The following is a 129,411-nucleotide window of genomic DNA, read 5'->3' as shown; positions in this document are numbered from 1 at the left end:
CCTCCCCCATACAGTCTAGGCAGCAGAAATAGATAAAATCTGTTTTACACCTGTTGAGAGCAAACCCCAGGAGTTACATTTTTTAACCCAGAGACCACATGTAGGCATTCCACTCAACAGTCTTAGCTAAGGTCTCAGCTCACAGCTGGAATCAACGAAGACACACAGGTGCATGAAAATTTAGAGGATTCTAGCCCTCAGACTTTGAGTCTTCCAGCTGAGGCACCCAATGTCACAGAGAAGAGACAAGCCATTGCTGCTGTACTGTGTCCAAATTCTGGATCCTCATAATCCCTAAGCCTAATAAATAATGGTTTCAGGCCAATAAGTTCTGGGGCAACTTGTTACATAGCCATAGTCACCAGAACACTAACGTTAATTGAGTATTTAAGAAGTGCCACACACTGTGTAGGATGCCTTGTATTTTATATCACTTAGCTATTTCTGTGTAGCAAGCCATTGGAAACCTCAGGGGCTTAACACAATAGTTCTTGATTTTTATAGCTCAGAGATGTGTGGTCTATTGAGGATTGGCTGACCAAGGCTAGGCTCACTTATGTGTTTTAAGTGTTACCTGGGAGCTCTGCCCAGCCTGGGCTTGGCTGGGGCATCTTAGCAAGGACAGATCCACTGTAGGTATCTCTTACCTTCCTCTTGGAATTTACAGGCTTGACTGGGTATGTCAATTCTAATATAACCAATCACTGTGAAGTATAAATAATCACTTCCTTTCCATGGAGAGGAAGGAGCACAAAAACGCATAGGCTTCTTAGGGCCTAAGGTCAGAAATGGCACACCAACACTTCTACCAAATTCTATTGGCCAAATGGACTCACATGATCAGGCCCAGATTAAAGGGGTGAGAAAACAGACTCCATCTACTTAGTATACTGCAAAGTCACAGGCACGGGTGTGCACAGAGGGAGGGGTGAAGAATTGGAGCCATTCAATCTGCTGCATATTTAATCTCCATAATTATCAAGTAAGTACTATTGTCATCCCCATCCCACTCATTTCATAAACTGAAGCACAGAGACTTTAAATAATGTGAGTTAACAGAATTCCTGGAGCTTCCAGTGAGACTACTGCTCCTGTGGCTGTCTCATCACTGCAAAATGTCCATGAGACCAAACTCTCAGAAGATGTCTTTGCCTTTGGGTGCTAGACCACAACTGGCTGCGCTGGGTCACCCATGCTTCCTGTCATAAACCAATTCTTGACCTTCCTCTAATTGGAACTGAGGATCACTATGCCAATATGTGTTTCCGTGAGATTCAGGAACCACTAGAAGTCCAAATCCTTTTCAGTCTATCACCCCAATTCATCCATAAATATGACTCCTTCTCACACTCCTCCCTAACTCCCTGGACACTTTCTGTGCCTCTAAGACTCAAGACCTGTCATCAATACTCTTGATCTGTGATATCCTCTCTGGACAAGCCTTCACTCACATCTCCCTTCATTCCATCCTGTTATCCCCTAAGAGCACACTGCTCCCACTGCTGTGCATGTGGGACATGCTTTTTTCTCAAAAGGACATGCTTTTTTCTCTTATACCATGTACCTCTGGGCTTGAAGATGAGAAAGCAGTATCCTACTTGCCTCCTATTGTAGTTTCATCAATCATTCTCCTTCCTCTTCAAAACTTAGATCCTATGAAATTCATGCTATCAGACACTATAACCCCAAATACTGCCATCTCATTGACCTTCAAGTCATACAAACAAAGCTTAATTTAGCTTATTTTGCAACACTAACTTGACCTGGGTTATTTCTTAATTATGCATCTGGAAATCATAAGCAAAACTTGAACTGGTTCCCAAGGTTAATATGAAGCCACTACTGACCAATTCCCTATCATTTAAGAAAATTCTAATATAACCAATCACTGTGAAGTACAAATAATCACTTCCTTTCCACTCTATAAGCTACCCCTTACAGGAGGGGCATTGTCATCCAACAATAGCTTCATTCCATGCTTTGGTTTGCATGCTCCCAGTTTGCAAACTGTATTTTGGTGTGTGCTCAATAAACCTTTGCAAATTACTACTTTGCTGATTTATTGGTTTTCTGTTATTTATGAACTATTTATGAACTATTTGTCAATAGTCGCTCACTGAGGTCCAAGGCACCTTTAGGAAGATGTTCCAGAAGTTGCCCACATCACATCTTATATCCATTGGATCAAATGTAAGCACAGGGTGACAGCCGCAAAGGAAGCTCAAAAATGTAATCTCTTGCTGAATAAGACCAGCTAAAACTCAGGGAATTCTATTTCTAAAGGAAAGAGGAAAATGGTATTTGGGGATAGTGATCTTTGTCACATTAGTTGAGCCTATTATGATAGGGAAAGATAGGATTCAGTAGGCAGAAAGGGAGAGGCTAAGTCTTGAAGGTCCCTGGGTGGGGAAAAACACAAATTTTAAAACATTTCTTCTGGGAACATCTGACCTCAAGCAAACTCCCTCAGGCATAAAGTTCCTCTTGAGAATGTGACAGACCCCACCTACTCCTCCTCAGGTTTCCCTCAGGAATTTGACAAGACTTGGCTAAAAATAACAGACCCACAAAGCACCTATGGCCATAGACCACCCCTCATACAATGGAAACAAGCCAATCAAAAAGGAATGACTAGGCATTTAGAGTTATCAAGCCAATAATGGTAGAACCTGAGAAGGAGCAAGGGGGAAGGGAAGGGAGGGCTGACCAAAACCCTACAAAGCAAAGTTCCTTGCCTATAGTCATGGGCATTCACTTTGGAACGCCCCCCTCTGCAATGAGAGTTTTCATACTGTTCTTACTTTCTTAATCTTATACTCTTATGAACTTTTGCCTACTGCTCATTTTATTTTGTGTCCACCTCTTTATTTTTCCAAGTGACAAGAGAACAAATTCTGGGTATCGAGGTAAAAAAACAAAACAAAAAAAAAAAAAAAAAACAAACAAAAAAAAACCTGCAACACCATTATTTACCTATTCTATGTCTTCCACAAGTAGCTGACTGAGACCAGAGAAAAGCACCATAGCCATAATGATTCTTATCCTAAATCTCAAAAAAGCAATTGCTTTTCCATAACAATCTTATACACTTTTTAAATACATCTGATGTTCTACCTGCAACAAAATGACAATTTCATATGTTCTCCTCTCTTCTCAAACCTTCAACAATTCCTTCCCAATTTTACAACTGCACTCTCAGCTGATAACCGTTGTATTTTATTGAAAAATTTTAAACCATCATGGGAAGTTCTTTTCTTTCTGACCACCAAATCTATCAACCCACCTACACATTTCCACCATCAATTCTAACTTTCTTTGTTCTCATCCTGTTTGTTGCACAGTTTGTAGAAGCTCTCTGTTCCCAGCAGAGATGAACAGCTCCCTTTTTGCTCTGAAGCCTATCCTCACTGGCATTTCTCAAAAAGTGATGACTGCAATCATATGCAATTTCTCTTGTGTCATTATGTTTTTTTTTTCTGTTGACTATTCCCAGCAGCTTGGAAATAGTTTCTAATAAATCCCACCTTCAAAAAATGATTTGGAGAAAGGACTCTGGTAAGTTGGTGGAGTTGAAGCACCAGGAATCTGTCTCCCCACCTAGACATCAATTGCATTGGCAGAATCTGTGGGATATGACCATGTTGGAACTCTGGAGTCTATTGAAGGCTTGCAACTTCCAGGCAAAGACTTGGACGGTAAATTACAGCTAGATTCAATCAATGTCAGCTCTTCCCACAATAGCAGCTCCCCATTTCCCGCCTCCCAGCCCTGTGGCAGGCAGCCCTGTACATCCTCCAGAAGCTGCTTGCATGCACTTGCAGGAGCCAGAGTAGACACAAAGGCCCTGTTCCCCAAACATGGGCAATCTGTGCTCTGACTGCTGATTGCTATTTCTGACCATAGAGATACAAAGAAGATATATTTGTTCTCACCATTTTCTCACTTCTTTTCTTCTCAGTTGCCTTCAATTTATCTTCCATTTCCATTACGACATGATAATGACTTTTGTCAATGTCCTGCAACTTGACAAATCTAAGATCTTTTCTATCTTATATGCTTCTCGTCAGCATTTGACAGTTTTAACTATTCTCTTCTTGCAGCAATCTCTTCCCTTGGTGTCCACCCCCACCCCCACCCTCACTAATGTTCTCCTGGTTTATATGCTACATCATTGCCAACTCCTTTCCAGTCTTGTTTTTTGGCTTTTGGTTTTTTTCTCCTTGGTCCATTCTCTAAACATCAGAATACCTCTATTCTCTTCCCTGATACTCCTCACAGGATCTCATACATTACCATGGCTGTAAGTACCTATATATGTTAGATGATTCCCAAACATTTATTTCTAGGTCAAATTGCTGGGCTCTAAGCTTGTATTCACCAGTTTATTTGACTCTCCACTTGACTGCTCAACAGACATCTAAACCTAACCATAACAGAACTTTTCTCATCTAAACGTGTCTTTCCCTCAATTTCCCCCAACCTACGTAAAGGGCACCAACATCTTCCCAGTTACCTAACAGAAACCTGTGAAAATCTTTGCTCATTTTTCTAAGACCCCATGTTCTATCCAAAGCAAGCCTTACAGAATCCCTTTTCAAAACATATGATGGGAGCTCCTGGGCAGCTCAATAGGTTAAAGATCTAACTCTTGATTTTGGCTCAGCTAAGGATGTCACAATTCATGAGTTCAAGCCCTGCAGCAAGCCCCACATCAGGCACAGCACAGAGCCTGCCTGGGATTCTGTCTTCCTCTCTCTGTGCCCCTCCCCCACTCTCATGCATCTGCTCTCTCACTCTCTCTCAAAAATAAACATTAATAAAGATCACTTGAAAAAAACTAGTTTAAAAATATGATGAATCTTTCTTTTTTTTTTTTTTAAACTTTATTATTTTGAGAGAGAGAGACAGAGCACCCAAGTGGGGGAGGGGCAGAGAGAGAGAATCCCAAACAGGCTCCACTCTGTCAGCACAGAGCCCAATGCAGGGCTCGATCTCAGGAACCCTGAAAATATGACCTGACATGAAGTCAAGAGTTGGAGGCTTAACCAATTGAGCCACCCAGGTGCCCCTATGATGAACCTTTCTTACCTCCACTCTACTCACCTGGATTTCTACAAATGCCTAATGTATAAAATTTTACTTATTTATCTTGTCTATTGTCTGTTTCATCAGTCTCATGAGCTTCATAATGGAAGGGGATTTGGTTTGTTTTCTCTTACACTAGTGCCCTCATAGCCTAGAATAGGGCCTGATTCTCAGTGAATATTTTTGAGTGATTGGAAGAAAAGTCTAGTGATTGGAAGAAAAGTCAGACATGCAAAACTGAATCATAATACATTCTTTTAAATGGGAGTGTGTACAAAATTTAGAAAGGGGAATATTTGGAGATCTTGGGAATTAGACACAACTTTAGTCTTTCTTTTTGGATGAAAGAAAAATAAGCCAAGAACAAAGAACATTGTGAAAACATTTGTCTTACTTTTCCTTTTAGAATGTATGTTGAAGCAAGAAATTGTATCAAATATGATCACTTCCCAAATAATTTACAAAAATAAATATAGAGAAACAATGATGGGGGAAATAATGGAAGGAATTAAAGCTTCCAGGAGCTGGATTTTTCCAGAAAGGAAAAAAGGTAAGTGGAGAAAGACATTGTAAGTGTGCAATGTGAAGAAAGATACAGAAACAAATTTTTAAAAATTCCTTTTCCTGGAGGAATGAGAAAGGAGTTGGTCTCAAGTTTACAGGACAGCTATGTGGGACCTTTATAGAGTCAGAGAGCTAGTGAGGACAACCCGTCCATGGATGGCTTGTGACTATCGACTAGTATTTAACTTGTAGAAATCCTAAGATCAGTCAACTTCATTTCTAAGACTCTATCCTACAAAGATAATAGCAAAAGTATATAAAGGTACCTTCACAAGGACATTGTTGCAGCAAAATTTAAAATAGCACAAAAGGAAATAGTCTAACTATTCCTTTATGCACCTACAGAGGTGACTTAAAGTCACCTGAGACAGCATAACATTTACTGGTCTAGAAAGAGGTCTGTGATATACTGGGTATATGAAAAAGCAAATCGTATATAAAATTAAAGGCATGATTTCTTTTTTGTAAAAAACAAAGTGTAGTCATATTTATCTACATATATATATCCAGAGATGCTTTGTGGAAATAGGAAAAACATGTGATTGAGAGATATGATTGGAAAGACAGAAATACATGGATTTCATCTTTTATATTTTTATTTGATGGATTTGGGTAATCTAATTTTTCTTGTTTTGTTGTGTTTTTTTCCTTCCAAATATTTTTTTAATGTCATGATTGCTCAAGGATAAAATTAAGAGGGCTAAATATGGAGACTAAGAACATACTGAGATTTTGAAAATGGTCTGTATTTGATAATCATTATCCATTTTTAAAAAGTCAGACAGATTCTGATTTGATTTTTTAAGCCAATAATGGAAGGATGAAAATACATGAAGGGCATTAAAAAAAGGCTATGTTTGGTATTCTGTAACTACTGTATTAAAGAAGAAGAAAAGGGGAGCCTTGGTGGCTCAGTTGGTTAGGCATCTGATTCTTGATTTTGGCTCGGGTCATCATTTCATGATTGTGAGATCAAGCCCCACATTGGGCTCATGTTGGACGTGGGGCCTGCTTAGGATTCTCTCTCTCTCTTTCTCTCTCTCTCTCTGCACCTCCCCTGCTCATGCATGCACATGTGTGCTCACTCTCTCAATAATAATAATGATAATAATAAGTAAAAAGGAAAGCAAAGGGACAAATGGAGACAATGAGGAGGCAAGAGGGAGGGAGGGAGGAAAGTAAACGAAGGGAAAGGGGGAGACAGAAAGAAGGGATTTGAAATTGATTGTGTTGTTCACCAAAATCAGAGAAAAATTAAGAAGCAATTATATAATGAGTTCTATCGTTTGAAAATAAGACCATGGGGTACTTGGGTGGCTCTGTCAGTTAAGCGTCCAACTTCAGCTCAGGTCAAGATCTTGTGGTTCATGAGTTTGAGCTGTGCATCGGTCTCTGTCCTGACAGCTCAGAGCCTGGAACCTGTCTTCAGATTCTGTGTCTCCCTCGCTCTCTGCCCCTCCCCCACTTATGCTCTGTCTCTCTCTCTCTCAAAAACAAATAAACATTTTAAAAAATAATAAAGAAAAGAAGACCATAGTTATTTATTACTAAGGAGGCTACAAAATCTATGAAGAAGAAATGAAACACCACTCTAAGGGACTGTGGTTTCCTGGTTCTACGTTCTATCTGGGCTCAGGTGTATTTTGTCATCCTGTGTCCAAATAGCAGTATTGATTGTCTTTTATCACACACTACAGTATATCTGAGGGCGGAAAAATCTATCATTTCAATTTAACATTTATTGAGGAATGGTAATGCATTCTACACTTGACAAATGAGCAACTGTATCTCTTGGCTAGAGATTTATATAAGGCTTCTAGTTTTAAACAGTCTGAGTCATTTCAGGAAGTAGATGATTTTCAACTGATGTAGAAACAGAAATCAGTTATTCAAATGATTTAACCTCAATGAAACCGGTGAAAAATTTACTACTTTAGAGTGTGGTATGTGTTTCATCTCAAACTTGGAATTGCTTCCTTCTTTGATTCTAATTTTATAGACGGGGGGAGAAAAAACCTTACATGTGCAGAAGATATATACAGCTTTGCTTTATTGGTGAACTCAGTTCAGAAATATGTTCTAATTTCTATTTGTTCCGCTCCACTGTTCAACATGATCTAGACAAAGACAAAATGGAACCTATTTAATTTTCTGTACCATCAATATTATTATCGTTGCTACGGTCTTCAATATTTACTAAGGACCTACTTTATGCCAGTTATTGTGCTAAGGGGCTGCACGTGGATCATTTCTTAATCCTCACATAATTATCTAAAGTAGGTAATATTACTAACCTGCCACTCTACAGATGAGGTCACTTGCCCATGGTCAGAGCAAGAACAAGCATGTTGGTCTACCTGACACCCGAGGTCACATGCTTGGATACTTGCTAGACCAGTATAGCTGTCGATATATACTAGATATATACTACCTCTTCTAATTTATTGTGCCATGACATTAGCACATGCCTAATTTACTTTTTTTATCTACTTATTTAGAGTTATGCCACTGGTTTATTAGATAAAATAGAAAGAATTCCCCTTCCTAATGTTCTACCTCTAAAAATGGTCATCCTTTATTTTGTCTTATGAAAGCATTTAAAATGTAAGGATAAAGCTAGACATAAATGTTTTGATTATAGACAATCTTGCTAGAAAATGGCTGTTCTTGACAAATTCAAGAATTGAATTGAGTCATTCAACTGAAGTGAGTAACTGAGTAGGTGCTATTTAAAATGGAAAATGGATGATTTTCAAGTGATGTAAAAACAGAGGAATTGGTTATTTACATTATTTAATAAATGCTTCTTGATGATACTTTTATGAAGGCAATTATATTTAATCAGGGCAAAGTCTTGGTTTCAGGGCTCAATGTTGCATAGAGTTTCTTGTCTCCCAAATGAAGTTTAACACATTATATAATTAACATATACTTGACAAACTTAAGGAGCGACATGATTCGATTCAAAACCGTTGCATTCTCCTGGATTGACAGCTTCTTATTTCTAAGACAGGTGGAAAGAGCCCTGAACTTGTACCTCTAAAATTTCACAAGTAAACAGCAATATGACCTTGGGCAAGTCACTGTTGAAGGTAAGTCTCAGTTTCCTAATCATAATAAAGGCATAATATTACTTATCTCATTGGACTGTTACAAGCTTTAAATGAGGTACTGTGTGATTAAAACTTTTACAATAAATCCATTGTTGTTGTTGTTGTTGTTGTTGTTTCTTAGCTTGGCAGGAACACAAAGTGGCAAATTCCTCATCTTTTTTTTTTTTTTTTATCTCCATTTTTCCTGCTTAAGCATCTATTATTTTTTGCCCACTGGCTATCTCATTACTTTGAAGAAACAACCAATAACATTAACCCAGAGCCTTGTTTTCAACAAGTTATTTGAACTACACCCCTTGATTTTTCTCACAGAAACCCATTAAAAGGAAGACCGGCCCTCAGTAGTTAAGCCAATTCCTTACTTCCACTCTGGTCTGGAATCTATGATAATCTTTCTGCCACCTCCCCTTTTACAATCTCTACCACCTCTGCTACCAGAGGAAGGTAGATTCTGGAGAAGAACTGAAATGGGTCCATCTAGTTCCAGTTACAGTAATAATTCTCTAAGATATAGCTTACAGATAAACTGCAGATTTATCTGCTACAATGTATTATTTTAAGCTTATTTATTTATTTATTTTGAGAAAGAGAGAGAGAGAGAGAAAGTAAGACAGAGAGAGAGAGTGTACATACAGGTGGGGTAGGGACAGAAAGAGCAGGAGAAAGAATCCCAAGCAGGGTCCATGTTGTCAGCAGAGAGCCAGAGCCCAACTGGAAGCTCGAACTCACAAGACTGAGCCCTGTGATGTATTTTATTATAAAGTTATCTATGTAGGGGTACCTGGCTGGCTCAGTCGATAGAGCATCTGACTCTTGATCTCAGGGTCATGAGTTCAAGCCCCACGCTGGGCATGGAGCCTACTTAAAAAAAAATAACAACAACAACAACAACAATAATAATAATAATAAAGAGGGGCGCCTGGGTGGCTCAGTTGTTTAAGTGTTCAACTCTTGATTTTGGCTCAGGTCATGATTTCACAGTAATGGGATCAAGCCCCCTGTTGGCTCCTGGTGTGGAGTCTGCTCAAGATTCTCTCTTGCCCTCTGTCCCTCCCCTGCTAGTATGTGTGCATGCTCTCTCCCTCTGTCTCTCAGAAAGAAAGAAAGAAAGAAAGGGAAAAAAGGAAAGAAGCTTATTTATGTAGAATTACCTGTCATATCAGGAGGCTCTATCTGGATGAAGGTATATGAAGAAGATAAAGTTGGCATGTAAATCAAAGATAATTTCTCCACTAGAAGAATACTTACACAAAAACATCAGAGCACATTTTCAACATTTTTAATTGTCCTAAGGCACAGCTGTTCAACTTGTGAATCAAGATAAGGCATATGTAGGGCACCTGGTTGGCTCAGTTGTTAAGCATCTGACTTTGGCTCAGGTCATGATCTCATGGTTCATGAGTTCGAGTCCCACATCAAGTTGGGCATGAGCCCCACATCAGGCGAGCCTCACTTTCTCTCTCTTTCTCTCTACTTCTCTCTCTCTCTCTCTCCCTCTGCCCCTTCTGGGATTCTCTTTGCACCTCGCTCACTTGTTCCCCCCCCTCAAAAAAAAAAAAAAAAAAAAGGCATATGTGGCTGAGGTCCAAAAAACAGAGAAAGAGAAAAACCTATGTAATTAAAGTGTTTAATATTAATTACATTTGTAACAATACCAGGCCTTCTTGGGAATATCAACTGTCTTTTGACAGAAAGACAAGTTGTCTGGATAAAGAATCATCACTGATTGTAAAATAAAGCTTCATTGGCTTATTTTTAATATTTTACATGAACAGTTTCATTTAATTCAGTAACTCTTTAATTTCATCAAATATCCAGTAAGTGTTCAAATTTCCAATTGTGTCATAATTGTCATTTCTTTTACAGTTTATTTGCATTGGGATCCAAATAAGTTCCATACATTGTGATTAATTGATATGTCTCTTAAGTGCCTTCTAAAAAATTTATTTATTTATTTATTTATTCATTCATTCATTCATTCATTCATTTAGAGAGAGACACAGAGAGAGCACAAGCAGGGTAGGGGCAGAGAGAGAGGGGGACAGAGGATCCAAAGCAGGCTCTGTGCAGACAGCAGAAAGCCTGATGAGGGGCTCAACCTCACAAACCGTGAGATCAAGACCTGAGGTGAAGTCAGACACTTAACTGACTGAGCTACCCAGGCGTCCCTCGTAAGTGTCTTTTAATCTGTAGGTTCCTCTCTCCCTGAATTTATTTATTGAAGAAATTGGACCATTTGTACTATAGCTTCCCAGGGCCTGGCTTTTGCTGATTGCATTCCTGATATATAGTTTGATATGTCCTTGAACCCTCTGTATTTTTTGTGAATTGCTAGTTGGGTCTACAAACTTAGATTCTGGGTTTATATTTTTGGGTGGTGGTCATGAAGGTGAGACTACCTTATAGGTGGTGGCATGTTTTTTTTTTTATCAGGAAGGCATATACCTCTGGTTGTTTCCCTTTTTGTAATGTTGGCAGATGTCAGTGCTTAACGCCTCCATCTCTCAATTCATTAGAGGTTGCCCAATGGTAATATTTTATCATTCTTTATTCGGTTTTTGGCTGGAACACTTCTCTTTTTTTATGTTTATTTATTTTGAGAGAGAGAGAGAGAACAAGCCAGGGAGGGGCAAAAGGGAGAGGAGAGAGAGAATTCCAAGCAGGCTCCCCATTGACGCTGACCCAGTGGAGTTCAAAGGGGGGGCTCGATCTCACAAACCATGAGATCATGACCTGAGATGAAATCAAGAGTCGTATGCTTAACTGACTGAGCCACCCAGGTGCCCCTAGCTGGAATACTTCTTTAATGAGAAACTTCTTTTCATCTACTGTATTAGTTTCCTAAGGCTGTTGTAAGAAATAAGCTTGAACTTGGTGGCTCAACACCAACAGAAATTTATTCTCTTGCAGTTGTGGAGGCCAGAAGTCTAAAATAAATGTATTTCCAGGGCCACATTCCCCCAAGAGGCTCTAGAGGAGAATCTGTTCTTTGCTTCTTCCAACTTCTGGGGGCTACACATTACCTGTGGGTGCATTGTTACAATTTCTACCACTGTGGTTACATTTCCCTTTCCTCTTCTTTTTACTCACTTCTATGTATCTCTCTTTTAAAAAAATTTTTAAACATTTATTTATTTTTGAGAGAGGGAGAGAGAGAGGCAGAGCATGAGTAGGGGAGGGGCAGAGAAAGAGGGAGACACAGAATCTGGAGCAGGCTCCAGGCCAGAAGTGGGACTGGAACTCACAAACTATGAGATCATGACTTGAGCCGAAGTCGGATGCTCAACTGACTAATCCACCCAGGCACCCCTATGTATCTCCCATAAGAACACTCACCATGGGATTTAGGGCCTATCAGGGTAATCCAGGATAATCTCATCACAAAATCCTTGACATAATTACACCTGTAGAGACCCCTTTTCAAGTAAGATAACATTCATAGGTTTTGAGGATTAGGACATGGTCATTTTCTTTTGGGGGCCATCATTCAACCCACTGCATCTACTATTTGGTACTTGGTGGTACAGTTCATGTAGGGAAGGTTAGATAAATGCTTTTTTTTCTCCATTTATCAATCTTCAAAATAATGAATGAATCCCTAGCATCCTCCAATAGTGACCAATTAGAATTTTCATATTTTGTTTTGTAGCGATATTATAAATTAATGGAAAGTGTCTCATCTTTGTCCAGTGGGAGCCTCTTCATGTTGGCTCTAAATTCTTTTGACATGACACTAGGAGTCTTTGATATCTTCTCTCATGGGCTGAATTGTGTCCTCCAAAAAAGAGATGTTGAAATCCTAACCCCAGTACTTCAGAGAGTGGCCTTATTTGGAAACAGGGTCTTTACAGAGGGCGTCAAGTTAGAATGTGGTCATTAGAATAAGCCCTAATCCAATATGACTGACATCTTTACAAAAAGGGGGACTTTGGACACAGAGACAGACAGGCGCAAAGGGAAAACAATGTGAAGACACAGGGAAAATGCCATGTACAGATGGAGGCAGAGATTGGAGTGATGTGACCTTAAGCCAAAGACAGGAAGGACTGCTGGCCACCACCAGCAACTGAGAAGAGGCAAGGAAGGAGTCTACTCAGAGTGTCAGGGAGAGCATGGTCCTGCTGACACCTTGATTTCAGACTTCTAGCTCCCAGGACTGTAAGAGCATGAATTTCCGTTATGTTAAGCCACCCAGTTTGTGGCACTTTGTCACTGCTGCCCCGGCACACTAATACACCTTCCTTGCTATCTGTATGAAAAGATATTCTAGATTCAGTTTGTATTAGGTCAGGCAATAATTGGCAATTTCATTTGGTTCAAACTGATATTTTTCTTGCTCTAGTTCTGGAGTCAGCAATATCTGCAAGGAGCCTTGATTCCTTTCAGTGGAAAATGGTATTTCAAGATCATAATCTGGGAGCTAGAGATGCTCACAGTTACTAGATTGGTCGCTGTGTTTAGGCTCTTTCAGAGCTATGTGTCTTTCATAGGCTAAAATATATTGGGTCTGGGTTTTTATTATTTAAAAAAAAAAAAGAGACATTTCTTGCTCCTGATGTGGATCAGAATAAGACATTTATCCAAGGAGTGCTGGCCTTGAAAGGCCATAATCTATGTACTAGGTATACTCATTGCCACTGGGTTAGTTATTTCTAGGCTTCTTCAGAGGCAGGGGAAAAAATAAGACAAAATGCATCATGATACTTAAAAAATCTTTTTTTCAATGTTTGTTTATTCTTGAGAGAGAGAGAGAGAGACAGAGCACAAGCGGGGAAGGGGCAGAGAGAGAGAGAGAGGGAGACACAGAATCTGAAGCAGGCTCCAGGCTCCGAGCTGTCAGCACAGAGCCTGATGCAGGGCTCAAATCCACGAACCATGAGATCATGACCTGAGCTGAAGTCGGAGGCTTAACCTAATGAGCCACCCAGGTGCCCCTGCACCATGATACTTCTAACTCAGATTCAGGACTACAGAATTTTTACTCTTCCTGCTTCTATCTTATATCTGTATTTCTTTTACCCCATGTTGGAAATCTCAGTTTTTAAGAATAATTGAGATAATGTAATTAGAACATCACATAATTACTCATTTTATTTATCCCACATGCCATTAAAAAAACAGGATATACAAACATTATCATCAACAATACAGAGAAGAGCAAATATTTTTTTTCACATTTGTTTTTAGAAAATATCTCACTAAAGATGCAGACTCAAATTACTGTGTTTTAAAGTCACTTGAAAAGGTTCCTTCCTCTCTGTGTGCTATGAAATACTGTTAGCTTTATTTGCTTTATTGTCTTTCAGTTTTGAGACTAATTAAAATTAATTTTATTTTATAAATAATTTTGTTTTATAATTAAGTGAATGTTTCCAGAGTAAAATATAAAAATATATTTTCTAGTTTCTATTCCTGTCATCATATTATTTTCTGCTTGTCTTCATAGGTAACCTTCCTTAAAAAAAATTATGGCTTATCTTTCCTTTTTTTTTTTTTTTTAACATAAGTATGTATGTATGTACACATGTTTTTATAGTTCCTCTTTTCTTAAATGGTAACATACAAAGAACACTTATCTCTACTTGTTTTTTTCACATAACACACTATACTGAAAATTAGTCTAGGGTGCCTGGGTGGCTCAGTCAGTTGAGCGTCCGACTTCAGCTCAGGTCAGGATCTCACAGTTTGTGAGTTCGAGCCCCATGTCGGGCTCTGTGCTGACAGCTCAGAGCCTGGAGCCTGTTTCAGATTCTGTGTCTCCCTCTCTCTGCCCCTTCCCTACTCATGCTCTGTCTCTCTCTGTCTCTCAAAAATGAATAAATGTTAAAAAAATTTAAAAAAAAAGAAAATTAGTCTATAGTGGTAAATAGAGATATTTCTCATTCCTTGTTATAGCTGCATAGTATTTCACTGTGTGCAAATACCATGGTTTATTCAACCTTATAAAGACATATAAGGGTGTTTCCTTTCTTTGGATGTTATAAGCAGTCCCATAATGAATAGTCTTGGGCGTACACTTTTCATATTTTTGCTACTATATCTGTGAGATAGAGTCCTAGAATTGGCGTTGCTGGGTCAATGGGTAAATTCATCTGTAATTTGCTAGATATAACTGTACATGTGTGTAACCAAGCAACCTGATTAATTCCAATGATAAATCAACATTTTGCTTAAGGAATCTTATCTCATGACAGCATATATTATATTTATATACAAAAGTTACGCTATATACTAGCCACTTAAGGTATCAAAATTTAGCCAAAGGTAAATTAAGTAACAAAATTAAAGTAACAAAAAAAATTAAGGTAACAAATTTATTTTGTGAATAAATTCATCATCAACCACTGGCATAATTATTAAAATCTCATACTAGTGTTCTACAAAGTGAGTTAAAAAGACCTTCCCCCTACTTTGATGTAGCTGTTAATACACTTACCATTAATAATAAATACATCCACCCAATACTTATCAAAACACTTTCTAGTACCCTTGATCTTCCTAACAATCATAGGTGGTGGTTACTATTTCATCTTATCAGCACAGAGAGGTTTAGTTACTGCAGAAGGTCTCACAGTAAAGTAATCGCATTGTCAAACTTGATTGCACAGACTCTGCACTAAGTTATTTTTGCTAAGCCACCACTAACTAACTTATATTTCCATATACAAAAAACAATTGCAAGTTAGTTGCTGTTTTAAGATATGGAGTAGCAATTTTAAACTATAAGTTACAAGGGAGGGAGAGAACATTAAAAAAAAAGATTTAAAAAATCTCCACCTCATGTGTATAAAAGTAACTTGTGTGAACAGTTATTTCTTTTTATATACTACATCAAACATCACTGCATATGGAAACCAACAGGTTTTTTGCTGTTGTTGTTGTCTTGCAAAAGCCTAAAAAATAGGTGAACTCTGAATATTATTTTTTTGGTAGGACTGAAATACATCAGTGCTTCTAAGATCTTGAATAAATGCTGTAACTATGCACTAACTTTATAATAGGGGCTTTCATTAGGATTGGTAAGCTTGAGCAACAAGATCTTTCCTCTTCACTTCTATATTCTCCACAAGTGCCCAAAATTATTGAGCATATAAGGGCTGTGTGATGCCTAAATATGCCAGAATTAGCTTTACTGATCTATTATTTTAAGAACATGGAGACTGCAGGTAAGTTATATAATGAGATTTTAATGCAATCTAATTTCCAGGCGCAATCTTTTTAGATTTTTTTCTTTCTTGGCATTGTTGTTAAAATAGTCATGTGGACAGTAAAACATTTTAATGTTTGGGCATACAAGGTTTGGTGTCATTTTGTTTAATATTAAAATTCATGCACTACATTTTTCCTTTGCTTTTGTTGTTTGGCAGTTATCCAGTGGTTTAGGCAGAATATTAACATTAAAAAGAAGTAACTTTTTCTCATCCAGTAAATTTTGAAAAAAAAAAAAAAAAAGATTCATCACAAAGAAAGAGAGGACTATTATGTATCTGTTTAAGTATATAGTTGTTACAAAGTATGAGTTTGCAAACTGATAATGCAGTATAAGTACTTCATATATGGTACAAGAAGTACTAAAATTAGAAAAGATATTTAAGCTCTGCTCCTCCCCAAAAAGTTCATATAAAAACAATTTAAAAATAATGCTAAATCTAGTCTTACGTGAGAAGAGATTTCTGTTCACAGATTTCCAGTTTTGTGAATTAAATGGCTGTGGCCTTCAAATTATTCACACCGACTATTTTGGTGCAAGATCAGGTAATATCTCTTCCTGAAATTAAGCTGGCTGGCACACATATATAGTGATTGGAGGCATATTACAACTAAATGAGCATTTGGAAAACAGTAAACTGGAACGGAATATATGGTGGTTACTTAGGTGCCATGCACACTGGAGGGAGAGGGAAGAGTTCTAGGTAAAAATTAGCCAAGTGCTTTTAAAATGTGTGAAAGAGGCCATCTCAGAGCCTCTAGGAAGTATGAAGGTCTTAAGGAGTGCAAGGCTGGGTTTTCTGCCTTTTTAATCCAAAGACTATATTTTGTTACTTCAGAGATGAGACTCAATCAGAATATAACTGTCACTAATACCCCTGGGAATAAGTCCATGGAGAGTAAATCTAGATTCTAACCCACGTTCTGTATACAGTGGTCTTAATCTTAACTGATGACAAAACATCTTATCATTTAGTTAATACCAAATGGTTAGGGAAGAAAATGAGGTGGAAGGAGAGGGATTCCATGTGCAAATTATTCGGTAGTATGTACACATAATGAGGTAAAAAGGAGTCCTCTTAAAATAATAAGCGGTGAAATTTACCAGGGTCTGTACTGTTTAGAATAACTTGTCGGGCTAATGGTCACCTGAATATTAAATGAATTACAAATATTGATGGAACCCCATTTTTATGTATCAAGAGCACTGTTTTCCTATGACTTTTTTCTTTAAGTTTCCTCAACAAACAGGCAGCTGTGCAGGGAAGTGAAATGCACCTGAGTGTTAAGGCAAGAATTTAGGGTCAGGAGGTTTTAAAAGAAATCTCAAAATTATTTGATATTCTCTCTGCCCATCTCAAACATACCGACAACTTCCCATTTTCTGAGTATTAATGGCTCTGCTTTCTCTAAGTTCTTCCTTCAGGTCCTGGCAGGTCGCATATTTTCCTCTCTGGTAAGCTGCCTTTGATATTCTCCAAATCTGCATTCAGAGGCATATAACTGTGACATTTCGTTTTGCTTTATGAGGATAAACTCCTTCACTTGTCCAGACTACATTCCGCGTGTCTCTCAAAATTCCTACGGACAAGAGAATTAGGTACTGTGAGTTCTGCCTTCCAAACAGAGCATTCTCTGTTCTGCGTGAAATGTTGCCATAAAGGCGTGATTTGCCTGAGCAGAGCAGGGCAAACGCCTATTTAATTACACTCCCAAGACATGGACTTTTTCTGCCGGCTCTCTCACAGCGAGAGGCCACGAGAATTGGTGGGTCAAGGGCAAGTATTTTAGGTGTTAGTCACTGCACGCAGTCCACGTGGAATCACAGAATTTGGGCAGTATTAAAAAAACAAAACAGAACAACGGAGGGGGGAACGTTATGGTGCTGTCACAATCCGATGGCTCATGTTTCATTGTTGTGTGTTTCTGGCATTTCCACTACCGCAACAAATCACTTAAAGTACACGGTCTACTAGGTGGACGAACCTTGAGGGAAATGAAACCCAGAGACTTTTAGCTGTACTGGGGGAGACAACTCAGCCGGTTTCAGAGGTTACTAATTCTGAAATGTGTTAACAGTGGGCCCAAGCCAGCTTTCCTCCCCTTTAGGAACAGGCACACAATTTCGCAGGCCAAAGGCCCACCCTCCGCAAGTGGACCGAAAGCCTCGGAGTTCTAAGTACAAGACTAGCTCACTCCCTTGAGATGACTCCGCATTTAAAACTCTGCCCGGAGTCCGAGCGCCTCCGGGACCGGAAGCGGGGTCACGTGACTAGTCCTCCGCCGCAGCCATTGCTAGCGAGGCAGCTTGCCAGTGCCCCTTCCATATTTCTTAGCTCCTCCAGCTCAGGGAGATGCAGAAACACCTGACAGGAGGGGTCCCAGGTAGCTTTGAACTCGAGTGTCACCAGAACGCACGTCGCTTCCAGCAATACTTTAAAAGCCCCTTATCCCAAAAGAGCTGTCGGACACTTCCGCCTGTGGGGGCCACCACGTGATCACGCGAGACTTGGGAAACCTGCGGGGCGACTTCACTACTCCAGGCCACAAGGCTCCGCCCGCCCAGCGCTCTCCACGGCGCGTGACGACGCGGCCCAAGGTGGCCTCCGCCCCGGCGCGCCTGCGCACGCGGCTCTCGCGGTGTCTCGCGCTCAGCCCCGCCCACCTCTGCCCCCGCCCTTTCCGCCCCTCCCTCCCCCTCCGCCCTGTCTCTCGGCGGCAGCGGCGGCGGCGGCGGCTCGCGCAGCTCGTTGGCTCACTATATAAAGGGGAGAAGCGGGCGGACCGGACGGCTGGAGCTGCAGCCGGTGGCGGCAGCGGCGGCGCGGGGAGCGGCGACCGGTGGTGGTTTCCCTCCTTGGCGCGGGGTGGGGAGCGGGCAACGCCCCCCGGACCCCACGAGGGTCGTGGCTTTTTTCTTAAGGGCGATTCTCGAGGTTTTTTAGCTCCGGGAGGACTGCCCCCCTCCTCCTCCTCCTCCTCCTCCTCTCACCGCTCCCCTCTACTCTTTCAGGATCCGATTTTGTTTGAAATTTTTACCCCCAGTCTTGCGGTGGCTTGGGCCACCCTCCGGGTGTTTTGGTTTTCTTTTTTTCTTTTTTGGTTTTGTTTTTATCTTGTTTTCTCGGGCTTGCCCCCCTCTTGTTTGTGTTGTGTGTGGAAATGGCGAACTCGGCAAATACAAACACCGTGGTAAGGACGTGGTTTGGTGGCCGGCGGGGGCTTCGTTCAGGCGGCAGCAACGGCCGGACCGGGCGGGGGCGGGGACGGCGGCGACTCCCGGCCTCTACTCTCCTCAGCCGCCCGCGCGGCCGCCGCCGCCACTTCCCGCCTCGGGCGGAGCGGGCCGGGGCGGCGGGCGCGGGGGGGCGCCTCGGGCTCGCGGCGGCGGCGGCGGCGGCAGCGGCGGGGAGGGCGGGGGCGCCGGCGGGGCCTGGGGCCGCCGCGGGGCGGTCCGGGCCTCGAAGGCCGTTGGGCCGGGGCGAGCGCGCGGCCCTGGCCCCAGACCCCGGCCGCCGGGAGGGAGGGCGGGTGGGAAACCGCCGCTTCCCCCCGAGACGGGTCCGGCCACACTGGCTCGAGAAGGGCTCCCGGAGCAGCCTCAGAACAAAAACCGCGTCTGGGGAATTGGGCGAGTCCCCAGTACCCACCGTGGTCCACTTCAATGCGGTGGAAGGTGAACGGCTACTTTGGGGGTTACTTGGGGTGTTTCTGGCGGTTGTGCTTAGGGAGCCTTCACTGGGGCCATTTTATATTTCTTTAAAAAAAAAAAAAAAGGACGAAGGTTGAAAAGCACTTATCTCGGTTCCTTCCGAATCGGTAAAATGGCGAAGGGGAAGCAAAACCCCCATCGTATCTTCCACTAGCAAAAGCACCAAAGCAAACAAGAACCTACAGTGGTCAAAGTGCCCCCGCTTTCGCCTTGAAATTTGCCTACTTCTCCCATTGACCCTTTTTGGTTACTTGCGATCACGTAGGTTTGCAAAAAGCAGTCACATAAATAACCTTTTCAGTCACGAACGCAATATGATCACTAGTCCACCCCACTCTTATTTTTATTCTGACAATAAAACACGTTTTTGCCCGGTCCCAAATGCCGCAGACAAGCCCGCGGCCGCCCGACTCCGTACCGTTGGCGACTCGGGTCGATCCATCATGGCTGCGGCCGCTTACCCTGCTTTTCAGTCCCTGAGCCTTGTGGTCCTCCTCCCTTTGGCTGCCCTGTTTATATAGAGCCATTGCCGCTCTCTAATATAGACTCTGCCAGGATGGGAAGGTGCTTTTCAGGCCTACGTCACCGCCTCTCCATTTAAACACTAGATCCGGCTTTAAATAGTGAGAGCTGCTGAGAGCGGGGCTGGGAGGTGCGTGCTCCCGAGGCGAGAGGCAGGAACGTGCAGAGCTCAGTTTATTTCTAGGTCCTTTCCTTACCCTGTTATTTCGCACCCAACAGGGCCGCTCTCAGAGCCCCAAGTTTTTTATTGTTTTGATGCAGTAGCTAGGATTTCCTGTCTTTGTTAGGGGAAAATAGAATTGGTGTCCATTCTTTTCATTTTATTTTTATTTTTGCTTTTAAAGAGAATTGTAGCTCAGATGTCAAATCGTTTTTGTATTGGAAAATAAGTGCGTTATTGACGGGGATTAAAAAAATGCTTCCTACATTAACTGTTGGCTTCAGGGGACTTTGGTAGTGTTTTGATCATTAAGTATTCAGAAAATATGTTAGAAACAAAGCTTCTGATGTGTCATGTTTTCCTATTAAGTGTTGGAGACAAAAAGCTTTTCGAAGAAATAGTTAAGTGCCTAAAAGCTTCAACATAGGACCTTATGCCCACGGTACATTTACCTATAAGGGAATTGTAAGTAGTAAGAGTGAAGAAGTTTAGTGCAAACCGGATTGAAAAAAATTAAAATTCTAAGTAGATAGTGTTTTCTGTTTCATTGCATATCGATATCCCATACAGAAGTTAATCCAATTTATTTCCCAGTATTACCCCAGGAGACTAACACTTTGAAAGGAACCTTCTAATTAATCATTGGGTACTGCCACTGTCTTGGCTCTTTCATTTACCAGTTTTTAAGTTTGGAATATCTGTGTTAAGAAAACCAGGACAAACCTAAATTACTTGGTAATTTGTAGAAGGCAAAAATTTTGGCTCAAGTAAGGTTTAGCATTTTAAATAATAACTTGGAAATTGCTTGTTTCAAATTGTGTGTTTGTACCTCCATGCTTTTAAAAACATCGGTATTTTGAGGGCTTATCAACTTATGAACAATAATGCTAAATTATTCTCTGTGTGTTTATACTTCATGAAGAATACACATTTCCTTTCAGCTACAGTGCTTTTAAGAATCCTTTAAATGGTCAGGTTGTGGGTGATTTTGCACATAAGCAAAATCCTAAAACAGAATGGTTTCATTAAATGGGGAGTACCTGAAGAAAACAAATTTTGTACTTGTAAATGCCTGGATCTCCAAGCTGGAGGTTTTTAGGAGTGATTGACTTCAGAAAACACCAAAGTATCCAATTGGCTGAAAAAATAATTTTCATCATCAATTTAAGATTCTGAGTACCGATTTAAAGTTTCACCACCTCTTTATAATGCTTTAAGGATCATTGCTGGCTTAAAATAAAACGACTTTTTAAATGTTATTTTTGTAATTCAGTGGTTAAGTCACCATGGATAAGGTGATACCCATAGTCAGTTACACTTTCCTTATATATAGAATCAATGTTAAACATAAGGAGGCCATGTAGAGTTTTACATTTTGCATGTGAAAATTTAAAGTTCACAGAGGCAGATTTGGCAAAATAAAAGGTTAGTGAGTGGAATAGCAAAAGTGAGAACCCAGATATGTGAATTGTTTTTCTGATTGTAATGAAGAGGAACGAATAATTTTTAATACTTGAGGTAAATTGTACAGAGGAACTCATTATTTATATTTTGGGCATTGCAAGGACACATTTTCTTAGAGGGTTCTCCTGTGATAACCATGTTGTTGATAGAGATGCTAATGAAACATTTAAATTTGTTTGAGCTTTGGTTATGAAAGCAAACCCTTGGTTTTATTGGGTAACCAGTAATTTTTACTATAAGCAGGATATAAAACACAAATGACAAACATTAAAAGAAAAAGTCTGATAATCTTAACTGTGTGTGATAATGGGTAGGATTTATAATGAGGCACCACTAGTTTTGTCCCACTGACATGCAAACTTTTTGCCTAACATGTTAAAAATAGGATGTGGGTTGGGCAAATTACTGTCTATCACCTTTTTTGATTTTTAAAAAATACTTTATGCTTTTGAAAGTGCTTTCACATCTGTATCATTTTATTCTTCTGGCAACTTTCTAGAAGTCATCTTTCCCTCCAACCCCTCCCAAGAAATAGCAACAATAATAGTAATAATAATTTAAAAAACAAACATTGAGGCTGTCCATGATTCTATTTCATAATATCATTTGGGCAGTGGTTGAAGGAAAGAAATCTTGGGAAAGAGATCAGTGTGCCTTGTTTCTCTGGGACTTCTGAGACCTGTTAGTGTGGGTATATGAACAGTATAATGGTGTAGCTTAAAGGCACAGACTGGTTAATAACAACAACAACAACAACAAAAAATTAGGTGATACTTAAATTTGAATGTTTTTTAGGTTGCAGATGTCACAAATAACTGTAGGATGAAGGTTCTCTAGTTTAAAGCTTAATGAGGAGGTTCTGAGATAGAAGAGGAGTCAAACAAAGGAAAGAATAATGGGAACCAGACATAGCAACCCATAAAGCTGTTATTGGATCACATTAGGTGCTTTGAGTATAACAACATAGGAAATTATAACTGGAAATTGTGTGGACCTTGTATGTGTAAGGATCTTCCCATACAAATTACATTAAGTAGTCTACGCCTTTTAAAAAAATATGCAGTCATAAAATAATTCATTTTAACTGAAGCAAATGAGGTTTGTTAAGATGGTGATATCTTTAAAGTTGTATCTTCTAAAATAAGTTTTAGATATTTGGAGAAACGATTATATTTAATTTGTTTTGAATTTGTGAAAACGTGTCATACATTTAATATGTAAAAAATGATCTTTTTCAAGTCTTTTATTTTTCCTTTAAAGCCTAAATTGTACAGATCTGTGATTGAAGATGTTATTAATGATGTGAGAGACATCTTTTTGGATGATGGAGTTGATGAGCAAGTTCTGATGGAACTGAAAACTGTGAGTTTGCCTCCCTCTTTTTGTTGTTGTTTTTAGTAGTCATACTTTTTCCTTCCTCCCTTAAAATACTCTCTTCAATCCGCGACTGATCCCTAATTTTTCCATGGGATGAACGTTCAACTTTGCTGCAGGAGGCAGTATAAAGTTAGGTGAAGGGTGCTAGTTTTAAATCCCAGCTCTACAGTCCATCCTCCCTCTGACTTTAGGCACATTGCTTATATTTCAGTTTCTTTGTATGTGATGTGGAAATTAGTAGGACTTACCTTTTTTTTTTTTTAAGTTTATTTATTTTGAGTGAGAGAGGGAGAGAATCCCAAGCAGGTTCTGTGCTTTCAGTGCAGAGCCCAGCGTGGAGCTCGATCTCACAACTGTGAGATATAACCTGAGCCAAAATTGAGAGTCCGAGGCTTAAGCAACTGAGCTACCCAAGCTCCCCCTTATAGGTTTGTTTTAGTCCATTAATGGATGGTTATGGTCTAATTATTTGACAGTTTTTTTTTCTTCCTTATTTCTATGGTTTTAATGTACATATATTCTAAAATGTATTTATGTTGTAGAAATTAAGTGCTGGGTGAACGAATTTCACGTTCTTAAGTTGTGTGTTTTTTGTTTTTTGTTTTTTTTTACATGGGCCAAATATTGGGTTTATAATCTATTTTACTTTGGAACTGGTTTTCTGTCTCTTGGATTTTTTTGGATTTAAGCGGAAGCAGTTCGATATTCTTATTTAGCATTTATGTTTTCTTGGTATTGTAATGACTCATGAAATAAATCATGCAATCTTTTTGCCATATTGCTCAGAACAGTGGTTCTCAAAATAAGGTCTGTGGAGTCCTGAGGTTTCCTCACAGATTGTTTCAGGGGGTCCATGAGGTTGGCCAAATGCCCAAGTCTGGAAATCATAGTTTGTCATATTTCCAGTAAAAGTTGTGTTCTGACAAGTGGCCAGTTAAAGTAGCTACTCAAATGCACAAGTGCTTTTCCTTGAGGTAACTGTTCCATATGCACAGTGCTTTATGTATGCATCCCATTTTGATGCAGTGAATATTAAAAAGATGTTTACTTAAGGGTCCAGAGGAGATCACTGTTACTATTAAGAAGTGCCATTATTTGATACTCTTTAATGAAATGTATTAACATTTGGAATATCTGCATAATTCAGTGAATTTGTATTTTCCAAATGACCAATGCATGATGTTGCAAAATCCTTTCAAAGTGAAAGATAAATTAATGGATTTTGTGTATGGTTTCAGATTCCACATTATAGCTAACTTTTAAGAAACCATAGTTTAAAATACTTTTTCTTTTCCCAACTGCCTAGCTGTGGGAAGACAGATTTTCTTCTACTTCAACCAAAACAACAAAGTAGATGTAGAAGCAGATAGGAGAATCCAGCTATTTTTTCTTTAAGCTACTTGTCAACTAAATTTGATCTGGAAAATATGGTTATTTTTTTAAAAGATATGTTATTTATGTTAACATATAATGGATACATTGCTGTTTTTAAATGCATTCGTAAACATAAAAAAAAAACAACTTAGTTATAATTTCATAAAAGCTTTTTGAGGTCCTCAGTAATTTTTGAAAGGAATAAAAGATCCTGAGTCCAAAAAGGTTTAGAACTGCTGGCTTAGAAATTGGATATTGAGTTCCTTGAGGACAGTAATCACAATGCTAAGAACATTTGTTTTGGCATTATTTATCCATTCAGTGGAAGTGTGGAGGCTGCAGCTTAGCAACTTATTTTATTATTTTTTAATTTTTGTTAATGTTTATTTTTGAGAGAAAGAGAGAGCACAAGTTAGGGAGGGGCAGGGAGAGGGGGAGACCCAGAATCCAAAGCAGGCTTCAGGCTCCGGGCTGCCAGCACAGAGCCTGACGGGGCTCGGACCAGAAACTGTGAGATCATGACATGAGCCAAAGTCGGTTGCTTAACAGACTGAGCCACCCAGGTGCCCCTAGCAACTTATTTTAAATAAAGCAAACCTCATATTTATTATGGTGATAAAATGTATCTTAGGGTGTTTAGGCATCTGTGGGCAACTTCTGTAGAGTTTTTAACAAGAATCTGCCTGTGGGAGGAAGGAAAAATATATAGATTTAAGTGAAATGAGGAAATTTTTATTTACCTTGAGAGAAATGTAATGGTTACTAAAAGTAAAGAGTAGGTATCCAGAATCGCTAGTGAAAGGACACCAACTCTTGAGGCATGAGTTGGAAGAATAGCAATATAAACTACTGAAACAGCATAAAGTATCTCAGGGTATGAATAAGAGAAGAGTAAGATTAGTTTGATTCCTTTGTGTTCTGTGGAGCAAATACTTTGCTGTTTACATTACACTGGTACAATGGTTGACCTTAAAGTACTTTGAACTTATGTAGAAGATGCAACATTTTTAAATGTAGGAAATCAGCCCCAAAGACTTACCTTAAGTCATACTGGCAGTTAATCCAGGTTGTTGGTTATCTACTCTTGCTTTTCACAAAGTGTGGGGAATTGGTTTTTCTGAATGGTTCCAATAGAATCAAGGCATTCTCTCAAAGAGAATGAGTTGTCTTTGAGATTAAATAGCTCTACCTGTATTTTTATTATATTTGGCTGTTTAAATATATATTAGTGTAATCTATACAATGGAGTATGTAATATATTGAATGATATATATATTATGCACCTTTTGTTTGTTTAGTGGCTAGTTTTTAATAACAAAAATTGTGAATTACTCATCTTTGAATCCCTAGCCTCTAACACAGTGCCTTCCATATGTGGTTGGTATTCAGTAAATATTTAATTAAATTGGTTAATAACAAACATGACTCCATAATCTAACTGAACAAAGTACTGTAATATTTTTACTGTTTTTCCAAATGGGGCATACTCTTCTTTTCTAGATTGTCACTGGATTTAAAAATAAACTGTTAGGCTAAACTGAGTTTATGTTATTTTAATTCTCTGTACTAAATTTCTTCAGAATCTCATTAGAATTTCCAGAATGTGCCCTGTCTGTGGTGATGAAAACATTCCATATCTGTGTTCTCCGGTATAGTAGCCACTAGCAGCATATGGCTGTTAAGCACTGGAAATGTAGTTAGTGGAACTGAAGAACTGAGTTTTTAATTATAATTCCAATTTAAATCACCATGTGTATGTGGCTAGGGGATATTGTATTAGATTCTACAGGTTTAGACATTCTTGCTAATAAAGACTAACAATTGATTTTGTGTTTTGTGTTTTACAAAGAACTTTGTCATTAGTTCTAGCCCCTCCTCTCCTCTTTTGGGCTATTTCACAAACTTTTATCAAAAATTTCCCTACTGCTGTGAAGGATACATGGTGAATTAGATTATGAATTAAGATGAGTAGTGACTGTGCATGTAATTTAAAGTTTAACTAGATAATGCTGGAAGGGAAGTGATGGGGAAAAAAAATCAACCCGGGCACCAGGGTGGCTCAGTTGGTTGAGTATCCGACTCTTGGTTTCAGCTCAGGTCATGATCTCATAGTTCATGACTTTAAGCCCTGCATTGGGCTCCACACTGACAGAGCAGAGCCAGCTTGGGATTCTCTCTCTTCCTCTCTCTGTCTCTGCCCCTCCCCTGCTTGTGCATGCTCTCTCTCTCTCTCTCTCTCTCTGTCTCTCAAAATAAACTTAAAAAAAAATTCAACCCAATTTTCTAGGTTATCTCTTGAAACACTATAGGCCTACTTTAATGTATAAACTATGGGAAATAAAAAAAAAAATCACAGTCTTGATTTTTGATCTATCTATACATACATATTTTAAATATATGTATTTAAAAAATGTTTTTAATGTTTGTTTATATGAGAGAGAGAGAGAGAGAGAGACTTGAGCGTAAGCCGTGGAGGGGTAGAGAGAGAGGGAGACAGAATCTGAAGCAGGCTCCAGGCTTTAAGCTGTCAGCACAGAGACTAGTGCTGGGCTCAAACTCAGGAGCCATGAGATTATGACCTGAACTGAAGTTGGATGTTTAACCAACTGAGCCACCCAGGCACCCCTTAAATATATTTTTTTACTGTTTATTTTTGAGAACTAGAGACACAGACAGAGCACGAGTGGGGTTGGGGCAGAGGGAGAGGGAGAGGGAGACACAGAATCTGAAGCAGGTTCCAGGCTCTGAGCTATCAGCACAGAGCCCGACGCGAAACTCAAACCCATGAACTGCGAGACTGAGCCAAACTTGGACCCTTAAACAACTTAGCCACCCAGGCGCCCCATTTTTTAATCTCTATTTGAATGTAAGTTGTGATTTGGATTGGTGAGTGATTATGGATGGGAATGACAGTCTAGAAATCCTCTTTAAAGTGAATGATAAAATCATCTTTCTTTCTACACTGTCAGAGCTCCCCATATCTCAATAGCAAATACTATGGGAGATATAAAACATGGCCTCTCCTAAAGTTAACAACTCAGGAAACAACAGATGTTGGCAAGGATGTGGAGAAAGAGGAACACTTTTGTGCTGCTGGTGGGAATGCAACCTGACACAGTCTCTCTGGAAAACAGTACAGAGGTTACTCAAAAAATTAAAAATAGAACTACCCTACAACTCAGCAATACACTACTAGGTATTTATCCAAAGGTTACAAAAATGCTGATTTGAAGGGACACATGCACCCCAGTGTTTATAGCAGCACTCAACAGTAGCCAAATTATGGAAGGAGTCCAAACGTCCCTTGACTGACGAATGGAAAAAGCACGTGTGTGTGTATGTATTTATATGCACACACACACACACACACACACACACACACACACACACATATAATATTCCACACACAATGGAATATTACTCAGCAATCAAAAAGAATGAGATCTTGCTGTTTCAACAACGTGGATGGAACTAGAGTGTATTATGCTAATAAGCGAAGTAAGTCAGGGAAAGGTAGATATCATATGATTTCACTTATGTGGAATTTAAGAAAACAGATGAACATAATTGGATAAAAAGAGAGGGAGGCAGACCATAAGAGATTCTTAAATATAGTGAAGAAAGGAAGGGTTGCTGGAGGGGTGTTGGGTGGGGGATGGGCTAACTGCATAATGAGCATTAAGGAGGGAACTTGCTGGGATGAGCACTGGGTGTTACATGTAAGTGATGTATCACTAAATTCTACTCTTGAAACCATCATTACGCTATATGTTAACTAACTTGGATTTAAATAAAAAAACAAAAACAAAAACCATGACCTCTTTTCTCAATAAAACCGTGAGAAAAAATTTTCTCAATTGGAGACAAATCTGAAACTCACTTTGTCTCTAGATCAGGTTTCTCAACCTTGACATTTGTTAATTCTTTGTTGTAGAGGGCTGTCCTGTTCATTGTAGAATGTTAGCAGCATACCTGGCCTCTACCTACTAGATGCCAGTAGCACCCTTCATTTCTGACAACCAAAAATGTGTCCATGCATTGCCAAATGTCCCTGGGGGCAAAACCACCCCTGATGGAGAACGATTATTTTAAATATATTCTAGTTATATATAAATACTTGGGTCATAACTTGAACAATAATCCATTATTCCACTTCATTTGTCCTTGTGGAAAACTCTGTTCCCCAACCCCAGTTCAAGAGAGCCCATACGTAAATGAATTTGTCTTATGTTTTATTCAGGAGCTAGATATTTTGTGAAAGTAGAATTCTTCAGAATTTCTAGCCTAGCAGACTGCCAGGAAGCGGTAGATTAATAAAAATTTATAGATAAAAAAATAGACTTGGAGAGAATATGCTTTGATGGGGTCATTTATCATGGGCTAGAGACTTGAACCTAGGCCTTTGTCTCCAGATGACATTCAATACTTACCAGTAAAAAGAAGGTACCAGAGTTGTGACTAGGCCTGCTCTGATAACAGGAATATAGTGTAGAGTTTAGAAACTTGGACCAGAGCTGGGATTAGGGTGAGGCAAGCAGGTTGCCTAGTGTGCCTGCTCACTCTCAGAATCCAGCCCTGACTGGAAACAGTGGAGTCAGACTGCCTGGATTGTTCTTCATTTTTGCCTGCTTTTAGTTGGTGGTCTTGGATAAATTATATAACTTCTTGTTCCTTGGGTTCTTTTGCTGTAAAAAGGAGCTAGTAACAATGTCAGTGTTCTAGGATTTTGTAAAAATGAGTCTGTACCTATAAAGTACTCACAAAGTGCACAGTTAGAATACAGTATTAGTCTAGTTAACATGATACACAGGTGTATATCTGAGTCATTTGGGGAACAGAAAAAGAATTTTCTCCATGTCTAATTTCAGAGACCTGGCAAAGATGGCTGAAGTAGGATTGCCAGAAATAATAGCTACTGTGTTGGAGGGAAAATAGTATTATGAAAAGGAAGAAAAATAGTTCTTCCTATTTCCTTAGCAAAATAAATAAATAAATAAATATGTAACAGTTCAGTATTCTTGGTTGTTGTTAGTATTAATGTTATCTCTGTTGATGAAAGTGGGTATTGTTTAGTTTAAATAGCTGATAATTTAAAAAAATAGAATATTTTGATAAATACAATTAAAATCGTATAAAAAATGAAATTGGAGAGAAAACATTCAGCCAATTTGAACTTTATATTATGTGATGTTAAATTTTAATGTTAAGTATTTAGGGTACTGTATTTGTATTTTTTACATTACTTAGTATTTGGTGCTTAGTAAATGGGGATTCTTTGTGGACTACTCCCATCACCCCTTTCTTCTGTCTTCCCACAACCCCCAGCAGTTGGAAATGTATGGGGCCATGTTTGCTTGTCTTAGTGACTAGTGGACACCCTTGGCATTTAGTAGGCTACAGCCAGGAATGCTGTATTTTCTGTACACTTCCTGTGGCACTACCCTGTATGATAAAGCATTGTCCTGGCCAGAATGTCAGTAGTATCCTTACAGAGAAATATTATGCTGGAAAACAAGTTTGTTTTCCCTTCTCTTTGAAATTAATACTAAATGTCTGATAAGCTCTTAGTCATTTTGTTAGCTTCTGAATAAGACACATAGTCTTTGCCTTGAAAGAATTCATACTTTAGTAGAGATGATAAACAGTGTGAAAAGTACAGAAGAAATATTTCTAGGGTATGGAGGCAGTCAGTGATTTCATTGAGGCTGTGTGACTTTGACATTTGCATTGTTTGGGGAATTGTGAGGAGACTGTCAGAGGGAGTAGTTTACTAAGATTTAGACATGAGATACGTATGCTGTATTCTGGGAACTGCAAGTAGTTGGACACTGTTAGGAAAATAGAATACAAGTTATAGTAGCAGCTAGGAGAGGTGACATATTCTGTACTAAGGAGCTTGATTTTTTCTTAAAGTGAGAAAGATTCTCTGGGATGCTAGTTAAAATGCAGATTTTTGGACTTCTCCAGCGAGTGACTTGATAGGTAGTCTGACATTTGCTTTTTAATTCAGTTATATTTACAAAAAAAAAAAAAATTAAATTTTAACAACCCACTAAAGGGCTACAGTATGCAGTTTGAAATGCATTAGTTTAGACTTTAATAGCATGCATTAAAATGACCTGGACAGACTATTAAAACAGATTTTTGGCTCTATCCCAAGAGTTGCTGATTCAGTAGGTCTGGGGTGGGGCCTGAGAATTGGTATGTCTAACAGTTTCTCAGGTGATGCTGATGCTGTTTGTCCTGGGACCACATTTTGAGGACCACTGATTATTGTAGTAGAGGATAGATTGGAAGAACAAGTTTTCACTAGAATGTAGTCTCTGTGAGGAGAAGGATATTTATCAGGTTTGTTCACTGTCTGTTCTCAATGCCTCTACTAGTGTCTAGTAGATAGGAGATCTCAGTAATTATTTGCAGAATTTATGACTTGATGTGGAGAGCTCAGAGGACTTAGTCATTACAGTTTACAGTAGTGCTGGTGGGAGGAGAGGACTTGAAGCAGGCCCGTAACAGTAAACAATCCTCTGGAAAGGGTAGTGACGGTAGTGATGAGGTGTTGGGTGGATTCTGACCCATAAGCCGTTGACTTCAGAGGCTAGGTGAGTAGTACCCAGCACTTAGCACATGATACATAATTACTAATATTTGCCATTACCATGGAAGTTTCATTGAAGTAATGTGATGGATCAGATTGCAGTTGGTAGATCAATTGGAGGTGATAAAACTGAAGCTTTCAATTTAATAAAAACATGGATTAAACACAACTGTTTCTTAAAGCATTAATTAATAGTACTTTTTTTACCGTGATTTTTGGCTCACCAGAGACCAGGTTTTGTTTTGTTTTAGACTCTTTTTTTTTTTTTCTTTTTTTTTTAATGTTTATATTTGAGAGAGAGGGGAGGGGCAGAGAAAAAGGGAGACACAGAATCTGAAGCAGGCTCCAGGCTCTGAGCTGTCAGCACAGAACCTGACATGGGGCTCGAACTTACGGACTGTGAGATCATGACCTATACTGAAGTCGAATGCTTAACGAACTGAGCCACCCAGGTGCTGTAGAAGGTTTGGGTGAGTGCAGACTGTTTAGAAGCCTTACTATATGTTAGTTGGAATGTGTTTTATTCAATGTGTAGGTGTCCATTTTGCTCTGCGTGCTATGCTAGATGCCCACTTCGTGGAGATGAACCAGATGCAACTTGGGCTCCCAGAAAGTCATTCTTTGTTACCCTAGAAAGAGCTGTTTTCAATCTGAGATTTTTCAGAGACTTAGATTTCTTAGCTGAAAGTGAGTTTAGAAGTAATTGAACTTGTTCTCTTTTTAGATGAGGAAAATGCCCAAGAAAGATATGTAATTTGTCCACAAAGCTAAATAGTGGCCAGACTAGGACTAACTGGGTTTCTGACTTCTGGTGTCATGTTCTGTTACACAATTAATAACCACCACCACCATAATAATGAAAATAACATTTATTAGTGCTGACTTTATGCTAGACTCTGATAACTACATGAATATGTTATTTAGTCCTCACAGCAAACCAGGAGATAGATATTGTTACTATCTCTGTAAGAATAGTCTTCAGGCAAGTCTAAATACTAAACCTGTTAGGGGAATGGTTGCTTTGGGAAATTGACCGTTAATTTACTTTTTCAGCAAGCCATTAGAGCTATGCTGGAATTGTAATTAGCATGTAGCTACAAATATAGAATTTCTAGAAGTTGGAAGTGTCAGGAGATTATAAAAATCTTTGAGTATTGGTAAAGGGAGCTTCTTGAAGGATCTGATAGAAGCCTCAGGTGAGTTAGGCAATATTCCAAGAGCATATCTTAGGGGAGAAAACAAAGTATGTGTAGGTGCTTGTGTACAAAATGACTGAATTAAATTTCATTTGTATATTTAAAGAACCGTTCCTTTCTTGGGCAGTTTCTTATAAGGGTTGAGGCTCTCTAGGTTGAACAGTCTGGTAGAGAGGAAATGTGTTAGGAAGAAGGATGAAATAGTCATAAATACTTTATTTTCTGTGTTCCTTTTGCCCATGTCTTGATCTCCCCCCCCCCCCATCATAAAAGCTGTCCTATGGTGTGATGAGAAAAGAGAAGGGGAAAAGCAGAAAAGGGTTGTCATTTCTTGTCATGATGGAAGACAGAGGGGAATTTCAAAAAGTGTAGAGGGTTGAGAGTGCCTCTAAAAACCTTAGGCATTGCTGCTGCTTTATCCTTGTGTAGGATTGGACAGATGGAAAGTTACCCTTTTCTAACTTGAGGATTGCCTGTATAATGTTTCTCGTTGTTCAAATCAAGAGAAGATGAATTTATGTTTTGCATATATAATTTAAAAGATATTTCATTAAAGAAAGATTTCCATAAAAGTAGTAATTGATTTGGTGTTACAAAAGGATAATCTTTGATTATTAAAAACTTGCTTCTGTGAAACTGAGTGGAATTACTAAGGAATTACTGTAGAAAGTTTGAAGATATAAAAAGAAAATTCTCCAGTACTCTAAGATAGCAAAAAATGAAATTTGATACTTTAATGTTTTTTTGTTTACTTTGAGAGAGCATATGGGCATGGGAGGGACAGGGAGAGAGAGCGAGCAAATCCTAAGCAGGCTCTGTTCTGAGAGCGTAGACCAATCCGTGAGATCATGTCTTGAGCCAAGAGTCGGATGCTCAACTGACTGAGCCACCCAGACCCCCCTGAAATTTGATACTTTAAAAATTAGTTTTGGGGTCGCCTGGGTGGCTCAGTCAGTTGAGCGGCCGACTTCAGCTCAGGTCATGATCTCGTGGCCCGTGAGTTTGAGCCCCGCGTTGGGCTCTGTGCTGACAGCTCAGAGCCTGGAGCCTGTTTCAGATTCTGTGTCTCCCTCTCTCTGACCCTCCCCCGTACATGCTCTGTCTCTCTCTGTCTCAAAAATAAATAAACGTTAAAAAAAAAAATTAGTTTTGGTTATTGCATACACTTGGATAAGAATTAGGGGTTGGTTTATTTTGTGGTTGTATCAGTTTTGAAAATGGAAGAATTTTATGAACAGACTAATATGTTTTGTCCATGTCTGGATTTATCTTCCTTGATGTTCACTTAGAATGTTCTTTTCTTTACCTTAGTTGTGGGAGAATAAACTAATGCAGTCTAGGGCAGTCGATGGATTTCATTCAGAAGAGCAACAGCTTTTACTGCAAGTTCAACAACAACACCAACCTCAGCAACAGCAGCATCACCACCACCACCACCATCAGCAAACTCAACCACAGCAGACGGTACCTCAGCAAGCGCAGACCCAGCAGGTCCTTATTCCTGCCTCACAGCAAGGTGAGGCTGGGTATATTTTTCTACTTACAACTTGGAATTGAAATTTGTCATTTTCAAAGAAGAGAAATACTCTAGGTTTTTCCTTTCTATTGGCCGAGGGATTGGTATATATATATTTGCCGACAGATTTTATATAAAAAGTGGATTTTATTTTTGTAGTAATGATAAACAACTGGTTAACTAATTGAGAGCCTAAGATGATACTCAGGTAAGTATTAATACTTTTGAGAAGTCTACATAATGCCGGATTTCCTATAATAAGTCAAATCTATAAAGGTTTATTTAAGGGTTTCATTATTTTATATGGGAAAATCATCTACTTTTGTAATGAAATGGATTTATTCCTCCAAAGACCTATTTAAGTTTAGTGTTTATAAATATATCTGAAACGTTGGAGAATTTTTGTAATGATGGCAATCGGAAATTTCAATTTCCTAGTAATTTAGTAAGTGTAAATTGAATTAGATTTCTTTTAAGCGAAGAGTGTATATATAACATATCTTAATTTATATTACTTGGTTTCAAGGTAAGAAAAACCAAGTATTTATAGATTGTGTCCATAGTGCTTTGTACTGTGCAAGTAATTTCGTAGATTTTGTGTCACTGAAGCTTTACAAAAGCTTTGGGAAGTAGCTCTTCGAACATTTCAATGCTCAGGAAAATTTGGGCCCTGAAAAGGCTAAGAAGCTTGGCCTGTTGCATATAACAAGTATTTTCTGTCATGACAAATGTGTTCAGTTATGAAACTTCGGAGCATTTGAGTTTTGTAAATCTTGTTATTGGAAAGGAGAATGAAGGTATATGAAAAATTTTATTTCAAAGTAACAGTTTAGTTACTCATATGCCTCATTTGAGAGTATCTGAGAATATACTTAAGACTTAAAATTGATAGTGATATATGGTAAATGATGTACAGTAGAAATGTCTATTTGGGTTATTTTACTGTTATGCCAAATATGACTTTTAATATTTGATTTTATTCTGTATCTGCATCAAATAATTTTATCCTTTTAATCTTTTTTTGTTTTTTGTTTGTTTTTATTCCTTTTAATCTGTTTTGATGACTGTTCCTCCTATTGCCTTCAGGTCTGGCACTAGGATTTTAGGTCATCATAAATTAAAATTTGATTTTCTTCACTCAGAGAATATTAGGATAATGGGATTATCATTTATTCTCTGAAATTTGCGGAATCAAACACTTAATTCCTTTTATACTTCTGTAATATTGCCATTATTTCTGATTTATATTTTTAAAAACATTGTTGGAAGTAACTTAAGATTCTGGCAACTGTCAAATGGGACAAAAGGGCTCTGTAGGTTTAAAAAAAAACTAGAGTTTTTTTTTTTTTTTTTTAGCTCATTCTTAAGGGGTTAATAATTCATTCCAACAGTAGCATCATTATATCGATAAAATAGTTCATGCTGAGTTACCAAGACAGGATTAAATTGTGTTTGATGATTTCCAGTTTAAGAATGCACAGAGCTGTATACATATAAATATTAGGTGTCTCACTACTTCATGTTCCCAAATTCTTTTGTGTCCTTATGTATTGTTACTTAATTCTTTTTTTTCATTGATGTTTTCTAGTATAAGATGGGTATGTCACAGCTGTTATTTATAGATATTTATAACATTCTGAGATATCAAATGGGTGAATGCATTTGAATGCAGAAAATGTGAAAAAATTTTCAGCATTGTATAGCATTCTTAGGATTATGAAACAACCTCATGGTTCCTTGTTTGCATGTGTCTTTTTTTTTTCTTTTTACTAGCTGCTGCACCACAAGTTATAGTTCCTGATTCTAAGCTGATACAACATATGAATGCATCAAACATGGTGAGACTCAAAATGTAGCACTTTGCTTGGCTCTACTTTAACTCAAAATTGTGATTATGCCTGGGTATGTTGTGTATTAACAGTCTGAAGTTTATTCAAAACTTGAGCAAAATGGCTGTTTTATTTAGTTTCCTAAATATTGGATTTAGCAGCAAATCTAAAGTTTAGCTTGATACTTACACATTGAGGTTCATAAAATTATACAGTTTTCTGTTGAAAATACCAAAAGAATGGTGCTTTGTGAGAGCTGTTTTATTCCATGCTATTTTTGAAAATAGGTTTTGAGACCTACCAGACATACTGTGCCAATTATAGTTCTGTTTCAGAAGATCCATTAATTGCAAGAGGTCAGGAATGCTGAGAATTATAAGCTCTAAAAATGAAAATGAACTATTTGCATAGTTCAAGATAACTGTTTTTAAGATCAAACTTTTAAAAAGTTTTGCTCTGATTTAACCATAGCATAGCCTTTTAAGATTTATTACAACGTGTATGTTACTACTTTAAAGTGCATTATAACCAGTTGAGTTATGTATTAGTCTTTTGATATTTCTAAGGGATATTCACTGAACATAAGTCCTTAAATTTTCACATTTCGTTTAGGGCATACAGTATTTCCCATCAAATATTCAAAAAACCTTTTCAGGTCCTTAGAGAATCCTTACCTATGAACTTAAAGCTTTTTTTTAGTAAAACATTAAAATGAAGTCTTTTTTTTTAAAATTTTTTTAACGTTTTATTTATTTTTGAGACAGAGAGAGACAGAGCATGAACGGGGGAGGGGCAGAGAGAGAGGGAGACACAGAATCGGAAGCAGGCTCCAGGCTCTGAGCCATCAGCCCAGAGCCCAACGCGGGGCTCGAACTCACGGACCGCGAGATCGTGACCTGAGCTGAAGTCGGCCGCCCAACCGACTGAGCCACCCAGGCGCCCCTTTTTTTTTTTTTTTTTAATTTTTTTAACGTTTTATTTATTTTTGAGACAGAGAGAGACAGAGCATGAACGGGGGAGGGGCAGAGAGAGAGGGAGACACAGAATCGGAAGCAGGAAAAATGAAGTCTTATTAGAGTAGTTACTCCAGCACTTTCTTATAAATGACTTTTCTTCTGTTTACAATATATAGACTGTTAGTGGTGTCTCAGTTCTAACATTTCATTCTTAAATTCAGCCAGATCTTATATTTAATGATTAAAGAATCATTAAATGATTATCATTTAATAATAAGAGTCATTTAAATGATTAAAGAACCATTTAAAAAAAAAATCTTAGCCTAACGCCAGCAATGAGATTTTTTTTCAGATAGTTTTTTTTAAATGAAAAAGTATTTTAATTTTTTTTTTTTAATGTTTATTTTTGAGACAGAGAGAGACAGTGCATGAGCATGGGAGGGGCAGAGAGAGAGGGAGACACAGAATCTGAAGCAGGCTCCAGACTCTGAGCTGTTAGCACAGAGCCCGAGGCGGGGCTTGAACTCACGAACTGTGAGATCATGACCTGAGCTGAAGTCAGACGCTTAACCGACTGAGCCACCCAGGTGCCCCTGAAAAAGGAGTATTTAAAAAAAAATCACTTCTGTTTGTTGAGTGATGAGTAGTGAACCTCAAACTCATTTGTGATTGATAAGCCAGATAGGAAACAGGGCTCACCTACTAGACAAATGATTCCTTTTAAAATATGCCAGCCTTATAAATTTATAACTTGACAGAATTGCAAATTTCTGCACTATAGTGGAAATTACAGTTTTTAAATTCACAAAAAAAATCAAGCATATCTATTTGTACTTCCAGTTAAAGTTGCTGGAATTAATTTTTTCTGCATGAAAATCACAAAATTCCAGTCTATTATGGAATCACAAGAATTTTTATCATTCAAAAATTCCATTTCAGGTCTAATACCCCCAATTATTTTTTTTTAACCTCCACCCTTAAAAATAAAAGTCTAACTGTACGATATATATTGCAGTTGGTACTATTGAGACTGTTTCCTAGGGAATAACTTGTGTCATTTTAAAACCAAGTTTTGTAGAATCACTTGGAGTAGGCCCATCTTACTTAGATTTTCTAAGAATTTTAAGTGTTTGCGAGAGAATTTTGAATTAAAATTGTGTTTAAAGAGACTGGGGCAAAATCAGTAGCCCATCTCTTACCTGTTTTTTTTTCATCTCCTTGATTCCAAAAAGCATGTATTTAAACAGATCATGGGTCAGAAACGTCAATCAATAAAATGCATTAGCATCTATGTGTATTTTAGTATTTTACTTGATGTTGTCAGTGTTTGCCTCATACATTTTATATGTTCTGAAACATAATCACTGTGGGCTCCTTACCAATAAAAGGTTTTTGGGTTTTGTTTGTTTGCATTATTATTCCTGATTAGAAGATAGCCATTAAAAATAGTTTTGGGGTACCTGTGTGGCTCAGTTGGTTACGCATCTGACTCTTCGTTTGGCTCAGGTCCTGATCTCACTGTTTTGTGAGTTTGAGCTCCATGTCAGGCTCCATGATGACAGTGCAGAGTCTGCTTGGGATTCTCTGTCTCCCTCTCTCTCTGCTCCTTGCCCACTTATGCTGTCTCTGTCTCTCCCAGAATAAATAAACTTAAAAAAAAATTTTTTCTAAAAGTTCTAATTTTTTTTTTTAAAAAGGATTTTATTTTTAAGCAATCTCCACACCCAGCATGAGGCTTGAACTCTTGGGTCACATGCTGTACTGACTGAGCCAGCTAGGCACCCCAGTTTTGATTTTTTTTAATAGTTATGCATGCTTTGGAAATGAACACATTGAAAAGTTAAGTAATTCAGTAAGAATGGAGGATAGTGGTAATATATTAGGTAGAAAGGTATTTGAAAGAAATTACAAAACAAGACCAGGGTACCAGGGTGGCTCAGTTGGGTATGTGTTCGACTCTTGGTTTTGGCTCAGGTCATGATCTCCTAGTTAGTCAGCTCAAGCCTCCATCTGTCAGCTCTGTGCTGACAGTGTGGAGCTTTCTTCATATCTTCCCTCTCTCTGCCCTCCCTGCTTGTAGTTTCTCTCTCTCTCTCTCTCTCTCTCTCTCTTACTCTCACTCTCACTCTCAAAATAAATAAACTTCAAAAATACTGAAAACAAAACAGGATCTTCTATCAAACCAGTGTTGCAGGTTCTCTTTATGGAATAATTGCTCTAATGCATTATTCTAATGCTATTTCATATAATACGAGAATAAATTTTCAGTAGATATCAATAAAGGATGGTTTGTGTATGGTATGTCACTCCAGAAATATTTATTGGTAGCAACTTGAACGTGTAGAGGTGTGTAGGTGGTCATTGTGTCATGTATGATGTGTAGAAACTAGAGTTGTCACTTTGCCAGTATAGGGAGATCTATTAATCTTATAAAATATGAATTATAAGCCCTTAATATGTTTTTTTAATGTTTAGTTTGAGAGAGAGAAACCGAGTGGGGGAAGGACAGAGAGAGAGGGAGACAGAGAATGCGAAGCAGGCTCCATGCTGTCAGCACAGAGCCTGACATGGGGCCTTAACCCACAAACTGTGAGATCGTGACCAGGACCAAAGTCGGGTGCCTAAGCGACTGGCCACCCAGGTGCCTCTAGGCCCTTCGTATTTCTAAATAATATTTCTCAGTAGTAAATGGCTGTTAACTTACTCCTCAGACTTAGATTACCTTTCATTTGCCTATACAGACAAGATTTATTAAAATAAATGAAATGCAGAACCTGCATTTCATGAAGAGAACCTGGTGGGGCTATAGCTGTATTCTGGGGACATAGTGGGAATTTGAGGCTTTAGGTGTAGAAATGACAAGAAGAAACACATTTTCTTTTTCTTTCTTTTCTTTTTTAATGTTTATTTTTGAGAGAGAGAGAGAGAGAGAGCGCGCTGTGTGAGCAGGGGAGGGGCAGAGAGTGGGAGACAGAGGATCCAAAGTGAGCTCTGTGCTGGCAGTGAAGAGGGGCTTGAACCCACAAACCATGAGATCATGACCTGAGCCAAAGTCAGACACTTAACTGACTGGGCCACCCAGGCGCTTCATATTACTCTACTTAGTTGAAGTACTTAAGCAAAGCATTTAGGCTAGGTAGTCTTATCATTTTATAAAATGGGATTTAGTCTCATTAGAACTTTTAGTATTAGTATACACTAAACAATAAACTTCCAAATACTGTTAAAATGTGCCAGAGTTAAACTGAGGTACTCTTGTGCCCATATGCGGTTTTGATTTTTTTCCTTTGCTTTTTTTTTTTCCCCCCTCCAGAGCGCTGCTGCTACAGCTGCTACCTTGGCACTCCCTGCAGGCGTGACTCCTGTTCAACAGATATTAACAAATTCAGGTAATTAGGAATAACAGCACCATTATGTATATGTATAACTCAGAAAATTGTACCATCTAGTCTTTGTTTTGGCCTCATTGAAAAAAATCAGTGTTTGTTTTGTGATTTAGCTTATTAGGTTATTAAAATAAGATCAAGTACTACTGCACATTAAATGATAATTATTGCTGAGGATGCAGTAGGGAAGATAAAAATTGCACTTGAGCTTTTGATCTGTGAATAAGAATCCTATTTATTGAATGAAGTATAATCATATAGAAATACATAGGTTTTTACACCTTTCCATAGATTAATACGTACATAGATTTAATACTTACATAGATTAAACACCTTTAACTTGCCAAGTAAAACTTGACTCCTTTGAACAAATTTGTGATATCAAACTAAGTACTCTGTTTTATATAGCATGTCTGCATAAACTAACAAAATTTACTTGGGATTTTTGGCATATTAACGTTGGAAGAATTTATGTGGCTTTTAAGTATTCTTTCTGTAATCGTAATTATATAATTTCTTATTATTTTGCCAATAAAATTCTAAATTTGTAAAGAACTTTCTACATATTTTTAACGTGTAATTGTTGCTTTTTAATTATTTGAAGATTCTGCATCATCTAAAACAACAAAGAGAGGGATTCACTTCTATGTGTATAAGCCATGCATACAGTTAGGATTATGTGGCAATGATAATTGGTTCAGCAAGCGTTGATTGTTTTTAAGCATTTTGAAACTAAGTACCCTGGTGCTTTGGCTCAAGATACTAACAAACTGTTACACTTTCATGTCTTTAAGCTTTAAAAACAAAGAGCCCCTGAAAACATCTGATCTTGCTTACTGCTCTTTCATGACTCCTAACATGTTAGTAAAGATAATTTAAACTTCTAATCAATTCTCATAATCTGTTGTTAAAACTTTATTGGAAAAGAGTTTTATGAGGATAAGTAAGGAAAAGAAAACATTTTAAAACATTTATAAAACATGGAGAAAAGTGAGGAAGTTAAGTTTGCTGTGTATGGGTGACAACGCTTAATAAAATCGTTAGACTTCTTATTTGAGAATTAATAGGGCATTTTGGTGGTTTGACATTTACCATGAATTCATTTATTTGGAGATGGTTACTGCTAAAATGGTAACTTGTAATATATATGTTTTGCTTTAGGCCAGCTTCTTCAAGTAGTCAGAGCAGCCAATGGTGCCCAGTATATCTTCCAGCCTCAGCAGTCAGTGGTTCTCCAACAACAAGTTATACCACAAATGCAGCCTGGTGGAGTACAAGCCCCTGTTATACAACAGGTAATAGAGTCATAAGTTATGATCACCATGGGGTTCTTTTTTCTTCTTCTGTTTGAATTCTCTGGGTGGTTCCCTTTCTCTTTCTCATGGCTTTGTCTATACAAATGCTTAGACTATTCTCTAGTACTATACATCCTGTCATTCTAAATTACTCCTGTACACGTCACAGCTTAACTTACATTCAATATGTTTAAGACTAAGTTGTCATTATCCTTGCTTATCTTTCATCATCCCTCCGAACATGTTTTTCAGTCAGTGGCACCACTCTCCAGCTTCTAAGCCTCCCAAGTTATCTGGTATTCATTCAACAAATATTTACTGTGTGGCTGTGTATCAGGGTCTTTGCAAGGGACTAGAGATTTAAGAGTGAACAGGGCAGGCATGAATCTAGTTTCATGAAGCTTATACATTTTCTGGAAGTGGGTGTGGGGTGTGGGATCCTCCCCCTCCTTTACCTTTAATATGCAACGCATCACAAATTCCTACCAATTCTTAATAGCTCCTTTTTTTCAGACTGCAGTTTTAACATGTTTGCAGTTCCTTAATATGTTTGAAACTAGTTTTCTTTTCTCAGACTCTTATCATTTCCTTAGTTCATGCTTTCTTAATTTCTCACTTAAAATACAATTATCCTCTCAGTACTATATATATATACACACACGCTATATACTATGTGTAAAATGTGAGCGGGGCACCTCGGTGGCTCAGTTGGTTAAGCGGCCGCCTTCGGCTCAGGTCATGATCTCGTGGTCTGTGAGTTTGAGCCCTGCATCAGGCTGTGTGCTAGCAGCTCAGAGCCTGGAGCCTGGTTTGGATTCTGTGTCCCGCCCCTCCCCCCAGTAGTGCTCTGTCTCTCTGTCTCTCAAAAATAAATAAATGTTAAAAAATTTTTTAAAAATGTGAAGGTGTTGTATATACATATGTATATATATATATATATAATTACACACACTATATACATATATATACACACTTTAATACTATAGTTATCCTCCTAATTGATTTCCCTGACTCTAGTCTTGTGCCCTCCTAACCTGTTACTCTGTATTTGTAGTTATTTTTCTAAAATCCTTAAAATAATGATTTCCCCTTGCCTATTGGAAAAAGTCTAAACTCCTCAGCATGGTTCACAGGATCTTTGGTTTTTTTTGGATCTTGTTTTTTTGTTCTCTTCAGGTTTATTTCTTGCCATGCTTCTAGTTATCTGCTTCAGCTGCTGTTTAGATCAAAGTTAAATATTTGTATCTACTTGTGTGCCAGGTGTTAAACTCTTATACTATGAAGACAAAGAGGAAAGAGAAATGGTTATTTTCTTGAGGAACTTAGGTACTTTAAAAAAGAGACACATAAATACATAATGTTTGTATAATAGTATGAAGATAGAGGTAAGATCAGAGAAGCATTAATCCATCTGATTTACAGCTTTCCAGATTTTCTCCTGCTATTACTTTTGGGTTTCACTTGATATTACTCTTCTACTTAGAATGTCCTTTGGCCTTCGTTCCAGCAACTCCCTCCACTCCCGCTGCCCCCCAGGCAAACCAACCAACTGACCAAATGGAAAAACCTGGCTAATCTTCCAAGCACAAATGAACTCAAGTATTAACCTATTAGGAAGGCTTCTCTGACCATACCTTGTCCCTCAAGCTGAATTTAATACTCTGTCCTGTGTTTTCATAACATCATATCATACTTCTGTTACACCTTCTGTCTTTTTTTTTTCTTTAAAGTTTGTTTATTAGAGCGTGCAAGCAGGGGAGGGGCAGAGAGAGAGGGAGAGAGAATCCCAAGCAGGCTGTGCACTGTCAGCATGAAGCCCAGAGCTTGAACTCCGAAACCAAGAGTTGGACGCTCACCCAACTTGAGCCACCCAGATGTCCTTAAGCCTTCTATCTTCTTGAGTTGTTTTATTGCTTTGCCTATGCACCATTAATCTGTAAACTTCTTAAGAGAAATATTGTTTTATTTTGCATTCCTTGAAACTAAAGGCAAGTAATTGCCATTCATTGTTTTTATTTATCACTAGGAAGTCTCTGCTTTTTATTTATTAAGTATAATTATAAATATGTTTATTATAAAAGATATAATTAATATTTGTTGATATGTTCTTTTTGAGTTGTGGTTTACCTTAGAATTCCAGATGCTGAAAGGAACTTGAGAAATTGTCTGATCTGGTGTGGTTGCATGGTTAGAATCAGCTGGGGAGCTTTAAATGATTACATTTCTGCTCACACCAGTTAAATCAGAATAATAGGACTGGGGCCCAAATACCAGTATTTTTTAAGTTACCAGGTGGTTGTAATTTGCAGCCAGGGTTGAGAACCATTGATCCTAGTATAACAGTGAAGTGACAAAAGCCAAGGGAGGTTAAGTGACATGCCTCTGCTACATCTCTACCTGGGATCTTAAACAAAACTAGGACCTAAGACTTCACATTTCCAGTGCGGTGTTCTCCACAGGGAGGCAGTGTAACATAATAATTAGAGCAAAGTCAGAAAGTCTAGCTTAAGATTTTGCCTTTTAGTGACTGGCAGGTTGGTGAGTTACTATACCTATCCATACATCAAATAAATAAACTTATATGTAACTCTTAGTCCAGAATCTGCCATGTACATATACAGAGCAAGTGCTCAGTAAATGAAACAGTTATTTTCAGAAAATCTTTTTTCCTTCAGAAATTTGAATGGTAAAATGGAAGTGGATCAGTATACTAGTTAAACATTCCTTTTATGCCTTGGTAGTTTTAACGGTGTGAGATACGGTCATTTTTGGTGACTCTTCAGCTTTTAGGTCTGTCTGTGTACCACATGAAACTGAGCTGCTTGGTCCTCTGACTAGTTTTTAATATGGGTTTCTTTTGCCTTAGGTACTGGCCCCTCTTCCTGGAGGGATTTCACCACAGACGGGTGTCATCATTCAGCCACAGCAAATCTTATTTACAGGAAATAAGACTCAAGTTATACCTACAACAGTGGCTGCACCAACACCGGCACAGGCACAGATAACTGCAGCTGGCCAACAGCAACCACAGGCCCAGCCTGCTCAGCCACAAGCTCCATTGGTGTTACAGGTTGATGGAACTGGGGATACGTCATCTGAAGAAGATGAAGATGAAGAAGAAGACTATGATGATGATGAGGAGGAAGACAAAGAGAAAGATGGAGCTGAGGATGGGCAGGTAGAAGAAGTAAGTTTGTAGTAAAAGACTTGAAACGAGAAACTATTAGTTTCTTTTATCCAGTGCCAAACTGATGAATTATATTCTATTTTTTCAGAGGCTGTTAGGGTATTATACAATATACAGATTTTAATATAAAGTTAGATTTTTAACCTAATAAGGGTTTTAGATTTTTCTGGTTGTATTTATCTTCATGAAGTATTGTTTCATATAGCTGACAATAAAAAATGTGTATCAAATTGAGTTGTATTTATAAAGGGGGTGGAGACAGTGTACGTAATGCTAGTTTTCTGGCTTATGCATTCACGATATGGTTTAAACATACGACATTGGTAGAACAGATAAATATGGTTAATCTTTTGCTTCAGTAATTAGAAAGGTATGGCAACATTTGGGAAGAGAGGAAACTTGAGAAAAAAGCTGAACGTGACTTCCTTTTGGTCTGTATTCCATATCAGTTCCTTACATCACTTTATCTACTCTTAGTGTCCATCATGAGTTAAGCAAAGTATTCTTTCTTAGTCTTTCTTAGTTATGTATTTCTAGAAGCGTATATCTTTGTTTATATATCTTTGTTTTCCTTAGTGTTCTTGCTTAGTTACTTGTGTTCAAGGTGACATTTGTCTTAACAGTTTTCATTGTTACTGCTTTCTGCAACCTAAGATGTAAATTTGTTTATCCTAGTACAAATTTCTTTAAATTATCTAATGTTTTTTTAAAAAATATTTAAGATAAAAACATCCTTACATCCACCTCTAGTTAAAAATAATCCCATACTTTGTTCAAGTCCCCTGAGTGCCTCGCCCCAATCCCCATTCTCTTCCCTCTTCCTTCTGTCATCAGAGTAACCATGCTCATGAATTTTGTGTTTACCATCTGTACTTATATTCCTGAAGAGCATATTGTTTAATTGTGAATGCCTATTTATAACATAAATGGAGTAATTTCTGTATTCTTCTGCAGGTTGACTTTTTTTTCCCCTCAAGGTGGTATTTCTGAGGTTCATCTAAGTTACTGCATATACCTAGAATTATTTTCACTGTTGAATATACCATAGCTTATTTATCCATATCTGATGTGATGGGTTGTGTCTACTTGTTTACTGTTATAAAATATTTTGGAGTGTGTCTTCTGAGGACACACGCATGACTTTCTTTTAAGTGTTATACCTAACCATTGAATTACTAGATTCTAAGGCATGCACATCTTCAACTTTACAATAAAATGCCAGATTGTACTAATGTCTTCACTGATACTTGATATTGTTAGGCTCCTTAATTTTTGGCAGTCTGATAGGTAGAAAGTGGTGTTTCTTTTTGGTTTTAATTTGCATTTCCTTGATTAATCATGATATTTATCATCTTTGATTCTTTCATGTTTTCTCAATTGACAATTAAATATTAAAAAGGGCAGCTTTTCTTACCTCATTGGCTAAACCTTCCAGAACAATATTGATTAAAAATAGCAGGCACCCTTACCTTGTTTTTTTTTTTTTTTTTTTTAAAGTTTGTTTATTTATTTTGAGAGAGTACGTGCGTGCAAACAGGGGAGGAGAAGAGAAAGACGGGGAGAGAGAATGCCGAGCTCCACTGAGTGTGGAGCCACGTAGGGTTCAGTCTCAGGACCCTGGGATCATGACCTGAGCTGAAATAAAGAGCCACATCAAGAGACGCTCAACCACTGAGCCACCCAGATGCCCCTTTCTTATCTTATTCTTAATCTTAAAGGGAACCCTTTCTATGATTCACTATTTAATATAATGTTTACTATAGATTTTTTATGGATATCTTTTCTCTGGTTAAGGAAGTTCTCTTTTATTCAAATTAAGAGCTTTGCTTTATTTTTTATATCATAAATAAATATTGAATTTTATTAAACACTTTTTCTGCAACTATTAGATCATCATACAATTTCTTATCCTTAATCTGTTATTTATAACTACTTGCACTAATTGGTTTTCTACATGTAAACCAATTTTGTATTCCTGGGATAGCATGACTTGAGTATTGCCCTTTTTATGAATTGCTGAATTACTTACACTTAGTTCAGGATTTTTGCATGTATATTCATGAACAATACTGTCTGATTTTCTGTTCTCATACTCTTTACTAGGTTTTCAGGTTTATGATAGTCTTATAAAATGAATTCTGGCAAATATTCCATCTTCCTTGGACTTTTTTTTTCTAAGATTATACTTAATTGTTCTGTGAATATTTGTTAAAGTATGCTGTTAAAAATATCTGATGCTAGTAATGTCTTTACTCTGTTCAAGTATCTTTCTTTTTGAGACTGAATAAGTTATATTTTCTAGTATTACATATTTAAATGTTTAATTAGCATAAAGTTAATGATAATCTTTTTGGTGTCAGAATCATATGTAGTCATTTCCTTTTTTTTAATATTCTCATTTCTGATATTTGTGTCTTCTTGCCCTTCTTTTCTTGTTCAGTTTTGCCAGAGGCATATTGATTTCATTGATGTTTTTTAAGAATCAACTTTTAGCTTTATTCTCCTTAGTGTATTTTTTTCTATTTCATTAATTCTTGTTGTGACTAAACTGTTTTATTTGTAGAGAATATGATCTGTGTGACGGGACTTGCTTTATGTGGTCACTATTTGCATATGCTTCTGTATATTTGAAAAGACTGTTTTCTGCAGTTGTTTTGTTGTCTTCTGTATGTACCATTAGAATTAGATGTTAATCGTTTTCTTTGGATAGTCTACTTACATATCTAAGGTAAGATATGTCTACCTTACTAAAATTTTTGTGTGCTGACACCATCATTGATTACTGAGTGAGATATGTTCAGATCTCCTACTATGATAGTGGATTTGTTTTGTTTTCATTATGCTTTTTATAATTTGAACCTAAAAATGGATGTACATAAGCTTAAATATGTGTTTTCCAGTGAATTGAACCATTTATGATTATATAGTTTCCTGTTTTATCTACAGTTTTTTTCCCCATACAGTCTGTTTTGTGTGACATTAATAGAGCCATGTCAACTTTGTTCAGTTAGAATTTGCCTGCCTGGTATGGCTCTATTCATTCTTTTACTTCAACATTTTTTTGGATCCCTAAGTTTTAAGCGTGTCTTTTTTATGTGAAATACTGCTATGTATGCTGTCATGTTACAAAATTTTTATATGGGCCAAGACTATTCAGTAGGAAAGAATGGTCTTATTCAACAAATGTAGCAACCAAATATCCATCCGCATGCAAAACAGTGAAGTTGGACCCCTACCTCACACCATATACAAAATTAGCTCTTAATGGGTCAAAGACCTAAATGTAAGAGCTAAAACTATAAAACTCTTAGAGGAAAACAGGACAGAAGCCTCACAACACTGGTTTTGTTAATAGTTTCTTAGATGGGACACCAAAAGCACAGGGAATAAAAATAATAATAATAATAACATGGACTTAATAGATTAAAAACTTATGTGTGTCTAAGGACTATGTCCAAAAAGTGAAAAGTCCATCTACAAAATAGGGGAAAATATTTGCAAATCACATACCTGATTAGAGCTTAATATCCAGAATAGAGAACTTTTAAAATTCTACAACAAACAACTCTATTCCAAAGTGAGCAAAGGACTTAAATAGACATTTCTCCAAGGAGGATATACAGATAGCCAACAAGCCTGTGAAAAAATGTTCAATATTACTGTTTATTACAGAAATGCAAATCTCAAAACCACAAAGAGATACCACTTGATGTTTATTTACCGGGATGGCTGTAATCACAAAAGAAAAAAGGGAGACAGATGTGGGGCATGCCTGGGTGGCTCAGTTGGTTAAGTGTCCGACTCTTGATTTTGGCTGAGGTCATGATCTGACAGTTGTGAGATCGAGCCCCGTCTCAGGCTCCACACTGAGCCTGTTTGGGATTCTCTGCCCCCCTCTCTCTCTTTCTCCCCCCCCCCCCCCCCCCCCGCTCCCATCCACTCTCTCAAAAAAAAAAAAAAAAAAAAAAATGCTAATAAGAGAGAGACCAGATACTGTTGGGGATGTGGAGAAATTGGAATTCTTGTGCATCGCTGATGGAGATGCAAAATGGTATAGCTGCTGTGGAATATGGTTTGGGGGTTCCTCAAAATGTTAAGCGTAAAAATATCATATGACCCAGCAATTCTTCTAAGTATATATATAGGAAAATTGAAAATAGGTATTCAAACAGAAGCTTGTGTGTGAATGTTCAAAACTGTTTACAAAATCCAAAAAAATGTAAATAACCCAAATGTCTATCAGTTGGTGGAGGGACAAATTAAAATGTGGTTTATCCATACAACGAAGTATTATTTAGCCAGGAAAAGGAACAAAGTACTGGCTTATGCTACAGCATGGATGAACCTCACACATTATAAGTTAAAGAAACCACACCACAGGTTATATGTGTATATTGTATGTTTCCATTTATATGAAATATCTAGAGGTAAATATATAGTGACAGAAAGCAGTAAGTCGGGGGCTGGGAAGAGGTGGGAATGGGGAGTGACCGCTTAATGGTAAAGGTGATGAAATTATTCTGGAATTAAATAGTGGTGATAATTGCACACATTGTGAATGTACTAAGTATGATTGGTTGTACACTTTAAAATGGTTAAAGTGGTGAATTTTATGTGAATTTTACCTCAATAAATTGCTTTTACCTTTACATTGGTGATAATCTATTTTAAATGAAAGAATACATATACATACACATATATGTGAGATACAGGCCTAGTTATAGACATAGACTTAATATCACCTTATTTTCCTTTCCACTTTTATTTTGTCCTGTCTTCTTTTTCTCTGTTAATTAAAAATTTGGGTTATATCTTTTATCCTCTCAAATAACTGAGGTCAAATTTAATATCTTTGGTCATTTTATACACTAGTTAGATCTTGGTCTTTAATTCTTTTGGGGACTGAGATCCTTTCCCACCCTTCCACAGGTCCCCTTTTCATTTGAATGCCTTAGGTAATTATACTGCAAGCCTCCACCATTACCATCAGAATGGTAGACCTGCTAATATTATAAACAGTCTTAGTCCTCAGTGTTGTATACACAAGCCAGACTCCTAGCCTGTTTTAGAGCCCCTTTTTCCTCCAACTTCACCATTTTTTCCCCTTTTACTCTGCTACTTCTGGTGGTACATAATGCCATTATCTCATTAAACCTTTGTATTTTCTTAGGTCCCCTTCTAGGCATTTAAACAGTTATTGAAGAGAATAATCGTGTGCTATTCTGAAAGAATGAAGGAAATAAAATCTCTTTTCAGACTTTAAAGTTATGTAGCTTAACTACTTTAATTTTTGGTTTCTTGCTGGCATTTCAGTACCCTTGGCAAAGTCTTAACCATAGCTGATTAACAATATGTTTGTGGTGTATATGTGTGTGTGTGTGTATGGTTCTATCTGACCCTTCATTCTCGAAGAACATCAAAGTCATTGTGTATTAGAAGGGGCTTTTTCTAGTAACACGTGAAGTATAAATAAATCCTGTTCTTTCTTATTTGTAGGAGCCCCTCAACAGTGAAGATGATGTGAGTGATGAGGAAGGACAGGAACTCTTTGATACAGAAAATGTTGTTGTATGCCAATATGATAAGGTAAGGATTTTATCAGATTACTGACATTTTTTTGTTATGATTTCTTCCCTAAATATCTGTTCTACCTTGTTCAAACATTTGGGCAGCTAATTGATGCCTCTTACATTCAGTATAAACAGTGAATGAAAACATTGTTATAGTTGATTATTTTAATAAAATGAGAAATTATTTATGTAGCTGTACATTTGAAAAATGTTACAGTAAAATCATGAGGAGAGGTAGGCGTTTTCCAATTTACTCTGTCTTCCACTTGTTAACAAAGTAAACAGAGCCACTTTGAGGTTGTCCTTTAACATTAATAATCTAGTGGAATAACCCCATTTTCCCTTTAGCTTCAACTACTTTAAAACTAAAAGGCTTTAATTGAATTCTGTCACTTTTTTTTTTTATTACTAAGGACAGAACTAGGGCAATAAGCAGGACTGATAACAAATAGATGTGTTTTTACTAAAAATCATTTAAAAAATTATTCACCTTTGCTTTATTTTGGTAGCATTAGGTATTTTTAAACTAGGTGTCTGAGAATTGGTTATTGAATCTTTGTTTTCCTAGTTCTCCAGAAGGATGCTACCATCCAAGTATCTTTGTTGTACTTATAGGCATTATTGTTGAGATTTTGTTACTTGCTGAAACATTTAATTTGGAATAAAATTGTTTGCTGTTTATAATCATTAAATTTATAATAAATCTACAAAGTATATTGCATTTATAATTTAATTTCAGCAGTGGTCTTTACAAAATGATGAAAACCCTAACCGAAGCAATTGGGTTTTTGTTTGTAAGCACCACTCATTCATGAAACAAATACTTACTAAGTATCTACATGTGCCAGGCACTGGAGCTGCAATCATGATTATGCAAAATTTGTGCTCTGCATGAATTTCCTTAACAAATGATGAAGAGCTTAAATTTGTGTTGCTTCTATAGAAATGAATTTCCTAAGTAGCCATGCTTATTGCAAAGAGAACTGTAGGGAAATGTCAAAACAATGAATCTTAACATTTTGTAATGAAAAGGTAAAGTCAAACCAGTTAATTTATCAGAGAGATTACGGAATAAAGTCCGTGAGGCCATTGATACCGAATTACCAGAGCATCCACTCTTGTACTGTGTGACTTTTGGATAAGCTTCTTAAAACCTTATGTTATAATAAATGTAGTTTCTTGTTACATTTATGTAGAGGAAGAGTATTAAGGTTAAAATAGATACCAATAAACCTTTGTTGTCAGGAAATGTGAAAGGAACCTCATACAACTAAATTATCCAGAACACAATTTCTTTTTTTTTTTTTTTTAATGTTTATTTATTTTTGAGAAAGAGCTTTCAAGCATGCAAGCAGGGGAAGGGCAGAGAGAGAGGGAGATAGACAATCCCAAGCAGGTTCTGTGCTGTCAGCACAGAGCCTGACATGGGGATCGAACTGAGATTATGAGATTATGCATGAGATTATGACCTGAGCTGAAATCAGGAGTCAGACGCTTAACTGATGGAGCCACCCAAGCACCCCCAGAACACAATTTCACGATGACAAGAGGTCAGATTTATTGGGCTAGGGAGGCCTTTACCCTAGCTAGATTGAAGAATATACTTCTCAGTATTTTCATATTATAAGAATGGTTGTATTCTCCTTTGTTATAAATTGTGCATATAATATTTGAAATGTTCAAATTGGTTTGATTTGCTCCTAAAGACATTTTAGTGTTTTAAACAGAAACCCAAAATAGCTTTAAATAGTATATTGAATGATAAACAATTGTAAAGTTTACAGAGATCTAATTTGTAGAATCAAGTGAGTTCTGGAGGGCTGGGCTTGATGTTTTAGTCAATGATAAAGAACACTGGTGTTCTATGAATTTGTTAAAATAGGGTTGGATATAGTTTGAGCAACTTGTATTTTAGGATTTTATATTTGAAGCCTAAACTTTAGAATTTCAATAGTGAGTCAATTTTAGAATACATTATCTTATTTATAGAAAGAATAATGAAGTCAATGTTGCCAATCAAAACCATAGTTAAACCTAATAATGAGGCAGAGTTCTCTCTTATTATGAATAAAGACTGATGGCATTAGGTGTTGAGGCTTCAGCTTTATTGGTAATTTTACTTAATATGCTTGAAGTGTTGAGTATATGGACTATTATTTGATCCTGAAACTTTTTTACATTTGCTTTTTGCATGTTGTCTTACAGCAGAATGCCATCAATTTCTTTACTTGTCTGGGGAATTTCTTTTTCTGGGCTACTCAACACTTTCTTGTTTATATAAACCCATTGTCTTTCAGGTTGCAGTCACTTGCTTCATGCTGGAAATAAATTTGTATACCCATTTTTGGATAGCTACTACTTTCTCTGTAGGAGTGGTAAAGAAAAGAGGAAACAGAGGTCTTTTCATTCAACAGTGTCTATGATGTACCAGGAAACTGTGCTAGGAGGTTGACATACTCTAGTGAACAAAATAAAACAGTTCCTGCCATTAGGAAGTTTAGTCAAGGGAAACAGATGCTAAAACTTAATAATAAATTATTATGGTATGTTAGAAGCTGATAATTGGTATGGATAATTGGTAGGAAAGGGACAGGTTACAGTTTTTAAAAGATTAGTCTTATTAGATCTTTTGAAAAAATAACATTTGAACAAGACTTGAAGAGAGCTGGGGTGCCTGGGTGGCTCAGTTGGTTGTGTCTCTTGATTTTGGCTCAGGTCATGATTTTCAAGGTAATGGGCTCGAACCCCACGGAGTAGAGAGCCAGCTTGAGATTTTCTCTCTCTCTCTCTCTCTCTCTCTCTCTCTCTCTCTCTCTCTCTGTCTCTGCCCATCCCCTGCTCACACTCCCTTTTGCAAAATAAATAAACTTAAAAAAAACAACAACAACAAAAAAACCTCTTGAAGAGAGTTAGCCTTGTCATTATCTAATAACAGAGCCTGCTTGTTGTGTGTGAGGGGTGGCACAGGGGCCAGACCAGAATTGTTGGACTGGGGATGCAGGGGAGGGGATATAGTAGTAGATTAAGTCAGAGGTAAGTGGGGGCAGGTGGTGTGGAACTTCGCAAGGGTGTGGGTTCTTGTGCGTGAATTGGGAAGTTATTGGAAGGTTTCAAATAGATAGATGTAGTTATCACTTACATTTTAATTCTAAAAGGATTACTTTGCTTTCTTTATTGAGAGTAGATTGTGTAGAGGAAGCAGAGGTGAAACAAGGAGACTAACAGGATGTTGTAATCCAAGTGAGAGACAATGGTGAGTCAGGCTTGGGGGATAGTGTTGGAAATGGTGAGAAGCAGCTGAATCTTGGATATGTCTTGAAGGCAGAATCAGCAAGATTTTCTCTTCCTGGCTATGTGGTAGAAAAGAAAAAGAGGAATCAAGAATGATTCCAACATTTTTTGATGAGGACCCAGAAAGAAGAATGGAGATGCCATCAGCTCAGAAGGGAATCTTATCTACATAGTGTATTTTTCAACCAGAGCTATAAGACCACTTAATGCAAGAGTTTCTGCCCAGTCTACAGTTTTAATTTTATGTTGCTCTATTTTCTTGTACTAAGTAAGAAAAATTTGGTAAATATTAAATGTGTATATAAAGTTTAACTCAGTGATCTAGGGGAAAAGTATGACAGTTTTCAAATACATGAAGGGTATATATATATATATATGTGTGTGTGGGTGTGGGTGTGTGTGTGTGTGTGTGTGTGGGTGTATTTTGTTTTTTTGTTTTTTTAATTAAGTCCCTGAAGGTAGAGTTAGGATCAGTAAGTGGAAGTTTCGAGAAAGCAGATTTCAGTAAGCGGTAAAATATGAAAGACTTGTAGAGAGCAGCCCCAGAATGGAATAACTTAATTTGCAATTCTTTGACACTCCCCCCCCCCCCCCCCCCCCAATCCTACTTAAGCAGACAGTGAACAGCAGTTTGCCAAGAATATGCTATGGAAATGTTTGCATTGGGAAGTTAGACTGTGGAATTTTAGGAATGAGTTCTCAGAACGTATCTGTACAAGTGAACATTTCTGGATAATTATATGAAATGACCTGATTTAGTAAAAAGTGTGTTAGACCAGAACTTGAGAATCATCTTTGTCATTTATTAGCAATATACCCCTGGTCAACTCATTGAACGTCTCCAGGCATGATTTCCTCTTTCGAATATGAAAGCCTAACCTACTCAATTTTGAAGTCCCTTTAAACCAGAGAAGAGGGAGAACGGTTGGTCTTTCTTTGAAGATGTGGAGCTTGAACCGAAAATTGAATGATGTATGGGACTTGGAAAAGGAAGAAAGGGCATTTCAGTTGATTAAATTTTGTGACTTCTTTTTCCCCTTAAATCCATGAATTGCAAACAACTAAAAACTATAAATGAAAGTAAAGATGGGAATGCCCAAGGTCTGGTCCAGTTTGAACACTGCCATTCCCCCTTTGGCTTAATTGCAGATATACATAGTTTTTGAAATCTAAGTAATCAGATATATTTGTTAAATACTGCCAAGTATAAGGTTCCACGTTAGGTCTTGAGAAAACGATGTTTTACTTTGGTAGGAGAAAATAATTTATATATATATATACTTAGAAATGATACTAGAAATGTGTTTAGGAATACCACTGAAAATTAACAATTAGACTACTTTTTGAGGCACCTGGGTGGCTCATTTGGTTATGCATCTGACTCTTGATTTCAGCTCAGGTCATGATCTCATGGTTCATGAGATTGAGCCCCGCATAGGGCTCTGCGCTAACATTGCAGAGCCTGCCTGGGATTCTGTCTCTCACTCCCCCAACCCCCGCCACGTGCATGCGTAGTGCTCTCTCTCTCTGTCTCTCTCTCTCAAAATAAATAAATTTAAAAAAAAAAAGTACTTTTAGCTGATGTGATTAGGGAAAGCTTTGAGAATAGTTATTTTTGAGGTGGATCTTGAAATAGGAATTGAATTTGTAAAAATGGGAGCAAGGGATGAGACTTCTTTTGATTGAAATAAAGTCTTTGAGAAATGTGGAGGTAGGAAATAAGCTTGGAAGGTGAGTTGTTACCAGGTCATTTAGAAATAGAAATAGTCAAGCAGAGGTGATTGGGTTTTTTTTTTTAGGTTTTGTTTTTTTTTTTTTTTTTTAATGTTTATTTTTGAGAGAGAGAGAGAGAGTGGGAGTAGGGGAGGGACAAAGAAAGGGAGACACAGAATCCAAAGTAGGCTCCAGGCCCTGAGCTGTCAGCACAGAGCCCGATGTGGGGCTTGAACTCATGAACCACAAGATCATGACTTGAGCCAAAGTCAGATGCTTAACTGTCTGAGCCACCCAGGCACCCCTCAAACTCTTGTAAAACACAGAAGAGGGAACATTGTACTAAAATCATTTTATAAGTTCAGTATTACCCTGACACCAAAACCAGACAAGGACACCACAAGAAAAGAAAATCATAGTAGGCCAGTATTCCTAATGAACATAGATGCCAAAATCCTCAATAAAATAGCAGCAAGCTGAATTCAACAATGTATTGAGATGATCATATACCATGACCAGGACCAAGTGGTCTTTATTTTAGGGGATCCAAGGGTGATTCAACATACACAAATCAATCAATGTGATAAAAAAATTTTCAAACTTTTTTAATTAAAAAAATTTTAAAACTCTTAAGATCATTTCAGTAGATGCAGAAAAAACATTTGGCTGAATTCAGCATGCATTTATGATAAAAACTCAACAAAGTGAATATTAGAGGGGCCGTATGTACCTCAACATAATAAAAGGCACTCATGACAAACGTGCAGGTAACATACTCAAAGATGAAAAGCTGAAAGCTTTTCCTCTAAGATCAGGAACAAGATGGGTGTTTAATTCTTGCCATTTTTATTCACCATAATAGTAGAGGCTCTAGCCAGAGCATTTAGGCAAGAAAAAGGAAATAAATAGCATCCAAATTGGAAAGGAAGAAGTAAAACTGTCACAATTTACAGATGACATAGTATTATATATTATATATAGAAAACCCTAAAGACTCCACCAAAAAAACTAATAATTCAGTGAAGTTGCCAGGTATAAAATCAATATACAAAATACGTTGCATTTCTGTATGCTAATAAACTATCAAGGAAGTCAAGAAAACAATCCCATTTATAATTGCATCAAAAAGAATAAAATACTTTGGAATGAATATAGCCAAGGAGATGAAAGACCTGTGCACTGAAAACTGAGACATTGGTGAAAGAAATTGACGAAGACACAAATAAATGAAAAAATATTTTGTGCTCATTGATTGGAAGAGTTAATATTACAGTGTCCATACTACCTAAAGTGATCTACTGATTTAGTTCAGTCCCTACCAGATTTCCAAGGGATTTTCATAGAAATGGAACAAAAAATTCTAAAATTCAAAAGACCCTGAAAAACCAAAGGTAACTTAAGAAAGAAAGAGGCATCATGCTTTTTGATTTTATTTTATATTACAATACTGTAAAAAAACAGTATGGTATTGACATAAAACCAGACGTTCAGATCAGTGGAACAGAAGAGAGCCCAGAAATAAATCTACGTATACGTAGTCAATTGATTTACAACAAAGGAGCTAAGAATATACAGTAGGGAAAGGACAGTCTCTTACATGAATGGTGCTGGGAAAACTGGGCAGGCACATGCAAAGGAATGAAACTGGACTGCTATCTTACAACATAAGATGGATTAAAGACTTGAATGTGAGATCTGAAACCATAAAACTAGAAGAAAACATGGAAGTAAGTTCCTTGACATGGGTCTTGGTGATGATTTTTTAGATTTGGCACCAAAAGCAAAGGCAACAAGAGCAAAAATAAACGGGAATACATTAAACTAAAAAGCTCCTGCACAGCAAAGGAAACCATCAACAAAATGAAAAGGCAACCTACAGAATAGGAGAAAATACTTGCAAATTATATATCTGATAAAGAGTTAATATCCAAAATGTATGGAAGCTCACTCAGGTCATGATCTCCCGGTTTGTGAGTTTGAGCCCTGCGTCGGGCGCTCGCACTCTCTCTCTCTCCCTCTCCCCCCTCCCACCCCCCTCCTCACTTCTGTCTCTCTCAAAATAAATGAACTTAACAAAATAAAAAGTAAATGAAACATGGGCAGAAGAACTGAATAGATGTTTTTCCAAAGAAGACGTAAAATGGCCAACAGGTACATGAAAAGGTACTCAACATCACTATCTGTCAGAAATACAGATCAAAACCATAATGAGATACCACCTCATACCTGTTAGAATGACTGTTATCAAATGACAAGAAAAACAAGTGTTGGTGAGGTTGTGGGAAAAAAGGAATCCTTGTACACTTTCGGTAGGAGTGTAAATTGGTATAGCCACTGTGGACAACTGTGGAGGTTCCTTGAAAAATCAAAAATGGAACCACATATGATCCAGCAGTTCTGCTTCTTGGGTAGTTATTCGAAGGAAATGAAAGCACTAACTCTGAAAGGTTTATGTCCTCCCATGTTCATTGCAGCATAATTTACAGTAGTCAAGACAAGGAAGCAACCTAAGTGTCCATCAGTGGATGGGTGGATAAAGAAAACATGGTATATGTTTACATACACATGATGTATTTGTATATTATTGTATGCAGCCATAAAAAAGAAAGGAGGCTTGTTGTTTATGACAACTTGGATGGACCTTGAGAGCATTATGCTAGGTGAAGTAAGTCAGAGAAAGGCACGTACTGTATTATTTCACTTATTTGTGGATTCTACAACAACCAAGCAAAAATAAACCAAAAAACAACTGAACTCATAGAAACAAAATGGTCATTGCCAGAGGCCAGAGGTTGGAGACTGGGGCAAATGTGTGAAGGGGGTCAAAAGTACAAACTTGCAGTTATAAAATAAGTAAGTCCTACAGGTGTGAAATACAGCATGTTGATTATAGGTAATGCCATATTATATATTTGAAAGTTTTCAAAGAGTAGATCTTAAAAGTTCTCATCACAAGAAAACAAATTTGCAACTATATATAGTGATGAGTGTTAATTAGACTTATGATCATTTTATAATACCGAATCATGTTGTGCAGCAGAAACTAATGTTACCTGTTATCTGTCAATTAAAAATAATTTGTAAATGCAATAACGTACAAGACAAAAGTTTTTTTGATGTGAATGGGTTTTCGTTTCCTATCTTTTGTATCTCTTACGTTCTTTTTTTGTTTCTTTAGATACACAGAAGTAAAAACAAATGGAAATTTCATCTCAAGGATGGCATTATGAATCTTAATGGAAGAGATTATATATTTTCCAAAGCCATTGGAGATGCAGAATGGTGAAGAGTTGGTTCTTTTATTTTATAAATAAACAAAAGAAACTTAAAAAAAAATTTTAAGTGGACAGTTTGAAACTTGGGACATACACCAACCAAAACTTAACTTCTGCATGTCAGAAAAGTGCAGTAGAATCAAAGCTACTGGAACAAAGAGACCTTGACAACATAGACACTACTTCTAACTGGCAAGCCATGGAACTGTAGCACCTGGGGTTGTTGGGGTGGGGGAGGCTGGGGTTTTGGAAAGCCGTAATTGTTGATTTTAAATACAGGTACCTGCCACCAGTAATTAGCATGTAAAGCTTTGTCTATATTCCTTCCTCCAACTTGGGTTCAATCAGAAGATATTTGTTGGAACGAACTGAAGAAAATTCCCTTTTGATAGATTGACCTGAAACTGCTTATTGTATGTGGTTATATTTGGTAAAAATTGCGTGTGAGCTTTTTACAAAAGGGTAAGAATTATGGTGTTGAATTTTAATTCACTTGTATAAGGAAACAATTTAGAACTCTCATAATAGGTCTTAAATATTTTTACTAGCTATTCTCCCTCAGTAATATATACCTCTTCCTTCCCTGCTTTATGAAACATCTGTTTAAGAGTTAAAGGAAGTAATCAGTGATCACAGTTTGGAGACAAAATTTGACCCAGGAATGGATATTTATTTTAATTAGGTTCTCATTAAATGTAATTTAAAGACTTGGGTCTCATTGAGTTGAGCAGAATTAAAATGATGACTTCGGTTTCCTTCCAGAAAAATCATATTTGTTTTTTTTTGTTGTTTTTTAGTCCCATACCTTAAAAAGAAACCCCGGAGTGGCTCCTCAGGAATACAGTTTTAGTTCACAGAGGTACCATCTAGCTGAAATTACATACACATGAATAGATAGATTTTTTTTCCTGTTGGACTGAAGAATATGCTTATATGTGTTTAATCTTTAAGCTAAATATTCAGATAATACTCTGTATTGATTGAAGCATTCATTGGGCAGGTGGTGAGGACCTGGATTTTTCTTAAACGATTTAGTAACTATTAAAGTTTCCTGTATTTACTAGTAAAGAATTTAAAAACTCTTCTAATTGGGGAAAAAAAAAACACTTTTAATTGCAACTTTGTAATTTGAGGGGAAATTTGGGGGGTTAGAGGGGGATGGGCCACTAAGTACATATTTACCTCTCTTTGATTTGGTGGCCCTTCCAGGCCATTGATAATGTATACATGGGCTCCAGTTTGCACATCGAGAAGAAAGCATAGAAATTTGACTTGTATATTAAGAATAATAGAAATTTAATATGTATATTAAGAATACACAGCTCTGTATTCTCTAAGGGGCTCTAAAGAACAATGTGGCATTGCTGTGTTCCGTGTGAACTAGTTGCCTGGGAGAACTGTAGGATCACTTGTCTTCACCTATATTTTCTTATAACTAATTCTTTTCATGGTCTATCTTGGCAAAATTCACATGTGGTAAAGTTACTCATATATTGATTTTTTTTTTTAAGTCTTCCATTTTTGTCTTCCTTTTTATTTGCCTTTATATGTGTTTCTAGAAGTAACATAGAAACGCTTTACATTGCAAAGAGAAACTGTGAGCTATTATATGTTTGTTTTTTTAACACAGATCTTTAAACTTCTCAAAAAGGCAAATCAATTTGTGTGTGTGTGTGTGTGTGTGCGTGCGTGCGTGTGCGTGCGTACTTACTTCCCACCCCACATACCATCTTGGACCCTTTAACTTATGTTCTGAACTTTGGTGTAAATGATGGTTTCTAGCATGCTAGTAGTTAGGTTTTATTTAGATGCCATTAACTGGTAATACGGTTTTAATTTTTACTCTATTTAGTTTTTTGGAGGCGAGGTTTATTTACCCCACTACTCTCAAAGCACACACAGGTTTTTTTCTTTTTGTTAGTGAGACTGGGAGAAGAGAAGGGAGGGGGTGAAATCACAGAAGTCCTGTTGTTCATTTGTCCTTCAGTATAGTTGTTAGTAGGGTTTGTATTTACCCAATGAAGAAGTCAATGACCTGAACTACCTATAAAAGTTTAGCAGTGCTGCAATGTTGATTAAAACCCTTTGGCTATCGTAGTTCTGCTACTGAACCTTGGATTACTATATGATGTTCAGCTCATGTTTTGGGCCCTCTATGTAGACAAACATTTGTATTCATAGTAGAATTGTATACTGGCCTGTTTTTATAACATTTTCAAACATGAACAACCACTGCTTTCAGAATGACTCACTAGGGCTATTTTGAAGCAGGAAATAACCATTTGTATTTGCACCTGTATATTGCATATTAATTATGGCATACTTGGCAAATGCTTTTCTTTTACCTGTGAAAATTCTGAAAGCTGGTCCAAACAACACTGCATACCAAATTGTGCTCTTATATATTACTGCATCGTGTTCCTTTTTAATCAAATAGAATGTTTTAGTTTTATTATAGTGGCTTGCTATAAGAATGCCACTTGCTTCTCTTTTACTGTACTTGAATTCTTAATCATGCTTTTAATGTATTTAACAAATCATTTCATTAGGTTCCATAAAATGTCATTCCTTTGAAAAGGCAAGGATTCCCACTTTCAGATTTTGAAAATGAAAATAACATGTTACTTTAAAGAGGGAAAGTAGTTCAGACTTGGTATTATGAAAATAAGTAAAGGTTTCAGAAGAAGATTTGTTTAGATTTGCACAGATGGTGATGGCACCTTTTATTCCAAAAAAAAAAAAAAAAAAAGATTAATGTTAACAGTGCTAAGGAAAATTTACACAAAATTCTAGGTAAAGTGGGGAAATGTGTGCCTTTCAGTATATGTACCCTTTTTTGGTGGTCATTTGTATAATCAGACCATTTGAATTGCCTGAGAGCACATTTAATTTCTGTAGAGAGCCACATTTGGCTAAACCAACTCTAATGTGCAATTAGTTTCTAGAGTAAAATGTCTGTTATATGAGGGGGATCTTTATATTGGGCTTTTATATTTTTTTTAAATGTTCACATTTAACATTTCTTTCTGTTAATTAAATGCCATCATATCACATTTATATTGTTGCCTCTTAAAATCAAAGCCACCTTGATGTTATTCTTAGGAATACATCAGGATCTGAGCATGTGTATAGTGATTAAAATGTGTTCTTGAAGAGCGTATTCTAATAGATTTTCGTTTTAGACAGCAAGAACATAAAAATATAATAGCTTTTGTATAAAGATTTTCTTTTGCTATATGAAAATCAAGGATTTGGTTTTCTTTTTTCTGGCTTTTATGGAGGAATAAAAAGGGTTGACTCCCTCTAAGAGTAATTTTTGGTTATCTTATAGCAATAATGTCACCATTCTTTTCAAAAGGTAAATATGCCTTGTACAGGAATGTAGACATAATTTCCTCTTGGGAGTTCCCTTTATAACTTTGCATTTTCTTCCACTTGAGAAAATTCCTATATTTTCAGATTATTTCATCTTGGACTTTTTTGAGCTTTTGTGCAATGGAATATTTTATTGATCCATCTTTGTACATTTTCATTTTATCTCATGTCTGTTTCCCATCTATCTGTCCGCTATTTCAGATTTTGAATTCATTGGTTAAAACATAGTTGCTTTAAATAGTTCCTCATGAGTTTATGTTAAATAGTTTTGCATTTTAATCTATTATGCTATGGAAATTATTCTCAAGTTTATAATTCCCTTTTTAAGCCTGCCTTAGTCTATCTTTTGTCATTTTTATGATTTAAGGAAGAACTTTAAACACCGAGCTTACTATTTTTGTTTATTTTGAGGAACAAGAACAAGAACAAGTTCTTCCCTTAAGGGAAGAACTACGTGGAATTAGTAACTACTATTTTAGTCAAGGTTCCTTAAATCAGTCCAGTATGTGTCAGGGCTACAATTTTGGGGGAGGGGCTAATCCTTTTGCTGTTCTGAGCTACTATTGTCAACTGCTGTTGTACATACTGTTATGTGTAAGGGCGTAAATATATTTATTATGTTTGTAAAATTCATTCTGTACAATTGCAGATCAAGGTTGCTCTTCTGTGATATACAGGATATTATGTTTTAAAGACCATCTTGGAATACAATTAGAGAACTTAGTATTTTGATGTACTAAGACCTATTTTAAGTTTAATATTTTACCTTTGCAAAAACTTTAATTAAAGATGTTATTTAAAAAAGAGTAATGTTGCTTGCTTTGTTTACTAGTGTATAATATTATGTAGCCAACTGAATAAAACTATACAGTTTAGAAAGGAAAATACATTGTTAAGTTCCATTTATCAAAAAAAAAGTGTATCATTAAGTTCTATACCTTTAAGTAGAGTGGGATGACAATCTGAATTATTAAACTGTATTACAAATTCAGAGTAGCTTTAAAAAGAATAGTTGTATTTTCCAGGCACCAATAAAATGTAACTAAAATTGATAAAATTGACATATTAATTCTCCAAAGAATAGATTACTTACGATAGAATTACATGAGGACATGTTTTTAAATTATTCTGTTTAGCTAAATCTTTTCTTTAGTTTAGAGTTTGTAAGTAAATGCATAACAGGAGAATTGAATTATTGAGGTTTGTATTACATATTATATATATTTTGTGTTATTTTAGAAGGTATTAAATAATTAGGCATTTAATTTTACAGTTAATCCAAATGAATCCTTAAGAAGCTTGGGGTAGTTTTTGTTTTTGTATTTTTTAAATTCTGCTGCTACTTTAGGAAACCAAGTTTTAACAAAACAATCCTAATAAAGACATTTATTGCCAGCAAATCTTGTATTTTTGCAGTTTAAGCTACTATGTTGATCTTAACCATTTTGGCCTCAGTTTCTCCATCTGTAAAATGATGACAATCTGGTTTTGAAGACTGAGGTATAGTGCATGTAAAGCTCTCAGAATTGTGCTTGGTAACAGCAAGCACTCAGATGTCACAAATTACTAATTTTGTAATTATGTACATTTAAAATGATTGGTGGAGCTGAAAAACGTTTTTTTAATGGTGGCAAATAGCAAAAGAGAATGTCATCTGATTAAGCTGAGGCAGTGAAAGATTTGGTTACAACCAAACAAATTAAGCCTGGGAGGTTGAATCAGTAAAGCAAGGGCTGTAGCAGAAAGTGCCTGCGGGAAGAAAAGTGAAGGATAGCTATAGGGGATGGTAATGAAACATGGTGTGAAGGCTTTAAGCTTTTTTTTTTCTCCCCACAAGTAAACATCGTCTGAATTATATGTCTAAAATTGGTTGGATTTTCCCAAAGCTAAAACTAGTAGAATTACAACATTTGTAAAAATTATCAATGGATTCTTCCCAATTCATTTATGGAGAAAAACATTGATATTGAGATATCGTTATAAAAGATTTTGAAGTTCTTCATTTTGTTACCTGAGTCTGACCTGAATCTTCTAGTGATTGTTGGCAGTCCTACTTCTGGAGGTAAGTGGCCTTTGTGTCAACCCTCCTACTCCTCAGCCAAGGAAGAGGCAGAAAGAAGTAGTTGCTTGCTTTTGTTTGTTTTGAAATACAATTTTCTTAGTCTGAGAGGGTATTGAGCACAAGCATATATTAACTCTCTCATTCAATTCACTCTGTAGTGACCTTCCCTGGGCCGGGAACTGTGATCAGTTCTGGAGGACCAAGAGATAAGACGGTTGCTGTCTTTGAAAAGCAGTGATGTTGAGGAGTGCCTGGGTGGCGCAGTTGGTTAAGCATCTGACCAATGATAATCTCATGGTTTGTGATTTTGAGCCCTGCTTTGGGCTCTGTGCTGACAGTGCAGAGCCTGCTTGGGATTCTCTCTCCCTCTTTGCCAGTCCCCTGCTCGCTCGCTCACTCTATCTCAAAAATAAACATTAAAAAAAAAAAATGTTGAATTGTGTGGGTTCTAATTCTAGTATAGATTGGATTAAGAGCAGTGTGAACTTGGATATGTTACCAAACCTGACTACCTCTGGGTTGTTGTGAAGGTGGTGAGAATAATGCATATGTTGCATTTAGCACACTCTTTGGCACATGGTAACTGCTCAGTAAATGTCTATATACCCATATATTTTAGTAAAGAATAATGGCCCCAGAGGAGTTCTTAGATTAGCTAGGTTAATTGTGTGAGTTTTCCTAATCTTCCTATCTTAATAGAAACAGGTTAACAGCCTGTGACGATGCCTCTACAATTGTATTGAGGGATCCAGAAGAATTAATATTTGAATTATATTGGGCACTGAGTTTATCAATAAGAAATAGAGAATTCTAGAAGCATAACTGTAGTTGTAGCCTTCACATTGGAAACAAATTTTGTGTTCTTGAATCAAGAATGTTCTGAATCTTTACTTACCTTCAAACTTCACCTTTCCAAAGGTGGTGGAATTGAAATGATACCAGTTACCTCCTAAGCACTTCTCGAATAGCCCACTTCCTCAAACACAAGGTTGTAGAAACAATTCATTCCTATTTCTATTTCCCTATACAAACCTGGTGCATCAGTAGCTACTGGGATTTGAAGCTTAGTGTCATCTGCATCTATATCTTCTTCCCTAGTCTTCTCCAGTATTAATAAATGGCTCTACTGCCTACCAGGTGCTCAAAACAAAACCCAAGAGTCATCCCTGAAACCTCCACCCCCCCCTCACTTTATCACATCCAAATCTATCAGCAAGTTTTGCAGGGTCTACTGTCAATATGTACATGGACCACTTCTATTTTTGCTGATTACCTAGTCTAAGTCACCCCTAAGCCAGAATGTCCTCAACCAGTTTGACAAAGCTTTGTTGTACTTGACCTTTCATATGAAGGGAGAAAAAGTGGGTCAGGCTCCCTCAACCGGATTGCAAATGTATCCATCAGAGACCCCCACCACGGCCTATCTCTCTGTGAGAGGATGGGGGCCCCTGCCTGTTATTCTTTTGTTTGCCTTGACTTTGGTAGATTTGTCTCACTAAAGCCCATTGACTCATACCCATGTGGAATTCATTTAAAGTCCTGATACACAAGTGGCAACCACATAGGGACCCATCTGGCAACACAAGCATGCAAAATTCAATTCCTAAGCAAGGCATTTGCACCTGATTTTGCCCTTTGCCTGCAACACTCTCCCTTTAGATCTCTTAGAAGACTTCTTAAAAAATTTTTAAAAATTTTCTTTATTTTTGAGTGGCAGAGAGAGAGCGTGAGTCATGGAGGGGCAGAGAGAGAGGGAGACAGAATCCAAAGCAGGCTCCAGGCTCTGAGCTGTCAGCACAGAGCCCGATACAGGGCCCAAACTCACCAACCGTGGGGTCATGACATGAGCTGAAGTCAGACGCTCAACCAACTGAGCCACCCAGGCACTCCTCCCTTTAGATCTTTATACTCAGAGAATCAAGAACATTGAGACCATTGAGACCTCCTAATGATTTGTCTTTTCTTGTGCCAGGTTTGTTCTAACTTTCTTTTATTAATACAGACAATTGATATTTTCCATATATAATGGACTCATACAAATTTATAAGATACTCCACAAGGGAAAATGGACACATAGAACAAAGAAGTCAGTTCTTCAAAGAAGAAAGGCAAATGTCAATTAATTGGCCTTTTTCATAATTGAAGGAATACAAAATAAGACAATAAGAAACTATTTTTTTATATCTGTCGAATGACTAGAAGATAAAGAATGACCTGTCATGGTCAGGGTATGGGTAAATGAGCTTTAAGATAGATTGCTTGTGGAAGTGTAAATTGATACAAACTTTCTGGTGGACAGAGGAAACAAAAACCACAAATGCTTAGAGTCAGGAAAGGGGGATGGTGTAGAAAGGTACAGTAGTTTATCCAAAGAGGCTTGATTATAGTGAGCATGGGAGAAGACAGATATTTGGGGGAGGAAATAAAAAGATTCATATTTGATATATTTTTAAGTGTGCGGTGCCTGTTAAGGCATCCAGGTTGAGGTATCAAGATGTCAAGTTGGACATAAGCAGATGAGCTCAGGAATGTCTGAGCTAAATAATATCTTTGGAAATTATTATCATGTGGAGAACATTTAAAGCCGTAGAAATGATTCACCTAAGCAAGAGCACAAAGAGAGATAACAGAGAAAGGAAGAGGGTCCAAGATCAATCCTAAAGGCACTCCCAAGGCAGAGATTGGGAAGAAGAGTAGTTAACAACCGACTACATAATTTGCAGAACCTAATTAATGCAAAATGAAAATGTGGGGCCCTTTGTTCGAAACTTACTAAAAATTTCAAGACGGTGACAGCAGAGCATTAAACCAAGAGTGAGGCCCTGTGTGGCTGCACATGTCACACGCCCTTGAAGCTGTATCTGAGAATCAGTGGGGTGAATGAGGAAGCAAGGCCGGTAAAATAGGAAGAAAGGGGAGAAGCTGTCAGTAAGGACAGTGTTTTGGTGAGGATTAGGCCATCCTACTGCTCTGGCTATGGTCATGGTTTCAGGGGTGGGAGTGTGACCTAAGAAGTCATTCTGTGAACTTTGGGACTCTTGCTTGAAATACTCAAAATTTCTCTTGGCAGATTGGAATGAGGAAGCACGTAGCTCCAGTTGAACTAGCAGCTATTCTATGACCTTGAGGAGAATCAAGCTTTATAGACACAGGACACAGAGAGGCAGAGCAGAAGATGGAAAGAAACAATATCCTTAATGACACAACTCAGTAGGTAATTTATTCCATTTCTAGTTATCGTAGATATGATTTTATATTTTCTGTTTACCATTCTTTTTCTTTATTTCTTCTCCCTCCGCCCCTTGCTTTCCATTAGCTGTATACAATTTTCTGCATTTTCCCTTGCTGATTGCTGGCTTGGTTTAGGCTTAGGTTATGAGACTGTGTCTTTACTCTCATGCTTCCTTAGAATTGCAGGGGCCTATATGCATATCCGTGGATACATAGTGGAAAATAGAGTGAAATAACACAGGCTTTGGAACCAGATTGATCTGAAGTCTAGTGCCAGCCATACCTACATTCTCTGAGCCTTGATTCCCTCATCTGAAAAACGGACATAATAATGGTTATCTTTCATCTTTGCTGGGAGGTACAGTATGTGTAAAGTGTAGGGCACATGTTAGACTCTGAAAATATTTTCTTATGTTGGTAAAAAGGGCTTTAGGGTTCTTCTGGTTTGAGTTTCATATTCTACACTTGAGTCTTTAAAATGCCAAAATGTGATGCAAAGTGGCCGATGTTGTGCAACTAATAAAAGGTATAGCCAGAAGGTCTACCTAGGTAGGTTCCCTTTCCATTTCTCGAGGCAGGCAACCTATAGTGATGTTACATGACCATGATTTGTTGAACTTGATTAATCATATACAATAGTGCTTATTTATTCTTATTTGCAATACAAGAATAGGACTTCTCTTCCTACACCCAGCCTACTTTATGTATTTATACCAAATGCATGTGTTCCTTGGCATTGAGTCTGTGTCCCATTTGACAACCTGTCAGCCCGTCCTGTTGGTTTTAAGAACAGATACAAAATGATTTATAAAAATACCTCATAAATAAATTTATATATATATATCCCATTTAACTCAAAGTCAAGTAATTACCCTCTTGGACTTTCTGTCTTCTCCAAGGCTTATTGGTGAGAAGCTGCTGAAAGCTTTGTTGTCTTTTCAAAATAAAAGTCAACTTTATTCTTAAAGGCAAGCTTTGGGGGCCAGAGAGGGATACCTGGGGACCACCAGAATGTCTGTGTTTACTTAGCCTTGTACCTCCTTGTGTGAAATACGCCTAACTGTAATCAGAGAAACAGCCACAGCTGGCTGCTTTGTTGTTTTAAATCTCAGGGAACTCCATTTAATGGAGTAATTTCTATTCCTTCATAGTCACCTGTTTACAAGAGTTCTAAAAAATGTGAAAAAGCTCAACATCTGAAAACTTTACATATCCCATAGGATGAGGGAAATTTAGGAGTCATTGGGGTCTGTTTTGTTTTGTTTTGTTTTGTTTTGTTTTGTTTTAGGGATAGCTGCTTGGAGGCCATGAAGCTGATCACAATTTAGGGGATTGTGAGCAGCCTCCAGAGAAGAATATTCTATAGGGTTCCATAGGGGTGAATATTGAGTCACTGGACTATACATTCCATTAGGGCTTTGACTGTCTTTCAAGTTCATAACTATATTTCCAGGACTGGACTCTGTGCGAGGCATGTAGAAGTACACATGTGTTGAATGAATGAGTGATGAGTGAATAAAAGTGATGCATTGGTTAATTGGAAGGAAGTCAGAGACCTATGTCCTTCATTTTGAAAAGAGCCCGCTGACTTTCCTGCACAGCCATGGGGACTTCCACATTGTGGATAGCGCAGGGGAGGGTGACAGTGCAGGGCAGGGCAAGTGGTCCAGGAAAACCAAGAATTCCAGCCAGCTTAGTTTTGACAGATGATGAGAATAAAATAAAGATGGCTGTTTAATTTCAACAGGATGAATGAGAGATCTTTGTGGTTTAGTCTTCACAGAACACTCTGCCTGTTTTGTTTCATGCCAGGCAGGATGGAGGGCAGGGCTGTGCATCTGTTTCTGGAAGTAGGAAGTGGTTCCTTACCAGCCTCTGTATCTAGAAACAGGGGCCAAAATCTCCAGGTACCCAGTCTGATGCTTGCACCCAAGACTTTGACTTTTTTTTTTTCAGTTCTTTTAATGTGTTAAAGGATAGAAACATAAAATTTACCATTTTAATAGTTTTAAGTGTGCAGCTTATGGTATTAAACACATTTATAAAGAGCTACCCTCACCACCATGCATCTTTAGAACTCTTTTCGTCTTATAAAACTGAAACTCTATGCCCATTAAACAGTAACCTCCATTCTTCCTTTTCCTCAGCCCCTGATAACCACCCTTCTACTTTCTGTGACTTTAAGTATAGCACCTCAGTGAACTCATGCATTTTTTGTCTCTTTTTGACTGGTTTATGTCACTTAGCACAATGTCCTCAGGTTTACCCATGCTGTCACATGTGTCAGAATTTCCTGCCTTTTTAAGGCTGAATAATATCTTATTGTGTGTATTTACCACAGTTTGCTTATCTAAATTTATCCGTTGATGGACTGTTAGGTTGCTTGTGTTTTTGGTATTGTGAATAATACTGCTATGAACATGGGTATACAAATGTCTCTTTGAGACCCTGCTTCCAGTTTTGCAGGGGTAGGGAGGGAGTGACATTGATGTATCATATGGTAATTCTATGTTTAATTTTTTGAGGAACTACCATACTGTTTTCAGCAGCAACGGTACCATTTTACATTCCCACCAACGGTGTGCAAGGGTTCCAATTTCTCCACATCCTTGAGGACACCTGTTTGATTTTTGTTTGCTTGTTTTTCTCTTTGTTGCCATCCTCGTGAGGTGGTATCTCACTGTGGTTTTGGTTTGCATTTCTTTAATGATTAGTGATATTGAGCAGCTTTTCATGTGTTTATGGACCATCTGTATGCCTTCTTTGGAGAAATGTCTGTTTAAGTCTTTTGCCCATTTCTGAGTCAAATTGTTTGTTTTTGTTGTTGAGTTTAGGAGTTTTCTTTTTTTTTTTTTTTTAAGAGAGAACCACTTACTATTTATTGCTTAATTTTTCCCAACTTCCAAGTTTCTCATCTTTGTTTTTTTTTCAATATATGAAATTTATTGTCAAATTGGTTTCCATACAATACCCAGTGCTCATCCCAAAAGGTGCCCTCCTCAATACCCATCCCCCACCCTCCCCTCCCTCCCACCCCCCATCAACCCTCAGTTTGTTCTCAGTTTTTAAGAGTCTCTCATGCTTTGGCTCTCTCCCACTCTAATCTCTTTTTTTTTTCTTTTTCCTTCCCCTCCTCCATGGGTTTCTGTTAAGTTTCGCAGGATCCACATAAGAGTGAAACCATATGGTATCTGTCTTTCTCTGTATGGCTTATTTCACTTAGCATCACACTCTCCAGCTCCATCCACGTTGCTACAAAGGGCCATATTTCGTTCTTTCTCATTGCCACATAGTACTCCATTGTGTATATAAACCACAACTTCTTTATCCATTCATCAGTTGATGGACATTTAGGTTCTTTCCATAATTTGGCTATTGTTGAGAGTGCTGCTATAAACATTGGGATTCAAGTGCCCCTCTGCATCAGTACTCCTGTATCCCTTGGGTAAATTCCTAGGAGTGCTATTGCTAAGTCATAGGGTAGGTCTATTTTTAATTTTCTGAGGAACCTCCACACTGGTTTCCAGAGTGGCTGCACCAATTTGCATTCCCACCAACAATGCAAGAGGGTTCCCATTTCTCCACATCTTCTCCAGCATCTATAGTCTCCTGATTTGTTCATTTGGGCCACTCTGACTGGCGTGAGGTGATATCTGAGTGTGGTTTTGATTTGTATTTCCCTGATAAGGAGCAACATTGAGCATCTTTTCATGTGCCTGTTGGCCATCCAGATGTCTTCTTTAGAGAAGTGTCTATTCATGTTTTCTGCCCATTTCTTCACTGGGTTATTTGTTTTTTGGGTGTGGAGTTTGGTGAGCTCTTGATAGATTTTGATTACTAGCCCTTTGTCCGATATGTCATTTGCAAATATCTTTTCCCATTCCGTTGGTTGCCTTTTAGTTTTGTTGGTTGTTTCCTTTGCTGTGCAGAAGCTTTTTATCTTCATAAGGTCCCAGTAGTTCATTTTTGCTTTTAATTCCCTTGCCTTTGGGGATGTGTCGAGTAAGAGATTGCTACAGCTGAGGTCAGAGAGGTCTTTTCCTGCTTTCTCCTCTAAGGTTTTGATGGTTTCCTGTCTCACATTCAGGTCCTTTATCCATTTTGAGTTTATTTTTGTGAATGGTGTGAGAAAGTGGTCTAGTTTCAACCTTCTGCATGTTGCTGTCCAGTTCTCCCAGCACCATTTGTTAAAGAGACTGTCTTTTTCCCATTGGATGTTCTTTCCTGCTTTGTCAAAGATGAGTTGGCCATACGTTTGTGGGTCTAGTTCTGGGGTTTCTATTCTATTCCATTGGTCTATGTGTCTGTTTTTGTGCCAATACCATGCTGTCTTGATGATGACAGCTTTGTAGTAGAGGCTAAAGTCTGGGATTGTGATGCCTCCTGCTTTGGTCTTCTTCAAAATTACTTTGGCTATTCGGGGCTTTTTGTGGTTCCATATGAATTTTAGAATTGCTTGTTCTAGTTTCGAGAAGAATGCTCGTTCAATTTTGATCGGGATTGCATTGAATGTGTAGATAGCTTTGGGTAGTATTGACATTTTGACAATATTTATTCTTCCAATCCATGAGCAGGGAATGTCTTTCCATTTCTTTATATCTTCTTCAATTACCTTCATAAGCTTTCTATAGTTTTCAGCATACAGATCTTTTACATCTTTGGTTAGATTTATTCCTAGGTATTTTATGCTTCTTGGTGCAATTGTGAATTGGATCAGTTTCTTTATTTGTCTTTCTGTTGCTTCATTGTTAGTGTATAAGAATGCAACTGATTTCTGTACATTGATTTTGTATCCTGCAACTTTGCTGAATTCATGTATCAGTTCTAGCAGACTTTTGGTGGAGTCTGTCGGATTTTCCATGTATAATATCATGTCATCTGCAAAAAACGAAAGCTTGACTTCATCTTTGCCAATTTTGATGCCTTGGATTTCCTTTTGTTGTCTGATTGCTGATGCTAGAATTTCCAACACTATGTTAAACAACAGTGGTGAGAGTGGGCATCCCTGTCGTGTTCCTGATCTCAGGGATAAAGCTCTCAGTTTTTCCCCGTTGAGGATGATGTTAGCTGTGGGCTTTTCATAAATGGCTTTTATGATGTTTAAGTATGTTCCTTCTATCCCGACTTTCTCAAGGGTTTTTATTAAGAAAGGGTGCTGGATTTTGTCAAAGGCCTTTTCTGCATCGATTGACAGGATCATATGGTTCTTATCTTTTCTTTTATTAATGTGATGTATCACGTTGATTGATTTGCGAATGTTGAACCAGCCCTGCATCCCAGGAATGAATCCCACTTGATCATGGTGAATAATTCTTTTTATATGCTGTTGAATTCGATTTGCTAGTATCTTATTGAGAATTTTTGCATCCATATTCATCAGGGATATTGGCCTGTAGTTCTCTTTTTTTACTGGGTCTCTGTCTGGTTTAGGAATCAAAGTAATACTGGCTTCATAGAATGAGTCTGGAAGTTTTCCTTCCTTTTCTATTTCTTGGAATAGCTTGAGAAGGATAGGTATTATCTCTGCTTTAAACGTCTGGTAGAACTCCCCTGGGAAGCCATCTGGTCCTGGACTCTTATTTGTTGGGAGATTTTTGATAACTGATTCAATTTCTTCGCTGGTTATGGGCCTGTTCAAGCTTTCTATTTCCTCCTGATTGAGTTTTGGAAGAGTGTGGGTGTTTAGGAATTTGTCCATTTCTTCCAGGTTGTCCAACTTGTTGGCATATAATTTTTCATAGTATTCCCTGATAATTGTTTGTATCTCTGAGGGATTGGTTGTAATAATTCCATTTTCATTCATGATTTTATCTATTTGGGTCATCTCCCTTTTCTTTTTGAGAAGCGTGGCTAGAGGTTTGTCAATTTTATTTTTTCAAAAAACCAACTCTTGGTTTCGTGATCTGCTCTACAGTCTTTTTAGATTCTATATTGTTTATTTCTGCTCTGATCTTTATTATTTCTCTTCTTCTGCTGGGTTTAGGCTGCCTTTGCTGTTCTGCTTCTATTTCCTTTAGGTGTGCTGTTAGATTTTGTATTTGGGATTTTTCTTGTTTCTTGAGATAGGCCTGGATTGCAATGTATTTTCCTCTCAGGACTGCCTTCGCTGCGTCCCAAAGCGTTTGGATTGTTGTATTTTCATTTTCATTTGTTTCCATATATTTTTAAATTTCTTCTCTAATTGCCTGGTTGACCCACTCATTCTTTAGTAGGGTGTTCTTTAACCTCCATGCTTTTGGAGGTTTTCCAGACTTTTTCCTGTGGTTGATTTCAAGCTTCATAGCATTGTGGTCTGAAAGTATGCATGGTATAATTTCAATTCTTGTATCCTTATGAAGGGCTGTTTCGTGACCCAGTATATGATCTATCTTGGAGAATGTTCCATGTGCACTCGAGAAGAAAGTATATTCTGTTGCTTTGGGATGCAGAGTTCTAAATATATCTGTCAAGTCCATCTTATCCAATGTGTCATTCAGGGCCCTTGTTTCTTTATTGACCGTGTGTCTAGATGATCTATCCATTTCTGTAAGTGGAGTGTTAAAGTCCCCTGCAATTACCACATTCTTATCAATAAAGTTGCTTATGTTTATGAGTGATTGTTTTATATATTTGGGGGCTCCGGTATTCGGCGCGTAGACATTTATAATTGTTAGCTCTTCCTGATGGATAGACCCTGTAATTATTATATAGTGCCCTTCTTCATCTCTTGTTACAGCCTTTAATTTAAAGTCTAGTTTGTCTGATATAAGTATGGCTACTCCAGCTTTCTTTTGGCTTCCAGGAGCATGATAAATAGTTCTCCATCCCCTCACTCTCAATCTAAAGGTGTCCTCATATCTAAAATGAGTCTCTTGTAGACAGAAAATAGATGGGTCTTGTTTTTTTATCCATTCTGATACCCTATGTCTTTTGGTTGGCGCATTTAATCCATTTACATTCAGTGTTATTATAGAAAGATACGGGTTTAGAATCATTGTGATGTCTGTATGTTTTATGCTTGTAGCGATGTCTCTGGTACTTTGTCTCACAGGATCCCCCTTAGGATCTCTTGTAGGGCTGGTTTAGTGGTGACAAATTCCTTCAGTTTGTGTTTATTTGGGAAGACCTTTATTTCTCCTTCTATTCTAAATGACAGACTTGCTGGATAAAGGATTCTCGGCTGCATGTTTTTTCTGTTCAGCACATTGTAGATCTCCTGCCATGACTTTCTGGCCTGCCAAGTTTCAAAAGAGAGATCAGTCACGAGTCTTATAGGTCTCCCTTTATATGTTAGGGCACGTTTACCCCTTGCTGCTCTCAGAATTTTCTCTTTATCCTTGTATTTTGCCAGTTTCACTATGATATGTTGTGCAGAAGATCGATTCAAGTTACGTCTGAAGGGAGTTCTCTGTGCCTCTTGGATTTCAATGCCTTTTTCCTTCCCCAGTTCAGGGAAGTTCTCAACTATTATTTCTTCAAGTACCCCTTCAGCGCCTTTCCCTCTCTCTTCCTCCTCTGGGATACCAATTATGCGTATATTATTTCTTTTTAGTGTATCACTTAGTTCTCTAATTTTCCCCTCATACTCCTGGATTTTTTTATCTCTCTTTGTCTCAGCTTCCTCTTTTTCCATAACTTTATCTTCTAGTTCACCTATTCTCTCCTCTGCCTCTTCAATCCGAGCTGTTGTCGTTTCCATTTTGTTTTGCAGCTCGTTTATAGCATTTTTTAGCTCCTCCTCACTGTTCCTTAGTCCCTTGATCTCTGTAGCAATAGATTCTCTGCTGTCCTCTATACTGTTTTCAAGCCCAGCGATTAATTTTATGACTATTATTCTAAATTCACTTTCTGTTATATTATTTAAATCCTTTTTGATCAGTTCATTAGCTGTTGTTATTTCCTGGAGATTCTTCTGAGGGGAATTCTTCCGTTTGGTCATTTTGGATAGTCCCTGGAGTGGTGGGGACCTGCAGGGCACTTCCCCTGTGCTGTGGTGTAGAACTGGAGTTGGTGGGCGGAGCCGCAGTCAGACCTGATGTCTCCCCCCAGCCCACCGCTGGGGCCACAGTCAGACTGGTGTGTGCCTTCTCTTCCCCTCTCCTAGGGACGGGATTCACTGTGGGGTGGCGTGGCCCGTCTGGGCTACTTGCACACTGCCAGGCTTGTGGTGCTGGGGATCTGGCGAATTAGCTGGGGTGGGTAGGCAAGGTGCATGGGGGCAGGAGGGGCAGGCTTAGCTCGCTTCTCCTTAGGTGATCCACTTCAGGAGGGGCCCTGTGGCAGTTGGAGGGGTCAGACCCACTGCCGGAGGGGTGGCTCCGCAGAAGCACAGCATTGGGTATTTGCGTGGAGCAAGCAAGTTCCCTGGCAGGAACTGGTTCCCTTTGGGATTTTGGCTGGGGGATGGGCGAGGGAGATGGCGCTGGCGAGCGCCTTTGTTCCCTGCCAAACAGCTCTGTCGTCCCGGGGCTCAGCAGCTCTCCCTCCCTTTGTCCTCCAGCCTTCCCGCTTTCCGAGCAGAGCTGTTAACTTATGACCTCCCAGTCGCTAAGTCGCACTTGCTGTCGGAACACACTCCATCTGGCCCCTCCGCTTTTGCAAGCCCGACTCGGGGGCTCTGCTTGGCCGGTGGGCTGCCCCTCCGCCCCAGCTCCCTCCTGCCAGTCCGTGCAGCACGCACCGCCTCTCCGCCCTTCCTACCCTCTTCCGTGGGCCTCTCGTCTGCGCTTGGCTCCGGAGACTCCGTTCTGCTAGTCTTCTGGTGGTTTTCTGGGTTAGTTAGGCAGGTGTAGGTGGAATCTAAGTCATCAGCAGGACGCGCGGTGAGCCCAGCGTCCTCCTACGCCACCATCTTCCCTTGGTCCCTGAGTTTTAGAAGTTTTCTAAGTGTTCTGGATATAATTCCTTATCAGATACATGATTTGCAAATATTTTCTCCCACTTCAGTGGTTTGCCATTTTATTTTGTTGATACCATCTTTCGATGTATAAAATTTTCTCGTTTTCATGAAGTCGTACTTGCCTATTTTTTTTAATTTTCTCATCTGTGCCTTTGGTATCATATCCAAGAAATCATTGCCAAATCCAATGTCATGAAGCTCTTACCCTAGGGTATCTTCTATGTTTTATAGTTTTATGTCTTGCTGTTAGGTACGTGATTCACTTTGAGTTAGTTTTTGCATATGGTATTAGGCAAGGGCCCAATTCCATTCTTTTGCCCATAGACATCAAGTTTTCTTAGCAACATTTGTTGAAAAGACTATCTTTTTCCCATTGAATAGTCTTAGAACCCTTCTCAAAAATAATTTGACCATGTATGTAAGGGTTTATTTTGGGGATCTCTATTCCATAGTGTGTATTTTGTCTTTATACCTGTGCTACACTGTTTTAATTACTGTTGCTTTGTAGTAAGTTTTAAAATCAGAGGACTTTGAATCTTGGGGTCATGAAATGAAATTATAGGAGCAGTCAGAGGTCCTACATATGTTCAAGTCCAGTGGTTTGAGAGTGACTCTCTGGGACAAGGGCAGCCTTCTAAAACAATTTTTGCTAGAGCAGGTCTGTGGTTTTTGCCTCCCCTTGCTTATTCCTGCCTGAGATTGCTTTCCCAGCCTTCTTGTTAATTCTGCAGACTGCTGTAGTCTTCAAACCAATTCCCTTTTCCACTTAAGTCAACCAGAGTTTATTCCTCTTATTTGCAACCAAGAACCTTGATGGTATAGCTCAGTTTACCTGGGGATGAGCAACCTTAAACATTTACTTGGCATGAAAAGCTTTACTAATCATGCAAAGGAGTATCTGTTGCATGGCTCAGTAGCAAGTTTCATGCTCAGTTACATTTCTATACAGTATTCAAACACTTCCACATTTATCTTTTGGCAAGAGGGGGAAAAAGGTTTGATTTAGCAAAACTGTGGAAATAATGAGGCATGTCCTAAGAATCACCTTCCTCCCCTTGCAGAGAGGCTTCTACCTTTATATTAACCTTTTTTCCCATTAAGCATTCAATATCCTAATCTTCATGAGATACACAAAATAGCAATGTATAGACACTATTAGTATGAATATTAGTTATTGTTTGTTATGATTGTGGTTGGCTAATTATCCTTGAGAACAAAAGAGTTACATTTTTGTCCTTTACTTGTATTATTCATGTGTTGAGTACCTACTCTGTGCGCAATGAGAGCTAGATCCCAAATGCAACCCAACACAGTCTTGGTGGAATGACTAGTTGGGAGGGATGGAAGCGTCAGGTCAGGATGCTTCATCCCTCACATAGCTGTCATTGGAGGCCAAGCTGGGGCTTGCCTGGAGGAGGCCACTGGAGGCGTATTTGTAGGGGATGAAGGAGCGTATTGAGGATCCATAGTCATCGACGTCTCCCTAAACCTATTTGAGCCCAAGTCTGCTTGCATTGACTGGGTCCTTTCTCCAAAACGTTCTCTCTTTTCCTGGTGTGAGCACATATCAAGATCCCAGGCCCTATCCTGACATGTCATTCAGTTTATATATTCTACATTATAAGGAGTATGTATGTATGTACTTAATGTTATTTTCATGTTCTTAAAATGCTCTTTTTGACATGTTTCATATATTCTGGAGCTTTCCCATAGAATTCCACTTCCCATCATCAAAGGACCTTGTATGGGGAGTTCTTGTTCTTAAAGAGGGCATTAAAGATGGAAGGAGAAGGTCACTAAAAGATTTTTAATTTTTTAAATTTTTTTTAAGTTTTTTAATTTATTTTGAGAGAGAGAGAGAGAGCGAGAGCACATAAGTGGAGAAGGGCAGAGATAAGAGACAGAATCCCAAGTAGGTTTTATGCCATCAGTGCAGAGCCCAATGTGGTGCTCAAACTCACTAACAGTGAGATCATGACCTGAGTAGAGATCAAGAGTTGAACACTCAAATGACTGTGCCACCCTGGAACCCTGAAAGAGACTTAAGAATGAACATTTCTTAGGACACCTGGGTGACTCAGTTGGTTCAAGCGTCCAACTACGGCTCAAGTCATGATCTCGCAGTTTGTGAGTTTGAGCCCCGTGTCAGGCTCTGTGCTGACAGCTCAGAGCCTGAAGCCTGCTTCAGAGTCTATGTCTCCCTCTCTCTTCCATTCGTCCACTTGAGCTCTCTCTCACTCAAAAATAAATAAACATTAAAACAGATTTAAAAATAGAATGAATATTTGAGTGCCAAGTGCTTTCCTTACTTTCTTAATTCCCATAACAGTCCTCAAGGTGATTATTTTTATCTTCCTTCTACAGATGGTTGATTGAGCTTTATGGAGGTTAAGTAATTTGCCTCAGATCACATGGCAAAATGATAGTGAGGCTGGGGTCCATTGCTCGAGTGAGGTCAAGATCATAGTTAAGACTAGGGGTGCCTAGGTGGCTCAGTCAGTTCAGCATCCAATTTTGGCTTAGGTCATGATTTTGCCATTTGTGAGTTCGAGCACCACATCAGGCTCTCTGCTGACAGCTTGGAGCCTGGAGCCTGCTTTGGATTCTGTGTCTCCCTCTCTTTCTGCCCCTCCCCTGCTCACATTCTGTCTCTCTTTCTCTCTCAAAAATAAACATTAAAAAAAAAAAATTAAGATCCTAGTTAGGACTAGTTGGTCTCTCTGTCACTGAGTTTTCAGGAATAAATGGTGTCCACTTTAGCTAAACCTGCTGGCAAGAGGCTGTGGCTCTTGTGGCAGCCTGGTCTGCTATTTATGTTCAGAGGATGCACTTGTGTTCTGGGAGCACTCCTCCAGTCCTTACTGTCCGTACTTACCGCTCTGAAAAGGCAGGGAAACAAACACAACGGAGCAGGGCCATGATGGCAAAGTCAGTCTGGAGAGTGGTTCTTTGCTGAGCTGGCATCAGCAAAGTGGAGAGTTACTGCTTTCTTCCCTCTACTGATGGTGTCAGGTTAAATGAGTTAAAGGAAAAGAGTGCCTTTTCAGAAAAAAAAAAAATCAATATTTTTGTTTGCCCGAGGGAAAGTTGTGTATATTCAGCTCACACCACTCTCTTCTGCAGGTTTATTCCCAAGAGCTTCCTAATGCAATTGAAGTGGCTTCTGAGGAAGGATCAGGTTTTTGTTATAAGTTTGAATTGACCTAAATACCACAGTTAGTATTGTGTTTTTTTTTAATGTTCATTTATTTATTTTTGAGAGAGAGAGAGAGATAGAGAGTGAGAAGGGAAGGGACAGAGAGACGGAGACAGAGAATCCCAAGCAGGCTCTGCACTGTCAGCACAGAGCCCGATGTGGGGCTCAAACTCATGAACTGTGAGATCATGACCTGAGTCAAAATCAAGAGTAGGTTGCCTAACCAACTGAACCACCCAGGGGCCCTGTGTTGAGTTTTAATAATAATATACTTGTTAGCTTCCTTTGTATTACATACTTTTTAAAAAAACATTTTTACATTTTCTACATTTGACATAAATGAAATAAGACAATCACAAAAATTCTAATTCTATATGATTACACCAATATGAGGTATCTAAAGATGTCAGATACATAGAAACAGAAATTAGAAAGGTGGTTGCTACAGGCTAGAGGGAGGGGGAAATAGGGAGTTGTTTAATGAGCAGAATTTCATTTTTGCAAGATGAAAAATTTCTGGCGATTGGTTGCACAACAGTGTGAATATACTTGGCACTACTAAGCTGTATATATGGTTAACTTAAAAATGGTTAAGATGGTAAATTTTTTAATGTGTTTTTACCACAGTAAAAAAAAAAATAAGCCTAGGTATCTTTTAGTAAACATTGTCTTCAGTATAGAAATTAATTGGACAACTCTCGATTATACAATCAGACCCCAATACTTGGGGCACAGCCATACTCACCTGTTTGTTTGTTTTTTTAATTTTAATTTTAATTTTTTTTTGCTAATTTTATTTTTTTAATTTAAATCCAAATTAGTTAGCATATAGTGCAACAATGATTTCAGGAGTACATTCCTTAATGCCCCTTACCCATTTAGCCCATACCCCCTCCCACAACCCCTCCAGTAACCCTGTTTGTTCTCCATATTTGAGAGCCTCTTATGTTTTGTCCCCCTCCCTGTTTTTATATTATTTTTGCTTCCCTTCCCTTGTGTTCATCTGTTCTGTGTCTTAAAGTCCTCATATGAATGAAGTCATATTATTGTTGTCTTTCTCTGACTGACTAATTTCACTTAGCATGATATTCTCTAGTTCCATCCACAGAGTTGCAAATGGATTGCAAAAAGATTTCATTCTTTTTGATTGCCGAGTAATACTCCATTGTATATAAATACCACATCTTCTTTATCCTTTCATCCATTGATGGACATTTGGGCTGTTTCCATACTTTGGCTATTGTTGATAGTGCTGCTATAAACATGGGGGTGCATGTGTCCCTTTGAAACAGCATACCTGTATCCCGTGGATAAATAAATAGTAGTGCAATTGCTGGGTTGTAAGGGTAGTTCTATTTTTAATTTTTTGAGGAACCTCCATACTGTTTTCCAGAGTGGCTGTGCCAGCTTGCATTCCCATCAGCAATGCACAAGAGATCCTCTTTCTCTGCATCCTCACCAACATCTGTTATTGCTTAACTTGTTAATGTTAGCCATTCTGACAGGTGTGAGGTGGTATCTCATTGTGGTTTTGATTTGTATTTCCCTGTTGATGAGTGATGTTGAGCATTTTTTCATGTGTCGGTTGGCCATCTGGATGTCTTCCTTGGAGAAGTGTCTATTCATGTCTTTTGCCCATTTCTTCGCTGGATTCTTTGTTTTTGGGGTGTTGAGTTTGAGAAGTTCTTTATAGATTTTGGATACTAACCCTTTATCTGATATGTTGTTTGCAAATATTTTCTCCCATTCCGTCAGTTGCCTTTTAGTTTTGCTCATTGTTTCCTTCACTGTGCAGAAGCTTTTTATTTTCATGAGGTCCCAGTAGTTCATTTTTGTTTTTGTTTCCCTTGCCTCTGGAGACATGTTGACTAAGAAGTTGCTGCAGCCAAGATCAAAGAGGTTTTTGCCTGCTTTCTCCTCAAGGATTTTGATGGCTTCCTGTCTTACATTGACGTCTTTCATCCATTTTGAGTTTCTTTTTGTGTCTGGTGTAAGAAAGTGGTCCAGGTTCATTATTCTGCATGTCACTGTCCGGTTTTCCTAGCACCACTTGCTGAAGAGACTGTCTTTATTCCATTGGATATTCTTTCCTGCTTTGTCAAAGATTAGTTGTCCACACATTTGTGGGTCCATTTCTGCGTTCTCTCTTCTGTTCCATTGATCTGAATGTTTTGTGCCAGTACCATACTGTCTTGATGATTACAGCTTTATAGTACAGCTTTAAGTCTAGGATTGTGATGCCTCCTGCTTTGGTTTTCATTTTCAAGATTGCTTTGGCTATTCAGGGTCTTTTCTGGTTCCATACAAATTTTAGGATTATTTGTTCTGGCTCTGTGAAGAATGCTGGTGTTATTTTGATAGGTATTGTATTGAATATGTAGATTTCTTTGGGTAGTATTGACATTTTAACAATATTTGTTCTTCCTATTCAGATGCATGGAATATTTTTCCATTTTTTTGTGTGTCTTCGATTTCTTTCATAAGCTTTCTATAGTTTTCAGTGTATAGATTTTTTACCTCTTTGGTTAGATTTATTCCTAGGTATTTTATTGGTTTTGGTGCAATTGTAAATGGGATCGATTCCTTGATTTCTCTTTCTGTTGTTTCATTGTTGGTGACTGGGAATGCAACTAATTTCTGTGTATTGATTTTATATCCTGCAACTTTGCCAAATTCATGAATCAGTTCTAGCAGTTTTTTGGTGGAATCTTTTGGGTTTTCCATATAGAGTGTCATGTCATCTGCGAAGAGTAAAAGTTTGACTTCCTCCTGGCTGATTTGGATGCCTTTTATTCCTTTGTGTGTTTGATTGCTGAAGCTAGGGCTTCCAATACTATGTTGAATAACAGTGGTGAGAGTGGACATCTCTGTCTTGTTCCTGACCTTAGGGGGAAAGCTCTCAGTTTTTCCCCATTGAGGATGATATTAGCGTTGGGTCTTTTGTATATGGCTTTTATGATCTTGAGGTATGATACTTCTATCCCTACTTTCTTGAGGGTGTTTATCAAGAAATGATGCTGTATTTTGTCAAATGCTTTCTCTGCATCTATTTAGAGGATCATATGGTTCTTGTCCTTTCTTTTATTGAAGTGAGGCATCACATTGATTGTTTTGCAGATATTGAACCAGCCCTGCATCCCAGGTATAAATCCCACTTGGTTGTGGTGAGTAATTATTTTAAATGTATTGTTGGAGCCGGTTGGCTACTATCTTGTTGAGGATTTTTGCATCCATGTTCATCAGGGAAATTGGTCTATAGTTCTCCTTTTTAGTGGGGTCTCTGTCTGGTTTTGGAATCAAGGTAATGCTGGCTTCATAGAATGAGTGTGGAAGTTTTCCTTCCATTTCTATTTTCTGTAACACCTTTAAGAGAATAGGTGTTAACTCTTCCTTAAATGTTTGGTAGAATTCCCCTGGAAAGCCATCTGGCCCTGGACTCTTGTTTTTTGGGAGATTTTTGATTACTAATTAGATTTCTTTACTGGTTATGGGTCTGTTCAAGTTTTCTATTTCTTCCTGTTTCAGTTTTGGTAGTTTATATGTTTCTAGGAATTTGTCCATTTCTTCCAGATTGCCCATTTTATTGGTGTATAACTACTCAAAATATTCTCTTATTATTGTTTTTATTTCTGTTTTGTTGGTTTTGACCTCTCATCTTTCATTCTTGATTTTATTTATTTGGGTCCTTTCCTTTTTCTTTTTGATCACTGCTAGTGGTTTATCAATTTTGTTAATTCTTTCAAAGAACCAGTTTCTGGTTTCATCTGTTCTACTATTTTTTTTTTGGTTTTGATAGCATTGATTTTTGCTCTAATCTTTATTATTTTCTGTCTTCTGCTGGTTTTGGGTTTTGTTTACTGTTCTTTTTCCAGCTCCTTGAGGCATAAGGTTAGGTTGTGTATCTGAGACCTTTCTTTCTTCTTTAGGAAGGCCTGGATTGCTATATACTTTCCTCTTATGTCTGCCTTTCCTGTGTCCCAGAGGTTTTGGGTTGTGGTGTTACCATTTTCATTGCCTTCCATGAAGTTTTTAATTTCCTCTTTAACTCCTTGGTTAATCCGTTCATTCTTTAGTAGGATGTTCTCTAGTCTCCAGGTATTTGTTACCTTTCCAATTTTTTTCTTGTGGTTGATTTCAAGTTTCATAGTGTTGTGGTCTAAAAGTATGCACTGTATGATCTTGATCTTTTTGTACTTGTTGAGGGCTGATTTGTGTCCCAGTATATGGTCTGTTCTGGAAAACGTTCCATGTGCACTGGAGAAGAATGTATACTCCACTACTTTGGGATGAAATATTCTGTATATATCTGTTAAGTCCATCTGGTCCAGTATGCCATTCAAAGCCATTGTTTCCTTGTTCATTTTTTTGATTACATGATTTGTCCATTGTTGTGAGTGAGGTGTTGAAGTTCCCTATTATTATGGTATTATTATCAATGAGCTTCTTTATGTTTGTGACTAATTGATTTATATTTTGGGTGCTTCCACATTTGGCGCATAAATGTTTACAATTGTTAGGTCTTCTTGGTGGATAGACCCCTTAAATATGATATAATGCCCTTCTTCATCTCTTGTTATAGTCTTTATTTTAAACTCTAGATTGTCTGATATAAGTATGGCTAATCCGGCTTTCTTTTGTTGACCATTAGCATGATAGATGTTTCTCTTTCCCCTTACTTTCAATCTGAAGGTGTCTTTAGGTCTCAAGTTGGTCTCTTGTAAACAGCATATAGATGGATCTTGTTTTCTTATCCATTCTGTTACCCTATGTCTTTCAATTGGAGCATTGAGTCCATTGATGTTTAGAGTGAGTACGGAAAGATATGAATTTATGCCATTATGTTCCTTGTAGAGTTGGAGTTTCTGGTGGTGTTCTCTGGTCCTTTCTAGTCTTTGTTGCTTTTGGTCTTTATTTATTTGTGTGTGTGTGTGTGTGTGTGTGTGTGTGTGTGTGTGTGTGTGTTTCATCTTTTCTCCCCTCAGAGCGTCTCCCTTAGAATTTCATTAGTGGTCACAAACTCCTTTAATTTTTGTTTGTCTGGGAAACTTTTTATCTCTCCTTCTATTTTGAATGACAGCCTTACTGGATAAAGAATTCTTGGCCGCATATTTTTCTAATTCAGCACATTGAATATATCCTGCCACTCCTTTCTGGCTTGCCAAGTTTCTGTGGATAGGTCTGCTGCAAACCTGATCTGTCTTCCCTTGTAGGTCAGGGACTTTTTTCCCTTGCTGCTTTCATGATTCTGTCCTTGCTTGAGTATTTTGTGAATTTGACTATGATATGCCTTGTTGATGGTCAGTTTTTGTAGAATCCAATGGGAGTCCTCTGTGCTTCCTGGATTTTTTATGTCTGTGTCTTTCCCCAGGTTAGGAAAGTTTTCTGCTATGATTTGCTCACATAACCCTTCTACCCCTTTATATCTCTCTTCATTTTCTGTGACCCCTAAGATTCTGATGTTGTTCCTTTTTAATGAGTCACTGATTTCTCTAATTTTTAAATCGTGTTTTTCTGCCTTAATCTCCCTTTTTTTTCCTGCTTCATTATTCTCCATTAGTTTGTCCTCTATGTCGCTGATTCTCTCTGCTGCTTCATCCATCCTTCCTGCCGTGGCATCCATTCAAGATTGCAGCTCAGTTATAGCATATTTTATTTCATCCTGACTAGTTTTACTTCTTCTATCTCCACAGAAAGGGATTCTAGTATATTTTCAACTACAGCTAGTATTCTTATTATTGTGACTCTAAATTCTGGTTTAGACATCTTGCTTGTATCTGTGTTAGTTAAGTCCCTGGCTGTCGTTTCTTCCTGCTCTTTCTTTTGGGGTGAATTCCTTCGTTTCATCATTTTGAAGGGAGAAAAGGAATTAATGAAGTAAAAAAAATTAAAATTAAAAAATATTAAAATTAAAAACTTAAAAACAAACACACACACACAAATTGAATAAGTGATGCTAGATCCTAGGTGTGTTTTGGTCTGGGTGTTGAAAGGGGCTTGATAGATTAGGGAAAAAAGGGGAAAGGAAAAAAAAGGAAATCCTTTGAAAATTTGAAAAAAATGAATACACTGAAATAGACTAAAATCAAGTGATGGAAGTAAAATAGAATTTGAAAAAATTTACACAAAAGTTAAAAATATAGTAGAAAAAAATTAAAGAAAAATATTTTTAATAAAAATTTAAAATAAAAATGAATTTTATATCTTTCTGTATTAATGAAAAAGAAAATAAATGAAAAAAGAAAAAAGAAAAAAGAAAAAAAGAAAGAAAATTGAATAGATGGACCAGTGAGCAGACTGAAATACGAATGAAATTACTTCTTTTTCCCCAGGAAGTCGAACTATGAAGTGCTTTATAGTCCATAAACTAAGCAGGTGGAGAGACTTATGTTCCTGAAGAGTGAGGTTGGCCTACTTGAGTGGGGCTTAGTGTAATGGCTCCATTCTCCACTAGATGGCGCTGCTTAGCTTACTGGGGTGGATTGTTGTGGCACTTGTAGGTGCGCATGCACATGCACTGGAGTGGTGATAATGATGTCACCCAGCTACCCAGTGTCTAGTATTAGAACTCTGTTCTCCCTTATCAGCAATCATGCACCCATCCTTTGTCTTTGGCTTCCATCCACTCCCCGCTGTTACACTGTCCATGACCAAGCCCCAGGCAGCACCTCTCTCCTGAGTTTTGTCTCAGATGCGGCTTTTTCCCGACCCCTTATTTCTGCGGAACTGCGGCTTTGACCCGTTCTGCCGCTCTGTGGGAGGGTCACACTGAGCAATGGCTGGGTGCTGGCTGCATCCAGGAACGTTTGTGGCACCGTGCAGCTGCCAATGTCCAGAGACTGGTCGGGTGCCAGCCCACTCCAGAAAACGTTCAGGCGATTGTGTAGCAGCAGCATTTCAGGGATTATGGCAAATCACAACACACATCTGGCACCAGGCTTCACTCCCAGTGATCTTGTTCCAGCACCAGCAAATGTGGTTGTTCTCCCAGGTCCACTGGGGCCTTTGCCTGTTGGGGGTCCACATAGCCTCTACCAGATGTCCTCCCAGCAGGGAAACTGCCTCTCCCCATGTGGTCTGAAGACCGCAGACTTCACTCTGCTCCTTGGGATTCACCATCCTCACCAGAGCACCACCAGGTATCGAGCTGCAGAGTTTCAGACTCTGTGCTCCCCCTGTTTATAGAGTCTTAATGGAATTTAAACCCTCTCCTTTCTCCCTTTTTAATTCAGTCCCTATGGCAGTTTCCACTTTTCCACTTTCTCTCCAGCTGCTTTTGGCGGGGGGGATGCTTTGCCATATTCTCCCCCCCCCACACACCGTCTCTGTCCTCTCTCTGCATGCAAAAACAGCTCCCTGCCCTTCATGGCTTCTCTCTCCCTCAGTTCACCTCTCCATGCTGCATACCTGCTGAATTCTGTGGCTCGGGTTGTGCAGATTGTTGTGTTAATCCTCAGATCAGCTTTCTAGGTGTGCAGGATGGTTTAGTGTTGGTCTGACTGTATTTCATGGACATGAGACACAAAAAAACTTCCATGCTGTTCCACCGTCTTGGCTCCTCCCCATACTCACCTGTTTTGAAAGTAAATTCCCTTGGGCTCTAAATTGTTTGGGGCTAAGCTCCTGCATCCAACTCTGGTGGTGTTACATATATCTGTGTTTAGACAGTAGATTAGAAAGAAACAGTAGGAGCTCAACAATTTTAAGAACAGAAACAGAATTTAGTTATTAAATTATGTCCTTCAACGTGACCACTGGGAATTTTTATTTGTTTTTAAATATAAAACAGTGAAACAGTGTCAACTATGAAGTACAATCATTTCATTTGGTAAATGTAAATTTAGTCCATAAAAGAATATATTTGCTTCATTTCATGACTATTACTGAAAATAATTGTGTCATATACGGGAGAAGGAGGTGTTAAAAATGAAATGTTCTGGGTGTCAAATATGCTAGGAACTGGGCATCAAGATCAGACCCTATTCTTTAATGATTTGAAAACAAACACTTACATTAGCTAAGGAAATAGTGGCACATTGGGGAGAGCCTGGGCTTCAGAATTAGATGGATTTGAATTTGAATTCAGACTCTACCTTTCCTCAGCAGACTTTGGGCAAGGCTTTTAAACCCTTTATCTGCTTAAGGGGGATAAGGATACCTCTCTTGTAAGGATATTTTGCCCTGAATAAAGGAGAAAGTGACTGCAAAGCACCTAGCACAGGTATAGGATGGAGTAAGCATGATATGTGCTAGTGCAGTGGTTTCCTTGGGCTGCCCAAACGATTTCCCACCAACCAGGTGGTTTACAAGAACACAAATTCATTCTCACAGTTCTGGAGATCAGAAGATCAAAGTCAAGGGGTCAGCAGGGCTGTGTCCCCTCTGAAAGCTCCAGTGGGGGAGAGTCCCTCCTTGCCTCCTCAGCTTCTGGTGGCCCAGATGTTCCTTGAATTATAGCTCCAATCTCTGCCTCATTTCTCTTGGCCTTTTCCTCAGTGTGTCTAATAACTCCCTGCCTCACTCTCATACAGACATTCATCACTGGGGCACCTGGGTGGCTCAGCTGGTTAAGCATCCATCTGACTCTTGGTTTCTGCTCATGTCATGATCTCAACATTTGTGAGTTCAAGCCCCATGTCAGGCTTTGCGCTGACAGCACAGAGCCTGGTTGGGATTCTCTTTCTCCCCCTCTCTTTGCCCCTCCCTCTCTCACTCTCTCAAAAATAAATAAAAAAACATTAAAAGGAAAAAGACATTCATCACCAAATTTAGGGCCCCCTTGGGTAATCTAGGATAATCTCATCTCGAGATCTTTAATTTAATTACATCTGCAAAGACCTTTTTTCCAAATAAGGTCACATTTACAAGTTCCAGAACATCGCCATATCTTTTGGGGGCCACCAGTCAACCTGCTACAGCTAGCCATTGGTATTATGAATATTAAACACTGAATATATATTGGGCTCTGTGCAGACTATATCCCAGAAAGAGTCCAGGCCTCTCTCAGCACATGGCAGGGCCAATTTGGTTCTTTGTCTTCTCTTTTCACTTTGTGGTTCAAAGAATTTGGTAGACCTTAAATACTCCTTCATTTCAGTATTTTCTTGCCCCTAGGTCTTGGCAACTGAAAGAAAGTTCATGGGATACCTGGGTGGCTCAGTCGGCTGAGCGTCTGACTTCAGCTCAGGTCATAATTTCACAGTTCGTGGGTTTGGGCACTGCGTCCCACTCTGTGCTGACAGCTCAGAGCCTGGAGCCTGCTTCAGATTCAGTGTCTCCCTCTGTCTCTGCCCCTCCCTCGTTCACACTCTCTCTCTTTGAAAAATAAATAAATGTTACAAAAAAGTTAAAAAAAATAAAAAGAAAGTTCATGATTAGGAAGGTGAGGAGGCCTTTGTTTCTGATGCACTCTTGATTTTGTGCTCTACTTAATGAAACAGTCCCTGCCATGTTATAAATACATTTGAGAAAAGAGAATTAGATCAAAAAGTCAAGTGGCCCAGTCAAGTGCTAAGCATGTAACATCAGGGCCTTGTTTCTACTGTCTGACTTTTGCTGCCCTTTGCTTTGGGTTTTCTGACTAGCTTTAAATCACCCATTGTGAAATGCTCAAGCTCTGCTGTTGGCAGGAAAGGAATTTTGCAATCACCAGTGCATAATCAACCCAACTGGTATCATTGCTTTTTGTCGTTTCACAGAGGAGTAGAATAAATATGCCAGCCACACTCTGTGTTTAAGTGTAAGATTTTGGTTTGCTGCTCATCTCTGGCCTTTGGGAAGGGGGAGTGGGGTTGAGGGAAAATGGAGAGAGGAAAATAACCATTGCCAGACCTTGGCACAGGATGCTTGTCAGAGCAGGTAGGTCTGGGGTGGGATAAAAAAGCCACTCTGCATTGATCATAGCCTTGCTCCTTATTACTAAGTAACAAGAGGAAGGGAAAATTGGCGCGACCTCTTAAGCAACATGCAGCTTCTCTGAAGTGGGGAGTACACTTGTAACTGCCTCTCTCAAGCTCAGACATTAAACCGTACTCGAGGATGACAGGGCCAAATGCCAGGGCTATTGCTTGGGGCTGTTGTGCTTGACTGTTCCATTTGGAAAAGAGGAGTGGAGGGCTGGGAGTTACCTGTGTAAACACCAACTCATAGGAGTCTCAGTTGCATGGTTCAAAAATCCAACCCATACTGGCTTAAGCAAAAAGAAATTTAATGACTTGGGATACCAGGCTTTAAGCAAGATTGGAAGCACAGGTTCAACTAATGTTATCAAGACTTTCTCTCTAGCTCCATCTAAATGTAAAGTTTCACTTTGCATTTTAATCTCATTCTGGTCTACCCTTGACAGACTATGTCAGAGGAAGATGGTAGCCACCAGTAGGTTTGCATATTAATCCTTAAAGTTTGTATACCTCTCTTAACTTCCTATTTTGAAAATTTTGGACAAGTGCGCCAATTGGCCTGGCTTGGATCCTATGCCCAATCTTGGACTAATCACCATATCCAAAAGAATGCAAGCCCATAATTGACCCAAGCTGGGTCACATGTCTACTTTTACCTAAGGATGGCAGGGATGGAACACTATTGACAACTGAGTAAGGACCACACGGAGCAGGAAAAATGTCCTGAAGCAAAAGGAGGTATGGTTTCTTTAATTCATCCACTCATCCATTCATTCACTCATTCAGTGTATACAATTTATTGAGTGTCTACAATGTGACAGGCACTGTTCTAGGTGCTAGGAATACAAGTCCCTGATCTCATGGAGCTCACCTTCTAATTGAGAAAGACAGATAATTCATAAGTAAAAATTTTAAATTAAACAAATCGATAAATAAGTGAATAAAATAATATTGGAAAATAATAAGTACAATTGAGACCAAATAAGGATGATGAAATACACAGCAATCAGGGGCATAGGTACCACTCCAGAAAGTGTGGCTGGGGAAGTCTTCTTGGAGGAAGTAACATTTGAGCTGAGACACGAAGGGTCAAGAGGAACTAGACTTTGCTAAACTCTTGGGTAAACATGTTTTAGGAAGAGGAAATAGCACCGACAATGTCTTTTGGGTGAGAAGGTGTTTTCTGTTTTGTTCATTGATTGTACCTCAAGTATCTAAAACATTACCTGGGACATAGCTGATGTTCAGTACACATGCCTTGAATGAAAGCACTGAAGGAAGGCCCACATGGCTGGAGTGTTGTAAATAAGAGAAAGAATGAAAGAAGATGAGGTCAAGGAGTAAGAAGGGCTAGAAAGTAGGGACTGTAGGCCCTGGTGATTAAGACACTGGATTAAATTCTGAGTCCATGGCAGTTTATTGGATAGTTGAAAGCAGAGGGTAACATGATTTATTTCCTCCCCCTACTTTTTTTTTTTTTAAACATCATTACATATTTCCAAAAGAGGGTGGATGGTAATAATACCAGTCAAAAATCATAGAAACCAAAATGCCCCTACACTTAGTACAGTCTTAGCAGTTTTCATATGCTTGTCCACATGTGTGATCCTCACTTCCACTGCAGAACAGACATTATTCCCTGCAGTGGGAAGGGATCCGTTGCTATTTAAAACAAACAAACAAAAAAGGACTGTCTGGTTCTTCAAGGAGATAACAGGAGGAGTGGCATGATCCATTGTAGAGGAAGGGTGTGTCTTTATACTGCTCCCTTTCTCCTTAAAGACATTGATGCACAAGTTTAGCCACTTCCAGGAATGTGATCCTGTAAAGACTAATATCACAGCTTCTGCTGTGTTTGGGGTTGAGGCAAAGGAATAGGGAAAGATAGCTGGCCTTCTATTTTTGAAGCACCTTAATGAGTTTCCCATGTTAAAAAGTAGGCTGCAGAAGTTTTAGGGTAACGAGTGAAGGACTCTTGTATGAAAAATGATGTGACATTGTCGGAACCTGAAGGTTGGTTAGAGAAGAAGGAAGAGAAGTAGAGAGGGCTAGTCCTGTCCCACATGGAGGTCCCTGAGAAGAAAAACATAATTGAGGATGGTTGAGGGACTTTTGAGAACAGCAGTGTCTATGGTTCAAATTTAATGCATATGAGAGTATGATTCTGGGTGTGAGGCATCCCCCCACCCTCATCACCACATCCCTTTTACTTTTAAGCCTTCAAAAAATGGTTTGATACATTAAAAAACTTGTCACCGTGGTGGGGAATTGAAGGAAAAAGGCGTTTTTTTTATGTGTTGGGCTACTGAGAGTGAAGGGAAGATTAAACTACAGGAGGCAAGATGTGAGTGTGGATGAAGATTCAGGGGTTCAAGGGAATGTGAGCAGAAGATCACCAGAGGCAACTGATACTCTTAAGTATCTCCGGGGGGGGGGGGAGGGGGGGAGCCAGCATGCTCTTTCTTCTCTGTGTTTGAATGGGACTTCACACTATTTTAATTTAAATATTAAAGAAATGGTGACCTCTAAAACTGGAGAACTGGGATATCATCAGGTGACTGGTTAACACTTAGGTTGTCCCCCATTTTACAAACGAAGAACCTGAGACCCAGTAGCTTTGAGTGACCTGAATGCAGCAGGTTCCAGGTTTGAGCCCTGATCTGCTCAGTGATTCTCAGTGAAGGGCCGACTGTGATACTCCATCCCACCCCACCTCTGCTGTCAAGAACTTCTGTCACCAGGAGCTTGTGTAGGGGCAGCGTGGACTAGTTTCACAGATGGTCCTACCCACTTCGTTTTGCAGCTGCCAGAGAAATGGTTTAGAAAATCATAGCAGGTTTTATGAGCAATATTTAAATTTAGCCATTTTAAATTCTAGATGCTTAAATTTTATTGACATTATTTTCCTTCCCAATATTCTTTTTTATTTCTTCCTACACATAGTAGGCAATAAAAGCTGGTTCTATCAGAAAAAAAAAATCTCCCATGTGACTCATTTTTTTTTTTGAACTTCTAAGCAAAATATTTTTGACGAATTAGTTATAGTATTTTTTTCCATTATATGAAATGATTCTAGTGAATCTAGGAGGATTATTTTTGTTTAATAATTAAGATAGGTGATTTGGGAGAAGAGGCTAGGGATTTCAGAGGTGACTTTGGGTACACTTGCACATTTTAGCTGCTTTGTACATGCCCTACAGATTAGAAGCACTTTCAGGGAAGAGGAATGATGTGCTTTAGAAATGGCCATAAGTTGTCCATGAGCTTTTAGAAAATTAAAGCACTCTCTCAAATGACTTTAGGGAAGAAATTACTTCGGAAAGAACTTTTGGTATTAAAAAATGGGTCTTTTCCAGCAATGGCTTTGAGTGGAAAGAGTGTTAAAAATTTGATTGCAGACTTTGGATTCTAGCAACATTGCAGACTGTGCTAGTGTGAACTGTGTTCCCTACTCCCCAATCCTCAACGCTTACCTCAACTATTCCGCCAAGCCTTTTCTGGTACGAAAGAAGAGAAAAGATTATGTACAGAACTGCATGTGAAAGAATGGAAAGGGAATCCCTTGAACTACCTCAGGCATACTGTAAAACAAAACCCCTGTGACTTAGTTTTCCTATCTGTCAAATTAAATTAATAATATTGCCTACCTGTAAGATTGCTGTAAGTATTAAATGAGTTAATATAGGTCAAACATTTAGAATGGGTCAGGGCATATATTACGTGCTGTGTGTTAGCTGTGATTGCCATATTGCTGTGCTGATATATGGAGGTTTCTAATTCCCCTACACTGAAGGACTCTAGACAGGGAAATTATCACAGGTTTTTTACTTTGTTTTGTTTTATTTTGTTTTGTTTTTTAAGAATATGCTTGAGGTTCAGTGTTATTAAGAAGTCAAGTAAAGGGGTGCCTTGGTGGCTTTGTTGGTTGAGTGTCCAACTCTTGATTTCAGCTCAAGTCATGACCTCACTGTCATGAGATTGAGCTGCATGTTGGGCTCCATGCTGGGCATGGAGCCTGCTTGGGACTCTCTCTCTCTCTCTCTCTCTCTCTGCTCCTCCCTCTATCTCTCTCTCTCTCTCTCTCTCAAAATAAATAAATAAACTTAAGAAAAAAAAGTCAAGTGAAGATTGAAACCCAGGAAGTGTGTAGAGTTGCTGTTTTTAGTCTGTATCCTGTATTACCTTTCAAGGAAGAATGCATCTATCTGCTCAGGGCTCTGGTGGGACAGAAAGCTGTCCATGGAAACTCAAAGTTCTAAGTATACATACAGAATCTAATTTACATTAAGCATTTACTCAAGAATCTCGAAGCCAAAAAATGTCATATAAAGATTGATCCCAGATATACAAGGAGTGCACAGCAGAAGTAATGCAAAATTTCTCTCCACAATGTTACCACCTCTTAAGGTACATGGAACTCCCATAGAAAAAGCCAACCCTGGCTAAAGAGTTGAACACAGGGAAAAATTATAAATTACATGAGGAACCAGTTCACTACGAGGGAGAATCAGAAGATACCACAAGCAGGAGGATTAACACTCTAAAATTCAATCTAAAAATATCAAAAAGACTACAAGCATGTATAAAATGATTAAATAGATAAATTAAGTCTTATATTCACAAGTAAATAATTGAACACTATGAAAAAAAGAGCAGGCATATTTGAAAATAAAACAACTAGAATTCACACACCTGAAAATTTATGTCTTTAAAATTAACAAAAAAAGTAATGGATGGGCTAAGCAGCAAGTTAGTCGTAACTGAAGAGTATTAGTGAACTGGGAAAGTAGTTCTAAGGAAATTACCTAAAACATGGCACAGAGGAGTAAAGATATTAAAAGCAGTAGAGGTTGCTAGACATGGAAGTGGTAATGAGAAAGCCAGAAAGCCTAGCATACATTTACCAGGAGTTCCCATAGGAAAGGATAGAGGAAAGGTAATATTTGAAGAGATATTCACCAAGACTTTGCTAGAAAAAATGTAAGAACAATTCACAGTTTCAGGAAGACATCTAGTCCTGGGCAAGATAAAAAAGACAATGCCAGATGATTTTTATGTTTTAGATAGTGGTCACATATGAATCTTTAAATTACTCAGTGCACACGTTGGGCCCCGTGCTGTCAGTGCAGAGCCTGCTTGGCATTCTCTCTCTCTCCCTATTTCTCAAGATAAATAAATAAATTTAAAAAAACATTTTAAATTAGTGCAGTATACTTTAGATTCCATCCCTAGCCTCCTGACCCCCATTTTTACAGATAGGGAAACTGAGTCAGAAAAATTGTGTATCTTGTCTAAAGCCACACAGCAAGTAAAGCCAAGCTTGGATCTAGGCTGACCTTAGAGACTGACTACTTACCCACTAAGAGTAGATTCCTTCTCAAAAGAAGAGTAATGAGGGGCACCTGGGTGGCTCAGTCAGTTGAGTGTCTGACTTTGGCTCAGGTCATGGTCTCATGGTTCATGTGTTCAAGCCCCACATTGGGCTCACTGCTGTCTGTGCAGAGCCTGCTTCAGATCCTCTGTCCTCCTCTCTTCCCCTCCCCCACTTGTGCTCTTCCAAAAAATATATGAATATTCAAAACAAAATAACAAAAAGAGTAATGACGTAGACGTAATTATCCCCAAGAGAGGATAATTCAACCTAGAAGCCTATCTCCAGCCAAAACTATTACTGAATGTAGAGAAAATAAAGATAAGCTTAGATAAAAATGGAACGTTATTACTATTTATTAAGGCCCAGGTTGAAAAAACTACTAAATAATGAATTTCAGGAAAAAAGATCATGGAAGGATTATGGAGGGGGCAGTGGGGAGAGGGTTGGGTAGGGAAAGAAGGGATGGAGAGCAAGAAAACTTGTGTGGATAGATAAATCTAAATATTAACCATGAGAAAAACATTTGTGTGGGAAATTTTATTTTTATTTTTAATGTTTATTTATTTGAGAGAGAGAGATCATGAGCAGGGAAGGGTCAGAGAGAGAGGGAAACAGAGAATTCCAAGCAGGCTCTGCACTGTCAACACAGAGCCCATTGTGGGGCTCAATCTCACAAACCATGTGGTCATGACCTGAGCCAAACCAAGAGTCAGACACTTAACTGATTGAGCCACCCATGCGTGCCTCATGTAGGAACTTTTAAAAGAAAGTGCAACAAGTAGAATTATAACAAAATTTAATTACTCCACGAACTGTAGATAATGGAGTTCCTTTATATAAATGAAGACTATTTTTAGCTTTTAGCTCCATTAAGTTGTCTCTCCTCACCTCCTCAGAGGTGATAGCCTGATAAACCTTTCTTATGTATATGTAGCAAAAATTCAAAGATAACAAAATAGTGGTGTCAAAATTTTTTTTGTAGATGACATTATTAGCCATCGTTAGCCTCCTAAGTTGATTCTACTGGGAAAATGCACATTTTGGTTATTCCAGTCTTGCTATTTTACCTTGCATAGGTGGTGCCATCAGGTGATGAAGAATATGTTCCTCCCTCTTAAGCATTTTGACTTGTGTTCACTCCGGACACATACTGATCCTTGATTTAGTCCAGATACTTCACATGGTTTTATTGGTCATATAGCATTAGCACAGGTGTGAAAATTGTCAAAATTATTCCTTTTAAGAAAACATTTTTTGAAAGTTCCTTGTCCTTGTATGGGCAGTAGCAGTGATGTCCTGTGTAATTTGCAGGTTTTTGTTGACAGTAATGTATGTTAAGGAAAAAATTCACTTTTCCATGAAGTGAACCTCATAGGATTATTATTAGCAGAATCTAACACTACTTAAAAGATTTTTTTCAACTCCTTATATTTGGATTCTATGCATTTTTATTCTAGATTTAGCATCATGAGTTAACATGATTGTCTAAAGGACTGCATAAAAGGTGATGGCACAATTCTGTATTATTTATTTGCTGTCAAATTGTTTTGACATGGAAGGCATTCTAGTAACATTGACAAAGAGTTCACATAAATTCTGACTATGGAAAAAATAAATATACGTTGCTCACAGCTGCTCAATTTCTGAAGTACAGAGATAAGAATGCAATGTGAGAATATGAATTAGTCAGGGAAGGTGAACTTATGTAACGTTCCTTAAACTCCAAGATTTCAGTGGCTTAACTCAGTAAAGGTTTGGTTCTGCATGTCACAGTACAGTACAGATTGGTAGGGTTGGCTCTGCCCCATGCAGTAATTCAGGAACATAAGTTCCTTCAATGGAGTGGTTTTACCTTTCCTTAGGACTGACTCTCTCCCTCTTTCCAGAATCCTTTGTGTTGGTCTAACACAGAAGGAAGGTAGAAAGCACAGGAGGATTGTGTGGGAGCTTTTATATACCTGGATGTGTCACTCCTTACACCTGTCTATTCCATTGGCCAGATTTCAGTCAATGAAAGGAGGGGTGGGAGATTTGTATGTAAGTGTGCACCCAGGATGTAGCGAAAATGGTGAATATATAGCCTCATGTTTGCCATAAAATAGCTAATCGTGTTTGCAAGTATGAAAAAACAACAGTGGGGTGCCTGGGTGGCCCAGTCGGTTGAGCGTCCGACTTCGCCTAAGATCTGATCTCGCAGTTCGTGAATTTGAGCCCCACGTTGGGCTCTGTGCTGACAGTTCAGAGCCTGGAGCCTGTTTCAGATTCTGTGTCTCCCTCTCTCTCTGCCCCTTCCTCGCTCATGCTCTGTCTCTCTCTGTCTCTCAAAAATGAATAAACGTTTAAAAAATTTTTTTTAAAAGAAAAGACAACAGGAATAATTAAAATATGTAGTGATCACATTTATAATTATCACAGACAGTTTTAACAAGTTAATTATATTCAATTATTTCCTGATAGCCATCGACATGAGTCCTAGAGACAAAACACTATTTCATTTATGTGTTTGAACGACTCATTGTTTTAACACGCAGCTTGCTTCTTATTTTATGTGAAGAATAGAGTATATATGTTGAATGCAACATTTAATTACAGTTTGTCAGCATTTTGTCTTGTAAGTTGAATTTATTTATACATACACATCATCTTCCATTCTATATTTAAAAGCATCACATTCTTCAACAGAAGCTTAATTATTGACACTTCATGGTATTTGTTGTCATGGACCTCCCTGTAATTGGGGAGTGTGATTTGATTTTGGGCAGCGCTAAGCCCTTTCACTTACAAACTTTGTAAATTTTCATAAAGGAGGAAAGCTATCCAACAAAGCAGAAATAGAGAAACTCTTCAAGTCTGCCTACTCTCTTTGATTGCACCTGACAGAAGAGTGTTGCTTTGGATTTGACAACAGTTGGGCACAGGAGTTCAGTATACAGAAAGGGGGGAAGAGGGGCATGTAAAGGGGTTTGACTTCAACCAAGGAATACAGTCTGATTCTTGTGGGAAATGTGGGGAGAGATAGTCTCATGAATGTCTACTGCTCAACATGAAAAATGTAAGTGATTAGACTGCAAGAAACATCTCTATCTTGTGTGGTTCTTTCCTTAGAACAGCTCTTGCCTCGACAGGTCACAAGGTAACTTGGGGTCAGATTTCCTGGATTCCAATGCCTTACCCTTTTCTCTCTCTCTTTTTTTTTCTTTCAAGATTTAATTTAAATCCAAGTTAGTTAACATATAGGGTAGTAATGGTTCCAGGAGTAGAATTTAGTGTTTCATCACATACATAGAACACCTAGTGCTCATCACAGGAGCCCTCCTTAATGTCCATCACCCATTTAGCTCATCCCCCCTTCACCTTCCCTTCAGCAACCTTCAATGTGTTCTTTAAAGTTAAGAGTCCCTTTTGGTTTGTCTCCCTCTTGGTTTTTACCTTATTTTATTTTTCCTTCCCTTCTCCTATGTTCATCTGTTTTGTTTCTTAAATTCCTTGTATGAGTGAAATCATATTGTATTTGTCTTTCTCTAACTTATTTTGCTTAGCATAATACACTCTCATTCCATCCATGTTATTGCAGATGGCAAGATTTCATTCTTTTTATAGCTGAGTAGTAGTCCATTGTGTGTGTGTGTGTGTGTGTGTGTGTGTGTGTGTGTGTGTATATATATATATATATATATATATATATATATATACCACATCTTCTATATCCATTCATCAGTTGATGGACATCTGGGCTTTTTCCATAATTTAGCCATTGTTGATAGTGCTCCTATAAACATTGGGGCGTATGTGTCCCTTTGAACCAGTATTTTTATATCTTTTGGATAAATACCTAGTAGTGCAATTGTTAGGTCATAGGGTAGTTCTATTTTTAACTGTTTTCCACTCTCACCAACAGTGTAAGAGGGTTCCCCTTTCTCTGCATCCTCACAATCTGTTGTTTCCTGAATTGTTAATTTTAGACATTCTGACAAGTGTGAGGTGGTATCTCATTGTGGTTTTGATTTGTATTTCCCTGATGATGAGTGATGTTGAGCATTTTTTTCATGTGTCTGGTAGCCATTTGTATGTCTTCTTTGGAGAAAAGGCTATTCATGTCTTCTGCCTATTTCTTAATTGGATTATTTATTTTTGGGGTGTTGAGTTTGATAAGTTCTTTATAGGTTTTGGATCTGTCCTTTATCCAATATGTCATTTAGAAATATCTCTTCCCATCCCATAGATTGCCTTTTAGTTTTGTTGATTGTTTCCTTTGCTGTGCAGAAGCCTTTTATCTTGATGAAGTTCCAATAGTTCATTTTGGCTTTTGCCCTTGCCTCTCAGGATATATCTAGTAAGAAGTTGCTGTGGCCAAAGTCAAAGAGGTTGCTGCCTGTGTTCTCCTCTAGGATTTTGATGGTTTCCTGTCTCACATTTAGGTCTTTCATACATTTTGAATTTATTTTTGTGTATGGTCCAGTTTCATACTTCTGCATATTGCTGTCCAGTTTTTCCCAACACTATTTGTGGAAGAAACTGTCTTTTTTTCCATTGGATATTCTTTACTGCTTTATTGAAGATTAGTTGACCATATAGTTGTGGGTCCATTTCTGGGTTCTCTGTTCTGTTTCATTGATCTATGTGTCTGTTTTTTGTGCCAATACCCTACTGTCTTAATGATTACAGCTTTGTAATATAGTTTGAAGTCTGGAATTGTGATGCCTCTCACTTTGCTTTTCTTTTTCAACCTTACTTTGACTATTCAGGGTCTTTTCTTGTTCCATACAAATTTTAGAATTGTTTGCTATGGTTCTGTGAAAAGTGCTGATGTTATTTTGATAGGGATTGCATTAAATGTGTAGATTGCTTTGGGTAGTGTAGACATTTTAACAATATTTGTTCTTCCATTCCATGAGCATGGAATGTTTTTTCATTCCTTTGTGTGTTTGTCAATTTCTTTCATAAATGTTCTATAGTTTTCAGAGTACTGATCTTTTTACCTCTTTGGTTAGGTTTATTCATAGGTATCTTATGGTCTTTGGTGCAATTGTAAATGGGATTGATTTCTTGATTCCTCTTCCTGCTGCTTCATTATTGGTGTATCGAAAGGCAACCGATTTCTGTATGTTGATTTTATATCCTGCAACTTTGCTGAATTCATGTATCAGTTCTAGGAGTTTTTTGGTGGATGTTTAGGGTTTTCTACATCAAGTAGCATGTCATCTGTGAAGAGTGAAAGTTTGACTTCTTCCTTGCCTATTTGGATGCCTTTTATTTCTTTGTGTTGTCTGATTGCTGGGGCTAGGACTTCCAATGCCCACCCTTCTTTAGAATGGAAGTTGTTTCCAAACCACCCGAGTAGTTTGCAGCAGGGGGAGGAGGGCAAGGGTGAGTGATGCAATCTACCATTTCCCATTTCAACCATCATTATCTAACGGGACCAGAAATCTTGGAGAGTTTTAACTAAAACAAGAAGGTGCTGAAAAGTCTCATGGAATGTGAGGAAGCCTCTGAATTTGGCATTTTCTGGTACCAATGAGGCCATGGTAACAAGTTTGTGTCTAAATCATGGCCTATATTACAGACCAAGGCGAAAATATAAAGAAGCAGAACTGAGTTTCAGGCCCGTACACTGTCTGGCCATGGCTTTGTGTTCCCTGGCCTGTGAATCAGCAGCAGAACAATTAGTCATTGTTATAATATCCTGGCTGGGAGAATGACATCAAAGGGTAAAGGACACAGGAGACATGTCTGTCGATCACACTTGGGGACAGCTGAGGATACATGTCTTCCTTATGTCCCAGCTGTGCAGCCTGCAGAGGGAAAGAGTGCTCTCTAGGTGAGGATTTGATCTGTGACATCCATCAACTGTGAATACATTGATGGGCCCTGAATCTCTGGCAAGAGCAGAGGGGAGAAACATATTTTCAAGTAGCTCTAAGTACTTGTCTAGCTCAAAGCTACTTAACTTTCTTCCTCCTCCTCCTCTTCCTTCTCTTTTTGTTCCATTGGTTGATGATGACACTTCAATTTGGCAAGTTCTTGACCTCATTCACTGACCCGACAGACTAGCTGAGTAAGTGTCTGTAGTAAGCACACCTAGTGACGCAGGTATCTTTCATCAAGGTTCTCTTTTTTATTCCTCATGAAAAGGTCATTCATATTTGGCATTTTGGTTTTAGGTCATGTTAACCTTACCCACATTTGGATAAAAACTTCATCCCTTGCCACATTTTGACTCTGAGACTGGGTCTGCCAGATCCATTTGGAGCTGCTATTAAAAAGCACATCTGTCCAGCAGCTGGACTTACCCAGGACACAGGTGAGAACTTAGATGTACACAAATGTGGAATGTAACAAGTTAAGAGACCCTTTGATCCCAATGTAAGAGAATATGTGTTTGACTCATGGGAGACCTTCTACTACTTTACATAAAGTAAAACTAAAATTTTCTGTCAATTCTGTAATAAAATCAAACCTATATTTACATTGGCCAAGGAGCAAGACCTTCCATGAAGAGAAGGTACCTGAACTTTAAAGCTTCAACTTCTATTTTTCCTCTCCTTGTCTTCTCAATACTAATCTTGGCAGGCAAGGGATTGATTTTGATAAGGTGTTGATACTCTACAATATGATTGGTGGATTATGTGGTTGGATTAATAGGATAAGTCTAGCTACTGGGTGACCCAGATGCAGAAGTAGGAGTAGAAGCTTCAAGAAAGAAGATGTAGAAATGGCCCAACTTCTAGAAACCTTGGGTATTATAGATCCTATAGATCCTAAATCTCAGTGTAATATTGGAGGTTGGAAATGTATCATGGTATGTGATATACAAGTATGAACTTTCATAGAAGGTCAAGCTACCTAGGGAAGAACGAGCCAATAGGACCGGCTAAAAGGATAGCAAGAACAGCGTGACTGGCAAGAGAGCTAGAAAGGTATCTAGCAAGGTAAGGAGGCAGTTTGCCTCCTTGTGGGCCTCATGTTGAGATAATCACAGCTAAACAGGTTGATTATTGAGTCATGTTACTTCTTTATTTCTATAACCCCATGGGTTTTTAATAAGGCTTAATTAAATATTCCTGTTCTCAACTGGCTACTGTCATACCCCAGTACCGGGCAGTGTCCTTCCAGAACAAAGACACCTTTTTCTAATTTGTTTAAGTGTCTGGTGTGGGCTAGCTGTGGCCTTGGATGTGCTATGAGGAACAAGGGAGGAGTCTTATGATTGTGACTGGATCAAACGCTACAGGAGGACCAGGCCCTGCCTGAGGTCAATGATAATTCATGAGAGAACCCCAAGAGGAAGAGAATCTTCTGCAGATGGTGTTGGAGCCCTAATACAGAACTGCATAATTAGTATGTCTGAAATGTGTTGCAAATGTGCCTCAATGTTGAATCAATCCTTAGGGAAGATGGCCAAGTTGTGGGGCAGCTCTGGCTGAGAGTAGCCTCATTCATTTACCTAGTGTTCATGCAGTATGATTGTGTTTGCAGTGTGCCATGATGTTAACAAGTTTGGGGAACATTGTTGTATCACTTGTCAGAGAACATGGGTTTTATATCTTGAAGGAAATAACTAGTCTTCTTTGTACTGATTATCTGTTTCCCAGAATGACCACAAACAAACATTAGAAAGTGATGAAGTAGGAAAATGTCTGCTAAATAACCTTGACCTTCAGCGAGTTTCTAAGACAGAAGTGCTGGAGGATCCTGCAGTGAACATGCATAGGTTGCTGCAAAGGATGAAATCTGGAACATTGGAGAGAATATGAGCTATTTAACTCAGAGTTAAGTAGCTGTGACAGTCTCTATTTAAAGCTGACAAACCATTCTTACTCTTACCAGTGTTAGTAGTGTGTACCTATGATAATCTGAGCTACTGATAACATTATTGTGTTCATTCTTTCTTTGAAATGTCCCCAGGCCAGCCTCCTCGTTTATATTCTCCTAAATCATAGCACCCCTTTCTTAACAGTCAGGCCCTTGACATACAGTTATGCAGTGTCCACTGACTAGAGGTCAAACTTTACAGTCTGGCACCTCCCTGATCTGGCTTCAGTCTACCTGAATCAGTGAAGATAATGGCAGGAAACGAATGACTCACTCAAAGAGTTTAAAGGAGAATTGAATGAGCAGACTTCCAGAGTGGTAGATAAGGTTGAAAGAACCAATCAGGGATGATGAAACACCCAGGATTTAGCCACAGTAAAGTAATTACCACCCTGGGGCTAAATGGACAGGAAAGCAGGCGTGATACTAGACCCTGGAGAGAACTTGGAGCCAAAGAAGAGACACATCCTAGACAGAAGCTGTAACCAAAGAACTACTACTGCTAAAACAGTCAAGAGGCAGAGAGGCATTTGGGGATAAATACCCAAACTGTTGCTCTTCCTGCACTCTGATCTCAAGCCAGTGTCTCCATTGCCAAACCAACTGGAATCAAGAGGGCAACAGAGCGTGGGTGATGCAGTCTGTAGGGGTCAGCCTCTGCAGAACAGAAAACGTTGGGAATGCCTCTAGGAGAATAACCAGCACATTCCTTGTTTCCTTCTAATCCTCTAATCCTATGCATTAGTCATGCTGGTTGCCTTTCTTAATGGTACTATGGCAGTTCACACTTCTCTGAATTTGCTCATACTTATGCCTGGAACTCCTTTCTCACTACCCTCCTATATTAATATATTTGAAGTCTTACTTGTCCCTTAAATCCAAGGTTAAAGATGACCTTTAAGACTTCTACGATCCCCCAAACAGATTCTCTGGACCAGGAGTAAGTATGGCTTGCAAAGCTGAAAATATTTACTCTCTTTGCTCAATTTGTTTTCTGGTTTCAGGTCTCACATTTAGGTACTTAATCCATTTTGAGTTAATTTTAGTTCTGTGAAAATGCTATTGGTATTTTGATAGGGATTGCGTTGAATCAGTAGATTGCTTTGGGTAGTATGGAAATTTTAACAATGTTAATTCTTTCAATACATGAGCATGTTATATCTTTCTGTTTGTTTGTGGTATATTCAGTTTCTTTCATAAGTGTCTTACACTTTTTAGAGTATAGGTCTTTTACCTCCTTGATTAAATTTATTTCTAGGAGTTGTATTCTTTTGGGGAAAATTGTAAATGGGATTGTTTTTATAATTTCCCTTTCTGCTATATCCTTATTAGTGTATAGAAATGCAACAGATTTCTGAATACTAATTTTGTCTTGCAACTTTTCTGAATTCATTTATTAATTCTAATAGTTTTTTGGTAGAGTCTTTAGTGTTTTCTATATGTAGTATCATGTTATCTGCAAATAGTGACAGTTTTATTTCTTCCTTTCCAGTTCAGATGCCTTTTATTTCTTTTTCTTGTCTGATTTCTGCAGCTAGTACTATATTGAGTAATAGTGGTGAGAATGGACATCCTTGTCTTATTCCTGATTTTAGAGGAAATGCTTTCAGTTTTTCACCATTGAGTATGATGTTAACTGAGAGTTTTTCATGTATGGCCTTTGTTATGTTGAGGTATGTTTTCTCTAAGCCCACTTTGTTAAGAGTTTTTACCATGAATGAAGTTGTATTTTGTCAAATAATCTTTCTGCATCTATTGAGATGATCATATGATTTTATCCTTCCTCTTATTAATGAATGTTATATGTCACACTGATTGATTTGCAAATATTGAACCATCCTTGTATCCCGGGAATAAATCCCACTTAATCGTGGGGAATGATACTTTCATTGTATTGTTGAATTAGATTTGCTTATGATTCATTGGGTATTTTTGCATCTATGTTCTTCACAGATATTGGCAGGTAGTTTTATTTTTTTTATAGTATCTTTAACTGGCTTTAGTATTGGGATAATGCTGGCCTTATAGAATGAATTTGGAAGTTTTCCTTCCTGTTCAAGTTTTTGGAATAGTTTGAGAATAGTTATTAACTCTTATTTAATTTTTTTAATGTTTGTTTATTTTTGAGAGAGAGACAGAGTGTGAGCAGGCGAGGGGAAGATAGAGAGGGAGACACAGAATCTGAAGTAGGCTCCAGGGTCCAAGCTATCAGCACAGAGCCTGACACAGGGCCTGAACTCATGAACTGCAAGACCATGACCTGAGCCGAAGTCGGACACCTAACCAACTGAGCCACCCAGGTGCCCCATTAACTCTTATTTAAATATTTGGTAGAATTCACCTGTGAAGCCATCTGGTCCTGGACTTTTGTTTCTTGGGAGTTTTTTGATTATCAATTCATTTTTGTTACTAGTAATTGATCTGTTCAAATTTTCTATTTCTTCCTGATTCATTATTGGAAGACTGTATGTTTCCAGGAATTTATCTATTTCTTCTAGATTGCCTAGTTTGTTGGCCTACAATTTTTCATAGCATTCTCTTATTATTCTATTTCTGTGGTGTCAATTGTTATTTCTTCTCCTTCATTTCTGACTTTATTTATTCGAGTCCTCTCTCTTATATTCTGATGAGTCTGGCTAAAGGTATATCAATTTTGTTTATGTGAGGAGATGATAAGTGCAACAGAAAATAATAGAGGAACATGGAACAAGTTACAATTTTAAGTAGAATGGTTATGACAGGACTCACTAAAAAGGTACCACTTAGGCAAAGGCTTGATGGAGGTGAGGGATTTGTTCATAGAGCTATCTCAGGCAAAAGTATTCCAGACAATGATGAGTCAATGCCAGGGGTCTGGTTAGGGAGTCTGTTGGTGTGATCAAGGAGTAGCAGGAAGGCAGAGCAGCTGGAAAAAAGTCAATAAAGAGGATTGTAAGAAATGAAAGCAGTGAGGCAATTGGGGCCAAATCATATGGACTTTGGCTTCTGCTGAAAGAACTGGAGAGCCACTTACGAGACTGTGCAGAGGAATGACCTGATCTGACTGAAGTTTTAAGAGTACCACTCTACTCAATCTGTTGAGAATAGACCAGAGGTTGGCAAATTGTTCTGGAAGGAGCCAGAGAGTAAATATTTTAGGCTATGTGAGCTATATAGTTTTTCTCCCAACTCTGCTATTGTAACATATGTTTATCCAAACACATGAATGAGCCACGACTGTGTTCCATTAAAACTTTATTTATAGGGACAAAAATTTGAGTTGCATATAATTTTCATGTAGCCTCAAAATAGTCTTCTTCTTTTGATTTCTTTAACCATTTTGATCTCAGGATGTACAAAACCAGGAAGTTGGGCCAATTTAGCCAGTAGGCAGTAGTTTGTCAACCTCTTAAATAGATTGTAAGGGGATAAAAGAACAATGGAGACCATTTAGTAATCCAAGGGAGAGAGATGATGATAATTTAGACCAAGGGAACAGCAGTTAAGGTGTAAGAATGGTCCTATTCTAAATGCATTTTGAAGGTTAAGCCAAAAAGACTTGCTGATGATTTGGATGTGGGTCATGAGAGAAAGGAAGAATGAAGGAAGCTCAGGATTTTCATCTGAGCACCTTGAAGGGTATGTTGCCATCAACTGAGATAGGGAAATGTGAGAACTAAGCCCAATGACCCAATCAAAGGAGTGACACAGAGACTCGGGGCACAATGAAGTGAAGCCTTAATCAACGTTCTTGCAAGAGCAGGTGTCTAATGGACAGGCACACTTGGAGCAGTTACAGCAGGCAATTTGTCTCCTAGCATGAAGTCCTTCCCCTGATTCCTCATTGGCTGAGTACTACAGAGATTACAGCCTTACCTGGAAGTCACCTATGCCCATGTAAGGCCAGAAAGTAGTCTGATTGGAACAAATGTACATTCCTTGAGGTGATGCAGAGACTTCAGTTCTTTGGCTCATGCTCATTGCAAAGCCTGTAAAAAATAAGCCTGTGAAATGAAGAGGTGAAGAAGAACCAGGAACTGAAGTGTCTAAGGGCTTGGGACTCCAATGTGGTGGGGATGGGGATGTTTGTACATATTTCCAATAGGTTGTAGACCTATTGTTAACTAGACAGCACAGTTTTTATTTGGTATTTCTGAAAATGAATCATCTCACTTACTTCTCACAGGAAGACTGTAAGTGAAGTGGGTTTTAGGGTAGAAGATCAGAAGTTTCATTTGACATGTTGACTTTGAGATGCTTATTAGATGGTGAGGAGGCAGATGGATATACACCTTTGGAGTTTGAAGAAAAGTGTGGTGTGAAGATATTCTTTGGGGAATCATCACAAATAGATAATATTTAAAGCCTTGTGACTGTGTGAGATCAGCCAGAGAATAAACATTAATAGAAAAGACAAAAGAACTGAAGACTGAACCCTGGTATCAAAACATTAAAAGGTTGATGCAAAGAGAGAAAGGAGCAGTCAGTAAGTTAAGTGGAACACCAAAATATTGTGGTGTCCTGGAAGCAAAGGGAAGAAAGGGAATCAATGAGGAAGAAGTGAACAATATACCAGATAGTGCTATAACAATATACTGCTAGATCAATTAGGATGAACTGAAAATTGACCATTGGATTTAGCAACATGGACTCATGGATGACTTTAATGAGATTGGTTTCCATTGAGCTGTGGGATTGAAAACCTAGTTAAGAGTGGGTTTAACAGAGGATAGGAGGAAAGCAATTTGCAGCAGTGAGAAGGGCAATTCTTTTTTTCTAGCTTTGTGACAAAGGAGCCAACGCCAGAGAAATGATGGGGGAGAAGTAGAGTCAAGAGAGACTTTTTAACATAGGAAAAATAATGTCATGTTTGTATGCTGATGGGGGTAACAAGAAAGAAGGAGAATCCAAAGTATGATAACTTTATTATTTTATAATAACTCAAAGAGGAACATCTATACTCCATTTACTAGAATATGGGTATCCTTGTCTATAATTACACAAGGTAAATAATATACAGAGATAACAAAAATAATTAGAATAATGAGCTGTAAAGTTTTTGATTTTTTAAAATGTTAATTGAATTCTGAGAGAGAGACAGAGAGAGAACACATGCCAAGTGAGTGGGGAAGGGGCTGAGGGAGAGGGAGACAGGATCCCAACCAGGCTCCACATCGTCAGCACAGAGCCTGATGTGGGGCTCAAGCTCATGAACCTCGAGATCATGACCTGAGCCAAAGTTGGATGTTTAACCCACTGAGCCACTCAGGTGCCCCAAAGTCTTTGATGTTTAATTGGAAATTTTGTTTGCTACCTTAGAATTTAGGACTGTTTCTTTTGGGATAAGTTATATGACCCAATTCTGTTAAAGAAGCTGAGCTAGAGGTGCCGGCTGGCTCAGTCATTGGAGAATGCGACTCTTTTATTTATTTATTTTTTGAATGTTTATTATTTTTGAGAGAAAGAGAAAAAGAGAGAGAGAGAGAGAGAGAGCAAGCTGGGGAGGGGCAGAGGGACAGGGAGACACAGAATCCAAAGCAGGCTCCAGGCTCTGAGCTGTCAGCACAGAGCCCAAAGCGGGGCTCAAACCCACAAACTGTGAGATCATGACCTGAACTGAAGTTGGACACCCAGCTGACTGAGCCACCCAGGTGCCCCTGGAGCATGCAACTCTTGATCTTGGGGTTGTGAATTTGAGCCCCATGTTGGGTGTAGAGATTGCATAAATAAATAAATCTAAACATAAATAGAAGCTGACCTGATGCCTTAATTTTCCTCTTTATTAAATTTTCCTATAGTATAGGCATTTGATATCATTCCACTGACCTTACTTAGCCTTAATTACCTGTAATTTTATTATCAACAAACTTGATGATGATTTTTTCCCTTGAAAAATATTTCTGTATGTTAAGGCTAATACCAATTTGTGCACTTTGTCCTCCCCTTCTTAGTTCAGAGCAAGCACAATCAGAGGAAATGCAGGGGACTAGGAAACAAATCAGTGATTGTCAACTTCCACGTTCCCATTTAACACTTAGTTGACAATTTTCAGAAGGCTTTGTAATTGGAAAGCTAAAGTCATAGAAATAGTTATAAAGTTTTAGCAGACAGTTTTGAAAAGAAATTTCCAAACCTCTCTATGGAATTAAGACCAACATTAGATAATCTACTGATTTTCCAGCCTACTGGTGTCTCCCTAAACTCAGACTTTGAATAAACAAATTGAGTTTTGTCTTTCAATTAATTATCATTTAAATTAGGACATCTCTTAATACATAAGAGCGCTTTGTATAAGACAAAACTGAAGATTGTCTTAGGCATGTTTGAGAAGGTTTATTCAATAAAACCTTAAAGCAAATAGGTGGATTAGATGTTCCCACACGTTTTTTCCAAATATTGATTTTTTTAAACATTTTTTTTTTGAGATAGAGCACATGTGCACAAGCAGGGGAAAGGCAGAGAGAGAGAGGGAAAGAGAGAGAGAGAGAAAGAGAGAGAGAGAGAGAGAGAGAGAGAGAGAGAGAGAGAGAATCTTAAGCAGGCTCCATGCTCAGTGCAGAACACCACACAGGGCTCAATCCCACAGCACTAGGATTGTGACCTGAGCCAAAATCAAGAGTCAGACCCTCAACCAGCTGAGCCACTCAGGTGCCCCCGATTTTTTTTTTGATGGTTGTTATTAATATATCAAAAAAGTTAAGGAATCTTTCTCTGAAAATGGTGGACAGCACTATACAATTTCTGAGGCAGCAATGTAAATATGAAATTATCAGCCCCTGCATTTCCTTTTCAGCTAACTGGAACAGACAATACTAAGCAACAGCCACAGGTTTCCTTTTCATTCTGTATAATTACCATCTCTAATCTTGAACCATTCAATCATTCCTACTCCCATACTCTGTACTATTGCCATAGCCAGCTTATGATGATTCTTGAAAATTTCTGTATATACCCCAGATAATACATCTATCACCAGTGGCCTCTTTACCCTTTATAATCATGGCATGAGGGGTATAGAAGTGGTATTTTTGGGACTCAGGGTAGAATAGAATGAGTGGTTAGAGAGAGGGTATTAGGACCAGGATAAAATAGAAGAGTTGGTATAGGTTGAGTCTCTTCCAGATGGTAGACAGAGTGTGGCTACAGGGCGAGTGGGTTTGGAGAGAACTTAGGAGTACCATATAGGCTGGATGGTCGGTTAAAGAAGGAGAAGAAAATACTTTAACTTCCTTCAGTTATTGCTCCCACTAGTGGCTCAACTGCACCAATTAAAATAAAACCACATAGCAACTTGGATGTCTGGGAAGACCTGAGAGTGCCAGAGGTGTGTGCTCACTTTTTCCCTTTCTCCAGAGTTGGCCCACAGATAGTGAAAACAGGTATGACATCAGGCATCTCTTTTTTCATCTGGACTGTGGCTTCGATTGGTCAGGGTATCTCATTTCTCCAACATTTGTTGAAGCTATTAATACCTCCCCCAGTTCTTTTTTCTGTCAGAATGCTTAAGGAACACTGAGAAATCAGAGAAATATCTGAGAACAAATAGAGTGAATTGGTTCTATTTGTTATTAATAAAAAATCCTAGGAGTCCCATATTCCCAGAGATCCACAAATCATTTGCCAATATCTAGTTTGACAATAGCTAGATTTGTCCACTATCGTACCAGAAGCCTTTTCACGTGATGTCTGGAGAACTGAGGTGGAATGTAAGAAAATTTAAACCTGGGGTTTGCTAAAAAGAAATAGGGATGATATAGTTTTATTTTTCTCAAACTTTTACTTCATCTACTTACTAAGGCCCTTATTAAGAAACTTTACAAGCCTACTACAGAACTGAGGATCTTTAAGACTTTTTTGCAACTCTCTCTGGGGTTAGACCTTTAGATGTAATGCCTGTGGTGGAAGAAAACAGAGTCATGGGAATAAGTTATAAATAGGCTTTTGTCAGAATACTTCCTGCCTGAGGGTCAGATCTGTAGTGCTGTTTTTGATTGTAAATTTACTAATGATTAGAATCCTTTGTTTAAACCCTATTATGGTAAATTATTAATACATCATTACAGGGTTCCCATAGGCCTGAGCTATTTCTATAGTGCATTGTGACTCTAATACCCCCAAATGGGCCACAAGGAAACATGTTGTTGTCTTTTAAGACTGAGAGGCACATGATTGATGTACAATTAGACTCTTTATTGTGTCCTGTCAAATAGCAATTGCCATCACCTCCCTAATCCCCTCTAAAATACTTCAATAAATGAAATAGAATATTCCTAAATATTACCAAATTCTCAAAATATGTTCTAAAATTATACTAAATGGGTGACAGACTCAAAGTTGTTTATACTATCTTGATTACCCTACTTTGTTTAAAGTTTTACTTTTTACTTACTAAATTCATATGGTAGATAATAATTAGTTGCTTAATTTTCCTACTGGAGAAAATTTTAATTTAATATGATTAGGCCGTCCAATAGGATAAGTCACAAAGGGTTTTTACTTTTTTGCCAGATATAGCTACCAAATAGGCACTTTAAGATTCACTGGCTTGCTCTCTCTTTCTCTCAAAATAAATAAATAAACTTAAAAATAAGAGGGGGTCACTTAGGTAACTTGGTCACTTAAGTGTCCAACTCTTGATTTTGCCTCAAGTCATGATCTCATGGTCGTGAGACTGAGTCCCACGTCAAGATCTGCAGGGAGTGTGGAGCCTGCTTGGGATTCTCTCTCTCCCTCTTTCTCTTCCCCTCCCCTGTTTGTGCTCTCTCAAAATAAATAAATAAACTTAAAAAAAAAAGACTCACTAACTTAGATTTATTACATCCTAAAAGTCAAAATTTTGCAATGGCTAGATTTTTGTTCAAGTCACTTTCAAAAATGTGGTCTGCCTCCTTCTCTTATAATTCTTAAGACATAATAATTCAACACTATGATAAAATTGCCCAATCTGCACCTTTCTTTAAATGTCACATGTTTTTTAAGTTTTGTTTGTTTGTTTATTTTTGAGAGAGTGAGCAAGAGTAGGGGAGGGGCAGAGAGAGAGGGAGAGAGAGAACCCCAAGTAGGCTCTGCACTGCCAGTGCTGAGCCTGATGCAGGCTTCCAACCCACGAACCAAGAGATCATGACCTGAAATCAAGAGTTGGAGGCTTTACTGACTGAGTCAACCAGGTGTTCCTAAATGCCACATTTTTAATGTTAATTATCTTAAAGCATAATACTATTATAATAATTTCCATTCCACTGTCTTAAAAAAGTATGCACATGATTAAAAAAACCGGCAGTACACAAGGGTACCAGCTGAAAATTTTCCATCTGTGTTAGTTTGCTCGGGATGCTGCAACAGAGTACCACCCGCTGGTGACTCAACGGAAATTTATTTACTCCAACCTCTGAATTGAGAAGTTCAAAACGGAAGTGCTGGCAGATTTAGTTTCTGGGGTGGGCTGTATTCAATGGCTACTTTCTGGCTGTGTCCTCTGGTGACCTTTTGTCTGTGCCCCACCCTTATGACTTATTTAACCTTAATTATCTCCATAAAGGCCCTGTATCCAAATATAGTCACACGGGGTGGGTGGGGTTAGAGCTTCAACCTATAAATTTGTGGCAGGGGAACATAATTCCGTCTATAACACCACTCAATCCCTAGTCTCAATCTCCAGAGAAAACCATTTTCAGTCAATTTTTGACTTTAATTCTTCTGGTGCTTATTTTTATAATTCTGTTATATACTTAAACATCTGGTTTTTTAGAGTATAGATATTTAGACAATATAACTTTTGGCTGGATATAATGAAGAATAGGAAATTAGTTGATTTAACATTATCTGCTAACTCCCAGCTTTAAAAAAAAATCTTTGCTAGTATTAATTTTAACATTTTCAGTTGGTTGATTTTATAACTGTAAAAAACAAATTTCGGTTTCTTATTCTATTAACTGTGGGCATTCTCTCTTTTCTATGGTGTAAAAGAAGAAATTATCTCCTTTACCATGTCCTACACCTCTCCTCTTTCCCTCCCCCTTCTGACTTTTGTCAGCAATACCATTACTTTGACTTGCCAGGGTTTGTAATATTTATATTCTATTGTTAAATATAAGTGAGTCATATAATTTGATTTTAAAACAATTACAGTATGATGGCATACAACTATTATTAATTATAAAACAAATAGTATGTTAAGATCCACTGAGAAAGAAATACATGATTTTCTAAAGTACAACTTCAAGTAATTTTTCAGAAGGAGGATATAAGGAACATTAAACAAATGATTCTCATGTAAATATAAAGTAAACATTTTTCAAAGATTTTATTCAACGTAAAATTTAATGAAGAAACTAGCAAAATGTTAAAACTGGTCCAAAGAAACACTTAAGAAGCTAAGTATGTATTAGCGATGTACAAATGTTAGGATGATACTGCTGGGTTAGATAAAAAACTGGTTAATGTTCAGCTGGGCCATACACCATGCAGAAGTTATTTGAATCTCCATGAGACGAAAATCTGCTGGACAAGTTAACCTCTGTCCTGACCGAGTTATAAAATAGCCTAGGCAATAAGAAGTCAAACCCAGCACTGCATCAAAACAACACCCAGTTATCTTCTTGCTTATTTCCAAGTTGTGAATATTTGACATAAGTAATCTTGCCAAGTACTTACATATATAAACATGTTGTTATTTTGCCCTTATACTTGGATGGTGATTCAACTGGGTAGAGCATCCTGGGTTTAAAACATTTTTTTCCCCAAAACATTGAAAGCATTGCTCCATTGTCTTCTGATAGACAGTGTTGTTAAAGTTAAAGGTCAGTCTGAGTGTTAATCCTTTCTGATACCCAACTTCTCACTCTCTCTCTCTCAAATATTTTAGATCTCCCCTTTCTGACATTTTATAAGAACTGTTCTCATGTGAATTTTTTTCATTCACCCCTGTTAGCACTAAAGGGACATTTTTGATCTTTATCAGCTCACTTTATCAGCTCAAGATTTTCTCCTTCTGTTTCCCTGGTTATTGTGTTTTCTATATTTTCTCTAGAACTCCTGTTACACAGATGTTGGACCTTGAGACTGATCCTCTATATCTTTCAACTTTTGTCTCATATTTCACATCTTTTGTTTATTTGTTCAACATTTAGGAGATTTCTTCTACTTCAACTCTCATTCTTTCTATTAAAACTCTTGCTTTGAGGGGCACCTGGGTGGCTCAGTGGGTTGAGTGTCAGACTCAATTTCAGCTCAGGTCAGCATCTCACAGTTGTGAGACTGAGACCTGCATCGGGTATTGTGCAGAGCATGGAGCCCGCTTTAGATTCTCTCCTCTCTCTCTCTCTCTCTCTCTCTCTCTGCCCTTCTGCCCATCACCTGCTCACCATCTCTCTCTCTTTCTCAAAACAAAGAAACAAAACAAAAAACCAAAAACTCTTGCTTTGGCAATCCCATTTTAAATTTGCCAAAACTCCTCATTTTTTATTACTACTTTTTTTTAAGTAGCTTGCTATTGTTTTAGGACCCAGTTTTTTGTCAAATTTCTCTGATGTTACTGACTAGAATTAAAAAAAAATACTCTGTCTCTGAACTATGCTTTCCCCCACTGGAGAAATGACCTGTTTGTTCAATTTGGTCTTTTTTTGTGTGCTATTGATGTGCAGTTCATTTTCCTCAGATGTCTGGTAATTGTTGTCATTCACCTATATTTTTGAATGAAAGATAAGGATTGATAACTGAGGTTAATGTTGTATATTTTTCTCCAAGATGCTTTTCCGTGACTGGGGGGCTGATAGTGATGTCTATGTCAATGTCCAGGCTCTGTTGTATGATGTGAGAGCAGAAGTAGGTGAGTGGGTTGCATCTGCCACTGCCCCAGACCAGGAACTTGGCCTCATTTACACTGATCACTTAATTCCTTTACAATCACTTTGTTGATTTCAGCCTGGGGCAAACACTGAATTCTAACTAACATAGGAAGAGTCAATGGGGGGGCCACATGAAACAGATTTGCAATTACTTTAATTAGCCCCTTGGTCCTGTGACTTTCAGGCTTAGATGTCTGTCTAGGACTATGCAGGGAAGAACACATCCCTCTAGAACTGCAGCCTTATTTGGTCATTGCGTTCTGGGCCACAGCCTTTTCCGGTCGGTTATCTATCAACTCAAGGCCATAAACATTCCATCCTTCAGAAAGCCACAGAGGCTGGTCTGTTCTGGTGCCATTCCCCCTGTTCACAGTATGGCTTTGGCTTGGTCCCAGTTTTTACTTCTTCATTGTCATTTCAGTGGAATTTGAAAGAGAAGGTCGGTAGGTGCCAGGACTCCATTCACTGCTCTGAGCTAGAACATTTATATCTTTTAAAACAGAATGCATTGCTACCAAGTTTTACTTGTCCCCTCTACTGTGTTATTATACATTTTTCCCCAAAGACTCCAAGCAGTTAAGAGTATTTATTTTCAAACTGTTATTGTTTTGAATTCTTGTGAATACAGTTTTCATTTTTTGCCCTCACTTTTGCCTTATTGCCACTCTCATGGTACTTCCCAGAATTATACTCTCGTCTTCTAATTGGCTGCTTCTGGTATACAGTAGGTTATCCATAAAGCAAGAATCATAAACTTTGAGGGTGTTTTGAGAGACACTCCTATGGGCAACTAAGCTTTAGGGCATGAAGTTTGTGACATCTATTCTGATTGGCCTGACACTGTTTGTCCTGTTATTTGGGTCTATCTTCAGATAGTTGAAAGCTGCCAGATAAACTAAACTCCAACCAGGAATTATAGATTTATTACCTTCACTAGAGCACTATGTAAATTCCTAATGTCAACACTAATCATATTTTTTCTCTTAGCCATCACTGCAGGTCAATGGATCATAATTCAATTCCTCATGAATAAGTTTTTTACATAAAGACCATTTATTATCAAGACACAATTTTATACTTAAGTTATTGGCAGTCAATAATTTGTTTTAATATGATTTAATTACCAAATTTTTCAACTTTTTTTTTCCTGTCTTGAGTTTTAACACATGTAATGGTAACCCTAAAAGAAGCTCAATTAGACAAAGCAATACTCTAGGATTCAGCACAATCATTTCAAAGGAAGAAAATTTATTTCATGTTGTGAATGAAAATTTTAGTAACAACTGTGTTGAAGTTTCTTTTCTAGGACTGTTTCCAAAATGTTATTTCAACTACTTGAGATAAAACTCACTATCAGGATGTGAGATTTCAAAATGTTACAGGTGAGAAACACATGCCAAAGCATCACACATCTGTTTAATTTCATTAGTTACAAGTGAACTGGTGGATAAGTCATGATTTCAGTGTGTAGAGTATTCCTATTAAGATTCTGAGGTTTCAGTGATGATAAGAAATGGGTATTGCTATAGGGAGATTCTAGGTGAGTCAGGGGGACCATCTCTGGGGCCCCACTCCACAGACTTACAACAACAAAAGCTTCAAATTCCTTGGTGTGGTTCATGAGCACTGAGAAGCAAATGCCATCTCTGCTGGGGATGTAATGAAGGGGCTGTCTTGACAGATAATCTGGAGAGTACATCTGTAGATAAAGATAGATCCTAACCATTTTAAGTAAGGGAGCACTGTTGGGGAACAGATTTTATGTCCAATGATCAACAGGCTGGAAAGAGCTAGCAGTTTCAGAAAGACAAACCTTCTCTTGATAGCTTTAGTGTCGCTTTACCTGAGTGCTTGACAGCTTTAGTACTATATTATGGGTTGGAAACAGGTAAGTAAAGAAACCAATCCCTGAAGACAAGTTAAATGTTTTCAAGTGAATCTGCACAGTGACATAGTAACTCCAAATAACCAAAATGTGCAAAACTACCTTTTATTCTATAATATGAATACTAACCTGTTTTGGCCTGATAATTGTAGCTGTGTGATCTAGTAATTAGATGAGTAATTCAGATCCAGCCCAACTGGGTCACTCCATAGAACTTTTGGTTCAGGTATCACAACCAAAAATGAACCAAGAAATTTCCTGTGTTGTACCTCTAGACTCCAAAGAGAAATAGACGGCAGCCCTACAAGATAGGAAAAACAGATTCTACTTTCTTAGTGCTTTTCTTTTTTCTTTGTCATGGAAACATGTTTTAAGGGAAAGGGATACACATAGAGATTTAAAACTGGAAGAGGCCATCAAGTTCCTTCACTTCTTTCTTTTTCTTTTTTTAAGTATATTTATTTTGAGAGAGAGAGCACATACACACACATACACACACACGTGCGCGCGCGCACACACACACACATATTGGGGGGAAGGGCAGAGAGAGGGAGAGACAGAATTCCAAGCAGGCTCTGAGTTGTCAGTGCAGAGCCCAGTGTGGGGCTTGAACTCAGGAACTGTGAGATCATGACCTGAGCCGAGATCAAAATGTTGGATGCTTAACCAACTGAGCCACAAGGTGCCCTAAGCTCCTTCATTTCTACAGACTTAGAGATGGCCCAGTGATTTGCACAAGGTCCAGCAGTTACCTCGCATCCAGCCTGCTTTGTTAATCAATGGGTGATTTAGTGTGCTCTGCTCATAATTCCCACTTGCTGCTGCTTAGAAATATTTCTAGAGTTCACGTCTTTTATGCTATGGGACTAGCCAAGAAGAACAATTCTTAGTTTGCTCAGCCACATAAAAACTGAAATTGCCAGTTTTTTTCTGGGCAACACATAACAGTTGGGTCACATCAGGTAGATTCTTGTGAAGAGATGATTAGTAGTTTCAGAGTCTGAAAAAACAAAGCTAAGCCTTTCCCCTCCTTCACCTCATAATAGCTGCTCCTGTATCCTGTTTGACTTTTCAGTTTTGAGGAATTCACATTCTCTTTGGTTGTATCAGGGAACGTGAAAATGGACCAAGCCAACATAAAGCTAATTTTATATTGTGGTCACCAGCTAAGTTAATAGCATTTGCCATTTGCTGAATCTTCAGTATGAAACGCTATCTAAAAGTGAGAAGCTCAGTGTTGACCTAGTTCAGTTGATATTTGTTGAGCATCTTACACAATGTTGTCACTGCAGTTAGCATCAAGCAAGTCTTCTAGAAAGTGTCATTTATTTTGATATCACCTGGGATTCAGACGTGCTGGTAGCTTCTCTTCCTTCTGGGAGATGATTAGGTTAATGCTACCTCTCTCCAGAGATGAAATTTTGCCCCATGAAACATCACCTGCACAAGGGTTAGGTCAGTCATCTTGTGTATGTAATGGGTTAGGAATACATGTTCAAGAAACCAGCCTTTTATAAGTCCCATACCACTGCGGTTAGTGTAGGGACAGCTTACACAACTGTTTGATTATACTCTTTCGAGATTTGGCTCTGCTTATTTGGGGTTAGATGGGAGTTTTCCAGCAGTTCATAGTCATCCTGCATGTTGGGGAGACTTTGCCTCATGTCCCGGGTAACCTTTTGGACCTGAATACCAGTGCTATTCTTTGGAGAAACCCTCTGGCCTCGGTATGCCTGAGCCTGGCGTTTACAGATGCCAAACTTGCTGAGCAGGATAAATACATCCCTCTGGAAGGCTTTTGTGAAAATAGCATAGAGAAATGGATTGGCACAGGAGTTAAGTGGATAGAAGAGAACTAGCAAGATTTTGGAGTTGGTAACAGTGATGAGAGGCTTGTTCATAAGTGCTGACAGAGCATAGAATGAGATTGGAGCCATGCACATGAAGTCAGTGAAGATCAACACAGCCATCCTTTTCGCAATTTTGGTGTCTTTGTCCCCGGGGTTGTACTGGGGATTTCGGACTGTGATGTAGATCTTCACGTAACAGGAGCAGACAATGATAAAGGCGACTATGTTGAGCAACAGAACAAGGATAATATATGCCAGGGCAAGAGGTGTCTCAGTGTCCATGGGCAGGCAGATGCTGACCTTGGCATAGCTGCTTATTCCCACCAAAGGGAGCAGGGCCAGCAGGAAGCAGCAAATCCAGCCCCCAATCATGATGGCATATGCGTGCCTGAGGCGCATCTTCCGGTCCAGGCGCATGGCGAAGGTAATGGCATACCAGCGCTCCAGAGTGATGACTGTCAGTGTATACACTGACAATTCACTGGCAAAGACAGTGAAGAAACCAGCCGCATTGCATCCAGGGCCCGTCTGCCAGTCAATGGCATGGTTGTAGTACTCAGAATGAGTGTAGAGGTCTACAGAGGCAATGAGGAGCAGATACATCCCCATGCAGAAATCTGCAAAGGCCAAGTTGCACATGAGAAAGCGTGGGACAGTCAGTTTGTAGTGGCTGGTAAGGAGGATGATCAAGACAAAGACATTGCCCAGGAGAGCCAGCAGACTAACAAACCACACCACAATTCTCAGGAACTTGTAGCCCATTATGTCTTCACAGGGGTTGAACTCATCTGACTTGGGAGTACACACCATGTCTTCATTGCCTCCACACACAGTGTAGTCATAATGGCTATCGAAGGCCTGTAGGGTCTCTTCTTGTGGGTTTTTAAGCTCCTGGCCAAAACCAAGGATCTCATCTTCTTGTTCTTCAAAGAAGACATAATAATGAGAGTTGCTGCGAGTATCCTGGAACTTAGAGTTGTCCTTGTATCCAGCATGGCTGTCACCTAGATACTCTTCATATTCCTGGTCGAAGGGACCATTCAAAGCATTCACAGATTTTCTCTGACGCAGGCTCCGAATACTGCTGTCATTACACATGAAGGACTCAAGGATTCTGTAAGGCAACAGAAAGAAGTCACTGCTTGCTGAAAACCCCTAATGGTCCCCACAGGACTTAGCAAAATATGCAGAATACTTACTGTGATCTACATGAGTCGACAAGATTCTACATAATCTAGTCAGGCTTGTTTCTCCTACATTACTTCCTATTACCCACCCTACCCCTTCCCCTGCTGTACTCCAGTGACATTGGCCCTTATTTCTCATCTGCACCCCGTTCAAGAACAATAATGAGTAAAAAAGCATGGATGGTAGAGTCAGTCTGCGTAGGTTAGGATTTGGTTCTACCATTTACTAGCTGTTCACCTTGGGCAGGCCTATGAGGCTTGGCTTTTCCCATTTTTATTTATTTATTAAAAAAATTTTTTTTAACATTTATTTATTATTGAAAAACAGAGACAGTCAGAGCGTGAGCAGGGGAGGGGCAGAGAGAGAGGGAGGCACAGAATCCGAAGCAGGCTCCAGGCTCTGAGCTGTCAGCACAGAGCCCGACGTGGGGCTCGAACTCAGAAACCACAAGATCATGAACTGAGCTGAAGTTGGACGCTTAATTGACTGAGCCACACAGGTGCCCCTGGCTTATCCCATTTTTAAAGTGGAAGGAGTATCTATTTCATATAGGGTCGTTAAAGGATCAGATGAGTATATTTTTTAAAACTCTTACAAAGAGCACCTGGAACACTGATATGCCATGTATGTGTTGGTTATTATTATTACTATTCAGAGCTTTTGAACTCCATGTTCCCTTTGCCTGAAAAACGCATAGCTGCTTCTACTCATTATTCAGTTTTAAATTCAAATGTTCCTTTCTCAGTGAGGCCTTCCCTGATCTCCTTAAATAAACTGTCCTACTTTGTGTTTATTTCTTTTGTAGTAGTATCTGACATCTTCTTACTTTCTTGTTTATTTTCTGACTTCCCCCACTAGACTGAAAACAAAATGCGAGAGGGCTTTTGCCTGACCTATTCATTGCTATGGGATTGGACAGTGCCAAGCACGTGCTAGGTGCTTAATAAATACTTATCAAACAAATGAATAAATGGACATGATCATGCAGGCAGGCTCATGGAAGTGAGATTTAGTTTTTCACTAGCCTGCCATACTGACATCAAAAGGGATTCTTTAATTTGTTTCAGCTGCAGAAGCAGATGTTAATTCATCTATTGGGCTCTGGTTAAAATGCCTAAAGGACTGCCTATTGCAGCTTGTTTGGAGGTTAACGAGAAAACTGGACCCTGCCCTTGAGGTATGCTCTAGCCTCCCGCCCATCCCTGGTGCTTTCCTACCCCGAGACCGCACAGCCTCAGTATCAAGCCTGCTCTCACCACCCCATACCTGACTTCTGGCTTTCTGCAGGCATTAGGCCATACTGGCCTTCTCTGCACAGCTGTTCAACTTTCCCCTTTGCTTCTGCCCCCACAACTAGATCCCATTTTATTTCTTTTTAAAAAAATATTTATTTATTTTTGAGAGAGAGAGAGAGAGAGAGCACGAGCAGGGGAGGAACACACACACACACACACACACACACACACAGAATCTGAAGCAGGCTCCAGTCTCTGAGCTGTCAGCACAGAGCCTGACACAAGACTTGAACTCATGAACCCGTGAGATCATGACCTGAGCCGAAGTCAGACGCTCAACCAAATGAGCCACCCAGGCACCCTAGATCCCGTTTTATTTCTGACTGCAAATATGAGTCAGAAAGTCAGCCGGTAGATATTATATAGAAACTGAGCAGAAGTGAGTAAATGATAAATGAAGGTGGTGTTAGGACACAAGAGGGGAAATAATGCAGAGTAAAAATGTAAGTGAAGAAAAGATTCAGACAAAGCACAGAGAGAAGAGGCCATTCCTCCTTTGCAGCTCGTAAGCAGCCTGATAATAAAATAATACATACCATAGCTAATGTTTTTTGAGAATTTAAAATATTCCAGGTAATTGTGATAGGTGTTTTCTATTCAGTTTCTCATTTACTCTTCTCAAACCCTCTGTGAATAGTAACATTACCATCTCCACAGAGGTTCAGGGAGGTTGAGTAAGCAAGCTGGAATAACACAACTAGAAAGTGGCCGAGCAAGGGTACAAAGCCAGTTGACTAGGAATCATGTAGTATGATCTCTACAAGATTCTATATGATCCCCCCCCCCCCCCCCCCCCCGCCCACCTCTCTCCTGTGATCCGGTGACACTGGTCTTATTTCACATTTGCAGTCACTTTGAGTCTGCAGTCATTGTGTCCCACGGATTTCATGATACTCATGGATGCTTCCATTCTTTCTACCTGGCTCTCAAACCACAGACCTTTCCCAAACCCAGAAATTAATTCAACTTGCACTGAAACCTTTTGTTGCTTTTTCCAGACACCTGTATTTACCCTCTGATTTTCTTCTGATTCTTAAAAGCACAGCAGTGGCTTGGATAAGAAAGGTCAGCCCGTGTGAGGTGAAGGAAACTCAAGGTAAGTGGAAGTTTCTTTAGAGTCCAAGTGTTTCTTGCTATCAATTCCTTCAGGTGCTCCAGGCCTTTGGATGGCAGGGCAGTGACACTGGTGTAAGAGACGTCCCTAGGGAGGACAGAACAGAGTAGTTCAGAGAGGCGGTGAGCAGCCAGAACCTTCTACTTCTTGGCTAGAAAGTCAGGCAGGCCTGAGATTAACAGGGGTGTGTTCTCTTCTGCTGTTGAATATAAACTCAGTTCTTTAGATACTGCCACCGGCTGAAAGAGGAATATTTGGTTTCTAAGTTGATATGTTACAAAGGACTCCCCATTTTTATCACTTGGAATTCCAGTATGCATCGATACAGATAATAGCTTCACAGACATTTTCTTTTATTCATTGCAATACATGCAAACTCTTGGAATCTGAGATGGATATCAATTTTATTCCAGAAATTACAACATATAACTACTAAAGTGTCTCACAACATAAGAGAAATATATTTGAATGGATTTAAAGGGGCCTGAATTGCTCTCAGTCTCTATGGGGTCTAGGGTTTGGGGATTAATAAGCTGTTCACTGATATGGGCCAACACTAGTGTTATGAAAATCTTCTCCTAATGATGCAGAGCTTGGGAGTTATATAGTGAATTTCTGACTCCGAACAACCTCCTTACGCTTCCTTTAGGAGGCTGTCAACATATTTCCTGTAAAGAAAACTCCAGTATTTACATTAGTAATCAAGTCACCTCTGAAAATAATGAGGAAGGTGGTGAGGCTGGAAGCAACATAGACACTAGTGTTAGTTACTCAAGTAGAAGTAATTCCCATTGTAGTGTAGCATTTCCTGTTCTTTTCTCAGTCCCAGACAGTCCAGGTTATATATCCTGCTCCATCATTTTGTCTTGCTTGCATTGAATAATAGCTTGAATAAAACCATGAACATTTAACCTAATATCTCTCATTTTATATTTTATCAATTAAAATAGTCACTGAATAGTGTTAGATTTTACATGATTTTTACATGATTTTTTATTATGATTTTTTAAATAATTACACTTAAAATGTTTAATATAGTTAGTAGTACTGATTAGCAAGTGAATTCCAATATCTACAGCTTCTTCCTCCATGTCGTTGCCATTGTACTTAGCTGGGATTTACATTCTCTGGGTTCAAGGCTGCTAGAACATGCTAGTCATTTTTTACAAACACGAAGCTCTCACATTAAGTCCGTTCTTACTACAGAGCTGTAATTCTCAGGGAAGGGTGCCACATTTGCTATTCTGTGTTGTATGTACTTTAAAAATTCTATAATTCAGCATTTCTCAAACTTGCCTGGTGGTAAGAATTACCCTTGGCACTCATTACTGTATGATCCCAGCTAATTTTGAAAACTAAGCAAGTATGTGTGGGAAACTGGCATAAATGAACCACTTTGCAGTTAATGAGTGAGTTGAGGGATTTTGGAGCCAACCATAAGGGGAAATGTGAAGTAAGTGAAGCTAGACGTTACTCTTCTGCCTCATCTGTCCTGTTGATGCTGTATTTTCCCTTTTAGACATGCTGTCTTCAAGGTGTTGCTATCTTCCTGCCTTCGGTTTTCTGAAAGCAACTTGTGTGTCTCTTTATGCAGTGATGCAGTCATGTCAGTGAAACAAGAGAGCATCTCTTGGCTCATTTTCCCTGCTTTGCTATCTGTTGGATACACTGATTGCGTGTGTTCATCTGAAAGAGCTTATCCTTCCAAGTACTGCGTTTGCATTTTAATAGCTTTTCTTGAGAAAATACTTTAGGAACCATCCCAATTACTGAATGGCAAAACACCCCAAAACTAAGTGGCATCAAACAACAGTCTTTTTATTGTTAGCATAGTTTTGTGGGTCAGAAATTTGAACAGGGTGTGGCAGGGGTGGCTTATCTCTGCTCTATGATGTCTGGGGCTCAGCTAGGAAGACTTGCCAGGGCAAGTCAGTGATGGGGGCTGGTATTATATGCAGACTCCTTCACTTACATGCCTGGGCCAGGGCTGAGACGACTCAAAGCTCAGCTCAAATGGACTGTTAAGATGGCTTCTCCATTGGGCTTGGGCTTCTCACATCAGGGCAGTCAGGTTCTGAGAGGGAGCATTTTGAAAGGAAGCATCTGGGGTGTCCCAAGAGAACTAGTAGATTGAAAGGTGGGGAACATAGAACCATCTCACAATTGGAGGAGTGTCAAAGAATTTGGGCCTCAGTTAAAAAACAAACAAACAAACAAACAAACAAACAAACTGCTATAGTAATCCATGTGGTGAGGATAGTATGAAGGCAGATATTTGGTGAAAACTACCAATTCGCCATTCTGTAAATCAGTGTTTCTTGTCCAGACACCAGCATGGACCAGCATCAGAATTACATGCAATACAGACTCCTGAGCCATACCCCAAACCAACAGGAGGAATCTGCATTACTTAAGATGCTCTCTAGGTAATTTAGAATCTCACATCAATTCTCAGAACATTTTTATGAAGCAGATGGAAATTAAATCGAAGACAAAGAAATGAGGCATGTTATATCCAAAGAGACTCAGCAAACAAGGGTAACTATAATTTGGATCTAAAGTTCAGGTTCAGTGCTCCAGGAACTCTTCTCTACTCCTTATCATCAGTCAGGTCTCTGGAGTCTTTGAATATATGTCCAGGCGCAGTAACCCTCCAGGGACTCATTAGGAATCTGTTGGGGAGAAACTGATTCCATGCTGTGTCTGAGTGTCTGCAACCCAAGCATATCTCAGATGGCCACCAATTGGGTCTCAGAGGGGCTGAATTGGGAGGGTGCTTGGACATGCATGGAGAAAAGCAGGTGTTGGGAAATGTGTAAAACTTATGATAGAAACATCTGTAACATAATGGGTACTTGGCATATAGTAGGTGTTCAATAAATGTCAATTCCCTTCTTGCCCAATTTGGAGTTTATCTTGAGTCAGAAGCAAGGAACCCAGAAAATAGAGCTCCAGGCCAGATCTTGACTTACATATCCAACTGCTTATTTGACATCTCATCCTGGATGCCTCATAGGCAACTCCAATTTAACAGGTCCATCCTACACTTAGCTTTTGATTCCCCATCCCCACCCAAATGTACTCTTTTCCATTAAATCTAGCAGAACAAAACAAAACAAACATCCAAAAAACTTTTGAATCCATGTATTTCCATCTCCAGTTTAAACTCTCTAGTCTAAGCTAATGCCATCTGTTGGTACAATAGCTTTCTTGTCTACCCTTCCTCCCTTCCAGTCCATCCTTCACATAGCAGCCAAAGTAGTCATCACATATGGGTTGAGTCATAACATATGGGTTGAATAACCTTTCAGTGACTTCCCAATGTACCATGAATAACATTTACTCTTCCTGCCATGCTCTTTAATGTCCTACAGATCTGGCCTATGCACTCATCTCAGGCACCTAAGGCCCCTTACAGCCCAAATTAGAATCTATTGGGACCATCTGACTCCCTGCTGTCACGAGCCACTTGATGAAGCTCTAACTATCCATTAGGCCTACTGTTACCTAAAGTGCTCCTGAGCTGCTGCCCTTTCCTGATGTAGGTCGCTCCACTCATGCTACTTTGTTACTTTATAGAGTCAAGCAAGAGGAGTGACTGCTTTTTCTCGTTATTGGGGATTTAACCCCTCTTGCAGAGAGCTACAGTTTTAATCAGATATAATCTGGCTGCTATCAGAAAGGAAGGTAGTTCCTTTATACTTGAACACGGTTGTAACACTGACTCTCCACTCAAAGAATTCCTGATTCTTCCCTTCAAGCCTACTGGTGTTTATTTCCTATTTTCTGTCTACCATCTTGTGGGGCTTGTGTTCTCATGGAGTCTCTTTTGCTCTTGCCCTACATTTATGCCATGAGTGTCTATACTAAGATACAATTGAGCTATACCCCTCATCAGAGGATAGCTCAGTTGTTTATAAGTCTTTAGCCATTTACAGTCTCCTGGTTCTCATTGCAACCACCTTAGTTTAGATCTGAATTACATTTCACCTGAGGTGTGCAAAAACTTTCTGCCTGGTCTTAGAAACCTTCTACTAATCCCACTTTCAGACTTAAAGACAGAATGTTCTTTCTGAAACTTGGATCTCAACGTATTGCTTTCCAGCTTGAAGCCATGGTTCCTCCAAAGTCTATACAATTCTAGCTTCTTAGAAGAGTGCTCCTTGTCCCCAGTGGAAATTTCTTCCTAAATCCTGTGTGTGTTCTTGATTTTTTCCCTTTCATTGGAGGAAATGTTTGAGTAATTTCTTAGAAAGGCTATATATGAAAGAGATATTTTCTGCATTCTTGCATGTCTGAAAATGACTTTTTTTTCCCCCTATCCTTATATTCAGTTGATACTTCACCTGGCTGTAAAATTTCAGGTTGTAAATAGTTTTTCTTCAGAATTCTGAAGGCTTTACTGTACTGAATTCTATCACTCATTGTTGCTTTTGGTAAGAAAGATGAGATTTAGTTTCTTATTCTTTGGTCATTGACTGGTTTTTACTCTCTGGTAGCTTTTATGGCTGTCTCTCTCTCTCTTTAATTTCCAGTTTTACTGAGATATAATTGATGTATAACATATGTAAGTTTAAGGTATACAACATGATGATCTGATACATGTATATTTTGTGAAATGATTATATGGCACTCTCTTTGTTCCCAGTGTGAGATTTCATGAAGGTAACCCTTGATATGGATCTTTTTGCACTTATTGTGCTGGCCACTGAGGGTGGGGGTGGAGCCTTCAATCTGGAGGGCTATGTTCTTCAGCTTTAGGACAATTTTTGGTATTGTTTCCAGGATAACTTACTCCTCGTATTTTCTTTGTTCCCTCTCTGTAATTCCTAGGAAGTGAAAAAGGAACTTCCTATATTCATCAGACTTATTCCCATTTTTTCTTGTAATTTCTCCTATTATTTTTTATTGAATCTAATGGTAGAATTCTTTGACCATATCATCCATCTCTTCTTTTTTTTTTTTTTTAATTTTTTTTTTTTTTAACGTTTATTTATTTTTGAGACAGAGAGAGACAGAGCATGAACGGGGGAGGGTCAGAGAGAGGGAGACACAGAATCAGAAGCAGGCTCCAGGCTCTGAGCCATCAGCCCAGAGCCCGACGTGGGGCTCGAACTCACGGACGGTGAGATCGTGACCTGAGCTGAAGTCGGATGTTTAACCAACTGAGCCACCCAGGCGCCCCTCATCCATCTCTTCTACTTAATTTAAAGAATTAATTAAAAAATTTTGTTTCCAGGGGCGTTTGGGTGGCTCAGTCAGTTAAGTGTTGGACTCTTGATTTCAGCTCAGGTCATGATCTCACAGTTCATGAGTTCAATCCCCACATTAGGCTCTGTGCTAACAGTGAGGAGCCTGCTTGGGATTCTATCTCTCTCTACTCTTTTCCTGTTCACATTTGTTCTCTCTCTCTCTCTCTTTCTCAAAATAAATAAATAAAACTTAAACTTTTGTTTCCAGCTTTATTGAGGTATAATTGACAAATAAAAATTGTATAGAGTTATGGTGTATAATGTGGTGTTTTGATATATGTGTACATTTTGAAATAATTACAATTCAACCAATTAACATATCCATCACCTCACACAGTTTTTTTTTAATGGGGAGAACATTTAAGATCTACTCTCTTAGTAAATTTCAAGTATACAAAATGGTATTATCAAGTGTAGTCACTCTGGTGTACATCAGGTCCTCAGACCTTAATACATCCTGCATAACTGAAACTTTGTACCCTTTGACCAATATCTCCCTATTTCCCCATCCTTCAATCCCTGGCAACCACCAATCTACTCTCTTACTATGAGTTCAACTTTTTTAGGTTCCACATATACATGAGATCATGCAGGATTTGTCTTCCTGTGCCTGGCTTTGAATTTTTAGTTTTAGTTTGATGAAAGCTGGGACTCTGCCTATTCTGTTCATTGCTGTATTTTTGGCACTTAGACTGGTGCTTGAAAGACAGAAAGTTGTGACTACATATTTGTCAAATAGAAAGATACATTTTAAGAAGAGCTTTCATGTTTTCCTTTTTTATAGTGTATTTGAGGAAGCACACTATGTTTAGAATGTTTAGAAGAATGGCTTTTAAATTCAGACTATCTGGATTTGAATCCTGGCTTCTATACTTACTACCAGTCACTTAACCTTTTTGTGCCTTAGTTTTTTTATGTCGGGTTTGTTGAACAATAGCTGACAGTGTGTTCTCAATAAATATCTATTATCATTATTGTCACCTTGCAATGAGACATGTCTTCTCAGATTTATCTCAGGTCACTAATGGTTGCTTTGTTGAAAGTTCTCTCCTGTTCTCTTCAATGTGTTTGGCTCCTCCAGGCTTATTTCCACCCCACTTGTTTATCTTGGTTTTGATCTTTCAAGTCACAAACGTTCTTTGGCCGGTGATCCTAGGTTGCATGCTCATGCTTAAAAACAAGGCGCTGAAAATCTAATTGGGAGCTTATCTACTGGCGAGAGTCTGCTTTAGGACAATTGTGTGGCATATATGCTGTCGTATCCTAAAAATGCCAGAATATGGAGGCTTTTTGTTTGTTTGTTTTAGAATTTGTCAACTTCTTCAGAAAAGAGACTTCACATTTCTAGCCTAGAGGGAAGGTACTCTTGGCTGCTGGCATTTTACATGAATAGGGCGGTGGGTTAACATTTCCAGATGCAGACCTTCAATAAATCCTTCTGTTTATAGCCCCACGTTTCACTCTGTCACTTGCCACCCCCATCACCTCCAAATCCCACACCCTTCAGAGGTTCTGCAAGGCAAGGCAGCTGCCTCCTCAGGTGTGCTTCCTCTGAGTACTCATTTTTGTCTCCTTCTCTTCTGCCTTTTCTCATTCAGAATTCTGTAGCTCACCAGACCACCCACGCACTCTCATCTGTCCTCTCCGTCCTTGTGGATTTATGTATATCAAAATGCCATTCCTATCATTTTAGGGGCCTCTCAAGAGGGAGAGGAAATAAAAGCTTAGGTTGAATTTATCACCTTAACTCTTAGTCATTACTCCATTTAATATGTAGATCTGTGCAAGAGCTTAGAACAGATACTTGTTGAGTGTTGAGTCAGCCAGACAACTAGACAACTAGGCAGATTCCCATGTCTGGTGTTGATGGAGAGAATGAGCCTCAGTCTGACAAAATCCCCAAACTCAACAAGGCAGGGATCATTTTAACTTCTTTGAAGCTGTATCTTTCCTCATTCACCTAATTTTTTATTTGACCACTTTGAATCCAGGATTTACTAACAGTGTACCTTCTTTCCTAAAATAAAACTTGCAAAACGTAGCAAGATTTAAACATTTTGTTTTTGGAGTGAGAGAATATGGAGAGCAGCTATCAGCACTAAAGGGGCCCAAAATGATTTGTGAGTGTAGCCAAATGGATGGAGACCTACAGGCTGGAGGGCTGCCCTCTCTCTTAGTGACTTTGGCACTTTCCACAAAGAGCTCATTAAGTGTTGGGTACCAAGCTTCCTGAGAATTTGTCTCTAGCAAGTATTTACTCACAAAACAGTGCAGTGGAGCTAAGCCTGGCAGACAGTAGGAAATCTGATTGTCTAGGTCATGGGAACCACCTCGAGTTATGTGTCTAATGAAAGTAACAGGACATGAATTTGGAAAGAGTGAGACCTGCAGGGTTACATACAGGGCAAGAATATCATGGAATTTTAATGATGCCAGGAAAAAAAAAGACCCAATTGATATTCGGTGTCATCAGAAGAACAAATTTCTCCTCAAGCAATTATGTATTCTAACATCCCCAAACATGGAAATAATTTCCATTTTTGTGATATGCATTGTCATTATTATTTAAGATGAACCTTTGATGAATTCAATTGTAAATGAAAAAATTTTTTTAGTGTTTATTTAATTTCAAGAGAGAGACAGAGTGCCAGCTGGGGAGGGGCAGAGAGAGAAGGAGACACAGAATCCAAAGCAGGCTCCAGGCTCCAAGCTGTCAGCACAGCTGACATGGGGCTCCAACCCACCAACTGTGAGATCACGACCTGAAACGAAGTCGGATGTTTAAC

At 38.5% G+C, this 129,411-nt stretch overlaps 2 protein-coding genes and 1 non-coding gene across 8 annotated transcripts in view; 2 read left to right on the top strand and 1 right to left on the bottom strand.

Annotated features, from left to right (window-relative positions):
- The first annotated feature begins 17,594 nt into the window (after window positions 1-17,594).
- GTF2A1 (general transcription factor IIA subunit 1) lies at window positions 17,595-62,573 on the top strand. 5 transcript variants are annotated; one of them, XM_042943984.1, is made up of 9 exons: window positions 17,595-17,738; window positions 23,090-23,191; window positions 33,686-33,890; window positions 35,664-35,728; window positions 39,989-40,064; window positions 41,223-41,356; window positions 44,223-44,543; window positions 50,040-50,129; window positions 58,296-62,573. In XM_042943984.1, the coding sequence occupies exons 1-9, from the start codon at window positions 17,691-17,693 to the stop codon at window positions 58,401-58,403; spliced, it is 1,149 nt and encodes a 382-aa protein (XP_042799918.1). In that variant the 5' UTR covers window positions 17,595-17,690; the 3' UTR covers window positions 58,404-62,573. The 5 variants fall into 5 exon arrangements, with proteins under 5 accessions (XP_042799918.1, XP_042799919.1, XP_042799920.1 ...); XM_042943985.1 differs by lacking the exon at window positions 17,595-17,738 and adding an exon at window positions 18,691-19,163; XM_042943986.1 differs by lacking the exon at window positions 17,595-17,738 and adding an exon at window positions 19,505-19,647.
- On the top strand, window positions 34,949-35,091 carry LOC122223471. Its single transcript, XR_006204341.1, has one exon. It is a non-coding gene; the product is annotated as a small nucleolar RNA SNORA79 (small nucleolar RNA).
- A 53,982-nt stretch (window positions 62,574-116,555) lies between the features above and the next one.
- TSHR (thyroid stimulating hormone receptor) overlaps window positions 116,556-129,411 on the bottom strand; it is a 158,257-nt gene continuing 145,401 nt past the window's right edge. For both annotated transcript variants that reach the window (XM_042943978.1, XM_042943977.1), the window contains 2 exons: window positions 121,272-121,460; window positions 116,556-118,890 (listed from right to left, as the gene is read on the bottom strand). In XM_042943978.1, coding sequence (XP_042799912.1) covers window positions 117,477-118,890; window positions 121,272-121,460 — 1,603 coding nt within the window. In that variant the 3' untranslated portion in view covers window positions 116,556-117,476. The remainder of the gene's footprint in view (window positions 118,891-121,271; window positions 121,461-129,411) is intronic.

The sequence above is a fragment of the Panthera leo genome, chromosome B3 (assembly GCF_018350215.1).
Source record: "Panthera leo isolate Ple1 chromosome B3, P.leo_Ple1_pat1.1, whole genome shotgun sequence".
NCBI lineage: Eukaryota > Metazoa > Chordata > Mammalia > Carnivora > Felidae > Panthera > Panthera leo.
The sequence above is the reverse complement of the archived record's forward strand: the minus strand, read 5'-3'. Positions and strand labels throughout refer to the sequence as shown.

Excerpts from the sequence above, each read along its gene's own strand:
- GTF2A1 (XM_042943984.1), top strand. The coding sequence starts at position 17,691 with ATGGACTTTTTCTGCCGGCTCTCTCACAGCGAGAGGCCACGAGAATTG. Across the intron at positions 17,739-23,089 it reads GCGAGAGGCCACGAGAATTG|CCTAAATTGTACAGATCTGT; the intron begins GTGGGTCAAGGG and ends TTTCCTTTAAAG. Across the intron at positions 33,891-35,663 it reads TATTCCTGCCTCACAGCAAG|CTGCTGCACCACAAGTTATA; the intron begins GTGAGGCTGGGT and ends TCTTTTTACTAG.